At 39.4% G+C, this 117,044-nt stretch overlaps 2 protein-coding genes across 9 annotated transcripts; one reads left to right on the forward strand and one right to left on the reverse strand.

Annotated features, from left to right (window-relative positions):
- The first annotated feature begins 247 nt into the window (after nucleotides 1-247).
- On the forward strand, nucleotides 248-59,269 carry NFKB1 (nuclear factor kappa B subunit 1). 6 transcript variants are annotated; one of them, XM_053974950.1, is made up of 24 exons: nucleotides 248-340; nucleotides 11,700-11,752; nucleotides 12,861-12,945; nucleotides 20,189-20,229; nucleotides 22,596-22,694; nucleotides 29,755-29,903; nucleotides 31,404-31,567; nucleotides 32,341-32,499; nucleotides 34,138-34,242; nucleotides 36,093-36,184; nucleotides 36,777-36,915; nucleotides 39,339-39,461; nucleotides 40,380-40,466; nucleotides 41,641-41,838; nucleotides 45,233-45,374; nucleotides 48,500-48,614; nucleotides 50,580-50,781; nucleotides 52,468-52,637; nucleotides 53,443-53,545; nucleotides 54,451-54,569; nucleotides 55,386-55,452; nucleotides 55,774-55,946; nucleotides 56,081-56,258; nucleotides 57,898-59,269. In XM_053974950.1, the coding sequence occupies exons 2-24, from the start codon at nucleotides 11,708-11,710 to the stop codon at nucleotides 58,083-58,085; spliced, it is 2,943 nt and encodes a 980-aa protein (XP_053830925.1). In that variant the 5' UTR covers nucleotides 248-340; nucleotides 11,700-11,707; the 3' UTR covers nucleotides 58,086-59,269. The 6 variants fall into 6 exon arrangements, with proteins under 6 accessions (XP_053830925.1, XP_053830927.1, XP_053830923.1 ...); XM_053974952.1 differs by having other exon boundaries at nucleotides 41,644-41,838; XM_053974948.1 differs by having other exon boundaries at nucleotides 283-340; nucleotides 20,192-20,229.
- A 4,147-nt stretch (nucleotides 59,270-63,416) lies between these two features.
- MANBA (mannosidase beta) lies at nucleotides 63,417-108,796 on the reverse strand. 3 transcript variants are annotated; one of them, XM_053974953.1, is made up of 17 exons: nucleotides 108,482-108,796; nucleotides 99,942-100,036; nucleotides 99,352-99,457; nucleotides 97,217-97,387; nucleotides 94,449-94,572; nucleotides 91,852-92,027; nucleotides 89,122-89,232; nucleotides 84,021-84,172; nucleotides 82,799-82,916; nucleotides 80,584-80,670; nucleotides 79,916-80,083; nucleotides 77,741-77,959; nucleotides 76,277-76,441; nucleotides 74,450-74,594; nucleotides 68,036-68,178; nucleotides 66,058-66,315; nucleotides 63,417-63,855 (listed from the first exon to the last, which is right to left on the reverse strand). In XM_053974953.1, the coding sequence occupies exons 1-17, from the start codon at nucleotides 108,662-108,664 to the stop codon at nucleotides 63,631-63,633; spliced, it is 2,646 nt and encodes an 881-aa protein (XP_053830928.1). In that variant the 5' UTR covers nucleotides 108,665-108,796; the 3' UTR covers nucleotides 63,417-63,630. The 3 variants fall into 3 exon arrangements, with proteins under 3 accessions (XP_053830928.1, XP_053830929.1, XP_053830930.1); XM_053974954.1 differs by lacking the exon at nucleotides 80,584-80,670; XM_053974955.1 differs by lacking the exon at nucleotides 66,058-66,315.
- Nucleotides 108,797-117,044: the final 8,248 nt, after the last annotated feature.

A 117,044-nucleotide genomic window follows, 5' to 3' on the forward strand; every position in this document is an offset into this window, starting at 1 on the left:
GCTCTCCGGCTCCTTCTCCGCGGGAGCGCGCCCGGGGCGCCGCGGCCGCGCCTCCTCCTGCCCCGCCGGCCGCCGCTGCCGCCCCGCCCCGCCCGCGCGGCCCTCCGCGCTGCCGGAGCGTCAGCGGGAATTTCCAGCCAGGAAGTGCAGCGGGCCGGGGGCAGGGGCGGAGGCTGCGCAGGCCGGTGCCGGGCGGGTGCCCTCGCCGGTGGGGCGGGCGGGAAGGAGGGGGAAAGTCCGCGCGGAGCCGGGAGGCGGCACGCCGGGTTACATGGCGCGGCGCTGAGGGACCGCGGGCGGCACGGCACGACGAGGAGGAGGCGCCGCCAGCTCTGCTCCGGTGAGCCCCAGGCGGCCCCTGGCCCGCCGCTCGCTGCCTTCTTTCTCCCCTGTCTCCGCGTCCTCACCCCGCGGCGCCCGCCTGGCTGCGCTCCCTCTGTCCCGCAGCGGCGGGAGCGGGCATTTCGCTGGGCTGGGCTGGGCTGGGACAGCGCGGCAGCTCCCGGAGCTCCGCAGCCCCCGGAGCGCAGGTTTGCCGCGGGAGGCTGCGCCTGGTCCAGCCCCGCGCCTGTGACGGGCGCGGAGCTCCCGCTAGAGTGCCGGGAGGATTGCCGCGTCTCTCGCCTGCAGCCAGCCCGGGATGCCGGCTTTGCTGCTGCTGTGTTACCGGGCTCTTCCTGGCGAGCGAATCGGTGTCCGCGACAGTAAAGTGAAAAAAATTTGCAAGCCCAGCTTCTGCTGCTCGCGTAGCGGGTGCTCGTAGGCAAAGGAGGTGCTGCTTTTGTCGCTTTTGGTTTCGAAGGTGACACACGTACGTGCTGAACCGGAGACGCGGCCGGGGCACAGTCGCCGGCCGGGCTCGGGAGTGCAGGTGGTCACCACGAAAACGTGGGCTGATCCTGGCAGCTCTGGGTGACCTCGTCTTGGGTGCTGCCCGAGAGTGCCGCAGACTGTATTAGGAGGTACGAAATTGTGAGGTTTTTAAAGTTGCAAGTGGTGAAACCGAAAAGTTCTCGTCGCGACGGGGAGTATTACTGCACTGATTGCTCGCTTACATTTGACCTTGAAAGCCAAGACTATCGAACTTCTCATCATCACAATTATTTTTTCATCTCTTGGTGCTTTCTGCTTTGATGGTAACTTTGGTGAAGAAGCGCTACTGACTTATTTTACATGAACGTGAATCGGAGTATTGTTTCTGTGACATGAGGTATGTGCTCTTGGGCCATTATCATGTGTACTGCTGCGTATTTTCAAAATAAGTAAATTTCAGTACCTGTGAGCATTTGGGGAATAAGACTTTGGAGGCAAGGGATCATCTGCTGCATTTCAACTTCCTGTCTTAAAATGCTCAAAATCTTTGCTTAAGAATAACATTTTAAAGGAAATACAGATTATTGTTATAATGATTTTTTTAAAATGGTTTTAAAATGCTGATTATATTTGGCATGTTCTGGGCTTCAGAGTCCTTTTTTCAGTTACTCTGTTCACAGAGAAAAGTGGATGAATTCTTTGCTGTATTGCCTTGTGCCTTACATGCTGCAGGGTGCTACCACCAGCACTGTCAAGCTCACAGAACAGGGTTGAAAATAGAGCACTTCGATTTTATTGACATCTGGAGTCTCTCTGCTGTGGACTGTGTAGTATCAACTTTCGAAATAGTATTTCAGTCAAAGCACTTGTGTTCTATCATGAAAGAAAGTAGCTGCCCGTTCTAGGAAAGCGTTAACCAAGACGTCATTCTAAGATAGCATCCTGTCTGCAATGTTTTGTAATCTACAGAAATGACTACAGTTTATGAGAAAATGAAAGAGAAAAAAGTAGCCTGTAACCATCCAGAAACAGATGCTCTGTTCTGTAATTTTCCCTGGCCCGAGAATTTAACTTATGGTTACGCTGAAATACTATTGTCAGGATGTGTCACAGTGCATGGAGATTTCAGGGAATCTCAGCACTGAAATCTGTGCAAGATATGTTAAAGAACTTAATTTGAAATACGAAATAGAAAGGAAAAAGCTTTCTTTCCACCCTTTGTCCCTTTTATAAAGAAAGAAATGTTAGTCAGTGGTAGAGTCATCAAAAAATGTAGTTATTTTCTCATGCAAGAAATGAATACATTTTGAGTTAAGATTATAAAACAGAGCAGCTTTATATTACTTTGCATTGTGTTGTGTGCTTTTAAAAAACAGTTTTGTAACAGATAAACTTCCTATCTGTATTCACTTTCTTCCGGCAACACCTTGGTAATGTTTTCATAGTATTTATTTTGAAATCAGAAAAGTTTGCTGGATAAAAGTGCTGGGACAGAGAAAAGGAGTAAGAGGGAGAGAGGGTGGAAAGCAGACACTGGTGTTTCATTTAGGTGCACGTTTGAAGATTTCCTACTTCATTTGTTGAAAAATAGCAGTGCTGGTTACTTCTCTGTTACTACGTATTTTACTTTTGAAAATTAATTTAAATAATAAATGCAAGTTTACATTAAAATTTTACTTCTAAAAATTAAATAATAAATTTACTTTTTTCCTTGAGGTGGCATTATGTGACTTCAATAATAGATACCTACAAATAAATATCATTGACATAAATTTGCTAATTAATAGATTTTTGAGGTTCCTTTTCATTGTTGCCTTTTCCAAAACCTTACCATGCCACTTTCTCATGAATACATGCGAACTCCAGAAATACGTTCAGTTAGAAATTCATATTATTGTGCATATTTCAGACTCTGGAAGGACAGGAACTAAGTTTGAAGGCCTGTGAGTCTTAACTATCAGAGGTGCTTGTAATGCAACGTAGACGTTCATTTTTGAAGTTGCAAAGATACAGTGAAAGAAAATATATGTTTTACTAACTTACAGTTGGCTTTTTGATATAGCTAGTGTTGAGAAAATTCACCTGTGGTCCTCAGAGATGCTGGTTAATTCTCCCATGTTTTCACAGATTGCTCCAAACGGTACTTGCTGAAATATTTTCACCTTTCAGTGCTGTGTTTGCCAACTCTAAGTACAAAAGTATCAGTCATAAAGAAAATTGTTGCTTGTTTATGTAAGCAACTAATGAAAGCTCTACAGTTAGTTAAAAATCTTTTCTTTCAACATACTGATAGCTTTCTTTCGGTTCTTTGACAAAATAACACAGCTATTATAAAACAAAGAGAAGATAATGAATGTTTCAGGTAGGTAATGAAAAAAGCAATTCCTGGTTTTGGTCACTTTTAGCTCTTACAGAGGTATTTTAGAAGTGGAAGTTGTAATTTGATGTCCTTTAAATAAGCTGTGAACCTTTTATGAAGTTCTGTGTTGATAAGATCATAATTATGGTTGTCATTAACTGTGCCCTTAGGTCAGTCAGGCACTAAGTTTGCATCTAACTTTGAGCACAGAAATAATTCGGTGAATCTTCTTCAGTGCTTTCATTTAAACATGTATTTTGATGAGGCACTGTTGACAGTTTCAAAAGTAAGGCCTTAAAAGATATTTCAAGTTACTGTGGTCTCAAGGTAAAATCCTTTGTTTAGCATTTAGGTGGAGCTGACAGATCATGTGTGGGGAGGAAGCTTCTACTGCTACTCCAAGCATTATTTCCCCCTTTCATCTTCTGTGTTCTTTTGAAAAGCAGTGAGAAATAGATGCACATTTATTTTTCCCTTCATTTAAAATACTCAGCTGAAATGCCCCCATGTTTCATTGTGTCCTCCAAGCAAACTGTCGACAGGTCAAGAGCAAAGTAGGTCTAAGTTGTGTGGTTTGGGTTTGTTTGAGGGTTTTCTGCTTGGGTTTGGCTTTATTTTTTTTGTTTCTTCTAGAGGTCCTGTTTCCATCTGCCTAAACATGGACAGATTTTAGCACACAAAGTATAAACAAAGGAAGCAGGTGGGTTTTTTGGTCTTATTAGTTTAATCCAAGTGAGTTTTGTTGTGTCATAGGTTACTGTACAACACTGAGAATGCAGGAGTTTTATAATTTCTTTGGAAAAAGCAAAAAATTAAACCTTAGTTAGCTACTTTGCATCTGTAGATTTGAAAACTGGCTATGGCTGTGATGGTCCTGGACTCAGCTCTACCTGTTTGGGTCCTCTTAGTGCTGCTATTTAAGCGATTGATTCTGTCACATTATGACTTCAGTAACTATTCAGAACCAAAAAGACACTGAGAATCCCTCAGTTCACCTTTGTGATTGCAGTGGTAACAGCTCTGGCTGTTTTCTGTTCATTAAGTGTGGGACTGTGTCTTCAGTAGGAGCCCCGAGCCTGTGTACCTGGTGATACAGCAAACCTTGTGTGAGCTGAACTTCTGCAGCTGGTGGTTACATGCTGCTTGGCTTCTCAGAAACACTGTTCTTTCCGTGCCCCCCCTACCCCTGCCAAAAGAAATAAAACAAGGGAAAGGTTTGCAGCCTAATATTAATGATTCATAACACTTCAGGCTTATGAAATGGGTGTGTGTGGCTTCTTGAGTTAAAATTTGACTTTGATGAACAGCCTTTATATGAGCTAGAGCTATTTGCAAAGAACATTCAGTGATTGATCTTAATCAGGAGGAAAAAGTAACAGCATATTAACATCATATTCAGAAGTTCAAGTAACATTAGCACCCCACATGGCTAAAATGCAATGTAGTTACTACAGCTGTTTTTCTGTGTTGAACCTCAGTATTTTTACTTCTACTTAGCAATGTACATGTACCAGAATATGTTTGCCATATATTTGAATACTGTTTATTCCTTTGGTTTAAGTTGCTTTGAATGTGTTTTAACAAAAACATTCTAACTTTATTCCTACAATATAATGAAAAAACAGTTTGTATGTTTATGACATTTTAGTATTTCCTCTTGACATATTAGTTCACTACTTTGATACTTGGGAAAGGAATAAAACAAAAATCCTGTTTGCAAACATAGTTTTTAGAATATCTTTTAGGTAGTCCAGTTACTCTTTGCCAAGGAAATTTTCTTATGCTGTGATTTTTTTTTTCTTCAGATTTAGTTGTTACATGCTGTAATAAATTTGGTTCTAGATTTCATAAAATAATTATGCACCCAACAATTCTGATTTAGAGCACCACACTTATGAAATCTCAAGTACTTGTGATTGATTTAATTTCCAAAATATTCTGTAGTTTTTATACTGTTGTCAAGTAATGCATCTGCTCATGACTGAAAATACTTGAAAATTTTAACTTCAGCAATTTAAAAATTTCAAAAATACATAAACACAACTGTCAGGTCCCACCCAACAGGAAATAATAAGCAGGCTTAATTAGTCACAAGAGGAGGCAATTTGGGTTGTTACATTAGAAAAACAAACAGTGTCATTTAGGGTTATGTAGTGTTACTGCAGCTGCAACAGTGTGTGGATGACAAAGACTCTGCAGAGGAAATTAGAATCTTTGATCAAAATGTCTCTCTCACAAACTTTTTTGCACTTGCGTACTGACAAATTGCACTGAAATCTCTATTGAGAGATTACACATCTTTGAAGTGCCAGAAGGAATGTGAAAAACATCCTTATGCCGCTTTTGCAAAAATTAAGTGTTGGTTCCTTAAAACAGCTCCCTACTTCCCCAGGTATTGAAGTCATAGCTGGGAGAAGAAATAGTGGTAAACATTTTGGCATTTAAGGGCAAATTTTAAATCTATTTAATTACGGTCTTAAAATCCCTTCAAAATAACATAATAGATGTGGCTTTGTGTCAACATGAGCGAATTAACAAACGCTTCTTGTGTTTTTGAACATATTTTTCTTTCGTATTTGTCCTAAAGACATCTATGCCAATATTGTGGGTGAAAGTGTGCTGATGTTCCCTTCATATTTGAGTTCTGTTTACTTTGTATATTATAGAATACATTAGCTGTTTATCGTCTCTTACTTTGAATTAAAGGTGTTGTGCTCTGGAGCTGTACTTCTGGCACTCTGGGCAGAATGACTGGGTTCCAAGAGAAATGAAGTGCTGGTTGAAGTGGAGAGGTGGCCAGAAGCAAGGTGAAAAGGCTGTGCAGTGAGAAGGGTGGGCAGCATCCTGACTTTGAAGGGACTGCAGTGGTGAAAGGTTGAGACTGAACAGCTTGGATCCTATCTCTGCTTTGTCAGAGCAGATCCTGCTCTGGCTTCCAGCCAAAATCATCTCAGCAGCTCTTGTCCTGCTGCCAGCCCTGACCCAGCAACCCAAAGAGTCTGTTGCACAATACCTTTTCCCAGCATCTCTGTTTGGGAAATGCAAATCTCTGAGACAATTGTCCCTATACAGATACAGATTCTGTTTTGCAAAAGGTGGAAGATTGAGACTCAAGGATTTATAGTTGCCACCTAAAGTTAAGGAAGAAACAGCAGGTAAAACACATTGTCTTGTCTGCACAATACAGCAGTGGCTGTTTCTACCTCAGTACTTCATAGTTGCTACAGGAATTGTGAAAATTTGGTGCTGTTCCTAAAAATGTAGTTCTCTGTGATGAGATAATCTGCCACACTTCATAGCCCTGATGTAGTAAAAATATACTTAAAATATATGAAAGAGACACATCTTTGCTTCGTTTTCATCCTTATTCCTCTCTATTTTTAGTAAGCAAAATAAACAGGCTAAGGGCAAACCACACTGAATTTAATTACTTTCATTTAGTGTCGTGTTAAAGAAGTTTATTTTTAACAGGTAAATTCCAGTGAAAGCCAAGCTAAAGAGAAAAAGCACTCTGCTAGAAAACTTTCAGGAAGAATTGTTCTTTCAGTTTATCTTATCTAGTCGATTGAAGTGTAGAATTTGAGTTTCCCATTGTGAGGCTTGCTTTCTGAATCCCAGCCTTGAAATGTGAGAACAGGATGATGTAAAACATATCATAAAGTAAGAGATGGTTTAAATAAATTTCCTCGTGGAAGAACATCCATCACACTAATTTCAGTTCTCAGGTGCAATGAACTGGGTGATAAAGATCATGTTTGTCTGCAGAAAGGTAGTAGGGAGAAGTCCCATTCCAAGTTTTTAGGGATTGCCTTGGATACTGGTTTCAAAGAGAACAAGGGTTCACCTCATGCTTAAAATTCAGGCTGGAAAGTTGAAGAGAAGTAAAGGGAAGGATCTGTACCCTTGAAAAATCAGTGGGGCTGAAAACAGTTGGGTAGGGAAATTTATCTTGCTTTTTAAAAGGTAAACAGACACAGTGAATGTGAGAGAATAACAGGGAAGAGCTCTGAAATCAAATTATTGAGATAAGAGAAATGAGAATTCTTGTTCGTGGATTACAGCGTTCCTACATTAATTATGTTGTTTTCATTTTAAATGGCTGCTCCTTTTGAAGCTTTAGAACAAATATTCAGAATACAATAAATCATGTTCTTCCAGCTGTGCCACTTGTACCTTGTATCATTTGGTTATTAAGGAGGAGCAGTGGTGCAAAGTGCCTGCCATTAGGTTTGCTTGGTTGTTTGGTGCAACACTCATCTCCTGTATGTGTGTACATGGCTTCCTAGGTTTTTTCTCTTTTTCTCTCTATTTAAACCTTTTTCACAATGGCAATTGACCTCCTGTGAGGAGAAAGGAATATGTATGCACATGCATGCACACATCCCACACTTACTCTCAGAAGGTATAATTGTGTGGGTTTGGGCAAGTTTAGCTGGATTTTATGTTTTCCTGTTGCACTAGGAGCTAAATGAAGTTTCTTCACTGACCTTTGAATTTTCACACTTATAAATACTGTGAATTGAAATGTCTAGCTTCCTGTGCCCCATTATCTGAAAAACTTCAGTCTCCAGGGTGGAGACTGCTGTGGTTGATTGTGGTCTGCAGGTGTTGGGGTATTTTTGTATTGTAGATTCTAGTTTGCAGTACAATTTGTGGGAATTGGAGCTTATGCAGGAAAAAGGCATCTATAATAACATGAACTTCCACAAAGCCATTTTAATCTGGTCATCTTCAAATGAGTGAGGTGGCAATCTCTGACCCATAATACAGCTCATGTAATGAGAGAATGAACAAAGCTACTCGAGGTAGATGCTAATCTTACCACCTGATGCAAATGAGAAAGGTGCTTAGAAACTAGAGCAGTAAGGGAAGAAGCCAATTAAAGGTCACACAGGTAGAGCTAGGGTCTATTTTTCTGTGTCTTTTTGGGGTTTTGATCATGTTACTGACTCTGTGGATTTGCATCAATTTTCATGTAAGAGGAAGTGTACGGATTTGTGAACTTAATAAATCCTAGCGAAACAAATGGTTATTTGAAGGTAGGGCTCCCAGAACACTTGTTACCTGTTTGGCTTTGGAGAGGACAAAACATAGTGAAACTGAGTGTTTTCAGTCATTTAGAAGGGTTATTTTAAACAGCTGGGTTAATCTTTGTCCAGGCCCTGATAAGGCAATTCGGTGTGAGTTTACATACACAAAGATGTATGTTTGCACATCTAAATTATAATCTGTTCATAATACACTGGCTTAACGTTCAGGCCAGAGAGAATGTCTTTAACCCTTCCCCAAGCAGTGCAGCTGTCCTGAACACGAAAGATCTCAAGTAAGAGGCATCTGCACTTACAATGCGAGAGAGGTTGTGTTTAATACCTGGTTAGGCATTCATTAGTACCTACCTACAGCTGACTGGGTGGTATGTCAGTCGTTACCTTGCTGCTTCCAAGTGTCATGTTCATAGAATAATGTAGTAGTTTGGGTTGGAAGGGACCTCAAAGATCTTCTAGTCCCAACCCCCCCACATTGCCTGGGTGGAGACACCTTCCACTACCATAAGTTTTCCAAATTGTTCCAAGCCCCATCCAACCTGACACTTCCAGGCGCAGGGCAGCCACAGCTTCTCTGGGCAACCCATTCCAGCGCCTCGCCACCCTCACAGTGAAGGATTTCTTCCTTATATCCCATCTAATCCCACCTTTTGTCAGTCTAAAGTCATTCCGCCTCATCCTGTCCCTGCAGGTCCTTTTGAAAAGTCCCTCTCCAGCTCTCCTGGAGGCCCTCTTCAAGTACTGGAAGGTGCTTTAAAGTTCCCCTGAAGCCTTCTCTTCTCCAGGCTGAACAGCCCCAGCTCTCCCAGCCTGTCTGCAGGAGAGGTGCTCCAGCACTCTGAGCATCTTCATGGCCTCCTCTGGGCTTGCTCCAGCAGGCCCATGTGTTCCTGGTGCTGAAGAGCCCAGAGCTGAACGTAGCACTGCAGGGGGAACGTCTTTAAAGGCTGCTGTTTTGGTGTCATGACATTGTTTACTGCATCAGCCAGAAATTACTGTTTTCAAAAGGTGAAACTGAAGGACTGATTCAAATGGACATAGAACCCTAATTTTTTTTTTCCTAAATGGGTTCTAATTTTTACATAAAAACACTTTAAATGAAAAGTTTTCAGAAGTAATACCACTGCACTATTTTTCCACTTTGTTGGAAAGTCATGTGTTGTGGAAGTGTAGATGTGACCAGAAGTGTGGCAGGTGTGAAGACACTGACCTTTGCCTCAGAGTTCTGCTGGAGGGAGAGGGGTGCAGCCTGAGGAACTAGAATAGGACAAAGCAAATAGAACCTACTATTACATTTATCCTGTGGCTTACAGAAGAAGCTGTGAGATGCTTTGTTTGAAAGTTTGGCAAAGTATACATTGAGCAAACAGGCAAATGGGCAGATGCCATTCATTTTAGCTCCTCAGAATATTTTATTTTTCTGAACAAGCATGTTTACCATGTCATCTGGAAACTTCAGGATTTTGGAACACTATTTTGCATATGTGATGGATGAAATTGTAAGTGTTTAAATAGAAGACATCACAAAACAAGATTTTTAGAGCTAGTTTTTTATTCTATTTATGCAGAAGAAACCTGGCATTTGCACAGTTACCTAATCAGGGTGTAACAAGAGGGTGGGTATTTTCTGACACTTTGTAAAATAAACTGGCTTATTTATCTTTATTAAAAGAATCTGGTCCTCAGATTCTTTTCTGTCATATCTACACCTTCCAGTAAGAAGTGTTTGACAAAAAATGTTACAAGTTATTTCAGTGATTTAAGTAACTTGTCAGTTGGTGATAATGTTATTTATATTTTTTCTACAGAACAGAAGTCAAATAAAAACATCTTAGTAAATTTTGTGGTATCCTGAAGGTTTTATCATGCTTTGTATATTGACTTTTTCCATAAAGATGAATAATAACAATGGCAAATGGTTGATGAAAATAATGCTTTGTGGAATGTGCCTATGAGCTAATGTGATTGACTGGTGGTTTTTTATCTTGCTGAAATCCTGTTGTATTAGGTGATGAAGTACAGCATTGGTGACATTGCCTGCTTGTTATATCTATTATTAGTTTTTGGCTGAAATCTTATGACCAGTTATTTGTTATTTGCACAAATACTACAAATAAATATTGCCCTGTAAATATTTCTAAAATTGATTTACAGTCAGTTGGGTACTTTTATTTTCTAGGTTAAAAAACAGTTGTACCCACATAAACACCTTTTTCATTGAAGTCATCTCTGAATGAAGTGTCTCCTATTTCTCCATTTTATTTTTATTTACATTTTCTACTTTGTGGGGAATGGGTGACTGTGTTGTCTTTGGAGATTGTTAACAAGCAGAGTTGAGCCTCCATCAAGATGAAGTACTTAAGTATTCCAATTTTCCTTTTGTTAATTGCATTTCTAGTTCCTGTAGAAGGTACATGGTGACTCAGTTTTTCTTTGATGACTTACTGATCTCTTGCACCTCTCTTTGACAGTGCAGTAGGTTTTCACAGTTCTCTTTGCTGGCAAACATGGCTCATGTTCACTGTGGTGGAATATGAGGGCCAATGACGTGTTTCTGTCTTCTGTTAGTTATTAACTTTATTTAGTGTCTGTTGAATGTAGACATGAGTCTCTTGAAATAGTCCTACTGTTATTTTCAGATACTCCCTTGGAGAGCCTTATTTAGTGAGCTCAGCATAGGTGAAATTGTAGTTATTTTAGTAATATCTACATGAAAGGAAATAACACTAACATTAATATCTTCTAATAGACCTAATAAATTCCTCAGAAAAGTCACAGGTTCTGCTACTGGCCCACTACTGGTCCCAGTAAAATCAACCAAGCAAACTTTTCCAGTGTCCAGAATTCACATGTAGACCTGTGAGAAAGAGTTGTGATGGATGCTGTGCATCCACAATTGTCATTGTCAGCACAGAGTTATTGTATGTGCTAAGCACTTGTGGGCCCCTGGAAATAAAGGTCCAAAATTAGTCAATAATAGATTCCTGGTTTTATTTTTTTTTTTTTTAATACTGTCTGTTCTTTCTTTGGCATCTTTATTTGCATTTAGTAATACTTCAAAAGAAAAGGGAAACTTCATAGGGTTCATTCAGGAATGCTCATAATGTTCTTTTTATTGTATAAAAAAGAAAGAGTTCTGCTGTTTCTATGGTAATGATGTTGCCTAAAGTCTAATGGCAGAATAGTCAGAGCAAAGACAGAAACAATTTCTGATTTTAAGAAATTTTTACTTCTGGACTTTGACTGTAATTTTTAATTTCTTGGCAATAGGCAATGGAAAATCCTAGCTGTAGCCTATCTTGTCCTTACATTGTCCCTTCCAAATTCTGAGGAATTTTGGAAGTATTTTAGAAATCATTAATGTTATAAGTAAAATAAAAAGTGTCAGAGATTGGGCTTTTAACTCTGAATGCTTTCCAGGCTTCTCTTTTGCTCTACATTGGAAAAAAAAAGGGAGTTCTAATCATGTTTTTGTGTTTCAGGACTTAAAATGGCAGCAGAAGATTCCTATATTATGGGAGTATCTGATCCCCAAGTAAGTGAATTTCTGTGTTTTCAGTATGCCTGTATCCTCTTCTAGCTGTCTGTTTAGGCCTTCTCTCATATTGTCTTGTCATTTCCTAGACTTAATATGGATATAGAAAATCATTCTGCATTGGCAGAAATCAGGACTTTTTTCCCTGAGCTGCTTTTATGTGACCTGTAAAGTGCCTTGCCACTGGTTAAATGGCTGAAATGAGAAGGAAAGCTAGGCCTGCTGAATTAAGCAGTTGAAAAAAAACCTTATTTTTGTGCCCTGCATGCCTGTGACACCTGTTCTGGAATTTCTTCTGTAGTGGACATTGGAGTATTTCTGAAAATAAAACCCCTTATGTCCTAAAAGGCCCTTTTGTGTAAATTTTTGTGATGTGTGCATTAACAGTGATGACTAAAACGTTCCGTCACTCACACAGATCCATAGGCCTAGCTCTTCCTGATCTTCTTAAATCTTTCCATAAATTACTTGAGCTGTGAGAATGGTGCGTGGGTGAAAAGTTTTAAGTGAAGAACAGGTCATTTCTACTCACCTTAATTTTCAAAAAGGAGCTATTTTCTCTTTTATGCTTGCTCCACTTTGGAAAAAGATAGATTTATACCTGACAACAATTACAGTAAGTTCAGACATATCAGTGTTAAGGAAAAAAACCAAACCAACTTTAACCTGGATGTACTGTTTTCTCTCATTAGAGCTTGTAAATGTATTTACATAAGAAATATAGTCCAGTGGGGTTTAATCAGAGAGGTGGAAATGAAAACTCATAGGTTCTTAGCAAGGCCTTGGGCAAGACATCTAGGGTTAGATTTTCAGAATTTACTGTCTAAGCTCTTTCGGATTTATAGTTGTTAGAGCAGGTGAGCAAAATGGGCGTTTAGCAACTGTGCTGAGGTTGGTGCGGTCTCATGATTCTGGTGAAACTTGGGTCGGTGCTGTCAGCTCTGCTTGCTTTTGCCAGCAAAAATAAAACAGCTATAAAATGTTTATGTAGTTCAACAAGGTGTTTGCAGTCTCAATATTTGCAGAGAACTTTGAAGTGCTTTGCTGATAGATGTTTTATGCAGCTGTGTATATATGTAATAATGCAGAGTATTTTCTTTCAATATAGATGTTTACGGTGGATCAGTTCATGGGAATGAATGCTTTATTTAACAGTACAAATTACATCACTGCAGACTTACCACTACGAACAGGTAGGAAGCCTCACTATTTGATGGTGCCATTGTCCTGCTGATTCTTCCCATTTGTTTTCTTTTGAGAAGTTCTTTTCAGAGCCTTTTTTGTTTACCAACTTGTGTGTCATAATAGTAGATTGCAGGTTGTCAACTAGTTTTTTTATTACATCTTGCATCTTTCTTCCCCTCATGAAACTTTCAGCAGTGAGACAAATCAGATTTTCTTGTGGCTTGTACAGAAACTGAAAGTTTCAGCAGTTTCCCAGGTGAAACCAGGATAGTGACCAAAGAGCTTTGAGTGACCCGATTTTATAAATTACTTTGTTGAGGCTTTTTTCTGAATTTGAACCTTCAGCAAGTTACATGTTGCTATTGCCAGTTTGCAGACTGCAACATGTGCTTCTTTTCCTTTTGAATGCTGTTGCTTGTTGTAGTTGCATTTGTTGCTTGTTTTTCAGTAATAAAATGCAGAGGATATTAACTTCCTGTACCATTCAAATGTGTTTTTCCTTCTCGGTGACTTCTCTGTTTCCTGTGAAGTGGCAGTGTGGTATTAGAAGCACCTGACAGTTTCCTGAACAATAGCACTAGTTTGAAAGCTCAGACAAATTTTGCAACAAACCACTGAAAATAAGCAAATAGTGTTCTTCAAAGGTCTGATAAGCAGCTCTTACTGTATGCTTCCAGAACAGTAAGAACAATTACAAGTCTTTTATAGCTCAGTCAGTATCAGCTGCTTGATCAGCCTTGGTCTGGTTTTGCTTATTAAAGATCTTTATAAATACTACTTCTTGCATGAATTTGGAAAACTCTTTTCTGCTGCTTAGTCTATTAGAACAATTGATACAACAGGAAGAAGGAAATAAAATTTAATTTAAACTTAGGAATTTTTTTTCTCAAAATATAGCTCCAATATAGATGTTCAAGTATTTTACCATAACAACTTTCTCTTGTTATCTGTTTGACTCTGTTGTATTAGGATGTAGCTGGTGTCTTATGTATTGCAAATTACTTTCTTCAGTTGAAAGTGCAAACCACTTCTGATTGCAGTATTTGGTACACTTCACAGCAGTGAAGGTGTTAAGGGTAAAATGAAATCAGCATTTAACTTCTTCCTTCATAGGTAAAATTCCATCCTAAAGTAACAATAAATGCTGCTTATAGAATAAAAATTAAAGCAGGCTTACTGTTTTAGTGTTTCCTTGTTTTCTTAAAAGAGTAGTAGCAAGAAAGGATCGAGAAACACATGGTACAGATCATTTTGTTTCAAGATAAAATGTTCTCACGAGCAAAGCACTTGACAAATATGGAAAAACATCCAGCAAATGAATGTTGCAATCATTTGTTTACAGTGTATTTTTATTAAGGCAGATAAAATTATTCAGTAAGATTCATCTGTGTAGTATTAAAGGGCTTGTGCATTATAGACCAAGGGATTTTTTTTCTCCCAGTTTCTGTTGACCAAATAAGGTTATTGAAATTTCCCTGTAATGAGCTCTTTTACATGTACTTTTTAAGCTTACTCTGTATTTTTCATGCCAGACTCATTCAATACAAATTATTCAGGTATATAAAACTAATTTTCAGATAACTATGTCTCATCTAAAGTAGAAAACAGCTGTTTTCAAAAACATGTCAGGGAGTCAAGCATTCACTGAGTTCTGCAGTTGCAGAAAACTCTTACTGGACTAAGTCTAGCTCTGTCCATAATTTGAAAAATTGCTTCAAAAAACGCCTTTTTTTTATAAGTGCCACTGCTCTTATCTACTGCTGCAGTGTAGGTGGCAAGTTCCTTGTGCACAAAATGGGATTCAATAAAGGATCATGGATTTCAGGTTATCACAAACAATAAGTTAATTAAAAAATTTCAGAAAAGGTTGATCATTTCAGCTGCATCCGATGATGCCACAGTTGGTTTGTTTCTTGAACAGTATCCCAATAATGCTTATTTCCTCCCCTTCTTGAAAATATGCTGCATTGTTACTATGGACTGGCTCTTCAGTTAAAAGATAATATAATAATTTTTATATTCTACTTTAGTGGTTTTCAAGCAGGGACTAATGATGTCTTTCTACTCAGTAAAGTCAGTTTAAAAAGTCATGTGGGGTTTTCGAGAAGTACTACCAGCTGAGATATGGAGAGAGTGAAATAAAACCATTTTTCTCAAGGACAAATGGATGATAAAGGCAGAAAAAACCAAAGACATTAATTGTTCCTCATGATCTGGCTGTGGTGCCTATATCTTTCAGTCTGTGCACCCATAAAGGCACAATGTCAGACCTATTACATTGGCAGACAGGTTTAATGTATAACCATGGATTGCTGTGTCGTGCCAGCGGGGCTGAATCAACAAGTAGCTGGGGAATTTGGGGACTTTCTGGTGATAGATGTTCTGCTGCTACATTAAGATTTACAGTAATAGTAGGAAACCTTTGAGATGGTGGAGCACTGATTTTCTCAACATCATTGTCAGTGCTCAAGTGTCTTTACTTCTTTTTCTCTCTCGTATGTCTGCTTTAAATAAACATTTTTTGTTACTTTGGCTCTAAAGATGTAGTAGTTAAGTGGTTCAAGTTTTACCAGCAGAAAAGGCAGAACCTCATGAAGTCAGCCTCTTCTTTGGCTTGCTGAGAAGTATCCTGCCTTTGATTAGGTAGGTGAGGTACTGATCCTTAGTGGCATTGGGGATGGAGGGAGCATTATTGACAGCATGTATTTAGGCAGAGTAAAAGTGGTGCACATCAGTGGGACGTCCACTGTGTAGTGGAGTAACAATGTGATGCCTTACATTGGAGGGGAAATGGGCCGAGCTCTGAGCTAAGGGATTTGTAATTTTGGATGTTTTGTACTCCCTCATGATGATCCAAGATCATCTACAGCCACGTAATGTGCCCCGGTTAGAGGTGGGTTTGGGAACTGCCTAGTTGTTTCTGCTTCAAGAGGCTCTGGTCTGACTAGCTCTTGGCATTAAGGTGGTGTGTTTTTAAAACTTTGAAGTTGAAGCAGAGCCATCAGGAGCTGAACAGTATTGCCTGGAGGCTGCTAAAATTAATTTTCTGCTGTTTCTTTAACCTCCTCTGTCCAATCTTGTGTGACACTTGCTGTGAAAAATGAAAAAGTTACAGAGGGAAAAAGAAGGAACTTAAAATTCCTTTTTCATATTTTTTTAGAAAGAGATAATACTAGAGGTTCAAGGAGACCAGACCACCACCAAAAATGAGATGAGTGTTCATTTTCCTTGTTCCACAGTAGTGGCCCTAATCCTCAGGAGCTCGAGCAGACTTGCATACAGTTTCTGATGTTCTTTCTAGATCTCCTGTGCTGGTGTTTAGAAGAGTGAACCAAGGGAAGAAGTTAAACAAAGTCTCATGTGCCATTTGCTTTAAACATCATGCTTTGAACACTGAAGAGCTGGGATTGAAGAGAGTGTTCCTGTGCAGGGGAATCCCTGAGGACTAGGACATGCAAATGCTACAACAGGCCTTCAGGAAGGATAAGGCACTAGGTCTCCAGTCTGAGCTTTCAGCAGCAAGGTACCACTGCCAGCACGGACACGAGAGACTTGATGTGGGATTTAACAATAAAAACCTACAGGCTACAAGCATTTCCATCCATGTCCACAGAGAAAAACAGCAATTACAAGGGTGAGATGCCTGTTCCGGAGGCCCACCAGCAGAGAGAATGTGAGGGAGGATACGTGTCCACTGGTGGTTGCAGGTTAAATGGAATGGTTTTAGGTAGTCAGAAAGCTGTTAGACACAGGACCCCGCTAGTCCAACAGAGATGCCAGGCTTGCAGGGATAGCCCACCAACCTGAGAGACCTCTTTTTCCTTGACTTTGCTTTGGGGGGAAGGAATCAAGGGGGAGCCTAGGATGGGTCGTCCTTTGTGTGTGTGTGTAGGGTGAGGCCTGTCAGGAGGAAGAAAGAATGCAAGGGGTGGGAGTGTCAAGGGGCAGGAGGGCCTCTGACTCAGGCAGGAAGGAAAATGAAGAAACTTGGCAGTTGAAGAAGACGTGGGGAAGTGGGACTGTGACTCAGACTGGAGTGGGATGCGAGTCGGTCTGTGGCAACCGAGGCAAGAACACAGAAAAAGAAGCCCTGAAGCATGGCCAGGATGTGGCAAAGCCTCTCCAGGCTGGAGAATCACATGTTGCAGCTGCAGTTCTTGGCCTCCCAGCTCTAACAGTGCTAGGCAAAGCACCAGGAGCACTCCTGTCAAAACCTGGCAACCGTGAGAGCCATGCCTGTGTAGAGGCAGTTCCATGACCGTGTCCTTCAGCCTCTCTGTAGGGCAAAAGTAGAACATAAGCTGTGCATTAAGTAGTGTTCCTTCTTGTGGCTGTTTAGCATTTAAAAGGGGGTTGCTCCTTAAACGAGAACTTAAAGCAAGCACCTTCCAGGCTGGAATAAAGGATCATCACAATTCTCGTCATTTTTAGTTCCGCTTAGGAGGTGTTCATCTTCAGGTTCCTGCTCTCAGTCTGCTGAGACAAAGACACGCCTGCTAATAGAAACAAAATATTAAGAACTGCTGCATGCAAAACACTAAATGTGTTTTCTTTTCCCCGTGGGAAAGGATAAGAGAAAGAAGGAACCACACATAGCCAATGTTAGGCTGTGTAATGTGCCTCTGGGAAGTATGCAGAGTTCACTGAAAACAGCTATGTGAGACCTTTCACTAAGTAAAAACCCTTTTTATAATCAAAACATTATGCCACTTATGCCTGGATGTTTTCTTGAACATTTCTGGTTTAATTTTAGGTATCATTTCAGATATTATTAAGTGCTTTGCATTAGAATGCCTTCTCTGTACTGTTATTTGTGTCTGGTTCAGATGCTATACCAGAGAATTACTTAGTCACTGTTAAAAAAAAAAAAAAAAAGGAAAATCTTTAGTCATGGAACCCAAAGATTAAAATAAGACCTCAAAAAACTGTTTTAAGTACATTGCTATGTTATTTGTATAATCTGGCTTAATGATAACAGGCATCTAATTTGGCTTTGTACATTTACACAGCATCTTTTTTGCACTTTTCTAGTGCTGGTATATGAAATATTATGATTTTTTCATCAAAAAAAGCATATTTGTATGCTTTTTATAACCTTTTTTCCCAAGAGGTCAGAATAACCACAGTCCTAAGTTTTCAATTTTCTTGAGCTTTCACAAGTGCCATGCAAGGTCAAACCATTTCAGTGGTATGAAGCATTTTTCTTTAGTTTTCCAATGTGCCAAGATAGTGTATATGCCTCTCTTAGGAGTTTGAATTTCCTTATGCTGTAACTTGGGTGTGATGTGTCCTGGGGGACTTCTGCAGCCACTTCGCTATTGGATGAGGACACTTTCTTTTCTGGCTAATGTTTGAGAGAAAGCAATAGTATTTGTGCTAACCCAACATGTATGTCTTGAAAATTAATTCCTAAGAGGAGAAGAGCCAAAGAACAATTACTTGGCAGATCATGCCCTCGAGGCTTGGTTGAAAGTTGAACTACATACTGTTGTATTACTGTGCATTACTTCTGCCAATGCCCAGAAAATACATTGGATTGTTAAAATATAACTTTTCAGGTACCTAAAGCATGAGGAGGGTTAGAGGTCTGTGAAAGGAATTCTTAAATTTAAGTGCTGATACATTGCTTAAGCCTAACTCAGCTCATCTTGACTCTATCTGTTACAGACAAAAATTGAAGCACAAGGCCAAAGCTAAATATTACTGTACATCTTTTAAAGTTCCTGAAGTCCAAACTGTTTTTCCTGCTTTGTAATGCAAGATTATTTGTATCTGGTCTTGAGGCAATTGTTTTTCATGACTTCGGGAAGCACTGTTTACTTTTTCAAAGAAAAGTACAGTTGATGGACTTGGGAAATAATTTATCTTTAAATGTGAAATTGCTGTGACTTATAATATTTTCAATATAACTTCAACATTAAGTTAGTTCAGTTGCTGAGTCAGCTAACTGCTGTAGCAGAATACTAATTTAATCTATTGTGTATTCATTAAAACTTTCATGTAGAGAAGCTTTTTCAGTAAAGATCTGTGCTTGATTCCTCAGCATTAATACCTTTAACAGAGTAGAATGATAATACAGAATTCCAACAGGAATATGGCTGGAAAAATATTATGTAGGTAGTCCCAGTGAAGCTGTCATTTGGTGTCTACTTTGAAAACAACAGATCTTTTAGCATTGTAATACAAATCATCTTGGCTGCTTAGCAAGAGAGAGGGAGGTAATCATAGCTCTTGGAACTGTTGTTTTGAGAGTCATCAGTGGCTTGCATTTTAAGAGATATTTCATAGCCATCCACCCAGAGAGCTTTCCTTCTTGATGTAAATAATCTAAATTATCAGAGTTGGAGCTAAGCTTTGATCAGGTGATGAATGCTTAACTCTGTATTCTCCTTGGATTTAGGGCCTACTCAAAAGCTATATAAACTGGTGAATTTTGCATTAGATTGATAGTATGAAGTTAACCACTGTATGAGACTGAAAATTGTTTAATGAAGCCTCTTTAAAAGACACAAATAGAATTTTAGTAGAACATAATCCTATTTATCAGCACCATGCTCAAGATGGATCTCAATATAGAGTCTGTATTTGTAGTCAAATTGAGTGTATTCAGTGTTTTTAGAGGCCCAGCAGTGTTTAAATACACTATATTTAAAAGTGTATCTGAAATTATTAAAAGAATGTAAATTGTTTAGTCTTCTCAATTCCAGGATTTTTTTAAAGCAGTTCTGACTGTTTGGGGCATGTTGAGACAGCTTGAATTCCTCCTGTATTCCCATGCCTCAGAGCTTCCCATTGGCTGTCTCTTGACTTTCAAAAGCACCTATTCTGTAGGAAGCCCTAGGGCCAAAAGCTGGTGAGTATGGTCTCTAGAGCCCAAGGGGCTTAAATACAAAAGTTAACCTTAGCTCAAGAAGCCAGACTGCTATCAATGGCAAGGGAAGGTCCCTGTTCTTATTTACCATTGCAAGTTTTAACTGAATGATCAGTTGTCCATTTAGGCTCTCAAAGCTAAAATTAACTTTTTTGACTTAATCTTTCTCTTCTTATTCCACTGGTCTTTAGTTGGGAGTGTCAGACTGCCAGGTGATTAAATAATTTATTGAAATTTAAGTTCTGAAGAGACTTAGATGCTTTCAAAAATTGTATCTCAAGTCATTCAAGGACAGAATCTTACCCCTGCAACTTATATATTAATTATAGTAATGGAAATAAAATTTCTATTAATACTTTTCTTTCTTTCTTTTATGTTAGCAGATGGACCATATCTTCAAATCATAGAACAGCCGAAACAGGTAAGAACAAGACTACATTTTGAAAATGTCTAAGGTAGCTATATTACTACATTCAGCTTTGAATAAACTTATGACTTAAAAAAAGAGCACAGAAAAGTCTGAGCTGTCAGAACAAATGTGGCACTTGAACATGAGAAGTTTTAACTCTTACTTTTGTAATTAAAGCATTTCCTGTTTTGTTCTTTTTTTCATGTTTATTGTTCTCTGGAAGTGTCATAATACGAAAAAACAACTCTAAGAGTTTTAAAAATAAACCTTGCTAAGTATAGACTCTTCATCTTAGAAGTGACTGTTACAGTACCCCAGTATTTGGAAACATAAACTACTAGATGAAACATGGAAGATTTTTAGGATTTGTTTCATAGTTTTTGAAATACAAGAAGTTAAAAATAAAAACAATTCCCAAGTTTCATGAACTTCTGACTTGTGTTTTGTTGTTGTAAAGAAATGCAGTTGTCCTTTGAGATTCTTTTTGTTATAGTTGTCTGTTTTGAATAATCAAAGAAAAATGAAGATAAGTACTCAAATGAAGCTTTTTTCCTGTTATGTAGCAAATGCTGACCTATGCTCCTCTGACAGCAAAGAAGTCATTTCAATGCACTGGTTAGTTAGATGTACAAAGTAATTGCTGGGTAAAGACTGCCCTGAAGTGTGCCTGGGTATTGTTCCCCTTTGGCTGATGGCACTAGCAATTGCAAGGATTCCTCCTGAAGCTAATAAGCTTTCCTGTCTGTCCCAGTGAATTGCATAAAATACTACCTTATAGAGCTGTTCAGTAAACAGAGGAAGACAGCGGCTAAAAGCTGTCCCATCCTCCTCTTGATCTTCTGCAGAAGCATACTGCAATCCAGTCTTCCTGGCAGGAGGCGGTGGAGAGCATTGGTTTCAATCACACACCAAAGACATTTTTGTGCTGGAGCATCCCTACAGGAATAGGGCTCTATCACAGCACCAAGTGAAACAGCAGTGTACTGTGAACTCTTGGAAGAATATGCTGCATCTTCCTCATTGTTTTAAGTTAATCCCTAATCAGGCCATGTCTTTGCATAGTGGAGCCTGCAGTGCACAGTCCATAAGGAAAAACCATTGTTTCCATGTGTGACTTCTCTGCAGGTGGCTCCTCTCGGGGAGTACCCATGTGGCAAGCTAGGCAGGGGCTTATGGCAGGGTGATGAGGGTGATGCATCAGCAGAGTGATGTGTCCTGACTGCAGAGGGTGATTTGCCTTTTGCAGGGGTTGCTTTGCCTTTTGATCAACTTGAGTTCAAGCTCGTCATAGCTGGGCACATTATGCACAGTACTCTGGGTCACTCAGCTCACCTTTGGAAGGCAATTGGTGAGGTCTGAATAAAAGTCACAAAAGTTTACATTTGCTTGGTAAACAAGTTCTTAGCCTGAAAAGGTTTTAGTGAGATAGGTATTGAAGCTTCTGCTTATGGAGCAATTTTAAGGCATGTTTTTCACTTTCAGCTAATACAGACTTCAAATTCAGAGTTGTCTACTACTAGAAAGAAGCTAAATGGTTTTTGGAAAAGGCCACAACACTAACTGGTGCTATTTGGACACTGGGAGCCTATATAAGATGGGGATTTTGCCAGAAATTGCAGGACTGGAGAGTAGATCTGAAAGCAGAACTGAGGACCACATGAAATATATTGTTAGAGTATTAATTAGATTTAGACAGACAGACACCTTTGCATAAGAGTTGGACCTTCCATGCTTTATTAATTGTCATGTAAAATAAAGGGGATGTTCATCAATGGAGTCGATGGAGAGCTGTGCTCTGGACTGGTTTTCAATATCCTGCAGTTCTCTAAAGTATATTCAGATGTCTATTTATGTAGCTGAGATGAAAACCAGCCAGAGTCCCCTGAAGCTTTTGTCCTGTTTCTGGATTTCACACAGAAATACAGCTTTCATATGTTTTTCCCGGAAGGAAGAAGTGTTTCTGTTTCATCCCTGTACTTTCCTTTATGGTGCTTTGGACTTCCTTTTTATTTGTTTCAATTTTGTCTACCTAATAGCAATCTTGGGAGAGAGTATCTGCTCTTGCATTCTCTACGTGTGAATTTTTATCCTATTTTAAGAGTATAAATAGTTCTCTGTTTCAAAATATCTTCACTTAACTGAAAGAAAAAGTTGAGGATGCTGCTGTGTGTTAAAGTGAAAATATCACAGGTTCTCTAGGGCTGCAGTTCAGTGATGCTTTGTTAACCAGCACTCAGTGTTTCCATGGATGAACAATTGTAGCTTTTCCATTTGGGCCAGTCTTGTTTGTAGGTGTTTGTGTTCATCTTTGTGTGTGCTGTTTCTCTTTTGGTTCTGTTTCTGTACAGCTTTCAAGTTTCTTTTCCTTTATTCCACAGAGGGGATTTCGTTTCCGATACGTATGTGAAGGGCCTTCACACGGTGGACTTCCTGGTGCCTCTAGTGAAAAGAACAAAAAATCATACCCTCAGGTCAAAGTAAGGACAGAAAGCATTAATTCTGTGAAGTCAATGCAAGTGTCATCCTATGTATGTGTATAGGGCCTTATTGCATAGCAACATAAATTTGTATGAAGTTGCTCAAGACAGACTACATTTCAACTGCAATGTTCACATTTGATGTTGAAAATAAAGTTGTCCTAAGATGTGTGGGTTTGTTTTGGCACCATTTTTATCTGCCAGCAGTTGAGCAGTAACTTACTGCACCTACTGCCTCACTACTATTATGCAGACTAATGGAGCTCTTCCTTAAGGTGCAGTTTTAGCAAGGCTTGAGCTGCTCAGTTGCTTCATTTCCATTGCAAAGCTTCAGTCTGCTTAGTTACTCCACTTCACTCTAGGATTCTATATACTAAGTTTTCTCTTTTTTTCTGTTCATGTTACTCCTTATTCAATATCTCTAGTGTATTCCATTCTTAGGAACTTAATCCCTTTAAAGTAAACGTAGAACTTTTCATTTTTATAGGAACAGTGTTATGTTCAGGTGTTCACTGAACTTTTTTTGTGGGTTTTTTTTCCCCCCAGGAAAAAATAATTCAAATATGTTAATCAAAGAAATGTTCTGTAGAGGCACTGTATGAAGATTAGAAAAGTGATTAATCATTCTGGGACTGGAGAACTGTCTTTGCCTCTGTTTCTTTCAGCAATTTTTTTTTTTCCTGTGGAAGTGTGGAAAAGCTACACTGTGTCTTTTCAGTATTCTTTTTAACTTAAATGCAAGCCTTGGTCTTATTGCATTACATCTTTGAACAGTTGCACTACAAATTCTCATGAGGAGCAGGGTTTATGTGTTCTAATTCTGGTGTTATTTCCTAATGTATTCTCACTCTGGTGCTCTCTTACTCCTCTACGGGGAAAGAAGGGGAGGGAAGAGTGGCAAGCAGTAAACCTCTGCCTTGGTGTGTGCCACTCCTGGTTGTTCTCCTCAGTGTACGTAGTTCATCCACAGTTCTTGGGAAAGGCTGGAGTTTGGAACAGCTGCATCTCCTAATGAACCAGTATAAGCATAACATAATGGAAAATAATCAGCACTGGCTGAGGTAGCCAAGGCTGATAGTCTTGTGAATTGAGAAGAAGCTGGGAAAGCTCATTTCATATAGCCTTGCAAAACTCTGAGGAAAAATTACTAGCCCAGGCAAATGATCTACTTGCTTTTTTCTTTCCTATTTTGACAGTATTGATGAACCAATGAATGAAATTTCACTGGAATGTTCAGATATAAAATCATTTACTTCAGTTGAGCCAGATCTTTGGATTCCGATCCAATTTGTAATGATAATAATACAAGTGATAATTTATAAAGGTGTGGTAGATCCCACAATAGCATGACAAGGAGTTATACAGGAAATGGAATTTTTCCTTGAGTAAATTAGAAAGCAGAATGTTCTTTGGCTTTCCATCAAACCTTCTAATTTCATTGATCATCACTTTTTAATTTCATCTAGAGCTTACACACACACACATATCCCTTCCCTTCCCTCCCATCCCACTGTGTGCATCTGGGTTTTTTTCCTAGTACAAATCCCCACATGGCAACACCTGCTGGGAGAGGCTGGCAAGGGAACACAAGTAAATTCCTCAAGGCCATTGCTTGTTAGTGCCTGTTCTTGATTCAAGTGGTGCCAGTAAAGACAGAAGTGTTTCACACCTTTTCCTGTAAGTCTTTTCTGTGTTTTGTCGGAATGTGCTCACTTCGTTGTGACTGACTGGAGCACAATTGAAAATTGCAATTTTTTGTTGTGTTGGAGTTTTTTGTTTTGGTTAGTTTTTTTATTTTTTGGTGTTGGTTTTTTTTTTTTTTTATTCTTATGCCGGTGTTTTCACTATAAAACCTACATTAGTTGATCACAATGCAGTGAAAGGACAGTAGTATGAGCTTTGGCTGTACTATAATAAAGGAGGTTTTGTGACAGATCTTTAAACTCTTGGCCATAGTGTGGTCAGTGCAGCTCACATTGGGATCTACTTTGTGAGAATTTGGCCAACTCTCTCAAAATTTACTAGTAGCTACCATTGGATGTCCTGAAAATAGACATCCTCAGTGTACAAAAAACGATTGCAGTCTCCCTATTCTGTTTTCATAGGATGATGGATTGGAGGCCAAAAGAAAACACATTTATGGGATGTAACCTCTTGCATAACGTGGGCTGTTCAATTTCACCCTTTTTTCTTAACTAAGCTGGAACACATCAAGTAATATCTCTCACATAAAGGCTGGAGTTTTAAAGACTTTGCTATGTCTCTAAGCAAGGTATTTTGGTATTTAATTACATGTTTAACCTCTCCCTGTATAGTATATTAGTAGATGGTGTAGGTCAGGAATTAATGTGGCAGTTTTGCAGTGCCAGTCTTTACACTTGGAACAAACCTGCACTGGCCAGCAAGGTGGAATTGGTGTAGAACATCTTGTTTAATGGAACAGCCCTGACTAATGTAATCTAGATTACAGTGTGTATTTTTCTATAAAGTTAAAAATGGGATTAATTTATCTTAATGATTTGTGGAATTATGTTCCTTTGTTTAGCCCTGTCTTTGCTAAGAGTAATCCGAATATGTCGGAAACATCTTGCATATTCAGAGGATTCTTTATAACTTTGCATGTCATTATGGAGAGCAGAAAAGTTGTAGATAACAAATATGTTACAATGAAGTTATGTTTAATGATTACAACCTAAAATTTTTCATTTAAATTTCATTTTCATGCACTTAGTGTAAGTAACACAATGCTTGAAAATTTTACTGTCTAGAACAGTTGAAATCAAAGGTGCTGAGCTGCTTATTCATCATTACTTTTTTGTCCAGGGGAAAAAGCAATCAGTAGTATAAAAAGAAAGGATAAACCAGCAAAGTCTAATATTATCACCAGCATGCTTAACTCTCTAATTTTTTTTTATTTATAATTTGCTTGGGTTTTATATATTTGAAAAAATGTGATAAAACTCATGCAGAAAATTTCCACTCGCCTTACACGTTTATCATGTGTGTCCTAATCTTGCATACTGCTCTTAGTGTGGGCAGATCCATGTTTTACACTGAAGTGCTTGATCCAGTTTTAGGTGTGACAAGAACTTGCTGAAAACAGCAGAGTGAAAGAAATGTCCTGAATTTTCATCTCCTTGGGGGCAAATCTACGTGGGTGGCTGCAGTCTCTAGTTCAGTGTTCTTTATGAGCTGGATGTAAATGAGCTCCAGCCCGAAGTTCAGAGGTGTGCCTGAGCTAAAGAGCACCATTTCTCTGCACAGGAGTTTGGGCATGGAGCACTTTGGCTTGTGAATTGAAGCTGCACACCAGTTAGGCAGCCCTGAACCCAGGCACACCAACAGAACTGCCCAGCCAGTCGTGTCCTGGGGCTATCCCAAATAATACCTCAGTTTGGAGATAAAAGTTTTTCTCAAAATCAGGGATTTCAGCACATTTACTTCGAGTTCAGGAGAAGAATTTATGGAAAATTACTTTGCTGATGAGCCTTGGTGACAAAAGGAGCATATTTATTTGCTTTTCCCCCCGCCTCCAATAGGAATTAAATGTAAAGTGATACAGATTGCTGATGACGAGTCAAAAAAATCACCTAACAGCTAAATTAAGGAAAAAAACATGAGACAAGAATAAGCAGACTTTTTGGTATAAATATTTACCCCTCTTAAAAATCTACTGAATAAAATTTAGTGATTTGAGCTTTTTACTGATAAGGCTGATTTAGCTGAATAGGAGGCACAGAATCTCTTCAGATGGGCTTGTAAAGCAGAGCACTTAGCTCCGTATTTTTGTCATCAGAGTGATCTCACAGTCAGAGGATCAGATCTTCAGCTCCCATTGGTTTAAATTACCTGACATTGCTTTTTCTAAAATCTATCAAGTACTAAGTTACCTACACGATTCATACCACATCTGAAATATTTTGTCTTTAATTAGCAACTGAAAAAAAGAGAGATACTGCTCTGTGAAAACAGACTGTTTATAAGGAGTGAGTGATGCCTCATCTTTGGAACACTTCTTGTACATGCCTATTGAGGACAGCAGTAGTCATACTCTGAAGGACAGGCAGGGCTGGGGCTGCAGTTGCTCTAACAAAGGCACTGGAAAGAGAAATAGGTGATTTTGTAATGCTGGCATTGTAGGTTTGACATGGTCTTTTCCATCATTTTCTCCTGTTGTTGACCACTTGGTTTCATTTCTTGCTCGTAAGAGTAACTGGAAAAAACATCTTAGAAGTATGAAAATGTTCTTATAAAGTTTTTGTAAAGTTTTGGAACCAATAAAAATTGGCTGGGATCTGGATTGCAGGAGGACATGAAATAACTGAAAAAACTTTCTTCTCTTGTTTTGAAATTGACTCAATTTTGAGTTCACAAGGTCCTTTTAATCTTTCAGAAAAATCTCTCAAACAGAAAGAGCAGATAAATGTAAGCCTGCAGCCTTTTAACTTTATCAGATCAATTGAGTGCTGCTTCAGGTACAGGATGTAATCAAGTATTACAGCTATACTCTGCCCAGGAACTTCTTTTCTTTTTTCCCCTCACCTTTAATTTGAAGTTCAGTATCTGTTTTTTGGATCACAGCTCAGATTTTGAGCCGTACAGCATCCACATGCTATCTCCTCTTAATGCTGAGTGTGTTTTTGTGTCAAAACCATAATCCCTATTCAGCACTGTAACACACCTTCTACCTTTTCAGGCCTTTGACAGTGTTTCTTAAGTTCCTGCGCAAAAGCTGATAGTTGCTTGTATACCTTAGTGCCAGAATTAATTTAAAATTATTCTGATATTGTGGCATGATTCAAGGACATTGAAAACTTATTTCAGACTTAATTTATGGCACATAAGGATATTTAACCACTCAGACTATTTTCCTGGGCACCAAGTTACCCCAAATGACTCAAAATCAATTAGGAAAGTCTGTCTACAAGAAATAAAGGTAGAAGACGTTCAGAGACATTCTGTCCCCTTTGCAGCATAGGACATCAGACTGGATGACAAAAATAGTCCTTTCTTGCCTTATGACCTACATAAGGTATTACATTTTAGGAGCCCTTTTGTTTTTCCCCTGAGAGGGCGAGACTACAAAGATCATGCTGAGCTGAGTAACAGGGCGGATTGCAATCTGTGCTTTCAGAGGCTGGAAAGTCCTTGACGTGCAGCAGCCCTGCCTCCAGTGTCACTGTGGTTTCTACAGCTGATGAAGGATTGTCTTGAACTTTTCTGATGTGACACCAGAACATCAATGTTACTCATAGTGAATATAGCACTACAGATGTGCTGGGAGCTTTGTAGTAGGGAAGGGCTTATTGAATGAAGGGTAAAATGAAAATAATTTTTTTAAAGCTACCTTTTTGGAAAATTAATTGTAGCAGTGGTGGTGACATACGGTAGCACCAAATGCAGTTGTTTTTATTTTCAGATGACTTTGAGAAAGGTACATAAGAATTTTCTCCCTGCTGGTAAATGACAGAAATAGTCCAGCAGTGATTATCCTGCATCTCTGTACTGTTTCAGTCCAGATTTTAATGTGGAAACAGGAGGGAAGCATCAGCCCTCTGTCTTGAATTTTAGAAATTGCCACTTGTAAAATGCACATTACTGCAGTATTATGCAGTTACCTAGCAGGAGTGGGTAATGAGAGGGCTTTTGCACACCTGCTCCTCCTGGAACAACTTTTTCATAGTTGAGATTTTTTTTTTTTTTTTTTTTTTTTTTTTTTTCTTTCAGCAGTGAATAGGAAGGCAGGGAGGGCACGCATTGTGCATATGCAAAGTGTTTCAGTTGTGATGGAATGGGTTCAAGAGAGGGGTTAACTGGAGTGAAGGAAGCTAGCAGGACTCAGTAATGTGGTGAAATCGAGGCAATCCCTCACTATCAGCATTTTATCAACAATATAACCTTAAATATTCAGTTCATCACTGATTCATCACTTTAATGTTTATCGTGATCCTTTAATACCTTGGTTGATTAGATCTATAAGCTGCTGTAATACAAAGAACTTGGCCCAAGGCAAATTAGAAGAAAAATTAGAGGAGGAGGGGGAAAAGCCCAACATTGATAAAAGGGTTAATTAAGTGAATTGGAAGGGAAGGTAATGTTTGCTTTTTAAAAAGTGAGGTAATTTTATGTTCAGCATAATTTGAAAGTGGTGCATAAGCCATAACAGCCTTGGAGTATTACTGCCTTGGAGTGAGGAAAGAAAATAAAGTTCTAAATAATATATGTAAAGCAAATAACTTACCAGTATGGTATGTTCTTAGTAATTTTAGATGTGTTTTTGAGGCATTGTTTTTTATGAAAGGCTGTTAAAAATGTATGGTGATTAGAAAGTGTGGCAAGGGGAAAAAAAGCTTTGTAGGCTTTGAGAGTTAAGTATATGAAAGAAAGCACATGCAAAGAAAGCAGTTTATCATAGGTCTCGTCCAGCAAAATCCTAGGTGGGACTTCATTACATATCCTTGTGTACACTTAAGGGAGATATTTAGTGGACTGAGTAATATGTGTTGATGAAGTACATTGAACTAACAAAATGCCTATTAATATTAATTAATTTATTCACTGTAAAATCTCTACCTGAGGAGTCATTGTAATGCAACTAAAATGTTTTATAACAATCATAACATTTAAAAGTAATTTTTAAAGTCTTTCTGAATTGGGCTAAACAATGCAAGGTTTTGAGTTCAATTTTCTATATGCTTCTTAATGGGTAACAATGTTTATTGTGAATTCAGTTTACTGATTGAAACTTAAGGACAGCAATGTGGACTAAATAGCCAGAATGTAAAATTGAGATTCATGTTTTAAGAAACAGATGAGGCTTTCCTTTAGATTTTTTGTTCAGTACTTCTGTCATTTGCATGTCAAGTTTAATTGCAAAAGAAAGTGATTATCTGGTACAGTTAGTTTGCCATTTGTATTTCATGAAGAAATGCATATACATTTCTCCTATGTAAATTCGATTGTGCTTAACTGACAGAAAATACTCACCTGGAATCATTACTTGTTCCATTTTTAGAAAACAGCAAGCAAACTATCCCACACCTTTTATATTTATTTACAGATCTGCAATTATGTTGGACCTGCAAAAGTAATTGTCCAGTTAGTAACTAATGGGAAATATGTCCACTTACACGCTCACAGCTTGGTGGGTAAATTCTGTGAAGACGGTGTGTGCACGGTTATCGCAGGACCCAAGGACATGGTTGTAGGGTAAGTCTGGGAAATCCTCTGGAAAACTGAGCTGTGGGGGAAGCATCAAGACTGTAAAAAGCAATACAGAAATACTCCTAAGAGGCAGCTCTGTGGAGCATCTCCGTGCCCTGATCTCTGTTTTTTTTTTGTATCATAAATAGAAAATTTAATGGGGTTTTTGTTCACCTTTCTAGAATTTTCCCTAAGCAAGCTAAATAGATTTAAGTAACTATTTTTTACTTAGAATTTGTATAATTTTAATCTCTTGGTGTGCAGTCTAAATTTGTGTTTAAAGTCCATTCTTTAAAATGCAAGGAGTTTTGATCAGAGAAGGGACTAAAATTAGTGTTACCATTTTGTTACCTTTTTGATCAATATTTTACTTTTATTGAAACCTGTCAATAGAAATGTAATGGAAAGCATTAAGAAAATAGGATTAGTAAATTTGAAATTAATGCAGGACAAGTATAAACATGAAAATACTGCATAAGTCAAACTTTTAAAGTTTAAAGCAGAAAGACTGTAGTGAAATTGTAGCTGGCCTGTTCTTGTTTCATTTGAAGGAATAATTGTTTATATTGGTAAATGGAGCTGAAGCTCCCAACCGTGTTTTGAGGCTTAGATCAGGTTTCATGCTGGCTGTGAGTTTTAATTCTGTGATCTCAAGAATGTCTTTGTTGGTGAAGATGATGAAGTTTAAAAAGCTGAGAAGGTTGGGAGAGAGAGATTCTTTTATACTGTAACTTTTGATGTCCAAGCCCAGTGCACTGACTTTACCGCGCACAACAATTTAAATAGCTTTATTTCAAATGCTCCTTTTCATCTTGAAAAGTTTGGCTCATTTTCTAACCTGTCTTGTTTTTCATCAGATGTTTAGAACCAGCTTTCCTGTCCTCACTTGACCCACATGGAAATTGAGTTCTTGTCTTGTTTTCATACTTCCAAATCTAATTGATTTTTCCATGTGCCAGCAGAGTTTTACAAAAATGCACCTTGTAGTATGGAAATTTTCATTCAAATAGATACCCAAAGTGTCTTGCAGAATGACCAGAGCCTTCCTTAAAACATTTTATTTGTAAAATACCGCACTGTTTTCAGCTTCTTTCCAAACCATTTTCAACAGATGGAGCATACTCTGAACAGTTGCTCTGCTTAACAGACACACAGAATGACATATCAGTGTCATTGCCAAGACACAGCAAACAAAGTGTGACTACCAGATTTTCCAACACTTCCTAAGTTGCTTTCCCAGTGGAAATCTGAAACCTGACAAATTACTGCTTATGCCATAGGAAAGTGCACCCATATGATTGCTGTCATATGATGGTGCACATTTTACACGTTTTGTGATCTTGACTGAATTTTTCTTGATGGAAAATTCTCCCTCAAACACTAATAGTGCCTAAGTAAGCCTGTGGACTCCTTCTGTAGACTTGGGTTGTGTAGCTCCGTCTGGTAAGAGAAAGGCTGCCTGCTGCAGGTCTGGCCTAAAGCATTCCCCCAATCAAAATTTGGCAGGTTTGCAAATCTTGGAATACTTCATGTCACAAAGAAGAAAGTGTTTGAAACTCTGGAAACACGCATGATAGATGCTTGCAAGAAGGGATACAACCCAGGACTCCTGGTGCATCCAGAACTCAGCTATCTGCAGGCAGAAGGATGTGAAGACAGGCAGCTAACTGGTATGTGAACATGATGACCTGGTTTTAATTGGTCTTTTATTAGAAACAGGCTGAGCTTCTGAAAACATAGATTCCTAGCTAGAAAAAGACCTTGTGTAGGACAACAGCCAATGTCTATGTGCTTTTTAGAGGTGGTGCATTGTTGCCATGTTTTAGGGAATCTGAAAGGAGTCTGCTGTCAACACATACATGAGAATGGAGAAACTTCCTTCCACAGCTGCATGTACCAACCTCTGCACGTGTATTCCATTGCTCTTATGCTGTTTAAGAGCATATTAAGCTATTAAATAGAGTAATTTTGCATTATTGCAGCAAGACATTATATCCTTAATTAACTTAGAGACCTCCTTTTGAGAGCACTTTCATTCAGCTGCATTTCACTCATATTGCTGTAAAACCTGTGGTCTGCATTGCTTTCAGGTACTGTACAAAGGGGCCAGCTGTCTTTTCACTGCTCTTAACACCAGGTATTCTGGTGTCCTTAGGGATGGCCTTCACCCTTTTCACAACGTTTATGAATTGAGAGCAAAAAATAGTAATTTTCTGTCTTTTAATTATATAACTTAAGTAAGATCTGATGCACAAACTGCAAGATGAACACAGTATAATTTGAATAGCTGTTCCACTCTGCTTAGAAAGGGAAAACCCTATGGATGTTAAATGTAAAAGAAGACATTTCCTCCCTATCCATGCCTTTGGATGTTTGTTTGTTCTCTCTGTTTTGTTAAGGATGCCCTACCCTTTGTGTTAATTCCTCTGTCTGTCAATTCCAGAACGGGAAAGAGAAATCATCCGCCAGGCAGCCATACAGCAGACCAAGGAAATGGATCTCAGCGTGGTGCGGCTCATGTTCACAGCCTTCCTTCCTGACAGCAATGGCAGCTTCACACGGAGACTTGATCCCGTTATATCAGATGCAATATATGACAGCAGTAAGTATATTTGGCTTTAATTACTTTTTAAATTAGGAGCAGGCTTTTGTACACACAGAAATGACAGGTAGATAGACTCATCTAGCCCTGCCTGCCTGGTATTTGATGAAAAACAAGTAGCCCATGGATAATTAGCCCCATGTCTGTCCGTGTACATAGAGTATGATTCTGGTTTTAATAGATGACGATATAAGCCATAGAGGAAGATTTTATTTTGCTGTTAGCATGTTTAATCCTGCCACTTTTATTATGAGGATTTTGTAAGTTCTTGTTATGTCCATAAGAAGGGCTTGAATTTTGCAAGAGTTTTCAGTTGCTTTCTGTGACAAAGGGTTGTTAGACAAGATATGAGGAAAAAAAATTTGCTTCTGTCTTTGTTGAGAATTTGACACCTTTCAGTTTTGAAGACCATCTGCTTGTCCATATTTAAAAAGATAATGCAACCATTTCCTTTAGATCTGTCAGTATTTTTTAGAGCATTCCTCTATTTGTCTTTTTTCTAAGAGAATTTTTTCACTTCATGTTTTCCCCTATGCTGTTAAATTATACTGACTCGTCTTACTTGAACCCTTTCTGCTGCCTGAATTTTCCTTCCTGAGGCTGTGGATTCCCATGTTCTTGATAGTCATTCTGTAATGACTCAGGAAAAGTACCTTTTTTCTTGTTTGTACATCAGTCATGTCTATATTATTGCTTTTTAAGGACAAAGTCTAAATCAAAAGGTACTAATGCAACTGTTCTACTATAGTCTGTGCCTTGCTGTTAATTGGGAAATGTAGTTAGGTCAAAAATATTGTCCTAAACTAAGGATACAAACAAAGGTGACATTTTGTATGCTTGTTTCTGCTGTTGTAAGTTGCTACACAGATGTCAGTTACTAGTTTCTGATGTCCCAAGGTGAATTCTTAATTGCTAATTTCAGAAGATTTTTCTTGAGTTTTGTTTGGGGGTTTTTTTGAATACTTCATTGGCACCATTCAAGCCTTCGCAGAACAGACATAACTTGTGGTAGCATAACTTGCCTGTCACACTTGCTTTCACTTATCAGATGATAGTTCTGTCTTGAGGACCAATAGTTGTCTGTTGATGGAGATCTGTGGAGGTGGGCTTTTTTATCACTGGATCTGCTAGGATCTGTGGAGGTGGGCTTTTTTATCACTGTCCGGTACACACACTGGCCAAAAACTGGCATGCTTTCAAGTAAGGCACAGTGTAAAGCAAAGCACTGTCGATAGCAAAAAACAGGAAACAGCTCTCAAGAGTGGCACCTTGTCAGAAAGCAGGGAGGAAAAATTGACATTCTCTTGTACAGCCCTGTTGTCATAAAATGCGTACTAGTGCAGGGTGCTGGATGCAGTTCACTGCTGGGTTACCTTGCTAATGCAGCAATTGTGCTGCAGTGGCTGGGGCCTTATTTTGTAGTTCACAGTTCAGTCATAACTTAGAAGATATGAAATTGTCTTTCGTATGAAAAGCCCTTGATTTATTAATGTTTTAAAAAATCACAGACAAATTCAGGTAGGTTGTATTGGAAGCTTGTCTTTCTATTGCATTTCTGTGTGTTGTGCTTGGTTGTGTTTTTTGAAGTCTAAATCTGTTACAGTCTAAGCAATTTTTTTTCATCTTCCCTTTCAATAGAAGCTCCCAATGCATCCAACCTAAAAATTGTAAGAATGGACAGAACAGCAGGGTGTGTGACAGGAGGGGAAGAGATTTACCTGCTCTGTGACAAAGTTCAGAAAGGTAAGAGTAATGAGTATTGTAAGGTATACCAGGGTGTTGATCTGGAGTACGCATAAAGCCTTCCATGCTGTCTTCAGTGTTGTCTCACTCTGATAGTGCAGCAAGATTTGTAAGTACTCAGCCTTTCTGGAAGTCAAGGCAGCAGTCCAGAGATTTAATAAACCAAAATAGTCTATTGCAAAGCAAATTCAGCTTCTCTTGCCTCCACAGGGACCATGTGATCGTCTTTGTTCTTCTCAAGTTTCTACCCTTGTGCATGTTCTGGAATTTTGGGGGTGGTGGGTACTGGGTGATGTTTGACTCCCTTAACTAACACCTGCTCTGAATTATTCTAAAGTTTTTGATTTATTATTAAGTTCCTGATTGTGAAGAGTAAGTATGAGTATTCTCTATTAACCATGCATGGGAGCTTAATGTCTTCAGCACTGCTGCTAATAACTTCATTTTTATGTATATGCTTATGGTAGAGGTTACTTAGTGTAAACAGATACTTCTCACAGGTTCATTTTCAGTCTCTGTTCATGGCTTTGAATGTGTAAGAATTCAGCAGTGTGGATTAGGATACTTTGGTTTTTTTTATTGGAAGATAATGGTTAAATGTGGTTTGTTATATTTGGGCTAAGTAAAAAAGAAAAAAGATGGGAGTGCGGGAGATCCTTTGTATTTTTCAGCTACAGGTAGTACTTGGGACAGCCTGGTGTAGATTACATGGTAGAGTGGGTGCCCTGTTCTCATCTATTTGGAAACAGTCCCTGCTCATGTTGTTAAAACCACTGTGACATTTTCTGTTGGTGCAGGCTGTCCTTTTCCATCTCTCTTTCTTTTAAATGCCCTTCTACCACTTAGGGAAGAGAGAAAGCTTTGGGGACTTTTAGGGACTTTGAAAGATCTATTTTCCTTTAATAGTGCATCTACCCTCTGCCATCGGGAGGACTGAGATAAAACATAACTCTTACACACAAAATAAATAAATAAATGTCTGACTCAGTGGAAGCCCTGAGGTGGGGTTTCCCCTCAGCCAGACTGGGGTTTCCCCTGACCTCACTGCCTTCAGAAACCTCCTGCCTGAAGGAACTTGAGCATGCAGGACAGCAGGACTAGAAGTGGTGGTTCACAGTCTTGAGACTAGCAGGTGGAGCACCAGGGGAAGCAGTCTGTCTGCTACAGAAGCCTGTCCTGCATCAGTCACCCTAAGAGACAATGGGCTTTTTCTAGCTTTTTCTCACGGGAGTGCTGTGGAAGGAATTTACTAGTGAGATGCTTTTCCTGAAAATATAAATAAATAAATAGAAAAATAATGAAAGAAAATTTGTTCAGAGGAGCAGAAGCCAAATGCCATGTTTCTGGCCTGTGCTGTTTGGAGGGTGAAGGATCCCCCCCACATCTCTGAGCTGCAGCTCCACCATGGCGCTCTGCCAGCAGCAAGCGGAACTTGAACTGTGGCACTTCAGGTTTTGCTACAGTTTTTTGAACTGAAACTGTTGGAGGAGAGAGGGTGGTTTCTACATTTCACACTTCAAGTTCTCCCCTCCTTACATGTTTGTTCCAAATAAGGCTCTTCTGGAATGTTTTATAACCCTAGAATAGGAAGATGATGTGAACCTAGTTCTCTTTTTACAGCTCAGTAAATAGCAACTTCAGTGAAGTCATTAGGATTAGGCTGATGTAATGTTGATGTTGAAAATGGATTAGTTCTGCTGTTTTCATAAAACAGATAAAGGTAATTGATGTATTGTGTAGTATTTTCATCCAGCCAAAAAGTAACCATGTTGATACTTACTTGAAATAACAACAGCCAAAGGTTAAACAAATGCACAAACATCCCAGAGTGTTATTTTCATTCTTTGCAGATGATATTCAAATACGTTTCTATGAAGAGGATGAGAATGGTGGTATGTGGGAAGGCTTTGGAGATTTTTCTCCTACGGATGTACATAGACAAGTAAGTAACAGAGCATTTGTCCTTTGTTAATGATTCTCCCATCTCTGTAAGCTAGGCTTATATTATAGTTTGTAAATTATGTAAAAGCATCTGTATCCTCTGTTGACCTCCTCTTTGGTTTGTTGCTTCCTAATAATAATAAAAACTTAACAGTTCTTTAAAGACATCTGTTAGGTGACTAAGAATACAGTGCAAGGAAATTAGGAGAAAGCCCCATTGGTTTAACATGCACCCCCTGTAAAATGGTATAGGATATATAAACAGCTCTGAGAGCTCCTGTGAACACACTGAGAAAGCCACAGAGGAGATGCTAAAGGATAAGGGGACAAACAGTGCAGTAGTGACATATGGGATGTGGTAGCACTTAGCACGGCAGTTCTGTCTTTCCCAAAAGGCTTTTTTTTTCTGAGGAGTCAACCTCAGAAGTGAAACTGAAAGCTAAAATGGAAGTTTATTGTTGTAACAGCCCTTTGCTCTGAACTTTTGCCTCCCAAGCCCTAAACCAATGCCTTCAAAATAGTGCAAATGTAAAAGCCAAGTTGTCAAAAGCCATGCTCTGTGACAGATATGCTTGTCTTTGTTTCCTTCACAGTTTGCTATTGTGTTCAAAACACCCAAATACCGAGATGTCAATATCACAAAGCCAGCATCTGTGTTTGTACAACTGCGTAGGAAATCTGACCTAGAAACGAGCGAACCAAAGCCTTTTCTCTACTATCCAGAAATCAAAGGTAACTCATTAAACCCATTCTACAGATTGGGAATGGAAACTGTAGGGTCTCTCAGAAAGTTTTTAATAAGATAGAACTGGTTGAATGAGGAATTTTTTGTTTTAGCTATTATTTTTAGAAAATATATTTGCCTCCTTGTTTTGGGCAGAGTCAATATGCAGTGTGGTAGGTTTATAATGGGTTTTGTCGGTGGTGTTGTAGGACTGGTAGGCAGTAAATCCATGCGTATTTTCCAAGAGAGGCTTGTTCCTTGCAGATTCCCTATATGCACACATGCCTATCCATACAGTAGATGGCACTCTTCCTCTGAGTTTCTGCCAAATAGTACCTGAAGAGATTTTACTGTCAGTACTTTCAGATGAAACCCTAAACCACAACCTGTTTGGTGCCTGGTGTAAAAGGCACATATTTTGCAATTCTCACCTTTTACTATCATACCAATGTCACTGATGTTTCTGTATTTTCCAATTGCCTGTACTAGTTTAGTAAGCCCAAGACATTTCTTGTGCGAGCAGGTAAAGTGCTGTTTCAATCTCTTTAAAATTTTAGTTGCTTAGCAGAGGTAGAAGAGTCAGTATTGGACCTGCTTTCTAAATTATAGGTGAAAAGAAGTTTAATCAGCATTTCTGTGCCCTTTGAGGTCTGTATTTGAAATGTTTGATGGGAATGACATTGGCAGTCATGGTTTTAAATACCAATAATGTTGATGATATGGAAATGCCTTGAGGCCCAAGTCATAACTGGTGTTTCATTGTATTACCTTTCTGCTTAGCAGTTTACCTGCCTGCAGGTTATACTACTGAATTCTAACCTTGAATGTTTTCTGTGCCTAAGATAGAGCTGTGTTGAAATCAATTCCCTGTCAAAGTCTCTAAAATAAATGTGCATTAGTGGTGAGAGACTCAGGACAGCTGAGGAAGGAGTGGTGGTGGTCCAAGTGAGTCTACTTCACAACTGTTAGAATAAAACAGCACAAAGCATGAATGCACAAAAGCTTCCAGAGTTGCCAGAGGGTTTCTTCTTGGTAATGATTTCAGGAGCCTCTTGCACAAGTGTTAAGGGAAGTGAAGTGTTCATCTGCAGAGCAAAGTTACCAGATTTGAAGCAAACCTCTTTTATGTGCCTCTTAATTGAGTAAAATTAATTCAACATTATGTGCATTTTGAGATTCCCTATATAACTTTATCATGAAATTACCATTTAGGAACTATATTTTTGCCTTGTTGCAAATGTTCCCACAAACTTAGACCCATGTATGTGGATTTTTTGTGTTTCTCTGACTAGATTGCTCACTAGGGTTTTCTCTCCTCGTCAGTGTGAGTATGCCTGATGTGTGCATGCATACACACTTAAACATCCTGTGTACCTGGAAACAATGCACGTGGCTTTGTCAGTGTACTGTCTCATGTATTCAGCTGTCTCATCTGATGCACTGACTGATGTGCCTGTGCATGATATTTCTTTTTGTCATATAGCTGTTGAAAACTACTAGATGGTTTAATAAGCAAATGATACTTCATTCTTTTCTCAACAGTTCTAATGGATTTTAACCCATGTAATGTTTGTATCCTTATTTTTATAGCTCTTGTCATGACATTTTCACTTTCCCCAGTTATTGGGATATTCCATTTTAAATGTTTGCATTTTGTTTTCCAGGGGTACTAAGTCTTATTTTGTACTTATATTATAAAATAAGTTTAGGCTATTTTTTTTTCTCTCCTGCTACTCAGCATGGTTTGACAGTAATATGTCCCTGCCTGAAAATAAGTTGTCTTTGTTTTAGTGGCTGTTACTGGCCGGTATTTTAAGTAAATAATTTTCACCATTTCTTGCCATCCCTTAAAACAAAAGTTGAAAGGGCACTGCAGGTACTCTGCACTGTTGAAACTCAAAAGTCTGATAAGCCTCTGATAAGGCTCAATTTCTGAAGTAGATTTGCTTGGAGGAAGAGACTGTGCTTATATTTCCCAAAGGCAAATTTTCTTCAACCTGTCTGGGGTTTGGAGCACTTGTGCTGATTCATTACTTGGCTTAGACATAGAAGAATTTTGGGACCACTACTCTCCAGGGCTTTAAGTACACGAGACACTTCTGAAGGAAGCCCTCATCCCCCTGAGACATCTCTGCATGTGTCCCCCTGGGTCTGAGCACAAGGCAGTGACATGGCTGAAGAGACCAAGCAGGCCCAAGCAATGCTGCTGGTCTGACTGAGGACTTGGCACTGGCCTGTTCTCAGGGGAATTCTCTCTGCTCCAGTACATACAAAGATTTTCTGCTATTTGGAGCTTGAGGAGAGTTGACTCTTCTATAACACTAGTATAAACTAGTAACTGTAGTGATGCCTTCTGTATGCACATCCTGTGTGTGCTGTGCCTGCAACCAGCAGGACTGACTCCCTATTCTCTCTGTTCCTACTATCCCAGATAAAGAAGAAGTACAAAGGAAACGACAGAAGCTCATGCCGAACTTCTCCGATGGCTATGGTGGAGGCAGTGGCACCGGAGGTGGTGGCATGTATGGAGGGGCAGGTGGTGGTGCTGGCTCTGGTAAGGCAGCAGTTTTGGGCAAAGAGGGAAAAGGGTTCTACTTTGAGAGCAGGACAGATGATTATGCTGATTTTTAAAATGTAAAGAGGATTTTGTCTACTAGGCATTTAGGACCTGACTCTGTTGCCTTTATTCTACTGTTACTCAATTCAGTCAAGCATCTCCTTATTCTAAACACTTCATCATCCCATTTGCCTTCCCACTTTTGAAGCTTCATTGTGCCTTGGAGGCACTGACATTCATGAGACAGCTCAGTTAACTATCGTTTTGGGTGTCTAAAATTAAACAGGTTCTGAATTGTTTCTTGGACCACGAGTGGAATTTGGCAAATTAACCGTTAGTGCAAAGAACTGTTAAAAAATTGGAGATACTCTTTAGTAAATTTTCTACTGTGCTCTCTCTGAAATCAGAGTATATCTGATATGCAGGATCGTGAGAGCATTGCTTTGGTTCTTGCAGCTGAAAAACCTATAGGTCAGCAAATGTCACCTGAACCAAAACCCTTTTTTTAGAGCAGGGAATAGAGCAGCAGCTTTCAAATTGCTATATATGTTGCTGGCAGCACGTGTATAGCATAACACCAGAATACAAATGTGTTGTAATCACAAAGATTCAAAAGCACAGAGGCAGCTTGTGATGTCTCAGTTGAGTTTTAGAGGAAAGACATAGCGATGCTACATTTGTGTGGTGTTATGGATGTTGGGATAGAGAGTGTCACTATCCAACCACTTAGAATTTCTTTGGATTTTTGAAGGGGTAGGGGAGAGCTCACCTTTTGCCTGGAAAATTAATTGGATGAAATAAAGCAGAAGGTATGCAGAAAACAGAAACTCAGTTCTTTAGGTTCATGTTCTTGATGGTGTTCTCATTGTTTTAGGATGTAATTCTTTTGATTCTTAATCTTTCTCCTTTCCTTAGGGTTCAGTTTTCCTTCATACGGATACTCTGCTTTTGGAGGGATGCATTTCCCTGGCACAACAAAGTCCAATGCTGGAATGAAACATGGTAACAGCATAAATGTCTTTCTTCCAACAGTTGAATTGAGTTTGGCCTGTATTTTCTTCTACAGTATGAGCCAAAGCGTCAGGCAGGTCTAGCTAAGCGTGCTGGAGAGGGCCTCTTCTCAAACCTCTGGCAGCAGAGGGGTTTGTGTAGCCTATACTGCCTTGATTCTCTTTTTTCCTCTCCAAGTGTAGTTCCTTTTTACTGTGCAGTCCTTAGCAGCAATGACTAAAACCCCTCCATATGCTTCTGTGTTCAGTGTATTGTTTCAAGCAACAGCCCTCTTGCTTGCTTGAATGTGCTGATTACAGATGACCCAAGGACTAGACCACAGAAAATGTATCTTCATTTGTTGCCACAGTCTGGTACTACCCTGTCACCCAGAGAAATCAATGGAAAAGATTAAGTTAATAATAAGGACACTCTTGGCTTCCTAAAATATGAAGGCAATTTCAGATGTACATGTTCATTACTTCATAGATACTTCCAGAGTCTTGGGGATGAATTTGCTGTTAGGAAAAAAAAAATCTGTCTGAGTAATTCTGCTAGATTTTGTGTGAGTACTTCAGACTTACATTCTTGTACCATGAAAAGAGAAGTAAATCTGTTGTAATATATAAAAGTTTATTTCTAAAGGACTAGACCACAGAAAATGTATCTTCATTTGTTGCCACAGTCTGGTACTACCCTGTCACCCAGAGAAATCAATGGAAAAGATTAAGTTAATAATAAGGACACTCTTGGCTTCCTAAAATATGAAGGCAATTTCAGATGTACATGTTCATTACTTCATAGATACTTCCAGAGTCTTGGGGATGAATTTGCTGTTAGGAAAAAAAAAATCTGTCTGAGTAATTCTGCTAGATTTTGTGTGAGTACTTCAGACTTACATTCTTGTACCATGAAAAGAGAAGTAAATCTGTTGTAATATATAAAAGTTTATTTCTAAAGTAGAGGCTGTCAAAGACATAACATCACTTTAGAGCAAGTCATATCACTGTGTTTGTCCATGTGTGTTGGCATCTGGAATATTATGATTCGTGAGTTTAGTGCTAATTTTTACATTGAAATAAATTTTTGTATTCATTTTTCAGGGTTTGGTTTTGTCTAGTTGATTTTATCATTTGTATTTAAAAAAACAACAGTACTAGACTTTAATGATTTTACTTTTTGTTAGAAGGTCTATCAAATTGCACAGCTGAACAAGACAGAAAGAGCTGTGATAAACAAAATGACCAATGGGACATGAAATGTGACGTGAAGGTGGAAGCCGTGGAGAAGACTGAGTGCAGAATGTCTGCTGTTAATGACAAAAAGGAGGATTCTGTTTTTTCCTGTAAAACGGAAGTAAGCGAAGCAGATTGCAGGTGGCAGGGTAAGTGAGCAAGTAAATGTATTTAGGGTAAATCAAACTGCAGTACTGCAAAGCAAGCATTAAAGGTTTGGAAACTCCAAAAATGTCTGCTTGCTGTTTTCACAACATGAAAATTCCCCAAGATCTAAGGTCTGTCCCTATACCTAGTTCTCTAGATAACTTTCCACCTCTCTACTGCCACTGGATGCTTGAGCTTCTGCTTGTCATGCAAGGAGATGAGACAGCTTTGCCTGCTGGGCATGTTTAACACTGCCTTTGAATAAACTTGTGTGAGGAAGGAAGCTGCAAGCAGTGAAGGTAGAGGGAACATAACTCAGCAGTTGACTTGGCTTTTGATATTTGAGAGACTTTAGTGGATGAGTTAATGGATGTCAGTGACTTGCAGTAGGTCTTCCCTGCAACACTGTTGAACTGTGTGCAAAGTAGCATTATTGGTTTGAATTTAAAATGTAAAGGTACCTGTTTATATTTGGCAAATACACAGTAAAATAACTGCAGTAGCAAAGTGTTACACATCAAACTAATGCCTAAAAATTTTTGGTTTTTATGTATGTTTCATATATTTGTAGCTTTGTAGACCATTAATATGTGGTTATACAATTCCTGGTATTTTTCCTACCCTTTCTCTTAGATTTTAGAGTAATAAGCTAACATTCTAACACACTCCTGAGGTACTGTTTAGTCTTATTTTCAAGTAGAGGACCTACAGGAAGAACATTTTGTTTTCCAATTAGAATCTTAGAAGACATAACAGCTAGTGGAGCAAAGAAGCCCTGGACCAACTTCAGTGGGGCAGTACCTGGGGGAAAAATTACCTAACCAACTGCTCTCCTAATTGGACAGTGTTTGTTAGATAGGATAATTTGTTAAACTTACAAAAACTGTAGAAATCTGTTACTGCGTATGCCCATAGTCCATTAACTATGGACACACGTGGAAGCTTCTAATAAAGAACTGCTTTTTTATCTTATCATTTTAATACTGTTGTAAGGGGTTTTGTCTTTTTATTTCAAGGAACAAAATGAAAGGAGGAGGAAGGCAAGGGTAGTCAACAGAACTGGTTTAGCAGCAGAGTTCTAGAATATATAAAGACTACAAATCACCCTTTCCCAGACAGCAAGATGTGCATTTCCTGGATTTTTTTTTTTTTTTTTTTGAAACAGTTGATGGACACTTTTTTAAAGGATTTGAGTAATCACGCTTAGCATAAAATAGAAAAACAATAGCTGGACTAGAGAGACATGGCAGTGGGTAGGAATTGAGCACAAAGGAATGTCTTGGTTCTGATTTTTACCAAGTGGAACATGATCTAGACCACTTTTGTTATTCCCTGGATCAGGGAGAGAGCACATTACCTTGTGTGTGTCAGCCCTGTCTGACACTTGCTATTGACAGCACTAGAAACTTGTGGCTTGAGAATCCAAAGTGGCACAGGAGATGGTTTGTAGTTGTAAACACCTCCAAGGTGTAGCTTCTTGTGATCTGAGAATGGATGGTGCTGAAGCAACCTGCTGTTTGTAGTTTCAGTTGTGATAAATCATATGACTGGTTCAGAGAACAAAATCTTGTGCTAATATGAAGAAATAACAATGTCCATTTAGCTGTCATGAAGGAGGGGGTCTGAATTGTTTACCTGTTTGCTAAGCAATTAATATCGTAGGCAGGAAGCTGACCTTTTTCTTTTTAAATCTATTGTCATGGCATGAAAGGAGGCAATTTCTAGCTCCAGATTATACAAAGAATTGTTGCAGAAGAACAGGCTCCATAAAATAGGTACTTCAGGCTACATCATTTGGTTATTAGACTAAAAGATACATATAATATTTTGAAGGATATCTTTCCTGTGTGTTTGATATGGAAAACCAGGGAGTTTCTGACGCTGTTGAGCAGGACGGGAACAGAGAACTCTAGATCAGAAGGTTAAGAAAATGAACTCTCTCTTCATTTCAAATGTACCGCTCTATATATAGGGAACATCGAGAAGACTAATTTCATTGGTCTTAGAGTAAAAATGTCACACCATTGGTGGGCAGTGAATGACGCACGGTAGCAGAACATATCTATAAACAATGTGAATAACAAGATAGATTAGAGAATTATTTACATTCTTTCCCAGCTGTTTCCTAGGCTGTCGCCTGGTTAGAAAACCTTTCTCTTTCTCTCTGACTGAGCTGAGAATACCCAAAGTTTCAACATCCATTTCTTTGATCTTTGGAAATGTGTATAACAAGAAAAGACTGAATTGCTTAACACCCTTTAACCTGAATATGTATCCTGAATATAACACATTTGGTGTTAAGAGGTAAATAGCAAATATAAATCCATCAGCCCAGGCATATAGTATAGCAGCCACAGGGTTGTACTGGCCAGAACAATAACTGGATAGCTGAGTAAGTCTTTGCCTTACAGCAGTGATGTGTTCATCAGGGACACGCTTCTGACCCGGTCTAAATGCCTGGTTTTGTGTAGCTGGAAATCCTGGCTATTGTCTCCCCATGTGTGCTTTAAATGACACAGTCTGTTGTACTTGTTTGAACTTCGTAATTCCCAACCTTACAAGGTTTTACAGAAACATGAAACTGTTTAAAATACAGGCTGGTTTCAGATGATACTGCTTCACAGAATGACGCTGTAGTTTCAGAGCTCATCTGTTTCATTTTCACTAGTTTCTTGCTGATACAGAACCACAAAAGTATTGACAGAGCAGCTAGAGTTACTTTTTTCCGCAAATGACTTTCTTTTCTGCCATTTCTCCCTTTTGCCGTCCCACCATGACAACTTCTGCTTTTTGAAATCTCAGTGGCTGTCCATTTTATAATTCTAAAATCAGGATACAAATACTAAGCATTGTAAAAAGTGAAATGTTTAAACAGAAGAACAGACTCTCTGTGCTGCTCCTTTAAAGCAAGCTAGACTGCATGATTTGAGTTGGAGAAGGAGTGCAAAGCCCTGCATTTATTCCATAGCTTTTCTCTCAGCTTCTCTGCAATATTTGATGGGTCGCTTAGGCTTCCTGTGCCTCAGCTTCCTCAAGGCAAAACTACTTGGACCTGCAAGTTCCAGATCCAAGTTCTGCTCCTTTTGTCTCACTACACACAACTGCACATCAGTGCTGTTAATTCAGTGCCAGTCAAACCAGAGGGAGCTTCTAGATTTGACTGTTCTCAGGGTTCCTGCTGCCTGAATGCTCAGCATGCATCTAGTTTTCCTTCCCAGGCATTTTTTCCCTCAGTCCTTACCTCTCAGAAGTAATTAGCAACCATCTCAGTGAAGCAGTGAATAATGCTTGGTGGTCTGCACTTCGTATTTCTGTGACAGCATAAGTGCTTGTCAAAAGTAGATGGTGTTCCAAGGAAAACAATTGAGCTGATGAAGAGAGAACTTTTTGTTGCAGATGCTCTGTTCCTGGAGAAGGCCATGCAGCTTGCCAGGCGCCACTGCAACGCTCTCTTCGATTATGCCGTAACTGGAGACGTGAAGATGCTGTTGGCAGCTCAGCGCCATCTCACTGCTGTCCAGGATGATAATGGGGACAAGTGAGTTGACCACATTGCACTTGCTGGGTTGAAACCGATTGGTTTGAGGGCAGAATGATGTAGTCAGTTTGTTCTGTCCCTCATGGGTGCCAATCACTGATGGTGCCACTTCTCCTTTCTGCTGTTTGGGAGAGGTACAGCTGTGATTTAGACACTTTTGTTTCATTTGCAAAGAAGTCATGTACACTATAAACTTCATTGATCCAGTACCTGTCAGAAAATAATCTGGTCATTGAGGGTATGTTGAGCATGTTGTGAGTTTGAGTTTCTTTGCCCTTTTTTACTAAAATCTTGACCGAGCGTGAATTGCTGTGCTTGCATCATGATACACGGTGTATGGGGATCCTCAGCTTGGTGCCTAAGGAGAGTGCCCTGCTTTTTATTCCATGCAAATCCTTAAGTCTTCATAGGATGCTCCAGGTAAATGTAGAAACACAGGTGCTTCAGGAAATGTAGAAACAATAGCTGGAGTGTCCATACTGCATTTCTTCCACTGACACCAAGTTCTTTCCAGAGGACATTATTTTGCTCTTGCTTACATCTGTACTGTACTGTTGGTTGTCCTCCAAGGAATTGCACAGATGTTTGTGGCAGACTTGGCTGCTAATATTTGCATGTCAGTCTTTCCATAATGTGAGCTGGAGTGGAAATCCATTTTGTTACAGCCATGCAGAATCTGTGGAACTCAGAGTAAAGTACTGTGAAGAACTAATGATTGGTAGTTATTTAAAACTAAATTCAGCAGAAGGGCTCTGAACAGAGATAATCTCTTGCATAAGCAAGTGAAACTATCACATCCTCACTTTTTAGCTGGCAGGCCCTGTGCAATCACCTACATTTCCTTAAATTGTAGTGTTTTGAACAGTAGAAGCCAGATAAGCCTCAAGGTGTCTAGCTAGAAGGAAAATTTCAAGTGACCAAGACCTGTATCCCACTGTTCAATTACTCTGAGAAAGGTTACCACTTTCACTCCATTTTCACTGAAAATGGGCCTCAGATTACAGACAGAGGACTGCACAATCAGAGAGAGCTACTTTACAAGCTTTGCTTTCCAGCTGGAAACCTACTGTCTGCTTTGAGATAAGCAGGAATATGAAGGAGGTGGGAGCTAAAAACAAAATCTGTAAGCTCTATGGACAGTACAGCTTCTGTGTTTAAAAAAAGAAAGGGGGGAGTTAGAGGAGTATTGAGCAACTAGGCCCTGCATTTAAATACCAAAAAGGTGCTTCTCAGATTTGGACTTGCAGGACATTTTAACTAAGTTAAAATACTTTTTAGAATGATAATAAATAGTTGTTTTCTTGCTGGATCAAGAAGTACCTGCAAGTATGTGAGGCTCAAGTTCACATTCCCTTTCTCCTGAGATGGATTTATTCTGTGAGCATAATACACATCTGTATTACTTCATAACTTTTTAACAAAGCGAAGCTTTGGTGATTGTCTTCCAGCTCTCTTGGGGGAGAAGAAAAAGGTCAAAATTAATTAATAAATTGCTCTGGTTTTCACTTTAATCATTAAAATTATATAGCAACTAGAAAGTTTTTGCTTAAGCCTTTCAAAAAACTTTGCTGTCAGCAATATATGGCTTTGAGAGAGAACCCAGAAACCTGTGATTAGTGTACATTTACAGTGGACATTCTGTAACACTGGCTGTGACTGTATTTATATCAGTATCACTGCTCTGTAGATATCTGATGGCTCTACACTGGTGCTTAAATGCATTTTTTCATGTAAGAATGTTTAAGAAATTGAACTGACCTTTCGTGGTCTAGTCAGCAGCATCACATATAATGGTACGGTAAGATTAAAATACTTGCTGCTGAAATGAGAACTAAAAGCAGTAGAAGAACAAATGTGTTTCTGTAGTGAGATTTGGAAATAAAATGTCAGCATGATACAGAGCATAATAAAAAGCACCTGAGCAGAGAAGAGCACTTTTCCCGTAATGGTGTGACTGTACAGCATAGAGGACTTGAAGGAGGGAAGGTGCCATGATACTTCCAGTAGCAGTATATAGAATCAGTAAAAAATGCCCTTTAAGGATGAGTTTGGTTTGTAAATTATCTTTTCCTGTTTTTTAAAATACCTTCTGCTTTTGACTGCTCTCTGTCTCAATTTCAGGATGAGTCCTTGCCCTGAATGGCATGGAACTTCCTTTTTATTTTTCTGACAAAAGTGTAAATCTGAGACTGTTCAGGTGTTTCTGGAGTGCCCTAACAGACACACCACATGTCCTGTGCTGATATTTTGTGTCAGCAGCAATTTGCTAAAAGATGAGTCTAGAAGTTGGCCAGCATCTGCCAACAAAGGGCTTGGCAGGGTATGTTTCAAAGGGCATGATTTTCAAATGAAGTCCTAAGGTAGCAAGGCAGATGGAGCTCTGTGGGACAGGGGTGATGGATTCACAACCTGCTTTTTCCTGGTGTCATGTTGTGTCCAGCCACTCGCTGGTGGTGGTGGGGGACCTGCCTTTGGAGAAGAGCACAGGAAGGGCCATTGCATTAACCCAGTAGAAGTAAAGTGACTTGCTATGCAGTCACTCATGTCTCAAAACAGGTGCTTTTTTGGCATGATGTCTCTGGCCACTGTTGCATATCCTGTGGTTGTTAGTCACTGGGCCTGAGTCCTTAGTCATTTTTCTGTTTGAAAGCGAAATAAAGAAAAACCCACAGATCTGGGGAAACCCATAAGGGAAAATCTGCTTTAGTACCAGAGAGGCTTGTGGAAATTATGCAGGAAGGTTTTCACAGTGAGAAGTGCTTATCTGCTGCATAATTCAAAATACGAAAAGACAGCAAGCCAGCAGAGAGTCAGAGGATTTCTGAAACAATTGTTTTGTGTCGCACATTTTGTATATTAGCCTAGTACTAAAGTAATGCTGAGAGCCAGCAAAAGCCATCCTGAGTTCGCTTTTGTGATTGAAGGGTTAAACAGTTACCTTCTGACCTGTTTTTTTCCAGTGTTGGGATTCATTTTAGGTCTTTGTACTTAGTGTTGGAATCATTATCTCTAATAGTTAAAGTGTTTATATCAGAATGCAGTCAGATCTACAGCAAAGTCTTGAAACTTTTGTAATAAGTTTGAAAACAGTGTGAATTTGTTAATCTGTTTTTTGTTTGTTTCAGTGTCCTTCATTTAGCAATTATCCACCTTCATACTGAGCTGGTGAAAAACCTCCTGGAAGTGATGCCCGATTTGAATTACAATGACATCATTAACATGAGAAATGACCTCTATCAGGTTTGCAGTTGTGGGGGTATAAGTGTTGCTGATTGTTTAGCCAGTAAAAAAGAAATTGCACAACTTGCTGTCTTGCTCAATCCCACAACTTGTGGGAAGAGATCAGACTGATGCAAACAAGTTTAGAAACAAGAATATATTGGAAGGTTGTGGAGGAAAGAGAGCATGTTTTCACTGGTTTAGTCCATAATTCTCCTTGATAGTAACAGAAGTGTCTCCATGGGTTAACTGTGGAACAGGCTAAAAAGAGTAAATTCTTCAGTTCATGGCTTCAGTATTTGGCTTCTCTGTTACTAAACCAGAGGTATGCATTACAGTGTGCCTGCTCCTGGCTCCTCTGACCTTTCTGACACTGCTTAACTTGGGATCATGAGTCAGTTCCTGCGTCATCAGTTATCTGTAGGCACATGTGGAAGCCATAATAACCTAACTCCTTCCTACAGCCCAGATTGTATTTGTGCCCATCACATGAGCACCAAGATTTCCCCTTCATTTCTGCAATAACTGAGAAAAGCCCATCCCCTTGTCTTTTACCTAGGAGGAAAAGAACTGGCAGGAACAGTTCTGTCTCCTCAACTATAGTCTGGCCTGTTCGCATTGTAATTCAAGTTCTAAAAATGCTGTGGGAACCTGCCTGGAAAAGAATCTCTTTTAAAGAGATTGTGCATGCCATTGAGCAGCACTCTGACACTTGTGTCATTTGTTTTGCTGTGAACAGTAAAGGCAGGTTTTAATTCCATATAGGTAGTCCCAGAAGGTTTATTTTGACTTCTTTGTTTTCCTTCACATTTTTATTTTCTTATAAAGAAAGTTTGAAATATGGAGGCTGCTGGAAGTAAGCAGAAGATTCTGAATTGAATTCTGTGCCCTGTGTTGAACAGGAAGCAAAGCTGGGCTCTACACAGGAAATAAATCCATGACTACCAGAACCTCTACATCTCTTCTTACCTTCAACTTAAGCTGTTGATAGAAGAGAATGTAGGCTTGGACTAGAATTTTCCTTCTCTACAGATATTCTTAAAGCTGACATGTACCTTATAGATGCAGTAATTAATTGCAAATGTATTGACAGATCTATTGACAAACACAAGCTTATTGTGCAGAACTGGATTTAAAGTCCTCTGTCAATACAATCTAGATATGGAATTTTACTCAATTTTTAAATTATTTTAGCATTGGAAATACCATTTTTTACACTGCACTAGAATGCTTACTGTTTAAATACATGCATGTGTATGTTCAGTGTGATGCTGCTCAGAACTGACAAGAATGCACTATGCAACCAACCTTTGGAAGGTCCCAAAACCTCTCAGCCTGAGCGCTGCTCAGTGCTGCAAGTGCACAGAAATGGGGAATGTGCAAATGGGATCAGCTAGTTCAACACACATGGCATAAATGCATAATTGTTCTGCAGTTTGACAAGTGCACAGCACTGCAGGATTTTCTTCTTTTCTGTGCAGCCATTTTGAGGGATAAGGAACTCCTATGCCCATGGCTGCAAATCTCTGATTCAGGAGGAAAATTAAAGCGCGGTTCATTGCTAAAGGATCTGAGTAGGGCCTGGAAAACACATCTGCTCCCACTGCGGCATGAACGTGGTGATGGGGCAGCTGTGGAAGCAGGCTTGCAGTGTTTGGGGGGCACAGGGATTATCTCATTTCCCAAGTCCCTTGCACTGCAATGCTCAAATAGCCAGGTCAGTGTCCTGGCTTATAGAGTGGGCAACATCTTTGTTCCTCCCAAAGTCCAACTGCTGACATTGGCAAAGCAGCTTTTATTTCCAGTAAGTAGAAACCCTATTTGTAGTATTCAGTAGAAAAGAAGCTACACCACTCCAAAGCCAACAAACTGAAAGTTTGCATATGTGTACAGTCTTCTCACATGAGGAGCTTTTATGGGTTTCAGAGATTTCTGTACAAGTGATGTAGCTGGTGCTTATCTTCTCATGGCTTCTGTCACTTGCAGACCCCCCTGCACTTGGCAGTAATCACAAAGCAGGCAAAGGTGGTGGAAGACTTGCTGAAGGCTGGAGCAGATGTCAGCCTTCTGGATCGCCATGGCAATTCTGTCTTACATTTAGCTGCTACTGAAGGAGATGACAAGATTTTGAGTGTACTCCTCAGGCATGAGAAGGTATCTCCCATGGTCAACCTCCCCAATGCTGAAGGTATGGAAAGATAATGGCTGTATTTTACACTTTCCTACTAGACAAACACACCATAATTCCTGCCAACGCTGTATTGCTACACAGGTAGATACGGACGCTGAAAATAACATTTTCCCCATTTAGCATATGCTGTCCTTGGTTTTTATATGCACAGGCACAGGTGAGAGAGCACAGGCATGTCAGTTTTCTGGTTATACAGAAGAGGAAGATACTAGTAATGGTCACATGACACAGCATGGATTTGAATTTTTGTCACTGTACATTCTCTTCAATCTCACAGAACCTCAAATACTTGTGTTCATCTTGTTCCTTATGCCACCCTTGGTTTTTTAGAAAAATCCCCCCGGAAGAAAATGTTTCCTCCTGTCTAGTGAATGAAATCCCCTTAGAAATAGTTTCTGGACTAGTATTGAGTTTCATAGCTAGTACTTTGTGACCATATAGAATTAGAGCCTGTAAAATAACCATGAAGAGACAGTTCTCCCATTTTTCAGTGCATAGGAGACTTCAATTTAGTATTCCTGCTCTAATAGATTGTGAAGTGTCTGACCTAAAATTGTCTTCATGGATTCGAAAAACTGTGTTCAGTTCTTCAGAGAGAGAGGATATTTTTTGGTTGGGTGTTGGTTGGATTTTTAAAAAAGGCTTTATTATTATCTTTCTGGTGCAGGTATTCTTGAGGTGTCAGGTTACTGTGACCTTACAGGAGGATGATACTAAAATATACCAGTTACTCTCCAAACCATTTTCTAGAAGAGATGTTCAGTGGCAGATGGGGCCAGTGTGGGGTATCTACTTGTTTAGTACCAAGATGCAGATTTTCTTTTTAAGGATATTCTCTTAAGGCAAAATGATGCTCTAGGTGAGCTCTGTAGTTCCTGCATTCTGTTCCACCTTGTAATCTGATTTTTTTTTTTCCTTGCATAGTTTTGACTCTCCAAGTTCCAATTTATGCACAAAGAACATATTTATTAACACTATTAACTTCATCCTGAGTCTTCACCTGGAGTACTCCCTTAGGGTCTGGGGCCCCCAGCATAAATAAGGACATGGGCTTGTTGGAACAGGGACAGAGAAGGGTGCGAAGATGCTCACAGGGCTGTAACACCTCTCCTCTGCAGACAGGCTGGGAGAGCTGGGGCTGTTCAGCCTGGAGAAGAAAAGGTTCCAAGGAGACCTTACAGCACCTTCCAGTACCTAAAGGGGGCCTACAGGAAAGTTGGGGAGAGGTGTTTTATGAGGACATGTAGGGATAGGACAAGGGAGACTAGCTTTAAGCTGACAGAGGGTGGGTTTAGATTAGATCTAAGACAGAAATGCCTCACTGTGAGGATGATGAGACACTAGAACAGGTTGCCCAGGGAAGCTGTGGATGCATCATTCATGAAAGTAGGTTCAAGGCCAGGTTGGACGGGTCTTTGAGCAGCTTGGTCTGGTGGAAGGTGTCCCTGCCCACAGCAGGACTGGGTGGAACTTAGATGATCTTTGAGGTCCTTTCCAACCCAAACAATTATATGATTCTATCATCATTTAGTGTGTAAGCAGGCAAAATACATTACTTCTGCTCAAGTAACTACAGTAACTGTAACTAATTTTACAATTTTCTCACTTTGAAACTCATTACTCTGACATTTCTGAATTTTATAAATATTAATGCAGATGATGGATGGGTTTTGATTTGTGTAGGTCTCAGTGCAATTCACATGGTGGTGATGGCAAATAGCATGTCCTGCCTCAAACAGCTGATTGCTGCTGGAGTTAATGTCAATGCTCAGGAACAAAAATCTGGACGAACTGCACTGCACTTGGCTGTTGAACAAGGGAACATCCCCTTGGCAGGCTGCCTTTTGCTTGAGGTAAGGACAGAATTTCTTTCTTCCAGGTCTTTTCAATTATATATTTAAAGGCTGTTGACAATCCTTGAGTGCTTCAGAATGACAGAAGTAAGGGGGGAGCTTCATGTTTAATGATTACTTGAACTGGTATAGTGGCAAAGTTACTGGTAATGTTTTGTTCAGGACTGCTGGTGAAGCTTTTGGCCAAATTGAGGAATTTAGAGTTTGTGACCCTAACCTGACTGCATATGCCATGTATAATTTGCACTGAGTAATGCTGGCAGGCACTGAAGTTACCATGAACAAGTTCATCCCTTCTTCTGTGTGAAGTAGACCATGTATAGAAATGTGCAGGGAGATGTAGTTGTGTAATCTGTAAATATTTGTCTCATCATAACACCTTGATCCTGGTATCCTTCATTCTGCACATCCCAGCTAGCTTTCCTCTGTGCTCATGCATGGATGTGCTACCAGCCTAGCTGTTCTGATGAGCAGGATTCTGTGCACACCACTCCCACTCCAAAGGCCACAGGCAATCAGGTGGCAGAACTCTTACAGGGGATGCAAAGTGGCTTTTATCTACCTGACCTGTTTGGAGATATACCCTGTGCCTCCTGCTCTAACACTGGAGCACACTACCACCCTATGCATGTAGACCGTTGTAGTTACTTTCTAATTCCTTCTTTTCAGGCAACAGTTAGAGTTTTTATGCAACCAGGCAGGGAATGGTGCTGCTTGCACAGTAGCAGTGTTTATGCTGACATGAGCCTCTGCAGCTGCATTGTACAGATTTTTTTTTCTTTTTTGCCATTCAACAAAAATTTAGGGTGATGCAGATGTGGACAGCACTACATATGATGGGACAACTCCACTTCATATAGCAGCTGGAAGGGGCTCAACAAAATTGGCAGCAGTTCTCAAAGCAGCAGGTATGAAAATAGATCTTTGCTGGAGACTTTTCTTTCACAGTGACAATTCAAGTTAGAAGGCTGCAAGCAGAAAAGAATGTGCCAGTGAACTTGTTTAAATTTAAATCGGTGGACGATGTCAGATGTTAAAAGCAAGAAGGTCTGAATTTCCTCAGAAAGTCCTACTCTGAGGTGCTATACGAATCACTCTTCAGCACCATCTAATGGCTGGAAAGGCTAATTATGTTGGTCAAAAAAAATCTTGTGAGGGCTTTGGGAAGTTTCTTGAGTATCTTTTATAGCTGAAGAAGTGGAGAAGAGATCTTTTTATGTATCTGAGGTAAGTGTTGGACTACTTTAGAAATAAAAAGCCAAAAAAAAAAATCACTGAAGCACGAGCTTGTTAGTGTCTCCTATTGCTGTCACTTTGGAAGAATTGGGTTGGAGTATTTATTGGAACATTTTGCCAATTGTACTTAAACCTGATTTTTCTCCTTTGAAACAGAAACCCAAGCCTCCCATTGCTGAGGAGGCCTGCTTGGTCTTTTAAAAACACTCCTAACTTTCTTTGACACTCCAAAAAGCAGCACCACACCACCCCTTCATCACATGCATGCTGTGCTGTGTGAGGCAACATGGGATTGGGAGTCAGTAGATACCAGCGCTCACTCTTTGGGCCCTAAGGATCAGTTGTCATTTTTTTTTCCCTCTTTATAATGGAGAGTAGCATTGTATAGAGATGTGACAGCATTTAAATGTAATTGATATAAAGAGCTACTTGCTAGCTTAATATAAAATATAATTTACCTGGAGTAGCTAAATTGCCATTCAGTACATAGAACACATTTAAATATTAGGCATATTTTAAATATTATTGAGAAGCAACTTGAAGCCCCTTTTCCCCCCCACACACACTTGTTTTTCAGGTGCAAATCCTCACATTGAGAACTTTGAGCCATTGTTTGACCTAGATTATGTGAAAGATGATGATGATGAAGGGATTGTGCCTGGAACAACACCACTGGATATGGCAGCCAACTCTGAGGTATGTGGTCTGTTTTCTCTTTTAGTTTTTTGTTGGTTTTTTTTTCTAATTATAAAGATAGTTCAGCTCTCTCAGCCAGCTCCTTTCATTGCATCCAAAATTACTGCAATTAATTCAATGAATTTGCCACCAAAAATTAAGCTAATTCAGCCATAAAATTCCCCTGATGAAACAACACTGGAAGTAAGCTCCACTGAACAGAAATGACCAGGCAGTTCCTGGAGTAGTTGCACTAGAGTCTTCAGTGTGGGAAAGCATTTATCTGGGTGGACAGCTGGTGTTTGAAGGCCCATTCTCCAATGGGCTTCTTTGCTGAGTGTTCTTCAGAATTGCAGCCTATGTGTGGTGGGAAAATGCATTCCTGTGTTCTACTTGAACAGTGATTAAGCTGATTATTGTGCATGTGGCTTGGTGTGAATGTAAATGATAAGCAGTCAGCATCTTTAATCATCTGGAGCTGGGGAGTGGTACCAAGCTTAGGTGAAAATCTAACCCAGGCTTTGTTTTAAATGACTAGTTGCAGACAGGCAGCAGCTTCTTGCTTACTCTCTGCTACTGCCATTTATTTACTGCCAAGACTTCCTCTGTGTCTTGAAAATAGTTGCCAGATGACACAGCTTAAAATAAAGGGAGATTTAACTTCTCAAGATTTCTTCCTAAAGTTTAGCACAGGCTTTGTACAGTATCCTTCATCACACTGAGTCTGGGAGAGAAAAAAACTGCTGATTTACAGATGGAATTTTATACAACACTGCTGAGACTTAATAGACACTAACCAGATTTCTGCTAAATACTGACTTTAATGTACTCTCTTAGGTGTATGACATATTAAATGGCAAACCCTACGAGTCAGCAGAGGTTTTGGAGGACTTACTCACACAAGGTAACACCTATAAAGACTTGACTTGATATCCCTCTAGTAATTGAATACTGAAAGCGTAGTGGCAGAAGACAGTGCCCTGCTTGTAACTGAACTGGTGAGAGAGAAGAGGTGCCCTCCCACCCCCTCACTCATAGAATGAACATGATTTCTGTAAGATGTCTCAAGGACAAGGAGTACATTTGCAGTATTGCAGCAATGCATTTGTAAATGCTGGGATTGAACTCTCAAATAGTCTTCAGTTTGTTTTTTTGTTTCTTCTTAAAAATGAACTGGTGCATGTTTTGTATAAATAATAAATTAACATATTTCTCTGTTCCCCAGGACATTTGAGAGAGCTGAATGAGAATTCCAAGATGCAGCTTTACAAACTATTGGAATTGCCTGATCCAACCAAAAACTGGTCCACCCTTGCACAAAAGCTGGGTCTTGGCATACTTAATAATGCCTTCAGGTTGAGCCCTTCCCCTTCGAAGACTTTGCTGGATAACTATGAGGTAATGTGTTGTAACAGGTTATAAAGAACATTGACACACGTAGAGAACCTCGTTCTCCCGCACAGTGAGACAGCGCAGCCCTGCAGTTTTAGCCAGCCTGGATGATGCTGAGTGTCTGATGTCTGCTCTTTCAGGTGTCTGGTGGTACAATTCAAGAGCTGATCACTGCTTTGAGACAGATGGATCACACAGAAGCCATAGAAATAATTCAGGAAGCACTGTCCGTCTCACGCAGACCGTCTCCCCTGGAAGACAGCACAGCAAAAGCTCTTTCGTCATCATCACCGCTCACCTTTGCAAATGGAGAGACAGGTAAAATGGACGGCAAAATAGGAAGAGCTTTATTTAAAACTTTTTTTGAGTTTTCCCTCCCCACTCTATCTAGAACTGCTAGGATTGCACACCTTGTAGCACACACTGCTTCACCTGCTTACTGGCTTCAGAAATATTTTGCTGCTCTCATCATAGATATCTGCTAGGCATAGGAAAGAGAGGAAAAATTAACCACTTGAATCAGCATGCCTGCATCACAGTATTCATTGTACTGCTGCCCTTTGCTAAAACCAGACACCTGCCATTTGCTAATGTAATGCCTTGGATGTTCTGGGAATATAGGCAATTATCTCCTAGGTGTGTACAAGTGCCATTAGCTTTTGACTTCCCCCCATAGCTGGATTTAAAAAAGTGTTTTGGGCTCCTAAACTTCTCAGTAAGACTTCAGTATTAAATTTCTCCTTCCACAATGTGTAGCACTCCAAAATGGCCCAGTGTTCTGTAGGCAGAGAAACTGGGGATGGCTTAGGTTACACAGGACCTCAGGCAGTCCTGCTGGCCAACTACCTGCTCAGAGCAGGGGCAGTGGAACATGAGGTTGCCCACGTTATGTCCAGTTGAGTTCTGAGCACCTTCAATGATGGAGGTCCTACAGTGATTTTGGACAGGGAACTCTACTAAGAGAGAAAGAGAAGTTGTGAAAAGTTTGTCATCAGGGCTGTTCAGTTATTTCCTGGCCAGGTTTAGTAACAAAAACCTTTTTTATTTCCTGTTCAAACACTGGTAGTGCTGCCTGTAGCCAAATGTGGAAACTTACACCCTGTGTAAAAACACTGTAGGTATTTCTGGTAAGAAAAAAGAAACACCACAGTCACTCCATTCCAATCTAACAGTGCCAGTTTATTCTCTATAGAAAACTGTTTGGTCAGTCATGGATAAACCTTCACACCCACCCAAAAACGTGCTTGTACACATATTGCCCATTTAGATTCATTTTGAAGGGTAAGAGGGGTTCTGCTCCCCTACAACATGGAGGGCATCAGATCATTTATTTTAAGATGTTTGTTTAGAAAAACAAGACTGAACTCTTAAGGTACTGCCACTGTTTTAGTCACACTGATCCCACATCATACCTTCAGTTTCAGCTCTTGCAGTCAGGCACTCCTGCTGTGGATCCTGCACAGGTGATAGAGGCTCCTGACTTGTTCCTATTTTGGGGTCACTTACTAGATAAAAGCTCTTCAAGTGTTTGTCTCAAAAAAAAAATCTGTAAGTTGAAATAACATGAATTAGAAGTTTTAGGAGCCTCATCCTGAAGTTGTACACTTGCACAGAGTATGACTCTGAGAATCAGAGAACCTTCTGCCCTTCGATCACCACAGCTGGGCAGAGTTCTGACCCAAGTGCAGTGACAGCATTAGTGTCAGCAGAGCACCAGGTTTCTCATCCCATCCAAGCTCCAGCTGCAAGCTGATCCTCTGCCAGCAGTACATAAGATCACATCCTTTGGTGGCCTGGAAGCATTTAGTACAGCTTTTCCTATTACAATACCTCACATTAGACTTATTTTCCTATAGAAGAGCTTAACCCTTGTTGGTTTGTATTCCTTAGGCTTTTCTCAAAGCAACCTTGCTCAAGCCACACAAATGATGATGTTTCCCTTTTCTCTGTCCCTCAGGTGAGCTTTATAATAGCAGATTCCAAGACCTCGAAAGTACGTGTGACAGTGGTGTGGAGACCTCCTTCCGTAAGCTGAGCTTCACTTATTCAGACTCCCTGACCAGCAAGTCCTCACTAACACTTGGCAAAATGGCCCTGGGCTATGGACATGAAAGTTCAGGGCAAAGCAATTACATAGCTGACTAGTGATCTTCAATTAGCAATGTGCAGTTACAGGAACAAATGGGACATTTCAAATTACATCAGTGTCATCCTGGCCAGAGGGAAAAGAACTCACAACCAAAAGTACACTGGAAGAATCCCACCTGAACACGAACAAATGGCAACTGCAGCATGTGACTCCTAGCCACTGCTTCCTTCCTCAAGTACATTTAATTGTGTTCATTTACAAGCCGTTTACAACAACCAGGGCTCCACTGCTGCATTAATACACAGGTCTGGACGCTGTGAAAGACTGACTGAGCTTCCCTGGTCTGTGAGGATTTTCTTTTACAGATAAAAAAGAAGTTGTTAGTGCATAATACAAACTTACTAGAGAGGTTGCGCGCACGAGCAATCAGAGGATACAGTACCTAGCTGCTCTCTTCATAATTTTTGCAGCACAGTTGCATGCAAACAGCTTATAAAATAGCTGGCAAAGAAAAATCATTAATCACAACAGTGACAACTTGGCGTAAAAAGAGAATCCTAAAAGAATCTTGTATATTTCAAATAATGTATTTAAACTTAACTCTGGTGCCTCTTATTCAAAAATTTTTTCAAGTTTGGCATTTTCCTACTTGTAAATAGTTTTTTTTTTATATCTGTTCCTTTTTGAAAAAGCGTGCTTTTTAAATGCTTATTTTTATTTTACTTTTATAATAAAACCCCAAAATTAATTCTCCTGTCTGTGCTTACTGTGATTTTTACATTACTTTTCAAGCAGAGGTATTGAAGATTTAGATGCAGTTTTAGGCATTGGTACAAGATCATGCTGATTTCCAAGCACTAAAATAAATAAAAGGTTGCAAGCCACAAAGCTAAAGTATCTTTTATGGAGGGAGAGCAGGACCATCACTTACTGCTGAGAAGCTGTGCTTTGAGATTAAAGCCTCTCCCTTGTTTTAATTCTCATCATTATGGCAGTATAGAATCATTTACACTGAAACCAACTATTTAGTGTCTCAACAAATTTCTGATGAGACAGCTCTCCTTTGGGCTATCTAGAATCTCCTGTAGTAATTGTGCTCATGAGCAGTGTTTCTTCTTGTCTGACATCAATTATGAGATGGTGAGTGTCCTGTAATTGATGTTGGCCCAACTAAACAGAACAGGCATCAGAGTTCATGATGAAAAAGCCAAGAGGAGCACTGTACCACTGTCACTTACTTCTAGCCAATTTTTGTGACACAAAGATGGAGCGTTGACAGGGTGATTCTTGGCTCAGCTCAGTCTTCAATAACCTGGGTGTCACTCCTGAGAAAATGAATCAAAATAAACCTTGAAAATGGTTATGTTTAGAGTGGTAGCTGCTGTAATGAATTAAACTATGACTAATGAAAAAAACTTGTGAATTAATTTTATAATCCAGCTGAATTATTGAGAATGTTAATTACTTATAGAGAAGATGACTAATAGCAAAAGTGCCATTCTATCTTTCAGTTCTTGTATGTATAACCCTCATCTAGGCAGTGTCTAAGGCATATAGACTTTTGTTTAATTGATGTACTTCTCCAGTGTTCTCTTTGTATTCCAGCTCTAATAGAAACAGGCAAAGGTTCTCATATTCCAGGAGTGGAGGGGCTTTTTGAGCCCCAAGAGAGCTGTTCAAGTAAAACACACCTTTTGCTTCCAAAGAATTTCCAGCACAGCTCAGGGGGCTGGCAGAGATTTTTACTGAGGTTCCTACAATCCTGCAGGTCACCAGGGCACCCTGGCTGTTATGCACACCTTTTAGCTTTAGTTCTGACCAGCTCTGCTTTTAAACCGCCAGAAGACACCTGGATCTAAATTTCCTTAAAGCCCTTCGAGGCCAGATGTTGTTGCATAATAGCTGTTTATCAGGTTAGTGATCATACACAGGAGGTCCCCTAGGCCCTGTGTAGGGAAGCGTATTAAATGACAGTCTGGCAGCTTCTCAGTTTCAGTGTATTTAATAAAAAGGCTTTAATCTTTTTAGGTTTTTTCCCTTTGTTTAGAGATAGAAAAATACTGCTGAGCGTGTCTGTCTACACCTGGCTTATACAGAGAAACCTCCAAACTTAATCTGTATGTGCAGTGGAATAGAGCTCGCTCTGTTATTCTGCTACTCTGCTGCTGTAATAAACATCAGAAACTTGTGGAAGGGAGCAAAAGTTGTGACAACGGATCTCTTCAGATGTTCTCTACATTTGATATAAAATGAATGATTCAGAAAGTTAAACTGCCCTTGATTTCAGATTGGCTGCTACAGCTGTACATTTCCTGGCATCATCTTGGCATGTATGTACAAACTTGGAAGTCACTGGTAGTGGGAAGCTCTAGGCAGCATTCTGAGATTCTGTGGACTGCAGGAAGGATAAAGATCTTACCTACATGTAGTGGTGTATGAACTGTCTTTTCTCCCTTGCCTGGAAAGTAAAATGCTTTTTTCACACATTAAGAAAAAAGAGCCACTCTCCTTGCTTCCCCCAAGTGAAGTGACAGGAATGGTTGTGCCCATTTGCTAGCTCAGTGTGCAGTGGTCAATACTCACCCACCATCCACAGCTTCTGGCATTTCTGGATGATCATGTCTGGGTGAAATAAAGCAGTTCTAGAGTAATGGCCAATGGCACAGTCCAAACTTTTGCTGGCTTCAAGAGACTCCTCCTACAGCAAAAGACAACACAAGTTAATTGCCAAGGAGTTGATTTTCTCCTTTCAGCATTATGAAGCAGCCTGATGTCCCACTTAGAGCCAGGCTGGAGTATGTTTTTCCAAGGCTGCAGAGGATTCCCATGGGCTCATTTTAACCTAAGTGCTATAGGATTTTTCAGCCATCCAGTCACCCTCACCATATACACAATGCAGAAGAGCACAAGCTCAAGTACTTACAGGTCTCTACTGACTGACTCTACTTCTTATAGAGATGTACTGAAGAAAGATGTGCCTCCAAGGCAGAAAATTTGTCCAGACCACAAGGTATGCAAACACCAGGTAACAAGAAAGACTAACAGAGAACTATGAACACTTACGTAGAGAGCAATTTTTAGATACATTTGCATGCTTCTTTCCTGGAGAAGATGCAGAACTTGAAAAAGGTTCCAAGGACATCATTCGGTAAACTGGAGCAAAATAAGTCTTCCTTGTGTGTCAGAAAGTACAAACAGGTGCCCTCCAAAGCTCAAAATGGCCTCTGCAAGCCCAGAACGTGTTCACAGCTAAATCCCAGCCAGAGAATGGTTTTAGGACAACAGATTAGCCAACACCATACAGTGTTCTTCCCAAAACTGTTCTCGAGTTCTGTTCTGGAAGGGCATTTGTCATGGCTGGTGGGGCACTCTGGCTGCTGCTTTTGCCATCAGTGGAGAACAGCCCAGAGGGGCCCAGGAGCAAACAAAGGCCATCAGCACAAGAGAATTCACTGGTCCTTAACAAGACATTGCAAGGCAGCAATGAAAGAACACTGACACGGCCAGTCCCCTCTACTGCTGCCACCAATAATGTATTGACACTGAGGACAAGCACCACACCTGCCAAATGCTCTCCTAAGGCTCCTGCTGCTAAACCCCCATCAGACAGAACTGACAACACAGGTGCTGCTGCAGCTGTAACAACACTCAGCTGGCAAGATGGATGTGTGGATAGGAGTGCGGGGTACCAGTGCTGCCTTCCTATGTCTGCCCCGATCTGAGACAAAGGCAGAACAATGTAACCAATACAGCACAGGACGCCACTGCCAAAGTACCAGTGGTTAACCAAAGCACACTTTACAGCCACTGCTGCACGGTGAGAGAACAGCTTCTATAAATATACACCTACTACAACACCAGGAAACCAAAAGAACATATTAAGGATATTAAAACAATAATGGCAGTCAACCTTCCCCTTTAAATTCTGTTTTGAGTTCAAGTATTTGGCTTAAGCAATTGCTAATCTTTCATAATGGCACCTAGTGCTGAATTAAAGATTTTCAATGAGAAAGAAGAGACCTACTCCTTAGGGAGCTCCTGACCTTCAAAAACAGCAATAATTTTAAAAATTGCTCAAACTTTGCTGTCTCAATCTGGTAATTGCAGAAAGCATCAGGGGAAAAAAATAATAGAATGCTGTTATGTATAACTGTGCTGGCAGACTTAATTTGTATAGCCACTTCATTGCTTATTAATCATGTACCACATAATTTCTTTCAAGATTTTGCCTAAAAATTGTGACAAACTAGATGAGGTTACAGTTATCCAAATTAATGAATGGGTTTTGCTTCTAGCAATCCAAAAGTTTTTCTACATATCTCAGACTTCACGCATTGCTGAGATGAACAAATATCACTGACCTCCAGATAGGTCTCTTGATTGTCTCTAAACAAGTGATTCCTCCAACGTTTTATTTATTTAACACTATTAAGTGCCATTTTGAATTCTATCTAGATGTTGCTGGAAGAGACATTTCTCCATCAATGTAAAAAAGACATAACAGACTTGCCCTTTTCCTAATACACTGCAGCAGTTCTCCACATTTTTTTTTCTTACCTTATATTACCGTATATTACTGCTGCTTTGATTCCACCTTGATTGCAGGACACCAAAAAAACCAGAAGGATTTTTCTGGTATTGTTAGCCCATGATGCCTCTCAGAATAGCTTTTTAATTTCCTTTGTCAATGTCTGCATTTGTTAGGTTTTACTCATGACTGTCATTTTCACTATTTTACAAAATCCATAAACATTGGCACATATTTTGATTGCTTTCATGTCTTCTTTTAATTACGACTTGTTTTGAACCAGATGCAACTGCAGTTAGTTGTTTTGGTGACCCAATAAAGCATTTGTAAGAAACTCTAATTAATCATTTCCTTTCATCTATAAGTTCTTCCTCTTGATCAGAAGTATGTCAGTTTTGGTTAACACCAAGGCATCAACATGCTCATTACAACTGTGATCACAACTCAAATTGAGTCTGAGTTCTCCAGTGGAACACACAGCTGCTCCCCCCACACATGCTCCAGACCCCCCACCCCACCAGCAAGGAATGCCCACGTGCTGCTTTTACGACAGCAACAGATATCAGGGACAGAGCTCGTTCAAACTCCACCTATTGTAATGCTGATTCTGCTTTGCAAGAAAATTAATATTTGCCTGGGTGGACAGAAGATCCTTGTGGAACCCCCGCAAGATCCCAGCTGCATTTCAAACCACAGCTGACAGACAAGCCAAATGTTTAGCAACCTGCCCATGGAGTGGCTCGGTGGCCTACTGGAGGTAGTCCCAGCTTCTCTCCCTGTCCTTCTCCCTTGCTCCCAGCATACCTTGGTGTTATCCTAAAATGAATTTCCACTTACAGCATAGTGAAACTAGAAAAAATATGGATGTGCTTTCAATGCACCACATATATTATATGTAAGCTTTGCTGTTATTATCTTTACATTGAATCAGCAGTTAAAATTCACATGACAGGAAGAGACAGTGTGCTCTTCAGCCAGCTCAAAGTGTATGTCACTTCAGCCTCAGTCAAATTCTTCTTATTTTTTTTTTCTCCTCCTGTTTCCCTCTTTATCTAAAAGGAAATGAAGTATTCTCAGACAACGTCCAGTAGAGAGGTCAAGATTAGTGAACTTTCTAGCTTTTCAACACTGGTAGGTTCCCAAGGGTAAAACACAACCATTTTCTTCTTTTCAGTCATGAGGAAACCATTATCACTAAATCTGCCTTTTATACTCCCTACATCCAGAGTAACAAAAGGAGCAATTGCAGTGGTCTGAAGAACAAATATATAAATGTCATCTTGTTGGGATACAGAGGCCTGAAAGAGAAATAAAAAATATGTATTATTAAAAAAAATACATGTTAAAGAAGACCCCAGTTACACTTAAACTGGGAAAGACCTGCATGTCAGTAAAACAGGCTGAACAACCACATTTGATCAGAAGTTGTATTCTTCATATGTAAGAATCATGCAAAAACTGCAAATATTACTAGAGCCTTCCTACAGAATCATACAGATTGTGGAAGCCAGGAAGTATTATCACTTTGCCATCTTCTTATGAGAATAACTGAATAAATGGTAATCTGAGTTCTACATAGCACTGATATCCCATACTTACTGCAGTGAAAGCTATTTGTCCTTTCACCAACACCTCACTCAATTTATCAATTCACATCTACTAAAAGAGGTTGCCCTTTCAGTTATATACATAATAGAAATACACAAAAGCAAAAGATGGTAAAAATCCTAGTAAGACAGAAAGACATCTCATCTTAATGCATCATGGCAGTGAAGCCCTTATACTTAATTTAGTTATATATTTAAAAAATAGTTGTAAAATATAAGGTCAAGGTATGTTTTGTATTAAGTTCTATCAGTACTTAAACCTAAGAGAGACTTTAAATCCCAGCCAGAATGCATTCTCATGCAGCACTCTCCATTCACCATAATGAAAGATTATGCTACATAACTTTCAAATACCAGTTAACCATCTATAAAAAGAGGACAAATTACAGTCAGTGCAGGCATCATGTTCCGGTTACAAGAAAAGCAACACTATTCATTTTTGAGAAAAAGCACACATCCTCTACACATTTTGTTTCCTGAAGAAATACTAATTTTGATGCTTTTTAAAAGCAATGCTATGAATGGTAGCTCTTGGATTAGCAATATATCTGAAAGTCTAGTTAATTTATTAGTAACTAAGTCTAGACATACCAGCCTCTCTCTCCAACACAGTCATTTTTTTTTTTTGATCAACAGCTGCATTTCTTAAAATGACCACTTTGCATTTGTCCTTGCTAGCTATTCTTATTAGTTAATATTGCAAAGACAACACTGTTATAAGATAAAGGAATGAAATTTTCCAAAAATGCTCCAGTTGCAGAGCTTTTCTTATTGATGATATCATTCATAAACCAAAACAAACAAAAGACCTCCCCACAGCATGACTCAGACTCCAGATTATACCACCAGATGAAAAAAAAATTAAAACAGCCTGATTTCTTTTCTTTGTATACTCAGGAGGCAGGCTGTGCTGCTGTGAAAGAGATAAGAAGAGAAAATCTGGCCCATTTTCTTTTTGTAAAGCAATTATGCTGGTCCAGATTCAAAGAGATTAGACCTCTATTTCCCCCTTGTTCAGTTTAGCGCTAAAGAGCAAAGCTGCAGTTTGAAAGCCAAATGTGAGAACACAAAGGTCTCCCCATCCTGCCCATTTGATGATTAGGAATTTTCCAATAAGATGTACATGCAAAGAAGTGAGGTTTAACAAAATGTGTGCACACACACACAGGGCATGCAAGCTCTCTATATAAACAGCAAGCTTGCTAGGAGCAGAAGAAATCTAGGAAAAAGCAGCAAATTTACTAAATGACAGTGTTATATAACACTGATGGATCTTTTTTTTTTTTTTTTTTTTTCTTTCCTGTTTAGAAGACTGACATGCCAGCTATTAAGAAATAATCACTATTATGCAAATCAGAACCCTTACTGGAGGGCAGGGATTCGAAGAAGGAGGAAAAGAGCGTGCAATACTGTGTGTTCGCAACGTTACACTGATCTGAGAGCGTGAGCACTTCCAGAGGAAATAGTGCTGATGATAATGCACTCCACACTCAACTGAACTAGGATCACCTCATCCTGATATACAGTGCTGTCTGCAAGCCACAACACTTGTCATGATGCTATTTGCTGTCTAGGGACAAAAAGAAAGAAAGGAGCAATACTGCAAGGTGGACGACAATCTAAACAAATGAAAGGGAGACTTCATTCTTTAAAACAAAACAAAGCCCAGACAAAAAACCATGAACGAACAAACAAACCCCCCCAGTCTTATTTGGATAGACATCTAGTGACACCAGAAAAAAATCTGATTTCGAACTCAACTTGGAAACCAGAATAGCAATAACTAAGGAGAAAGAACATTCACTGGAATCAGACACTGCATAGCCGGCAAACAACCCAAAACAGTAGGATTAGTAAAACCAAATACAGTAATTTATCATGATTGATGCTTACACTAAGCTGGGTCTTCTCTAATCCCACAGCATCCTTGAGTGATGAAAGGAAGTAATGGTTTGTAGGACTCCGGAGCCCATCTTCTCCCACGAGACAGAAAGTAATAACACAGCTTGTCCTGGTACAATTTCTACATCTTTCCAGAAGGTCACTGACGGACTCCTTGTAGATGGGGACAGCACTCTGTGCTTTAACAGTCACACCTTCTTTGGCAAGGGTGCATACGGGCTCCAAAGAGCTCCAGGCATGCACAACGACCTATCAAGCACATTGAGAGACCACAAAGCTTAGAAGAAAGGCTACATCTGTGAAAACAATGCAGCATCCTAGATTTCAGATTGCTCATTACAACAGATGTGTTTCTGACAGCACCAGCTGATTTCCACCTAGCAAGAAACTAGATATAGCATAAAAATTAGATCATCCTAAAAAGCTAACAAGAGGTCCATTTCAAACAGTCTGGAGCTGCTCTTGACTTACAAGACTTTTTTGTCTTCTCCAGGCTCCTTGAGAGGAAGAGATTGCCAATTCCTACCAAGGGAGTGCTGGGAAATGAAATTATTGAGTGACTAATTTGTTGACTCTTTTTCCTCCCTTCCTGGATTAAAAAAAAACTCAGAGGATTTTCTTAAGATTGCTCAGCATTAACTGATGTAACCCAACTGGGTATGCTAGAGTTTCTGCTTAATCACTCTTAAACAGAAGCAACCTCCATCATCTTAAAAGGGATTATGAAGGTTATATTAATACAGCAAAATACATTCCCAGACTTCATCCATGCATTATGAATACGCCCTTTTTAAAGGGCATAATTTGGAAATTAAGCACTCAATGAGAATTACAACATTCTATTTCATAAATTTTCTGTTATTTTTTGCCTTAACAGGAGTGTTGCAGTCAGAAATAGATCTTAACTCCTTTCAACAGTTAAGTTCCAAATCTTCTTGAAGTACAATATACAGTTTTCATCAGAACTATCCTACTGCCAACATTTCTCTGATGATATTAGAAAATCTGAATTTATGTCTGTTAGAATAATTCAGACCAGAAATGAACAATTTCATTAAGTGCAGTCCTACTCCAAGAACTGACCATCCAGAAATCGCAACCATTTTCTGTGCCATATATTACTCCATACAAGTAACCTTATAAATCTGAAAATTCATGGAAGCCCACGAGACAGAGCAATGATTTAGGAGCTGACATACTCATACTACTAGTGAGTTATTCCAGGTCTTGAGGTCTGTTTTTCCATCCTTCACACTGTTTTCACATGGGACACACTTTATGTCAGGAGCTATATCTCATAGTGGAAAATGGTCCTTAAATTCATCTGGGGTCTGGCTGCCATATGATTAATAGCAACAAAATGTAACAAGCTCAAAAGGAAGACTGCTGTCTACAAGAAAATACAGCAGTCCAAATACTGACTTAAAAATCCTATCAGTTTCTATAGTATTATCAGGAAACATTAAAGGCATCAATTGCAAAATGGTGACGTGCATAGGTGACCTTCCAATTAAAGATGTGCTGTTCATATTTCAGAAAATAATCCAGTCCTTTTCCCCAAAGCATATAGTTTGAGTACTGGTAAGCAATGGTACAATCCTTTCTTCCCCCCTGCTTAATCAGGTTGTCTAGTTCTAAGACCCAGGGAAGAGATTTGTTAAGTAGCGAGGTACCATTTTTCACACTTTGTTCTATTTAACCATCAATCCCTTTAAGAGTTCAACAGAATAGTTCATTTCAGCCTTATACCTACAGGCTATAAACAAAGCAATTCCTTTTTCTGTGAAGCACTACACACTACTTAATAAAGGATAGTGTTGCCCCTAAGATTGAACACCAGAGTTGCATCTCACAGTGTTTGAGAAGCTTCAGTGCCTTACTGAAGCTTCTCTGTACAAAGATGTGCTCATTTCAGCTTCTCACACCTTTGTAGGAGGCACACAAGAGTGGTGAGGTAGGTGTCACTTACCCTCAAAGCCAGCTTGTGGTCCTCATGAAGATCTGAGACACCATAAATGTGCAACATCCCTTTATCTTCATAGGCCACAGGCAACAGTGGTGCAAAGAAGTTCTGGGCAAAATAATGGAGTAGTTTCCACTTACCACCATACTCTAAAAATGGTTAAAAAGAAGAAAGACTGAAAGTGAATCCAAGATTGCCCTGTCACACATTCCCTGTATGTGCTTCCTGGTCCTGCTATTGGCAATGCAACATCCCCCTCCACCCTTTTTCACCTCTATCAAGTGCAAAGAAAGACTGAAGGTACTTTTGCTTCCTTCCAGGCAAGGCTCTGCCCTGGAAAAGATCTGATGCCCTTTCAAGCTTTGAGCTTTCTCTAAAGTTTACATTTTTCTGTTTCTCTGTCCTGTCACTGCTACACTGTTATTCAGTTAAAGGAAGCCTTGAACACAAGTGTAAAGGCTGACACAGCATACCACACATAAACCAAGCAGCTGGAGCATCTGTGCTGTTGAGAATCCAGACAAGCACACTGGCATTGCCACAGACTATCACTACTATAAAAAAGAGACACAAAGTGCTCTCTTCCCCTTTTTCAGTCCTCCATTCAGTTCCTCCGTAGAGGACATCAGTAACAATAAAGACAAAAATAAGTTCCCAAATCAAAGACAATTGTGAGCTTGGCAAAAACAAATTTGCCAAGATCTAGAGACAACACCTTCTCCATGGGAGTTAGTATTCATGACAGACACATGACAGTTCACGCTGCTTCTTTAATGGAAAGCTGTACCTCATTACTGTAAATACTTTGAAAGTCTGCCATTAAACTGGAGAAACCATCAAGCTCTGCATCCTCTCCAAAAAAAGCAATTTTGCTTTCTTGCTTTGCAACACTGCCATGTAATCATTCTGAAAGAGAAGCTGCATCCATTTCTTCCTCTATTAACATTCCATCTAGCACCCACTATCTGGATTTTAAGTTTGTTCTTGTTCAACCATTATCCAGTCACTGAAATGGCACTAAAAAGAAGTAGAAAGTCAGCTGCACCATCGCACAAGGAAAGAAAAGTTAGATACTAGTTTTATTCTTGTTTCTGGCTCTTTATACAACAAGTTTAAAACTGATGTATGCTTTATGATGTATGAAGAATATTTTCAGTGAGATGTTTTTGTTGTTACTTTCTTAGTAATTACTCTTAGTTTTGGTTCTTGTACAAAGCTCTTAGCACTTTCAAACATCTCATAATTAAAGACTTACCCAGAGTCATCTTTAAAGGGTTGTTGTGGCTTTCCCAGGGGGACTTGAACATGCTTTGTCTGCACTCCACATAGACATGAATGAACTTTGTGAAGAATAAGTGCATTAGCACCTTACACATCACCTTGTTCTCAGCAAGTTAACAACCAGCTAGCTTGGAAAACAAGAGAAGCTCATATCTGCCTGGAAAACCCACACGAGATTGAACTGTGCTATGAGATCAGTCTATTGCCAGCAAAAACACCACTGGCATTCAAGTTAATTGCACTGAAGCAAACCAAAGAGATAAGGCTGGAGGAAAACTTCAGGAGAGGCAGCTGCACTTCTTCAAAACAGACAGTCGATAAACTAATGAACATACTCAGTATATTGGGGCTTCTCAGTACAGAACTGTAGACCATTTATTAAGGAAAAGATATCTAGGATCAAATTCAGCTGTTCACCTGCCAAGTGCACCATTAAACCATGTTCCTAAGTTCCCATGCCATACCTATACATCTTGTAAAAACCTCTAGGGATGGTGATTCCACCACTTCCCTGGGTAGCCTGCTCCCATGTTTGACAACACCTTCAGTGAAGAATTTTTTCCTAAGATCCAATTTAAACCTGTACTGGCATAACTTGATGCCATTTCCTCTTATCCTGTCACTTGTTAATGGAGAAAAACCTTGCTATGACCTCCATTTAGGTAGTTGAAGAGATCGAAAAGGGGTGTGTGGGAGTGTGTGTGTGTTTGTGTGTCCCAGCCTCCTGTCCTCCAGGCTGAACACCCCCAGCTCCCTCAGCTGCTTTCCACAAGCCTTGTGCTCCAGACCCTTCCCCTGCTCCACTGCCCTTCTCTGGACATGCTCCAGCACCTCAATGTCCTTGTAGTGAGGGGCTCAGAACTGAGCTGTTGTGTTTCAACAAAACACAACAGTGCCTCAACAGTGCTGAGTACAGGGAGACAAATCCCTTCCCTACTCTTTCTGGCCACAGACACAAGCCAGGATGCTCTTGGCCTTCCTGGCCATCTGAGCACACGCTGGCTCATGTTCAGCTACTGTAACCAGAACCCCCAGGTCCTTTTCCAGTGGGCAGCTTCCCAGCCACTCTGCCCCAGCCCATAGTCCTTGCCTGGAGTTATGACCCAAGTGCAGGACTCAGCACTTGGCCTTGTTGAACCTCATTTAACTGGCCTCAGCCCATCGATACAGCCTGTCCAGATCTTTCTGCAGATCCTTCCTGCTGCTCCCACCCAACAACTCAGTGTTGACTGCAAACTGACTGAGGGTGCATTTGAACCCCTTGTTCAGATCCTTGATAAAGACATTAAGCAGAGCTGGCCCCTGTACTGAGCCCTGGGAAATCCCAGTAGCAACCTGAAGTCAGCTGGATATTAATTCATTCATCACCACATTCAGCCTGGTCCTCCAGACAGTTCGTTTTGATGGTGAACAGTGCACCCATCCGTATCATGAGCAGCCAGTTTCTCCAGGAGAATGTTGTGGGAAGTGGCATTAAGGCTTCACTAAAGTCCAGGCAGACAACAACCACAGCCTTTCCTCATCTACCAACTGCATCACCTTGTCATAGAAAAGAGATCAGGTTGGTCAAGCAGGACCTGCCTTTCAAAAACCTGTGCTGGCTGGGTCTGATCTCCTGATGATATGAACAAAGGCATGCTCTGGCATTCCAAGGATACTTCCTGACAGAAAACATTAGTGGCTTAAAGAACAAATCTACCAAAAATAGGGGGTGCTAACAAATTATTCTTCAGTCATTAAACTGGAGAAGATGGGAGATTCGGACTGGGGATGGATTATCTGAAACAGAGTAAACAGGGGGACAGTATCTGATCCAACAAACAAAAGCTATGGGCCTTGTATGAGAATTGAGCAGGGAGAGTCTGGGAGGGGTTGAAATCTCTAAAGCCCTCAGGACTGCTACAGGACTTCCTGGAATTTCAATTGTCAATTAATTAAATTGACAATGCAATAGATGTTGCTAACTGCAGAATCCAGGCAGAGCCCACCACAAGCTCAGACAAGTTACCCAGCACAGTCTCAAGTTTCAGTGCCTGTTGACTTGAATTTTTTTCCTGAGCTTAATTCACATAATGAAAATCTAGGCTTCAGCTATCTTATATATGGAAATGAATAATGCAACTGATGTAGAGCATTTTCTGCTACTTAGTGTAATATAAAACCCTGTTTCTTTTTGAATGGGCCCTTCTCTCAATCTCTGCTGTGACTTGATTTCCAACTGGATTACATAGCCACACTGCAGATGGAAAGACAGGAGGTTTGCTACCTAGGCAGCAGAGATCCTCAAAAAACCTTTACAGCGAAGACATCACACTCAGAGTGAACATGGCATTAAACTTCCACAGGAAAACCCAAGCAAACAAAAACCCCAGCCAACAAACAAAATCAAACAAACCACACACTTAAAAATTTGCACCATTTCAAAACCCACTCTACTACTATGACACCCATTGTTTTGGAATGTTTGAAACATCATTAGTCTGCTTGACTCAGATCAGCTTTTAAGACTGGTATTTCCCTTCCCAAAAACTAGAGCCATTTTAAAGAGCCAAAACTCAACTGCTGTAGCAGTTTCACACAGGAAGTGTTTTCCAAAGACAACTTTTCCAGCAACAGGATCTTAATAATACATTTGTCAAAGTAACTTCAGATAGCAAGGAAAACTGTAGCTAATTAAAAAGCCCATATTTTTCAGCTCTTCTGTTGTCTTGATTTCCATAGGACCAGAACTACATTCCTTTCTTTAAAAACAGGAAAGTTGCATATCAAATACACCATGAACACACACCCAAAAATGGATGTAAAAAATCTGGAGGTCAGGAAGTTATCATGAGAAACCTCTGGGTTTAAACTTTCCTGTTACAGACATGCATGCCGAAAGGCAACAGACAAAAGTTATTTAAAATAGCCCTGGGGTGGTTTTCTTCTCCTCCCACATTTAAGAAAATTCTTACAGAAATCCAAGTTCCTCGATTTTTCTTGACAAAAAACAAGGGATTTGCACTCTCTGTGGTATTAAACTTCAGAACAGGAAACTAGAATTAGGTTTGTAATGAGACACTGATGGCAGGAGTGCAAATAAACAGATCTCCCTGAAATGATTTTAAATTAATCACTTCACACTATTAAATGCAACCCGAGAAACATGCTGCTAGTTCTTTCCTCACCTCAGCCCCATGAGTCAGATCAATTATTCTCCATAACAGCCTGTACCGGGGTTCACCAGGGGCTCAAATATTGAACCTGCAATAAAAGCCAGTTATCTGCTCAAGGGAATCTCAAGACTACCAAGTTGGGTACCTCAAGGTGACACTTGTCTGGGAGTGTCACAGCACTCCACCAAAACATACTGCAGAGATGCTAAAGCATCCAACATGGCACAGCCAGCTTCACAGCTAGGTGCTAACAGTCAGAACCCAGTTGTGATAAAAGCTGTTTACTTCTGAGCTGAAGCCAGAAGTACTATGAGAAAAGTGCTGTGCTGTGTTTCAACACCAAGCAAATATCTTAAAGGTAAAAGTTAAAAGGAGAAACATTTGCTACCTTCTTCCTTCCCCACCATGTGCAAACATTTCTGCTTTGTACTGGAAATTATGTAAACCCCTCCATGACTTTCTGCAAAGTAACAGATTTAAATAAAAGCACTCATTGGTGATACTACTGTGCCACCTAACAAGATGCAGAAACGTGTTTTTGAAGTGCAAATAAAACTAATTTCTCCGAAGTCTTGCATAATTTCAGCCATTAGCATTTCAAAATCCCTCTACCACACTGCTTAATTAAATGAATATTAAACCTTTCCTCATCTCACTGAGGGAATACAACAAAACAAAGGGACAGCTGTATCTCTGCTGAGCTTCTTTCTTCTAAACTTCAACAACATATGAATAATTCAAGTATTTGATAAATATTCTACAGTGATGTCATCTCTGTACTCAAAAAGAAATTTATGGTCTCCATGACCATTACATCTATCAGTATACCTTTACAAAGAGACATTTTTCCAAGCATCTTTTTCTCTTGAGGCACTTAAAAACTTACCAGCAACACTCATTGCTAGAATCATAAAAGAGAACATTGTGATATTCCATTTCCTAATACAAGTCTAGAAAGTCCAGAAAGATTAACATTATAGCTGGACCACTGCCTTAACATTTAAATATATTAGCCTCTTTCTTCTACTGGATTTTGCTTTATTGTTGCAGTTATTTTGCTTGGATTAGTCAAAAAAAAAAAAAAAAAAAAAAGAAAAAGAACAAAAGGGAGAGGGACAAACATCTCCCAGAGAAAGCGGGGAGGATGGTGTGGGTTAATTTTTTCCCAAACCCAGGCCAAATGGCATTTTATTCCAAGGGCACACCAAGACTGTCTGTAGACAGTCTTACTTTTTCTCTTAGCTTTTTCTAGTTTGTTCATATTTTTTCACATGTGAAATACTTAAATAAAGATTTTCAAAACCAAAATATGTGAGAAATAACTAAAATTGAAATAGAATCTACTCAAGTCCTGTACAGCTGCCATAGGACAGCTTTTCCATTTCAAAACGATTTCTAGACAAAATGTTTGGGAAACACAGGCACTTCCATCATGCCACACATTCCTCATTCTTCCCCTACTTCTTACTGCCTAAGTGACTTATCTCATTATATGTCTGATTATTTTTGTGTTCTACGAGGAAAAAAATATGTGTAAATAGCATATTAGCAGAATAATTTAGTCATGAGGAGTGATTCACCTCATCTGACACCAAGTTAGACATCAAATCTCAGGCAGTCATCTCCTCTAAAAAGCTTCTCAGAAGCTACACCGGGTGAGAGATATCCTATGAAGTTCTATGAAAATCAAATTCACAATGGAGAAGAAAATTCATTCCAGCTCTGAGACAGATATGGATACAATGAATCACATTTGGAGATAACCATCTCTCCCCCAACTGACTACAGAAGAAATCCAGATGCTCAGTTTTTACATCATAAATCCCATTGTGTAATGCATTTCTAAAGGATGGACAGAAATATGTTCAAAGTTTGTAAAGGTACCCAAGAGACAGAGCTGAGCTGTATTTCTTATTCTGATACTTCTAGATGAGGAAAACACAACTGGTAGCGGGTGCTTTTTACCAGACTGTCACAAACTTACCCAAGGAAGCCCATGAAGGAGCCTGCCAAATGTCATTGAGTTGCCAGTACAGAGCTCCCATTGTGTGTCCTTCTCCATTAATTATTTCACTTTGACTAAAACGATAGAATTCAGTTTCTGTCTTTATACACTGAGCCTGCATCACCTTGGTCAACAAAGAGACAAAAATTATTTTTGGCATATTGGATTTTACTTTTTTTCAAAACATGTGTGAATATATGGATACACAAAACAGACTTCACAGCAACAGCCTATAACTTTAAACTTGAGCCCTGAGGAGAATCCACCTGCAGTGCACTGGAACTCTGCTGGAAGGAGATTATTCCTAGCAGCTCCCAACAGCTTTGCAAGCAGTACTCTTCAAGAATCTCATATGGGTCTACTTCCATACAGTGAAGATGGTCTTTGAAAGACAAATTGAAGACAAGGAAAATAAAATGAAATTTAAAATAAGTATTTTTTTACATTAATTTAAATAACCCCCTCCAGAGTTGCAAAATGATGTTAAGCTGCATTGCCTTCTGTATACATTACCTTGGTGTCTAAACCCCTACACTCTCAAAACTGTGCATCAGAAAAGCAAGCTTTTTTCAGCTGCACTCCCACTCCTTTTCTCCTTCTTCAAATCATCTAAAAACCACTTTTCAGATTCTTCATTGACCAAGTTCTCAACAGGTGCTAAACTGACTGATATGTTCTTCATCTAGTTTATTATTAGGCTGGGGAAATATAAATAAATTCTTAAAATAAATTTAAAAGTCTTTAGGACAGCCCAAAAGGTAAAGAAATTACTTCTAGTTAACCACTAAAGCAAGATTGCTTTCTTTATCCTTTTTGCTATCCTTATTTTGGTATTAAATTGTTTAACCTGTTAATAAGGCCTTGAAAGACTTAGCCTTACAGAAACTCTCAGAGCTTTTTTGAGTCAGGACCTCATGGTGCAAGCTTTACCCCGGTTTCAATTTCACAGCATCGTCTATCCGTGCTCTCTTGTCAAGAGTGCCAAAAATTCTCAAGCAATTTTGCGTTTATATAAAACTTGCTGACAGCAGCTCTCAAACATTAGAAACTTAGTTAGTGTGCGGTTATTTCCATCAAGAGTGTTTCTCAAATTCTTGAAACACACAAAAATTAACAGCACTTTCAATTTGCATAATAGCATTAGAAAGTTACTTAGCATCTCTTAAAAATTGCACAGAAATCACAAATAAAGAAGCAAGCATGATGTAGGACTACTATGAATTAAAAGCAAAATACATGCTTCTGACTTGAAAAAACCCCAACATGTATTCTCTAAAATATCAATATTTGAGTCCATAATAAAATAAAAGCTACTACTAATCTAATTAATAGAGAAATACATTCTTTGGAAAAAATCTTGCTTCCAAAGCTCATGTGTTCCACGTGGCAAGAAAGCAGTGAGCCTACAGGGGCCACATGAAGAGCAAAACATGGAACAAGGAGTAACATGCAGCACTGGGAATAATCTTGTACCATGGAAGCCCAGCACTTCCCTGCATCCTCTCCCAGCCACGAGAGGCCAGCTCGGGAGAACGATGAAGGCAGCACATACTTTCAGACAGACTTTCTCCCAGTTTCTGGGTAATTCCCTGATTATTCCAGCCCTTCTATCATGGAAATTGGAGTCTCTCTAAAATAAAAGAGAGACAAGATAGCTCCAAATTAAACTGGACTCTCCAGTTCTTCAGAATGGAAACTTTCTGTATGATGGAACACTCCCTAAGGGACCAGGTCCAGCTCTAACAGCTGACAGAATTTAATGGAACAAGTACTGACAGCTACTCCTATGGAAGACATCACTGTTACCTGAGTGAGGTAAATCATATCTTTGAACTGCTTTACAGGATCTGGGCTCTGGGGAAGCTTGAAATGACGTCCAACCTCTTGAAGCATCTGAATATTGCCACCTTCATGGTGCTGTCGATGGAGAGAAAAATTGCTTGTGTAGGACCAGTCCTCAGGGGAGGAAACCTTTTAAAAACCACAAAAATAAGGTATCTGAATGAAAAGGTAGAAAGTACATTTAATAACAGCCAGGATACTGAGGAAAGGATATCCATTACAGGTTACTGATATCATCCAAAACCTTAAAACTGGTAGTATATTTCTATAGTGCCTCATGTAGTCATGCAAAGATTTTTAATCACTAACATCCTTTGTTTACACTCCTTGTACAAATAAATGAAAACACACATTGCTGTTGAACCCAGAAGAGCAACTTTTGGCTCAGTGGCATTTAACCTAATTGTCTTAAGCTTTGGGTTGGCCAAGGGACCTCAGAGTTTTGCTTGCATTCACAGAAAATCAGAAACACCCTAGATTAATATGGAAGAATGCAATCTAGTCAAACACATTGAGGTATAAAAGTTATATAAGTCAGTAGAGCTATACATTCTAATAATATGTATATACATTTTCAAAACCTGCCTCTGATAACAAATTACCATAAAACAGCTTTTTTCAACTAAAGGCAACAGCACAGCCTAACTTATTAAGTTATTATTGCCAAGTTTTCATTGTAATTACTCTCTCAAAACAATCTTATCTAAATTTGTTTCTTTTTAGGCTGGATTGAATAATTTTTATTGTTATTATTATAGATTAATGTTTTGATTATGCTTCATATAATATGCTTTGCCCAGCAAATTGAAAGAAACATTCTGAACTCCTTTTGGTTGCATGCATGAATATCAACATCTCTCCCTGGATAAATGGACAAACAGCATGCTATGTCTCTGCTCCACTTTGAAAAATAAGACAGAACACATAATATCTAAATTTAATGGAGACAAATCCAAATCCTCTTACACGCAGTACATTAAGAAACAGATTATTTAAATGAAAGAAATTGGTAAATGCATAGAAATCAAAATATTTTAAAATTCAGCACAATTCAGCTTTTGTCATGTTTCTCTTCTTTCTCAAATACATATCTCCCCTATACACCACAAAAGTAAACAGATGTTAGTCAGTCATTACTAAGCTATACATTAAATAGAATTACTACCAGAAATATCAGTTTCATAATAGTCTCTCATCCAAACCAGGTCCCTCTTCCATATCAAGGTAAGTATATTGAACACAGAGAAGGGAAGCAGTATGGTTCCATTCCCTCCCTCCCCACCAGCACACACCCCTATCCCATGTATGCCACACCACGCCTAACAACACATTACTACAGTTTGGATGCAGAAATTTTTTGGGAAGAGACTCATTACCCCCACTAAATGAGAGCAAAGGGGACAGCAAGGTGTGGAAGCCCAGTCTTACCTTTTCAATTGTACTGAAGGAAGGCCAGGACTGAAATCCATACTCTGAAGCAAAACGAGTTTTAGGATACACTGTCCAGTTCCAGCAGTCACTGTTGTAGTCATAAAAGTGTGTGTCACCATAATGGGTGTCATAAGGATTCCGGGAGAGCCAGCCTTCTTTAACTGACTCCAAGCCATTGGTTGGACTGGATGCAACAAAAGGACGACTCTTATCTTCCTGGGATTAAAAAAAACAAAACAAAACAAAAATACAACCCCCTTACAAAAGTCCTTTTACCATCTGAATACACAGACCATTTTTTGAAAAGACAGGCTTGGGGGCAGGGAGACCATACTTTTTCCAAATTTCTGAGTCACCACCTAGGAAACATTCCCTTTTTATGTCCTAACATTCATCATCTTTACTTACTTAATTAGGTTCTTAATTATGTTCTGGAGGACAGCTGGGCATGATTCTGCTTGCTCTGCTGTTCTGAGGGATTCTATCCTCACATCAAGAGATTTTCTATCTTTATATGCCTCTGAATTCTTAATGAAGGCCATTTAAAGTGTTTCTTGTGAAATATATACTCAAGGAACATTAATATTTGAGTACTATGACTTCTTTATGGAAAATTATTACTTTTGCAGCATTTTTGCAGGAACAAGGCCATGATTTTCTCCTTTCTTATTAAACAGTCACCTAAATTTAGTTCTAACAAATCCAAGGTGTTCTGCTTTTAATACTTGCATGGTATCATTACAGATTATTGTCATTTTAGCTGGCTCTGCATGCTAAAATGGATGAGACTACAAGAAGGGTTACATTTTAAATTGTTCAGAGCTACCTTTATTTATAGTCTCAGTAGACTTAGAATACTAAATCTTTTAACAATAGTCTACAAAGTACTAAAGGAGTTCTTTTGCAGGTATAATTCATTTAACACCCTACTTCTAGTAAGATAGAGGCCCAAATTAGTTACCAGTAACAACTTAATGCAATTGGCTCGAACACAGCAACACACTCAGACATTTGTTTCATTTTAAGAAACAATCCTGTTTCCCCATCTTCTTCTTTCTTTTTTTTTTCTTGGTGTGAGTAATTAATAATTAACTGAAACAATTTATTACGGGAAATCCTGGATTCCCTGAAGTCTTTAGCTCAAAGGTAGAAGCCTTTTCAAGTTACCAAGTCCAGCACTACTAGTAATAACAGGTTTCCTCAGCTTGTATTACACAGGACCTGAAGTTATCTCCCTCTATGGTTCATTTTTGCAATCAAAATAAGTTATTCTATGGATTTAAAATAAAAATGGGTCCATCTTGGATGGCAATGCTGCACAAGTACCAAGCCAGAATACCTTGCTTTGTAGCACACACACTGGCCATCCAACTCGTGTAGCTAATCACAAAAACACCACAGCACACCTTTACACAGAGCTCAGTACAGAAATCTAGAATCTCCTCTTCTAAGAGGAGAAATAAACCTAAAAAGCCTGTGCAAAATGGGTAGTGCCAAATCACACTAGACTTCATCAAGTATTCCAGATGTTTGTGGACTGCGTACTCGCAGTTTAAATTTTGTATCAAAATATTTTACTTTGCCTTCACATACCATAGAATACCATAGATTTTATTTACAAAATCAATACAATGACTACACAGCATGAGTTCAATGTTTAGCATCACTTTTGCTTTACCTGATTAGAACAAAAAATATACAGTCACATACTGAAGAAATAACATCTTTATAGATTTCTTTAACTGCTGTTAAAAGATCTGAGGGCTGTTAAATGCTTTTCACAGTGTTCTTCAATAAAATAAGGATAAAGGAAACCTCATCATCTAGATTAATTAGTTAATAGGCAAGCTGATTTTTGTGCACTGGAAGTGAAGGTACTTGTGGACATACTAAAAGCAGGAAGGAAAAAAGAAGCAAGATCTACTACACTTTCAGGTCTTCCTTTACACATCATAAAATGTTAAAGACAAGTAATTTTATTTTTTTTTTAATTTGGAGAATAACTCTTGAGTTTAGAGAGTTGTTTAAAAGAGCTTGGAAAGGGCAATTTCTCAAAATGCTCTTCCTCATGTCTTAAAAGGATTAAAAGAAAAAAAAGGAAATTCCAGCTTGCTCCAACATTAAAACCTTTTGCCAAGCCATTTCCTCCTACAGTTTCTTGAAATAACTTACACTAAGGACTATTTCCCGCATGTTCTTCACATAAAGGGTCACGTAGTCTTTGATATAGACTCCTATGTCAGGATAAGGTATGGAGAACCAGTTGCTTGCAATCGCTGCTTCATTTTCATTGTTACCACTCCACAGAATAATTGATGGATGAGATTTTAAACGTCGCACCTGAAATACAACTTACAGTTTCAGAAGTCAAGCAAAATTACTTATCTTAACAATTAGCTTTTTAAAAAAATAATCACTTTATTACTAGTTGAATTACAAGTCCACATGTATACTACATATGTTAAGCCTACAATTCCCATTTTTTGCCACATGGTTCACTATTCCCTCAGCTTGCCACCGGGCTCTAAGTTTTGTAATATGCACTTTCAGAAGGGAAAACTTGTAATATGCTGACATACATCTGCCTTATGCACATATGTACCATCCACCTCTACTCAGCTATGTGTGAAGGATAAATTCTGTGCAGTCTGCTTGACTGACTACTCCTGCAAGCAGTCAGAGGAGTTCAAGAAGATTTAGCAAGATTACATTTTGTGTCTGCTACATAAAGGTACACTAACAAAAACTTCAAAACAACCATTTTTGGAAAGCTAACTTACACAGTCAGTCAATGAAAAACAGATAATGTGAAATAGAGCTTCGACACATGGATAAAATACCTGATGAGAAACTTCTGCTCTTACGGATTCTAAATAATTCTGGTCAGTTGGATATAGCGCACACGCAAACATAAAATCCTGCCAAATCTACAAGGGAAAGGAAAGTTAAAAAAACCTGTCAGTAATTTACTTTGCGTACTTGAAAAAAGTATGGCTATTGGGATGCACCGTCCTTTGTTCAGACAGAAAACAAATCACATTCACCATGGGGCTCAAGTATGTGCACAGTCTACTGTGGTTATCCTCGATATCAGGATTACGAAATATTTACCCTTAGGAATCAGCTCCTGACAGCCTACGTTGAGGAGCGGAATACTGCTCAGTAGATGAAGTTCTGTAAGTTTCAACGGAATAATCAGAAATATGAACATGTAGCAATTTGCAGCTGAACAGAACAATTTCATATTTTCTATTTTGCAGGTGTAACACCAAATCCCCATTACTTAATGAGAAGAGACATTAATTCTTCTGATGCGGCACTGAGCACACTTAACAGACATTAATGTGTACTTGTTAAGAAAACACCTCCATACAAAATGATCTAAAAACCAGCAAATCTTACACAGTAAGAGGGGCAGAAACAAACTAGATACTCTAAAAACACAGTGATCTTTCTCTTCAAAGAAAGATCAAGTAGATACTACTAGAGAACAGCAAGCCTTTCAATTCAAGAACAATAAACTCCATTTGAACCTTGCAGGAGAATTACAAAAAGGGGAACGGAAGCCCAATGAGATGGATAAGATTTCTTGTTTACCTGTTTTGTTTTTTAAATTGCCGTAACCTTGAGGCTCCTTCTAGTCTATCTCAAATGTTAATGAAAAGACCTCTAGAACAATCACCTTAACCCAAAGGAGTCTGTACGAGACTCCACTCTTCTAAATACCATGCTACATGGAGAGAGACAGAGACCAGCTCCTCATAGAATTTCATTTTCATTGCAGTGAGAATATGCTTTTCCATGGCTCTTTTCAGCACACACTCCCTAAGGAAACTGAAGATAAAGAATAGGACAGTGGGGGATAATGGAGCCATTAATAATTGTTACAATCTTAACACTGTACAGAAAAAGCAAAGCTATTGCTGCAGAATCACTCATAATCCTTTAGTGGCTGTTGATGTCAAAACTCTTTATTGAAAGAAACCTTTTCTCACTATTTCCCTCAGTAAGCGATCACTGGTTTGACTCCAATGCACTTTTAAGCCTTTGCAAGACCATCAGAAGAAACAAAACAAAAAGCTTTCCCCATTGCCTCCTCCAGAATAAGGGTTTGATTTTCTGCATTTACTTGCTATTTTGGCTGTTAAATAAGATCTAAATCTTGCACTGAGCACTGTACAGACACAGATCTAAGTGGCCTACTTAAGGTGCCTAGTGTCAAAAATTAAAGAACTGTAAGTGCTCAGAGGCCTTGAAAATCAGGACACTTATTCAGCTCACTAAAATAGATGTAACTTTTTTTTTTTTTTTTTTGCAAGCACACACATCTGAAAGCAGCAAGGTATGAATTATGTTTCCCTGCTTCTTCTGGTATAGACTAAGACCAAACACACTTCTCAGGATTTTTAATACCAGATGCAGCTTGGCCTTCATTCATATAGTCACTGCTTCATCATAACTTATTAATACGTGCCTCCAAGCTTATATAATAAAAGAAAGGCACTCAACTAGGATTAGTGATTGCAGCAGGTGTTCACCTTACAGCTACATTTATATTCAATTACAGCTTGTTCAAAATGGCCCCTTGAATAATGCCTTCCATGTTTGTCTTTGGGTCAAATGAAAAGTTTGAACCAAAAACCCACACCTTTGAACCAAAAGTTTGAACCAAAACCCACACCTTTTCAGCTGTTGCTAAAAGGAAGAAAATACTTTTAAAATAAATAAAATCAATTTCTACAACTGAGAAGAGCATAGCTACCTTCTACCCAATGGCAACCTTCTACTATAAAGTCTCCAAAATATCACTTCCAGATTTAACAGATAGCCTCTGTAATCACAAACCATTCAAATTACAAAGAAATTAAAGAACCTCAACCAGCCAACCAAAAAATTAGGTTAATCTGATCTCTTGTGTTGATACTCTACAATGTCCTTTGGAAAGATGGTTAGTATTAATTATGTATTAATTATCTTTTTTTTAATTTGAAGTGGATTTTCATTTACAAGTTCTACTCAGTTTTTAAATAAGTATTCTGTGTTTATTGTTTTTACCATTATTCCTATTTCATCACAAATATTGTAAAATTCATCTTGTTCATATATTCCTCCTCCCCAAACCCGAAGGGCATTCATGTTAGCATCTGCTGCAGACTTCAAGAGTAGCCTTAGTCTGTCAAATACAAAAAGGAGATATACAAATTTTGTGAAGTTGTGTTACTTAAGAATTTCTTAGGTTATACAAAAAACAAAGAAACTAATGCCCCTACCAAAAAACCCACCCAAATCTAAATCATTAATAGGCAATCTATGACTATAACTCTAACAAAAAGTACCAAAATACTCTGGTTTCTAAACCTGAATGTCTGGACAGAGCTCTCAAAAAGCAATCTTTTGTGCAGAAAAAGTTGCTTGGTCCTGTTAACACTTAATGAAATAGATGGCGTGACATACATGTAAGTGCTTTTACAGAAGTATTGGCAGGACCAAATTTAGAAATACTATGTTTTATTAATCATGTTGAGCTTTTCTCCTCTGATATTACTTGCTTTGTATGTCAATTAATTGAATTCAAATTCTCTTTAAACACAATCAATCAGGAATGTATATCCTCTTCCTGAGTTCCATAATGCATAGCGAGAATGGGAGACTGAGAGGGTGAGGAGAAATACTGAGACTGGGAATCTCATTTTAAGAATTTTAGGCTTCATTTTTCCTTAAATCATACTGGTAGCCTCTAAATTGCATGTGAATGCACACTACAGCATGCCCTGTTGTCCTGGTTCCCCAGTACCCCAGAGCAAAGCTTAGATCAAGTACAGTACAGCCCCCATCCCACCTGCATCTCTGCAGGGCTGTGCACGAAATCCAAGTAGCCTAGATGAGATCAGGAAAAGGGGAGAGGCTACTATGCACCTACATAACCCTGCATGACATGGGTTAGGATATGGATGAAGTGCACATCCTCTGACTACCAATGGATGTGTCCAGACAAGGTCAAAGAGCCTGAGGATCGTCCCTAAAAATACCCGAAAGGTATAACTGTGAACTGCAAGCAATCACCTTCCCACCAGCAATTGCACCTTCATGCCTTGAACATCACTCAAATATGTTCATGTTAATTAAGCCCTAATTCTGAAGCCTCCCATCCACAACAATTAGTGTTCTACCTTGAAAGTTTTACCTACTAAAGCCAACCTTTGAGAAAGGGTGCAGAGACAATCAGGAGGAGGAAAACATTATCCTTTATCCTTACAGAACATCAAACATGGCTTACGTGTCATAGGTCACTCTGTCCTGGAAAGAATCTGCTGGAATCCAGTTTGAGCCCTTAATAAAAATGGGTCGGCCATTGATTCTGAAGTAGAAACTCAGACCTGGTGAGCCAGGAATAGGCTCCTGAACAAGCTCTACTGTCCGAAAATAAACCTGTGAAGACAAGAAACTTAGATTTAAAGCTGACAAAAAAGGAATTAAAATGACATAAAGAAAACCATTACAAAAGGGATTGAACCAAACAATAACAGCTTAGAATTTGTCAAGGAATCAAAAGACATGGTCTCATCTCTAAATTCCTGCTTGCAAAAAGCACACTATAACAGTACTAGAAAGAATTCTTTCAGTAAGCCTGTTCACTTTTTAAAGTTGATACCATATTAAGAGAGAGCAAGAGAAAGCATGAACAAACTGTACATGTGCACACAAGTATCTAAGGAAGAGACAGATGAAGTCCGTTTTTTTGCAGAATCCAGTCAAAAGTCCAGCTGAAGGCCAGAAAGAGGAATACAGTGGTTGCACCAGATCAGAAATACCATGTAATCCGCAATTTTCTCTACCAGGAGACTGCAGCAGCTCAGTTTTAAGTCTTGTCCCTGAATGCCTAGCAGGAGATTCATGTAGTACAAGCAAGATCTTCTCCTTTTACTGCTCTGAAATGATACTTTTTTAATAGATGTAACACTTACAGAGAAAAAAACACCCATGCAAACACAAATGCTAGTTTGCAAGTGAAGGGCCCTCTGGCCATCACAGCTGTGCTGGAACAGCATGATCAGCAATAATGACTCATAGTGATCAGTTCAGCTAAATAAACAGTTACTCTGAATAAGTACTAAAGATAAAGCACATCTCAAGCAGAAGGAGAGGCCAAATTTTTACAGCTGCTCTTTTAGCCTAATATATGGCATTGTGATACTGAAACAAGAAAACATTCCTTTTTCCTGCTGCAGGTGGAATTGAAGCTCCCAGGAAATTGCTCGAGACGTTTTCTAGGACTTCACTACAAGCAACCATGCTGCTCTGACTGCACTGACACAAACAGCCATGAGGGAGCAGTTAATGCACTGCAACAGCATTGACCCTTTTTTTGTATAGGTGCCTTCCCCACCTGCCATATCAGCTCCTGCACACCTCCAAACTCTTCTGGAAAACAGCTCAGAAAACAAGGACATTTCAAATATTTTCTCCTGCATCCTTGTTCCAGTTCAACTTCTTTAAGTCAGGAAGAAAACACATTTTCTTTCTTGTACCTGTTGCTCATTATGATAGGGAGAAAACTGGAAAATTAAATAAAGGGAAGGAAAGCTAATAGTAAATTTTAGCCAAAACGGGTTTGAGTCAGAAGGGCAGGAACCTAATTTTTTCTAAACAACTCCTAAGACAGCAAGCACTCCTCTCTCAGATGACTATTTGCTTTACCTTTTCAAAAGGTCAGCTTGTAGAGTACAGCCTGTTCTCTCTCTGCCACAAGATTCAGCTGAGGCAAGTATCTGTCAGTAAATCAGGCTAAAATTAACCTAGTTAAGTGCAAATGATACACCTATCTTTAAGACAAAATGCAATTCTTTATTTCACACACCAGATATGGCTGTAGTTCAAAAGGGAAATTATTAATCCCACTATGGGACTGCATTTTCTGAATGTTCAGCTTATCAAAAATTACACATATAGACAGAAAACTATTTCTAGAGGTAGGGAAGAAAAAGAAAATCACCACTTTTTGCTTCTAAGTTAACTGGACAATTATTAACCAAATACCTGGATAGAGACAATGCATGTGACAAACCAGATGCATTAGCAGAGGTTGCAGATCACTGAGCTCAACCTAAACAGCTCTGCATCATGGCAGCGACCATTCCTAGAATTTTGCAGACTTAGTTTAACAGGAGCAGTTGAATTTAAATAATAACCAATGTTTCATGCAACTTTTGCAGTTACTCTAACTCCTGAAGGCTACAAAAGAAAAACTACAGTATGAGTACTGCACTAGCGAAAAAGTTCTGACCTTCCTGCAGTGAATTCAATTACTCAGAGAAAAACTGCTCAGTCTCCATTGTGGCTCTTTTTTTATGGCACAAAGTGGAATGGGACTTGCAGTTGGAGCTGCCAAAGTATTTGGGATGTCAACTTTATGGATGTCATCAGGCAGGTTGAAACTGTCTCAGAGTGCATTTGTAATGGAGTACTTATATTACTAACAGAAGTAATGTGATATTGCTTTATGCATGCTCAAGTGGAACTCATGCAACTGGCCAAATCCAAGGCAATCTGAGAGGCTGAAACACTCAGCCAGGACCACCCAGACAGCAGGAGCAAGAGAAAAAGCTCCTTAGCCTCAGCTCACGTTCCCAGGCCTTCAAGATTCAGTGCAACTCCATTTGTTCCCCAAGGCCAGCTGGTAACAGCACATCTTCCTGTTCCTACTACAGCTTCCTTCTGCCTTGGGGGTTAAAAGAAGGGCAGTGGGAGACAACCACCATCTGGCATGCTTGGCTATGTGCCCTTCTGGCTACCAAGACCTTGGCCACCTCAAAATCTGTCTGGTAGAGCTTGCTGCCTGAGGACTGAGCATTTCTCTCAGTCACGCACAAGAGGCTCTCTAGCCACCACAGACCAATTAGCTGGTTCTGGGCATAATTATTAAACAGATACCTGTCTTTTTAATGCACATACAAAGTTAAGTGACCTGTGGATCACGTTTGGCATTCCCATATTTAGCAGTAGGAATAAAGATGAAGATCTCTAGAGCTGAACTAAGATCACAGAACAATCCAGTGACCTAACAAATTAGCACACAGCATGAAAGTGGTGTGAAAGCTACAAAGCCTGCTAGAGGCCAAGATCTTGAAAGTACAAAAATAGCCTTAAAAATTAAAAACTCTGAGTACAATGCTGGAGAAATGAGCATGCAAAAAGATGGAGAAATGGAACTGAGAAGCAACAAATGCTTCATGGGGCAATGAAAGAGGTAATAAATTTCTTGATGTGGGGATGGCAAGAAATAAGCAACTTATCAATAGCAAACAGGACCCTCCATCAAGAAAACCAATGTCACTGTGAGATACGGCTTTGGTTTTCCATTTGAATATTTTGTTCTAGAGTTTGTTTCTTAGGATAATGTGAAACAAACCAAAACCAAACCACATCCCATCCTAGATGTTGGCTTTTATTCAGCTTTGGTTTTCTGCTACTCAAACAGGAATGAGTAAGTACTTCTCTGAGCCAAAGAGATTCCCAGCACTGCTGACTACAGCTCCATACAGCTCCTGCAAGTACATACTGGAAGGCCACCCGGAAATATTCCCAAAGGATTAGTTAAAGTTTTGAAGACTACTCTAGCATGTCAGAATCCAGAAAGTAGTTCAAGTTAGGAGTAGCTAAATCTGACATAAGATCAAGCTGTGCTTTCTCACATGTACATTCTCATGCTTCAGTTTTCTCCTGTCCAATGTTAAGTAGATACTCATATGGACACAAACCACTTGTGAAATGCCTCACCTCTATTTTTTTCAGGGGGGGGAAAAAAGCATGGAAGTAGGAAATTTATTCTTCCTGAATACAGTCAGCACAACATGGACAACAGAATTGACAACAAAACAACTTTCAGGAACATTAATCCCTGATTGTATCTCCTGAACTACTCAAAGTTCTTATTAAGCTATATAAATGTTGCTGTTCAGTCCTGCCGACATGAGAGAAAATTATGCTACAACATGAAAAAACTGCATACAGAGCCTCTATCCACTTATACAGCTCCGTCTGGGGGGTGATGGTGTGTGCATGCATGAGTGTTTGTTGGAATCTAAGAGATTCACCAAACACAGGAAGGATGACCAGACCTCCCTCACACAGTGAGCTGTAAAGGCCTCATATGCTGGTTAATTCACAATGCCCACTATGTGGTGCATTTGGTTTTTCCCCCCCTCTTTCCTCTTAAGGAGAAAAAAATAAGAGACTTCTGTTGTAGACCATGAAGTCCCCCTGATCATATGCCACAGAGCTCTATGAAATATTCTGACACAAGCACCCAAATGGAAATTATTAGCTTTCCTATCATTGTGCAGTTTTCGCACAGTAATAACAGAATTTTCCCTTTTAGAGGCTTTACGGTTGTATTTCCTACAAGCAGTTTTTCCATGCAACACATGCTGTGTTTACTTGGTGTGGTTTTTTTTAATTGTTTCAAAATTAGAACACTAATCATAGCAAATAATAATTATTATTATGACTTCATAATCAAACTAGGGGTAGTCCTATAAAGATACAACACCAGAAGCTACTAGTTTTCCTAAGTTTTTTTCACAGTAACAAATGTTACAGCAAATAGCAGTTTAGATGCCTGCTGACCAGATTAGTTTTTAGTAAAACAATACACACCAGAAACATCTAATAAATGCATACATTTATGTGGTTGTTTCCACATGTTCATGGCATAAGGAGGCCAGTCTAATCTCTAAGATTTTTATTTCTAATGGACAATTGGAAATTACCTCCTCTAGGCTTCTTAGTAAAACCAAACAGATAATTAAACAGCCAGTGTGTTAGGAGAGCCTTTATGCAAAAACCCCCAAATGTTACTTTTATGGTCGTATTTAAGATCTTAAGCCTGAAGCACATGTACCACATTCTAATAAATAAATGTATGTTACCTTTTTAGGAATGTGTTTATTCCATAAATTTTTACAAACTGAATTAGCAAGAAAAATTGCAGTAATAAACTTTGCATAATCTTATAGAAATTTAAAAGTGTTTTTCAGTGCATGATACAAAACCAAGAGCATGGTTTATGAAGTTTAGAAGTGCTGTTTTCATAAGCTAGGAAACTTAAGAAGTAAACATCTTTTCTCTTATGAGGTTCCTGGTTAACTGTAAACCATCTTGCAGCCACAAAATAAGTAAAGGCATCCATACAAGGTAAGAATATCAGAAAAGAGGTAGCCATATATTGTGACATTAAAAAAACTCATTTCTCATTAGCATTTTCACATGCATATTACAATTCAGCAAAACATTTCAGAGCTCTAGACACCCTGCTATGCAGAGCAGATGTCCTAACACTAACAGTGCAATGCCAGATGTAATTAAACTTTAGGGCTCACCTTTGAAAACTTCTCAATCTGGCATCCTGCCTCCATCATGAAAGTTGTTGTCATGTTGTATCCAGTTTGCTTTCCATGTCCATTTGGCCACCAAGCCTCCACTGCAGCACTCTAGAACATACAATGGAGAAAGTCTGAGCAATGTTTATAACATAACAAGAGGTATCAAATGCACCTGGGGCTCAGAGATCTTTAAGTGAATTACCACAAGCCTAATGAGGTTTTCTGCTTCAGCTGAGATATGCTAACGTTCTCTCCAGCTGCAGCTCTGAGGTGAAAAACATTTAAAGAGAGAAGTGTGATTTCTTCTGCTCAAGTCCAGGCTATCACTTCATTTTGTGTCCACAACAGGCCATGAGCATGCCTGGACATGCATGCACACATCTAGCTGCTAGTCCTCAGCTGAGGTACACTGACACACTACTCCTCCAAAGCCTAAATATCTGAGTCAGGAGCAGCCATTGTTCACTAAGCTCAGTATCATACACCTCCTTTCATTGATCGTTTTACCTATCCCATGCAATATTCAATATACAGCAGTAACACTTTTCAACTGTGACTCTGGTATTACATAACCATACTGACTGCTTCACTTATGTCAAACTTTTAAGTCAAATTCTTTCATTCATTCGGTAGTTTTTTGCTTTATCTCTATATGTTTCTTAATCACATCATTAGTACTCCATAATTTTTACAAACATGAAATACAATCTCCAAGATGACAGAATATTTATCTTCACTCTAGCAGCCTACTTCTGCCACTCACTCCTGTTGCCAGCATTTGCCAGTTGAGTGCATAACACAAAAATTGTGGAAAGAAAGCAATAATGCATGCAACCAAACAATGGAGGGATCAGCACTGAATATAGTCATGCGAGGAGTGCCTCAATCTTTTCAAACAAATTGAAGCCAGAAAGCAGCCCAGCAATACATTTTGCTGTAGTTATACTTGGACACAACCATGAATATATCATGGATATATCCTTCAGCTTCTCCGATACAGAATTATCACAACTGCTTGTGAGGAAGTACTGATCTCTGTGCTGCATGGATACAAACGGAAGCACAGATTAAGTGTGTGCCTCGACAACAAGGGAGTGTTCGCAGCTGCCTGGAACGACTGGGTGTCTCATTGGCCACTAATGATGTCACCCCTCTGCTCACCACTAGCTGATAAGCAAAATGCTGTCATGTTGGCAGCACAGCACTTTGCGTGGCAACTGCAGGAAGGCTGATACACATCTCAGCGACATGCACCACTCGAACACCTACTGACTCCACAACGTAATCTGCAATAAGCTCTTAACTAGAAATACATTTCTGGTGAGGTCTCAGTATCTAACATGCACCACACAACTCTTTGTACAGACTAAGGGCTCTGTTAGCCTCATCAATACATGAGAAGACATTTCGGGGCTTCTCATAAAATCAGCTGATGTGAATTCATGCAGCAAAGCCTTTTGTGCACAAAGAATAATGAAACACTGCTGCTCTGCTCTGAAAGAAGTGCTTCCTTCCAGGCTTGCAGTTGCACTATACTAACAGATCTCTTCTGAGGCTGGAACAACTAAATAAGCAAAAATAAATTTTGAAGTTTCACTTCACAGTGCCTGTATAACGTAATCCATTAAAAGGCTAAGCAGAGACTCATGGTTGCTTTAAATGAAACTGGGTACTGGAAATTGCTCACGTAACTTGCACATCAGATGACAACAGTAACAAAAACTGTATGTTTCTATGCTTCTGTGTCAAAATAAAACAAAGCACATAAGTACACAAGTCACAGAGTGTGCACGCTGTAACATAAATGCCCTGCTTGCTTTCTCTCCATGCAAACAACTGACAAGTGAACTCAAGAACACACGGACAATGCAATCAGACTGGGAAAACAGATGCAGCGTTACACAGCAATGCAGAAAAACAGCAGAGCCAGTAAGATATAAAAGAGCTTGAAGGCAGACCCTCTAATGCTATTAATTGCCAGTATTGTCAGAAGCACCAAATTCCTGCTCACAGCACTTCACCCATCCACAAATGTGTGTCCAGCAGCAGTGAAGCTCCCGTGGAGAACTCCATCAGGTGCGGCTCCTGCTGCACCTGCCGGGGCTCCCACTCTGCCCACTGAGCCTGATTTTTTGAGTTTGCTCCTCATTAGAGCACCTTCTACCGGTCAAAAATTCCTCCTGAGATTTGCCTACCCAAAGGACTACAAGTGAATATAAAGAGTATTACTCCACAAAATTTTCTTTTGTGTTTATTTACCTGAAAGTAAATAAATATCTACTGAGAGGCTTGAGGAATGTTTCCTCTATCTCCTGGGAGAATCCTATATATTGTAGTATATTCTGGTCCCAATCAGTCCAGTAAACAGTAGCATATGAGATACCTGCTGCCAGTGAAGTGAAGTGACACAGGGTATCCAAAGGTTATTTACCTAAATAATTCAAAAAAGGTCATTTAAGAGTGGCCAGTGATTATGTGACCTTTTTCTAAGGCTTCGCCACCTTTTGGCAGTAAGCTACATAGCTCTACAGACATCAGATTTTAGAAAGGAAAGGAAAAGAACTGTTCTCCTACCCTGTAAGGGATACAGAACTGCTGTTAAAAGTCAGGAACACAGGAAGGAAGGAAGGGGAAGGAGGTCTAAAACTGGCACGGAGGCAGAAAGTCACACTGGAAACTAGGGGAAACATTTTGCGCTGAATTAGCTCTCCACACACACCTCTTTACCTTGTTGATGTTTACAAGCAACACAATGCTGCCTTCTCCAGGCTGAAGCTTCACACTGAATGTTTGCTGCGTTTGTAATTTGGGGATGTTCACAGTCACAAGACCTGCAATTGGCTTGGAGCTGACTACATCAAAAATAGACTCGACTTCAAGATACCACTGCTGAGCACTCTTTGCTAAGTGAAGAGGGGGGGAAAAAATGGGATTTAAAAATACCTATTAGTTAACATTATCCTTCATTAAAAAAAAAATTCAAACACCTAAGATTAAATTTAACAATTTTCAGGCTGTGTCTGAACCATCCCACATAGTTAATCTGCTTATTTAGTGTGTTTGACATCTGAGTCCAATGGAAGAGAAAAATGCAATATGATTTATGTTTTTTAACTCTTTTTTTAATTCAAAAGCCATCCAGGCTTTTTTTTTTTTTTCAGAGTTCCGTCCAAAAGTCAGAGACCTTGACACCAGTCACTTCATTAGGAAGGAATTTTTTCCCACCAACTCCCATAGACATTGTATTTGCTTTTAGTCAGCACTCATATGAACATGGTACTCTTTGGGAAAGATTGTAATCACAAGCCAGTACAATCACTTTTGTCAATGAAACAAAAACAGTATTAAGAGAAAACGAGCTGAATTCATCCCAGACTCACTGGACAAAATGAATGGAGCTACACTGGCGATGAATTGGGCCCACTGTGTCTAGACTTGACAGGCTATATCTTTATGTCCCTTCTCCCACCCACCACCCACTTATCAGCTAGTGGTGTCATGAAAGAAACAAGTTAATGACTTCCCTGAGATCTCTCTGAAGTTACCACAGAGCATCCTCTCTTTTATAGAGCTTACTGAAGAGGGAGAGCCAGGGTCAAGGGTACTCAAGATCTATGTGTAAATTTCCCACTAACTTCAGCAGTTGAATTGCCTAGCTACTAACACAGCCTGGATAATCCTATACTTCAAATATTGCAGATTAACATATAAGCAAAAGCAAACAAAACAGAAAACAAAGAGAACTAGAACAAAGACACGTTTTGTATACCCAAACTACTAATAACTTACTTTCTCTTTTCATTTATATAGTCTAGCTCTCCTTCCTCCATGAGAGAAAGAGAGCTCACTCCAAAAAACAAAGAATTGCATTCAGCCCTGATGTGATTTTCACTGTCTTTCATAGAATGAAGAGCAATGATTGAGTTCCCAAGTTTATATTACATCCAGCATTACCCAGTGAAGACCAATCTTCTGAAATGTGGAAAAGGTTAACAAGTACCCACCCTACAAAAGTCAGACATTACAGTGCATTCTTCCTCTCGTACAAAAGCATAACAGAAATTCCAACTCATTCGTAACTGCCTGAACTGTGGGGTCTAGGAAGAAAAACCAAGAACAATGGATCTTTTACAGACTCAGTGGTCAAAAGGCTATGACACTAAATCTGATGAACAATAAAAGTACATATGCAGCTTAAATTCAGGTTGTCCATTTACTTTCTTTTTCAAATGTTTAAATACTAATAAGCTCTTGCTCTGGTTCCAAGCCACTCTCTGCTGAAGGAAACAGGTTTGCCCTCTCCACTTACCCAGAGAGCAAGACTTTACCTACCAGAAGGTGGAGTTGTGGGAATGTGGGAGGGACCAGAAAATATTTTTACTGTAACTGAATTTCAGAAAGCAGAGTCTGTGCTGGGGCTTTCCATGGAAATTCCAGTCACGTCAATTCTATTTAAGACCTGCAGCTATTTCAGGACGCTTTAAAAGCAGCCATGGAGTGATGCCTTCCTCTTTTATTCATACACAACAAATCTATTCCCAAGGGCCAAAATTCACCCCAGTGCAGGGGACCCACGTGCTAGCCTATACTCCACTGGGCTCAACAGGCAGTGAAAAAAAGCATGTGGGTGGTCTACAAGCGGGCATATCACCATTTGCAGAAAGTTTCAAGGGAAAATTAACTACTTTTGCACAGCTACAATAATCTTCAGGACAAAGGAGAGGAAAATCGGAGACCATTGCAAGAGAGGAAACCGGTTTGGTAAGTTAGGTAGCAAGAATGCATGAGGTTATCCTCTCCAGTTGCAGCTTTAACAATTATCCTTGCATAGCATGACTGCTTTTCTCTCTCAGACTTCATGTTGTGTCCTGAAAACTCAGCACTCTTCGAACTCTGCTCACTGTGCATTTGTCCTTCCAATACAAAACCGAATTCCCATAGCAGCTTTGCCTTTGTTTGAAATGGAAGTGAGATGAAAGTGAGACATATTTACAGGGAGTCTTGGTGAAAACGCATGCCAACAGAAAGGAAATTTTTCAAAATTGAAAAACTGGTGCTAATCTCAATTATACTACATTTATTTCTGCAGTTATTCGGGGATTTTAAGCAAAAAAAAAGATTCTGAATTCTAACATTTTTAACAGTTATTGTTTGTACTGAAATACTGTTTCAATACCTAATAAAGGTGTGTTCTGGGAAGAACTACAAGCAAAGTAATAAAAAACCCATAGAACATTTCCTACCTGACAGTTAATTTGGCTTACCAATAAAATGGTTTGTATTCTAAAGGTGAAACCAATAACAAGAAGAAATAAGAGACTTACCAAAGACAGAAGTTATAGAAAAGTAAATCAGGTGATAATGGTTATAGGCCTCAATCCTCACATCTTTCCAGATTCCTTGAGTGGGAAAAGAAGGGCCCCAATCCCAACTAAATGAGCACTGCTCCTGGAAAACAGAATTATTATGTTACAAATGCCTGTTTTTCACATAGACATTGATGCTGTGCCAGAAATAAAAGACATTTGCTATCTGGGAATAAAATACTGACACACACTGAAAGAATGTTTCCAGTTTCCATAAATCCAGGAGACCCTACAGTATTTTTTTCTTACTCCACAAGCAGAACTTTGCTGCTACAATCTGTATTATACAAAAAATTAAATTTTGTATTAAATGTCCATGTGCGGAGAAATTTTGTATTACCAAAAGAGCAAAACAACACTTAGTATACCACTAAAAAAACACCAACAAAATACCAAACAGTAAAGATCAAAAAAACAATCCAGATTACTCTCATTTCAGCTGTGAATTATCTTTGTTTGTAATGTCAGTATTTAATTGTATACCTAAAAGACAAAGTAAACAGAAAACTGACAATTAGAAATGTTACAGTATTGTAGGAGAATAGTATCAAATTAAAAAACATACATGAAATAGTTTATCTCCTATTTTTAGTTTTAACACCACAGAGTAATACAAGGAAAGAAATGGATATGTCTGGAGTATTTGTGTAGTTCAGTCATGTTCACTGTTTCTCCCCTTTTTATGGTTCTCTTATACAAAAACAAAGGGAACAAAAACATGGTTGTGAAGTAGCTTAGTTCTGGTACTAAAATCAGAATAACTGTCAGAATTATAAAATGCTGGTCAGGCAGAGAAGTACGTACGCTAATTTCCATTTAGCTGTTTTCAAACCTGGTCAGACCTCTACTTAACAAATCCCTTGACAACATCTATTCAGCTGCCCTCCAAGTTTCACACAGCCCCAGCCCCCAAAGCAAATACAATAGATCTCCTAAAGTCTTGTACAGTGACACACAATTCTAAATTTAGACACTAATAACTTACAGCCAAGGCATACTAATTTGGGCAAACCACATTGCACAAGCCTGGCCTATCCCTTGTGTTACCAGTCAGCCTCCCTGTCTATCAAACTGCAAAAGAGCCTTCCAGGAAGCAAACACTGCACCTATTTCAAACAGAAAACTAGGGATAACATATTCTTAGAAAACATGTCCAATTGAAAGTTGTTTTCCCTTTATAAAAAATAAACAAATGAATCACTGACAGACGAGCAGGTTTCACAAAAAATATTGCAGAGTCTGCTATCAGAAACAGTATGTCACAAGAACAATATGCCTGTATCACTGGAGTACATTAGCAGTGACAGGTTTGTGTTCTGCCACAAACTCCTACTCAGATTTAGGTAAGTTTACTGCACTTAATACTGCACCTGATATGTGTAAATAACTCTCCATTACTTTCAGATGGGAAGCAACCAGCTTATAGCAATGTCCTAGTATAGTTGTTTAGTTTTAGATGTGACATAGCTGCTGTTGTTGCCAATACCTGGAATTCAAAATGTTTCTGGAAATCTCTGGAGCAGTTTCTAAGTACAGTCAAAAAAATCATTTGTGGAAAAAGCACTAGGGTACTTTCTAACAAATTCAAGGTATAGTTCAGTGAAGCATAAAATCATTCCAGGTCTCTTTTGCTCTATGAATAAGACTACAACTTGAGTAAGTGCCCTATTCCTTCCAAGCCTCTCCTCGCACTGATTTCTGAGAAACACAGTGGACTCAGAAGAACTAATAAACTTTCTAAAATGTAGCAAAAATAAAAGTAGCAGCAAGAGAAACAAAGATGGCCTCTTAATCCTAAAGGATCTTTCCATGACAACATGGAGTCCATATTTACATTATTAAATTTTAAAGGAAATTATATCCAGATTTAAATACCAGATTTACAGAATCCTAGTCAATTTTTGAGAGATTCTAGAAGGACTTTATTAGAAAGTTTGAAAATAATTATCAAGAAAGGCATTTAAGAGGAGAAAAATATGCAAAAACTCCCAAAAAGACAAATTAGAAAATAAGATCATCTAGACATTTCCTCTATCTGCTGCAAAGCTATCAGAAATATGTGAGATGCTACTCAAATGATAGTTTGCCCGAAGTTAAGTTTTAACAGCAAAGAAGCCATATCTTAAATCAAGGTTTCTGAGTTTCATTAATTTATATTACACTCTTGTTTTCATTGAATATTTACATATAAATCACACTTCACAACACTAGTAAGATGAGAACAGGTCCCCACAGGATAACACTTCTTGGGACATGCTAGAGCTGCCCAATATAAATAGCACAGCACACGAGCAACAGCAAACACTCACAAAGCTGCTTGGATAAGATTTTTACAGCCTTGGCTATAACACACTGGTACTTGCAACAGTGAACTCTATTGTCAGCACACATTGCTAAACCGACCCAGTGGATCAAAATGGAATGATTACACATTTTCCAATGCTATCCTGCCCTCTTAGCAGCAAGTCTCCTTGCTGACTGTTTGATGACAACAGCCTTTTAAACACGCTTATCACTTAGATATGAAGCCTGGCCTTCTCACGCCTCCTGTATTGTCAACATACAAGACTACAGGTTTCTAGGGGGGATGGGAGAAGGAAACTGCATGAAAAATATGCCCTACTTATAAAACAACATTGCAGGTTTCAGAATACAACTGTAAGGACAGCTTGTGGTGCATTCCTCTTTTCCAGCCTGAAGCCAGAGACAGACAATTCTGCCCCTACCTTTCTGATGAAATTAACGTGGCACTCTCCTTTCTGCACAGGTGGAGGGCAGGCCGGGGGGATGCTGTGTGCTTTGTGACATCTGCTCTGCTCCGCTGCATATGAAACGGCTGACAAGAAACGGACTTCCACCAAATTGACCTCCTGGATCACACTGGTAATATCAAAGCTCTAGGACAAAACACAGAACAAAACCATTACAATGATGACATTTATCTATGAGATTTATAATCAGTATTACATGGGGATTTTAATACCATACATATATTATTCAAAAGCTTTTGAAATACAGTCTCAGCATGCTCTGGTTTTGAAAGAAAAGAAAAGCTACTTTGTAAACTGAAAAAAAAGAAAATACACAGTAATGTTCTAGATAGAAGGAAATATTTCTGGGCAAACCACTTTCCTCACACCAAGCTCTCATTGCAGGTTGCAGTACTTTGCTTGCACAGAGAAGTACTGGAAGGACAAGGACAGCAAGAAAATCTTTACCCTCTGTCCTCATCCAGAACCCATTTGCATCTTTGGAAAGACACCGTATTCCAACTCAGAGAGCTGCTCCATACAGGAGTGCTTCCAGCTCACAATGTGCTGCCAGCTCATGTACCACAAGGCACTGAGTTGCCTTGTCCATGAAGGCTGCAAAGTTGTGGTTCATTCCCCAAAATGAAGCAAGTTGCATTCTAATCCCCCAAATGTAAGACACACATTCTACGCCAGCACCAAATGAAGCATTTGGGGGCTTCCTCACCAGGTTACAAAATCCCCTTCAGTGTGGCTGGAAAACAGAAGAAATGTTCCGTTTCAGAATTATCCTGTGCTATCAAGACAATATGGTTCCAATGGCTATACCCATTTATTCCTCAGAGTGCACATTTGTGAAAAGCCAAGTCTTGACCATTTTTCTTTAATTTGGGAGCAGCCCAGCTAGAATCATTTATTTCTGTAGCATACAGCAAGATATTAGAAAGCAAATAGCATTCCCCAATCCAGAGCCTTCAGAGAGTCCTTCCTGCAGATGTTGTTGCTATGTGGAACAGATGAACAAGGCACAAGCCTGGGTCACAAGTAACCCCGGACTCAATTTAATGCAGTACACTCTGGTTTTACAGTGAAGGCCATTTCATGAATTGTTACAATCTGATACAAAATGAAGTTGCAGAAATATGTACAAAATAATACCACTTCCTAACTTTCAGAGCCTGCTACTGACAAATCTTTAGATACTCTCCAAACAGGAAATAATTAAAATTTCATAAAAGCTCTACAAAATTTTTGGTTTCATTGATGGTAAAACTCAGTCAAAGAGAAACCAAGTGGTTTGTCCTAGGTCACACAGACCCAGGTGGCAGAATGTCTTATGTCTCAGTCCAGTGCTTCTGCAATAAAACCTGCCAGTATGGTAAATGCTGAGATATGGAGACACCAGATTTCATTTGTAATTCAGTTATTCCACTATCAATCTTCCTTTAACTCTTTAGATTTTTTGATTCTTTTAAGATAAAAGCAAGAATTGTTCCTTATGTTAATACCAGAATAATTTTGTATTTTAAAGCTATAAAATTAGTTCAAATGTTTTTGACACTCTCAAGATCATTCCATAATGAATACTCTCATGCTGCCATAAGTGAAGCTCAAAAATGCAAGACAATGTTATCCAAAGTACCATATTAAAAATAAACCACCCTCTTTAAAAACCAAAAGCATGAAAGCACACACAAGCTTTACAGCACATGCATTTTCATTGCAGTATTGACATGTAAACCATTCTAATACCAATTAGTAAGCAGATTTACAGCTAATAAAACAGATTTAAGCCTATGTTTTCTTGCAGGTGGGACAGATCCCAAGAAGCAAGACATATTATTAGCTGAATTGATCCTCTTGCATTGGTCCTCTCCTTTAGGACAAGGCACAAAGGCACATTCACCTCTACATATGACCCTGCTGATAGTGAAAAGGTAAGTACACTTCCCTTTCTAACATTTATGTGATTGCACATGCAGTCCTCAAGTCAACCCTTTCTGCATCCAAGCACCTACTTTTATGGGTACTTGAATGCACTGGAAGTGCTCAGAACAAAAGGGCCTTGAAGAAAACACAGAAGCACCTTCAGAAATAAACACTTTACTTACATATCTGTTGAACATGTTGTCTGTTCTCCCGAGAGTGACATTGTTGAGCAGGATCTGTGCTACTGTATCTACTCCCTCAAAAACCAAATTCACTTTCTGCCACTTTCTACAAAAGAAAACATATGTGTGAAAACTGTCAGAATACCTAGAGTTAAAAACAGACAGGAGACAGACAATGTAAAAATGTGTATCACTATTATACCAGCAGTTACCTCAGCTACTTTTGACTCAGTGTAGCTACATTGTATCTTTAAATAGTCAAATTAAGATGACAGCTGAAGTAGCATGCTCAAGAATACATCAGATTCACATACCCACCAGATATTACATGGGATAGCTTTCAATTAGCCTAAGTATAATCTTTTTACAGCTGACAATTCACAAGTAATTTTTAACAATCAATTTTTTAAAAAAAGAAAAAAAATCAACAATTGAAGTGTTCTGTAGCAACAGCTTTGCAGCTGCACATGATTGCATAATTTGTTTTATCAGATACAAAAGTATTAAGCAGATTTTGAGCTGATGGATTAATTTGCAATTCTGCATGAAAGATGGCAGAGAATTATTTTAGACTTATCTTTACTGCATACCTGACGTCAAAAGGAGTTTTGAACGTCCTGCTGTAAGTCCAGTTATCTAGTGAGATCCATCTGTACATCACATCATTAAATCTATAGTATGGATCCTAGTGACAGACCAACAAAAAAAATTACATTATTTATTTAGTAATAGTGTTGCTGCATAAAGCGTCACAATATCCATTAGATGAACACTTCTTTTTTCAGTCAGTCTGCAAATGCAAAATTCACCTTAGTTAGTTAGTCCTGATACTCTTTTCACCCTTGAAATTTTACATGAAAGGAAAGCTTTAGTAATATTTGACTTATTTATATAGCTCAAAACCCTGTCCGTTATAATCACTCAAATTAGAAGTAGCAGGATTTGTTTTTACATAAGAAATTACTGGTCTGGAAATTAACCAATAAATCCAGAGACCTTGTGACTTAATGAGAGGAACAGAAACATGATCACCCTCATAATTATGGAGAAAGTAAGACTAATAGGATTTTAAGTGGCAGAGAAACAGAATTTTAGGCCTCTAGGGACAGCAGTGAACAAATCTCTAGTTTAAAGTTATTGCAAGTAATCCAGTGGTTCCTTGTCAGCTAGACTTGTTGTGGCAAGGATCAATGAAATTGTTGTATGTGGAGGGATGGAGAAAGAGAAGAAGGAGAAGCAACACCATTTTGGTTTTGGTAAAAAACTAGATGACTACTTTTGAGGCTGTGTCAAATGTGTCCTTCTCCCTTTAACCACACTACCTAGGAAGAACAGAAGGCATGACTGGTCTAAGCTATGTCCTCAGCCTTTCTGGCTTCATGCTGTATTTATTACCTTACAGCAGGTCACCATGTCCCTCACCCAGCTTAAAGGACCTGACATCCCACAGCCTCGCACCTCACACAAAGGCAGCAGAAAGGTCTCGTCCCGTGTCAGAGTGCAGAAATGCAGTGTGTCCCATCCCCTGTCAGAGTGCAGAAAGGCAGTGCCCCATCCCGTGTCAGATTGCCGGTACCCGGCTCCGTGCCTGACAGCCCCGTTCCAGCCCCCCAGCAGCTGCACGGCTGAGCTGCTGCCCCAAACAAAGGCCAATCTCTTCCGGCCTGCATGACTCAACCCGGCTCATAGAGAAGGGACCTGCATTAAGGATTGCTTTGATAGGAGTGTTCTAACAGTACCAACACACTTAAATACCCACCCTGAATATCCTCAGTCACACTGAAGAAAATCTGCCCAGCTTTTTTTCTTCTTTCCTACTTGCTGGGACTTAATTTTTCTCCCCATTTCAGGAGTCAGTATGCATAGTAACGACATTTGGGATATGAAATCTTCTGAAAAAAAATTGTCTTATCCCTCATATTTGTTTTACAATTAACAGGGTCAAGCTCTGCAATAAACACATAAACCTATGTACATAGCAGAACAAAATCATAACATCTAAGTGACTCTCCTCAGCAGCACAGATCCTTCTGGAGTCCTACAGCAATACAAACATCATTCCTTGGGCTCATACAGAGGGAAAGGTGTCACCCTGCCTCTACATGCTACACTCTATCAATCAAATTTCCTACTACAAGGGAAGAGTCAAAAAGGAAAAGCCTTGCCACCTGAGTAAAACTATGACTTCTGTATTGATAATACAGTGTATTCTCTAAAAATTAAGTCATCCTGAGCTTACAGGACTATTGCTGAATTTTAAGACATTCCATTACTTTTGGGGAATATATCTCAGACTTTGAGATGCAAAAGTTAAAGCCAATAAATGCATATTAATATGCAAAATTTAGGCTTATAAAAGAAACTTCACTGAGATCATTGTACTGAGGTAATGAAAGGCAAGCATAGAATGTCAGAGACCGTGAAACCCCACAATATGTACTTTAAAAAGCACATTTTTAACAAGTCTTGCTTTAACATTATATACCATCTTATATATATTTACATATATATACATATTCGTATTTAACATTACATACCATTTTATTTCACATTATGCTTTGAAAAATGTGCATGTTAAATTTCAATCTTTGCCACTTGTATGTGTGAAATATTTAACAAAAGGCGTGAGAGGAAAGTTGCAAATGCACCACCAACAGCAGACTGTAAAGCCATTTGGTTAATGGTCAAACAATCAACATCAGTGCCTCAGCAAAGATGCACAAAAGAAACCTGCACCGTTTCTCCCACAAAAGCACAGAGTTGTTAATGAACAAAGTCCTGGCTTCTGGAAAACACAAAACTGGTTGTCTAGCAGCAGAAACGTAGGATCTTTTATCAGAGGCAGAAATCATTGCCAAATGGGCTCTTACAGGAGCTTACAGAGTGACATATTTAAATCTCAGAATATACTGAAGACCCTTTTTCCTGAAGGAGCTTTCTTTTTTACTAGTCTAAAGCCTTCAAACTTCAAGAAATGCACTGACTGCTAAAATAGGTGTCATAGAAAGTGCAAATTAGCCCTTCTGACTCACAGGCATCCACCCTTTTAGATGGAAAGTGCACAGTTCCGTGTACCTTCATGTAAAACTTAACAGTTTACTGATATCATTGCTACCTAACCAGCAAGACAGCTCATACACCATAAAAGCTGTTAAATGCTAATAGCTGGTCGGCCACTTTAACCATGACAAATGTTGAGTGTTGTAAAATCAGTCGTGGCAACATTCAAGCAATGCTTTTAAGACAATTCTCAAGGTTCAGGAGAATCGCATGATCACAACAAAGTCCTCTAAGAAAGCAGAATTACTTTGCCAATACACTTGTGAGGTTATTGGCTTTTCCATTATTAAATACAACTGTTCTGAGCGCTGGAAGATGTAACCATGTAAGTAAAATTGTTTGGATTTCTCTGAAACAGAATTTCATCCCACGTTAAATCATTTCACATCAAAATGAAAGGCTTAGTTCAGAAAAGTGCATGAAAAAAAAAAAAAAAAAAAAAAAGACACATTTAAGCCACTTAAAGGCACAGGGAGAAATTGAAAGATGGTAGGAAATAGGCTGCACATCTATTAAATACACTTCACATTCAATAGTTCAACAACTCAGTGTGTTCCTGGAAGCAATTCACAGAGGGGTGGAGTCAACTATAGCTATTTTTAGACCCCACCAAACATAACAGCCTTGCATTTTCCTGCTCCCTGCAATTTGGGGGAAAAATCTGAAGTATTCAAGCTGCCTGCCTGTTTGCTCCCTGCTCCCAGCCTCAACGCTGTAAGCAAGGAGCAAATCACCTCCTAAGAGGAGGTTAAAAGCCCTGCTACAGATCATCAAAAGGAAGCAATTGCCAGTTCGGCTAACAGGACACCAGGAGGACTTCAAAAGCACTGGCAGCACTACAATGAAGGAACTGCCAGCGCCCAGATGGAAGCTTCTCCTTGCAATGATTTTAAGAGGATATTGAAAAGATACGGTGATATAAGCTAAGAGTTTCTCCTGTTAAGCAGGAAATGGATGAGACATGAACACATGAGAAGTGAGGCTCCAAGCCCAAGTGAGGGAGCCAGTGGTGCCAGGCATACCCTGGCCCAATGAAAGGACACCTCCTGGTCACCCAGGCTCCAGGAGTTCTGAGGGGCATGGTACAAACACCTGAATGACACCAGACAGAGTCAGCTGTACCCAAGTGGAAGATCTGCATGTAATAAAATGAAATTTAATAAAGAGAACAAAAGCAGATTCTTTTGCCTTACCCTGCTTTTGTTATGGTTTGAAGTCAACTTGCATGCTCTTCTCTCATAAATTAACTCTGCTGATATTTTATCATGTACACTGTAAGAAAATTCTGATGGTGTAACTGATCACCAAAATAAAATTTGCAAGTGATGTTTCATGATTTATAGTTTAATGATTCTGCTCTGGGCAACTTCAGATTGAAACGTAAATAGTTAATATATACTTATCTATACTCACATGCTCCTTGACATCACAAGCGACAGCAATCAGGACATTTATATAATTTTCACAGCTTGAAGTCAGGCTGAACTACTAGTAGTGATGAATGGATCATATCCTCAGAGTGTGAGTTTTGGAAGTTCCTCCTAAAGTAACTGAATTTCAGTAGCTGCTCTCAGGAAGCAGTAAACTGAATGTCACTGTCAATGTTCAGGATGTGTCACACAGAACACTAGGCCAAATATGACTAAAGAGGTAACACAGTAATACCCATTGCTTAATAGTACTTGAATACTTGGATGTATTTAACAGACCACTAGAAATCTTACCTCTTTTAACATCACAAGCTTTTGAAAGAAAAAAATAAGTGTCCTTTAATATTTATGCTAAGTTTTACTAAGGGTTTTGAATGTTTGCACGTGTTCTCACAGTTCAGCAGAGCACCTGTATTTCAGTGGAAAATAATATAATAACCAACTAATCCAACAATGAATGCCATCTAACCTGAACAGAACCATAGGATACCAAATGGAATTGTTACCTGGCTTGTTCCAAAAAAATCAGTTGTGATGAAGTGTCAGAAAACAAACAACAGCGTATTTTATACAAATGCAGAATAAAATATGGAAAACCACACTACTTTCCAGAAACGTATAGCTATCAGTTGGGGTACATAAACTTCTGTCTCTTCTAATAAATTTTGATATCCAAGTATGACCACTCTGTCAAGTACATGCCCTTGTCTAACAGGCCAGAACATGCAGTGCTACACAGCCTCTATATCAGCATCACACTTGCAGACCTCTCATAATACTCCATACAAGTCTAAGTGACAACTAATAAGACAAAACAGCCTTATATATAAATGCAAATAGCTATCATATGAGAAAATCCAGCTACAACAGCCATATTGCTCAGAACTGGAAATTTACAGGAGTCACCTGCCAGCAAGAGATGGCACTGTGCAGAACCTATGTGGTAGAGGATGCCTATTTCCAGCACACAGACTTAATAAGCAAGTTACCTGTGGGTACATATGGCTTACCAGAACAGCGCCTGAAAGAAAATACTACACTGACAACAGTGGTCAAAAGCAAAACTTTCAGACAAAATGGTTTTGGCAAATCTTTTTCCAGAGCTGTAGGGTTAGCAACAGATTCACTGCAATTTGTAAAATGTTTTCATTCAAAACGAAGCTTTGCTCTAACTTTACATAAGTGACTGTTACTCTTCCCTATGTGCATTTCTCATGTTTTTTTTTTTAATTTTACATGTAAATAGTAGTAAGAGCTACAGTGTCTTAATGAAATTTTATTAAAACAATCAAGCCAAACACATACTCTGATGCAATCTCCTGGCCCTAGAGCTTTTATCATAGTTAATCCAGCATTTGAACTACATTGACTGAATATGAAAGAAAAACAATACTTTGATAGGAAACTCAAGAGTCTTCCCCAAGAGCATTTTTTGAGACATGTGCATTTGGTGCATTCAGAAAGACGTGTTCCTCCAATGTATATTTTATGAGCCAGAATAAAGATATCTCTAGAACAAACACTAAGAGGATCCAGAGAGATGAGTAATGAACCCCCAGCATCAGAGAGATTTTTTTCAATTCCAGTGTATGGCGTGCACAGCAGATTAACGTAAGGCTACAGACACGCAATCAGCTAGAGCATCCCTGTGCAAAAACAGTTTGTGTGTCGACCTAAATTTGAAATGAACCACACAATGATAAATAAATTGCTTGCAGCCTAGTCTTGCAAACTAAGCCATGTTCTGAAGGCTTAATATTCATCAGCATCCCCCTGCTGCCCTCCTTCCCCTCATTGTGAGATGCCCACTAAGCTACATTGCTGGAGTAGGCCCTTCCAAACTCTGCTTTAAATTTCTTTTCTGGGTGTTAACCCATTGAAAATCTCACGGATACAAAAGCAAATGATGCAGTGAGATTTGTCACTTCCAAATCACACAGAAAAACAGCACAAAGATTTCACCGGGTCGCTGAACACAAGGGTCCTGCTATCCAGAATAATTTTGTTCCCACTAGCTTTGTTCTCCTATTTCCTGGTACAGCTTTTCAGATCAATCTCCACTTTTGATTACAAGGTGGGTTACTGATCTAGTGACATCTTCTGTAAGATGAATAAAGATCCTATATTCCATTGCAAAGAGTAAAAGAAGCAAGTGAAAAAAATACTTAAGACCAAAACTTGTATTTAGGCATCTATAATAAATCTCCTACTTCTATATTTGACACAACAGCAAAAAAGGCTGATTTCCAGAGATAATGAACTCTGAAAAAATGGAGTAACCAGTGCTCTATGCCTCTACAATTAGGGCAGTGTGCATGCTTTTGTATAAATAGGAATATAGCAACATGATTTTAGGCAGCTGTACTTGAAAACCTTTGGTCACATTCACCACAGTGAAGAAACGTCAGGACAAACAGCTGAGCCGCCCCTCTGGAGCACAAAGCCTCAAACTGCAATAATGAATGATGTCACTGACTCCCTCCAAACAACCCAGGCTTGCTGCTTTGCACAATGCAAAGCATTTAACACCATCTGCAATAGATTTCAAATCTGCTAAGATTGCTCCCCTGTTTTGGTATGGTCTGTATTCTATCTTTAAAAAAAATGCGATTTTAAAACAATTTAGTTATCCTGGTGCGAATTTGTGTGAATGCTTCTATCTGTAAACTGAGCTTTGCTAAACTGAGTAAGAATATGTTTAAGCTGACTTGAGTTATCTGTACACACCTATACATAGAAACAGGTTATCTCATTCTGAGCTTGGAACTAGTCAGACACCAGCTGGGTCCAGTCCAGAGGTTAAGCAACCACACTAGTGAACCATTTTGGTTAACTCAGCACTTCAACAGCAACATCACCAACTTGGCAACAGCTTCCAGTCCACCAGCTGTACCAGCACGTGTTTGGAGCAAGTTCTTACTTGTATTCAAGTAAACATGTTCTAAGTGACCACAACCAACCATCATCGATTTAATTAGCCAAGAACCCACTGCTGCCCAGCTGACTGACTAAGTTCTCATGCCTCTGTACAGGCTTGGGATTCTGCCCAGGCACATGAGAGTTCATGATCCTCATTTCCAAATACACTGCTAAATTACAAGTCAGTTTGCTGGAATGCATTTAAATTAGCAATCACATCTTCTCACCTCATAAGTGTACCTAGTGTGAGTAGCTAAATGTGAGTCTTTTATTACATCACTCTCTTGTGTGCCTGAGTCAGTGCATTGGTCACAGTTTCTCCTGATGATTATTCACACTTCTTGCAGCAACACCTCCTAGCACAACCAAATATCCCAGACGTTCACCTCGTGCACTTCTTCATCAGAGAAACCAGCGCAGTTCCCTTCACCAATCCTCCACATAAAGTCTCCTACCCCCTGCATATTTGACAACTATAGAACAGCCTTTCTGAAACCTTAATTCTCAATGTCCAAGATGTCACATCACTTAGCACACAGATGTTAAAACAACAGATCATCATAGCTCTGCCTATCCCTTCATAGCATAGTTCTTTTTCCAGTGTTGATGCTCTGTATCTGGCAGTGACACTCATTGGAATCTATTATTAGTGCTGGGATTCCCAACCTGTGCCAACACAGAAAATGCTAAAATTATCCTGCCCAAAGGGTGTCACTTTCTCCTTTTACTCTCTAACTTTAATCAGAGTATAATAAGCTGAAGGATAAACCCCAAGAAATAAAAACACATCCAGAATGTGTTTTTTAAATAAATGATGCACAAGAACTGCACCATTGGACCCACAATAAAGGAGGGGTAATATGATATCCTCACTCCATACAACAGTACATTTTCCAGCACAGAACTGTATTTATCACCTTTATAGATTACTTTGTTAACTACACTGTGTTTTTATTTCTTTCTTTGTTCCAGGTACACAAGAACCTTTTCCTTGTTTCCTTTTAAAAAGGCATCTTATTCCAACAACGATCCAGTTAGTGCCACGTTTCTTGTCAGGTCTGAGTCACAGGCACCTTATGCTAGTATCAGATTACTTTGCTATCCATCTGCAATGCAGTTTTGAAAATTTTTCCAAGAAAGTGGTTGTTGTGTTTCTATAAATTTAAAAATCTAATAGAGACAAGCATAAACAGAAGTAGAAAAGGTTCTTCAAAGTGTTAAGACAGGAGTTAGTCCTTTAAATTTAACTTCGTCTGTTTCAGACTATACTTTCCTTAGGTAGAATGGGTGTATATGACCTCCCCACAAGTTTTAAAAGGGCTTTTAGTAGCCTGAATTCACTAAACTTATTGCATCAACGAGTCAAACTTTAGGAGTGTGGGTTTAACTCTCATTCTTTTGAGGTACCACTACAGGTACGCATGACTTACACACTGTGAGGGTACTGCAGGTATCTGGTGTCAGCACCTTGGCTGCGTGTCAAAACCACAACCTCACATACTGCAAAGCTTCCATTTGTATCCTCGGCCTTATGCGGGACTGAGGACACTGCAGCCACCAAACGAAGCCTGCCTGCTGCCCCGGCGATGCCAACCAAGCCTGCAGTGGCCGGGCAGCTGCCGGGACGGGGCTGTGTTTTGGAGGGCTGCGTTCTCCCCTCCGAGGCGGGCTGCCCATGGCGGGAAGGACTGCTCCAGAGCCCGGCTCCCGGCGTACCGTACCTGGATGAGGCCCCGGCAGAGCAGCGCGGTGTGAACGCAGCCCGGCACCTCCGCTCGGAGCGACACCGAGCCGTTCCCGCTGCGGAGCCGCCAGCTCCCCCGCAGGCTGCGCACCTCCGGGCCGCCCGCGGCCACCGCCAGCGGTAAAAGCAGCACCGGCAGCAGCAGCGCAGCGGGGCCCATGACGACTGCCGCCGCCAGCAGCGAGCTGGGGCGGTGCTTCCAAGGCAGGAAGGGAGGGAAGAGGAGGGAGGACGCCGGCGCTGCTGAGGGCGGTGCAGCGCGGCTGCGCGCGGGGCCTGCGGGCGGCCCGGGCTGGCGCTGAGCGCGGCCGCGGAGCGCGAGGGGCAACGGCCGGGCCGCGCCCCCGCCCCGGCTGCAGCGGCTCCGAGCGCACAACCCTGCCCCGGCACGTCGGCGAAGGGGCGGGATGGTTTTCTTTTTTCCTCCAAGAGGCACGGCGGAACAGTGATAAGAGGAGCTCTAATACGGTTACCATCTCTCAGATGCTGCAAATGCCCTCGGAGATCTAGAAAACGGCAGGGGAGCGGGAAGGGATGAGGAGAGCTGTGACAACACCACAGTGGGTTCTCTCAATATTGGCTCCCCTCGAGTAGCGAGGCTTTTTTACATGGCCTCAGACTTCCACATCCTTTTTTCCATAAAATTACAGAGGCGTATACAACTGTAACAAATGTCATGGACGTCTCAAAGTACTGTTGTTTCCGCTTTAGCGCGGCTGTGGATTTTGTGTATAAAAATTCAGTAAATTCCTCTGCAAAAGGAAAGAAGCATCAGCTCCTAAGAAAGAACATGTAAGAAGTATGGTTTTCAAATCACACTGTAGCTTTTCTGTGTGCCCTTGCTAGGAAGCAGGAATTAAAGCAACAAGTTTTTAAATAGCTCTGTGGAAGGCTTTAGCTACTCTCCAGTTGTAACACCCATGGTACTTCATGCTCTGTTCCCACTGCACCAGGGGGTGCAGGGGGTTCTAGCTCACCTCCATGAATTGGGAATGTTTCACACCAGGCCCCCCCAGACTGACAAGAACAGGAACACCAGAGTTTTGTTTTAGCTCCTGGCTTTCACACACCTATGTCAGCATACTGTAGGAATCCACCCTAAAATTTGTCTTTAAGGGATGACTGAACATGGTCAATATGCCTATGTATTTTTGATGCAAATCCTTTCGAGCTGACAACCCTTTGTTTCAATGCAATATAAAAATGTCAGTCCTTCCATTCACTTACAATAAAAAGTACACAATCCAGCCACAGGTAATATTTTCACCCGTGAGAACACAAGAGGGGTGCAGTTCTGAGAAATACTGACTCAGAGAAAGACAGTAGCTGGTATTTTTTTCTCTTAAAAAATTTCTGCGCCAACTTCAAAAAGGGAGAGTTGAGACCCACACTTTTGGGCAGCAGAAGGCCATGCAGAAACTTAGCTGTTAGAACAGTTGCCGTGTGTGTAATTTTAAGACAGAGCAAACCACATTCAATCTACTGACTAACTGAAATGCTGGCCCCATTTCAGTTCAAGTCCCTTTCAGTTCAGCTGTCTTTTAGTGACATTGCCAAAAAAGGCTATCATCCTAGACTGAGTTACCTCAACTGGCCTTGCATGCTGTAAATTCAGTCAAAATTAGCATCTTCTCACCTTTAATAGTCCAGACTATAAAATAATTATACATTAATAGTATAAAGCCTTACTCTGTTTCTGTCCTCATCTGTCAATGAGTAATGTTTTCAGGGCAATCAAACATTTCAGTGTTCTGTCCTTAAATTCAGTGATACAACACTAAAACCATTTAAACATTGTAGTGCTGCCTGAGAGATCTTACAGGATATTATTTCTCAAGAAGCAGATTTACAGCTGTCAAAAAAGACAACTGCTTTTTTTTTTTTAGTAAATCTTTTCCAGCAAGTCACATGATAGGTTCCCAGTAAGAAGGAAACTGCATTTCAAGATGTTTACTGTACTTCCGTACTTTTATTCTTTCTGCTTAAGACTGACTAGAGCAACAGACACACCAAAAAACCTCAACCTAAAAACAATGCTGTAATTAAGTATTCTGAGAACATGCTGTTTCCTTGTTCAAGGTTTATAATTAAGTTAAATCATGTCTCATTTTCATGTCCCAGTTTTAGGGTTTGTTGTTTGTTTGAGGGTATTTTTAAACAAATGACATTTTTGCAGTTTCAAGATACGAATTTTAAAGGCTGTGTTTTAATCTTTTTAAATCTTAAGGCATAAAATAAGATAAACTGAGTACTTTCTTTTACTGTGTACTATATTAACCTCCTTTCTGAAATACCACAAATTTAGGCGGTTATTACAATTCTTATTTTACGATACTGCAAGCAGATATTCTTTATCAACTAAGACAAAAAGCTGAAGGCAAAACCATGTCTTTGGTTCTATTAGAATAAATTCAGAGCAGTTCCACTGTAGCTGCCCAAATTCTGCCATGTTAATCCAGATGTCCTTTGTTTCCAAATGCTATACAATCTCTATCATTAAAACAGGCTGCTGCTATTTTCTCTTTTCAAGTTCATGTTCAATAAGCTCATGTAAAGGTTTTAAACAAAAAGATTCTCACAGATTTGGATGCAGTACTTCAAGATATTACTGCCCCCACCTGTCCACCCTGTACCATTCTTCTGCTGAAGGTAAACACCTCTGAAGCCAAACAGGACTCGTGTTCACAGCAGCCTGTATCAGGGCATGCTCTCTCTTTTGGTAACTATGTGTTGTTGTGGATACCACCACCACAGACCATTTGTCAAAGATGCAATATCAGTGTATACATGTTTGTATGAGTGTAAATACCTTCAGGCAGCACAGAATATCCATAAAAAAGCTCCACAGTTCCTCAACATAACACCAGACCTCTGTTTTCTGACTGCACCTGCGGAACAGAACCACTGTGCAGAACAGTTACTCTCTGCACTGGAGTAAAGGTAATATGATGCAGGGAGCTCTCCAGCTATGAATTTCTAAAGGACATTATTCTGTACTTATCTTGAACTCCATCCAAAAGGATGTTAAAAATAAAATGAAAAAATAAATTAAGATTGCTTTTAGAGGATACTATTAATACATCACTAAAAGAGAATGTTGTAGTTGGTTATCATGAGCAAAATACAAAGTGACAATCTAAATGGTAGGCCTGAAGTTTCTTTCATAATTATGGCAAAGTCTGTAGGCCACTGCAAGGGGATTTCCTTAGCAAACAAAATTACCCAACACTAACAATCATGAGTAATTAAACATAAGTATGTAGAAGGGAAGCTACTGCTGCAGGCAAATGCTGTAATGGAAGGGGAAAAGCAAAAACTACGTAATAATAACTTTAAAATTTCAGAAGCAGAAAGACAGGTGATGCCTTCAGTATAACCTTCAACTTCATCAGGCATGCTGGGGCAAAAGCCTGTATTTGTATCTCTACATAACATCTTGCTTTAAGATGCACTTAAACCAAAGACTTAGGTGTCAGGTCACCACCTTCCATAGAACAGGCACAAAAAAGCCTAAGGATCTTCAAAGCCAGCATGACCGGATTTCTAAAGTCATGTTATTTAGAAGGTAGATTTCCCACAGCTTTTATTCTCTTCATTTTGTAAACAATTTTATAAATAGATTAGGATCAATTCAAAATTATGTTACACTGATCATTGCCATTTACCCTTTCTTTCATAAGCAGCAAAATTAGCGTCTTGTACGGTGCTGTCCAAGCTCCCCTTCAATTCTCATTAAAGCATACTTAAAACATATGGATTCTCTGGCACTTACAGAAAATAAGTAGCACAAATGCAGACATTATGAAACAGGTTGCTTAGCCTTTCTTAGAGGTTTAAAATTAGACAGTCATGTGTGACCACAGTACAATGTACAACTTGTCCCTGAGTGCCTAAAATGAAATCCCTCAACGTGGATATCTGTAGGTAGCAAACTTTTCCCCATGATGGAAGTTTGAGAGGCTTCACTGAGCCCATGCGTGTGGCACTGGACCAGCTGAGAGCAGGACATACCAGATAGATCACACTACATATGAAGCACACATCCAGCCTACTGTTTTAATGAATGTTTTCTATGCAGGTATTAAGAGAATGTCAACAAAGGTTTGTAGCTGATAAATTGGATGAGTAAATGTAAATGGATTTGGAGTTGCTGAAACAGCTGGGAGCTGCATTTCTAACTTAAGTGACTCCAAACAAACCACTGAGGCAGGTCAGGACCTCTGTTTCTCAGGCCTTCAGTGTGGCTAATGCTCCTGGCTTCAGCCACACTGAAGCCACACATTTCTACCAAAATGACTCTAATGCAAGTACCAGAGAATATTCAAAATAACTTTACTGAAAACTGTGGGTACTCAAGTGACACTTTTTTTTTCCTCTTGAAAGATTAATGATTATTTCATCACCTGTAAGAATTTCCAGAATTCTTAATCAACGAAGTTCTCACTGAATCAACTCAAGCCCCACTTAGGCAACAGCATAAGCCAAGAGCATGGCTACACAAGCAAAAATATCCACTTGTCTGAATGATTCCAGTGAAAACCCTTGTACATAACAGAGCTTCATCCTCATGCAGTCCAGGAAGCTACGTGCCCTATCACTTGCTGCACTGGTACAAATGTCTCAGGAGTAACATTTACAGAAACTGACTCTTGCACATTTATGAAACAGGCATACTTTAATATGGGCTCTATTTTTTTTTTCACAAATTACTTCATACATAAACAGCACTAAAAATACTACTTTATATATACACCCATCTGTTAAAAAGATGCATTATGTGCTTGATTCTCATGGCAACAAAAAGGAAAAGACTACTGCAGTATACAAACAGTACTGGAAGGATAGAGAATATCTCAAATTGGAAAGTACTCATAAGGATCATCAAAGCCCAACTCCCTTCTCCTTGCAAGACTGAATAAAGCTAAACCATATGACTAAGAGTAACATCCACATGTTTTTTGAACTCTCTCAGGCTTGATGCTGTGACCATTTCCCAGGGGAGCCTGTTCCAGTGACCAACCACCCTCTCAGTAAAGAACCTTTCCCTAATATCCAACCTGAACTTCCCTGACACACCTTCATTTCATTTCCTTGTGTCCTCTCATACTGTCTGACTAGATCTCTTGTTTTGGTACTAGTCAGAATTTTAAAATTCTGATATTTTCACTGGAAGAAGGGAAGGCAGGCAGTAGTTTTATGGCCTGAAACATTTAAAAAAGAGCCTTAGGGATGTGAAAAGAACCTTGTCCCTTCAGCTAAGTCCTTGGTGAAAGAACGGTCCCTTCAAGAAGTGGCCATGCTAAAATATTACTCACACATTCTGTTTACAGCTAAATTCTCAGCCCAGTGGATCCAAATAATCAGGTGCTCAAATTAGTCCCTATGCCTTTGATTGCTGCTACAAATGTCACTGTTCCATGGAAGAACTCTTCTCAACATGAGGACTATAGATAAGCACAAAGGAAATAGCAGCCCATAGAGAGGTTCTAAAAGCCACAAGAGATCACTGCCTGGAATAAATCTCCTCCCAGATTGTTTCAGCAAGAGCAAAGATCTTCAGCTAGTCTGAACTAGTCTAGATCTAATGAAAGGACAAAAGATACAATATAACTCCAATTAAACCTTGTATTAAACACTCAGCATACATTTTGATGTCTACAGAACATTTCACAGAAGTGCCACAATATTCTGAAGGTATTTAAAGTTTTAATTAGTGCATTGAAGAGTGAACAGCCACCTAAGCTTTTGGCACTTTCTACATATTAGCAAAATAAACAACATTCAGCAAACAACCATTTCCGAAGGTATGGCTTTCTTCATCACAGGAAGCTATCATGACTCCAGAATGTTATTAAGCACTTAGAAGGTTCAAGATGCAAAATTATCTTGAGTACTTATCTGTCAATAAAGGTTCTATTATGTTGATTCTCTCAGCATATTTTCAGTACAGTTTATCAACAGTGGTCATATTGAGAAATAGAGTTTTAAAGGCCTGGAAATGCCCTGAGGAATTTCAATCACACCAAAAATATACTTAAAACTATTTAAAAAAGATATTTTAGGAAACTTAATCTAATGAAGTACCTCAATATGCGTAGCAAGTTGACAAGTAACGATTTTTCCACAATAATCACTTTGGAGTACTTCACATCTGGTCAGAGACATGAAGGTTTACTTGCAGGACAGAAGGGTACAGCTAAGCTTCTCCTGCAACCTCCTGCTCTCACAGTTAGCAGTGGACAACTTAATGCTGACATAAGAAAGACACTGCATGACTAGAAAGTCACTCATTGTTTAGTGAACATCTTGGTGGTAGCTTAAACTTGGAGGCTTTTCAAGACCTCTTTTGTTGCATTCTCTCATTACCAAGCATGCTGATGCACTGTTTATCCTTCCAGCTTCCCAGCAATGACCCATAATCTAGTAACCACCAACTATTACTGCTACTTCCTCCTAGCAGAACTCCGAGAAGGGCTTATCGGTTTGCTGCAGCTGGCTCAAAAAGTACAGTTGGCTGCCCTCTTCTCTGTCCACACCCTAAATTATTCATGATGTATGTGTCAGCATATGCTTCATGGGAACTTCTTTTTTAAACCTCTCTGAGGCTTACAACATTGAGCTTTCACCCTTCACTCTGTCTCTGTATATCTGCACTCTAGATTCCTAATCTTAATACATACATGACCTTTGTTTTACCTGTACTCACGTAACTTAAAAACCTAAGGAAGTTTCTTAGTCTAGGAGGGCTGATTGGTCAACTATAACCTATTTCTGTATCTGGTCTCCTGCCCTGGGAACCAGAGATGTAGCTTCAGTTGAACAGCAAAGGGCAACTTCTCACCTTCCTTTTTTTCTCCCCTCCCACCCCTCATAAAGCACAACATAATGCATGTGTAAGATATTAAGATGCCATGCCAGTCACATTAAAAAAAAAAAAAAGGGGGGGGGGGGGGGGAAGGCTGTTTCAAGTTAAATTTTGCATCCAAAGATTAAGGTAACTGCTCAATGCTTCTCCACAAATCTGTCTTTTCATGCTTCCACACTGAAAATTTGGAACGTTTTCCTACATCAGTCTTATCAGTATTGGAAAGAATATCATGTGCAAAAATATGATTCAGGGTTACCTACATCTTTTCAAAGCTTTTCTCATATCATTTATAGTTAAACCAAAAAGAATGCTTTTTTACTTCTTTCTCAGTTCATAAACAAATAGTTATGGTTATGAAAATTCACATCCTTTGCACCAAATGGTAATTCTGAGTGTAAAGTGCAGCACATACGAAGTAGAAGACAAAAAGAGCTAAGTTAAGTAGCAGCCATCTACCTACCTCCTGTCTAATTCAATTGCTATTGATTGTGGGATGATACCTTGAAGTGCTGCTTTCAATGAATTTGGAATGGATTCTCAGGAAACATAAATCATGCTATAAACAATAACTTAAGAGATATCCTCATGAAATACAACTCAAACTGTAAAAACAGAGCAGTTAGTACAACCAACCAATAAAACCAGGGGATCACAATTAGTTTACACAAGTTCTACCTCTTAATGCTGGTTAGACTCATCATCTGCACTTGTGCACTGGTAGCTTGTTACTGAGCTTAGACCAGACAGACATGCTTGAGAGGTGCAATACTTTAGATATTGAAGACCACCAGTCCCAAATACTAAATTCAGTTCTTCAGCCAGCACTAATCCATTCTAGAAAAATATCACTGCCATGTTCCACTAAGTTTGTTACCTAAGAACTCTTACAATCACTAACAGTGATCCTCTCCTCCATGTTCTTCTGAGTACAGACACAAAATCTAGAACCTTATGAAGAGATCTGGACCTCTTACTCCAACAAGAGCATTCCAAACCTTTCAGTAGGAAAGAGAATAAAATAATGGTTATATTGAATAGACCCTTCAATTACTGATGTATCTGTGAATTAATTTTCAGCATTCACAGTCAGAGCAGGATTAACACTATGGCAAGTAATCTGCAAAGCTTGTTTTAGCAAAAGTATCCTTCCCCAATGAATTAACAGCTTCACACTGAGCAGTGATCTTTGCCAGAGCTGTGACAGATATTCACTATTTACCTTCATAAATTTGCCAGGAAGAACGGATTATAGACTCACATTACGTTCTCTATGTAAGATTGCAAATTGCAGTTCCTCCTTTAGATATCAAGAGGATTAGAGTTGCATGTTTAGTAGAAAGTTCTGTTCTAGAACATTCTCAAGAAAACCCCAATAACCCCACAAAACAAAACCAAAATAAACGGAACTGGAAAAATCCCCCCAGGACTCATGACTGAACAGTTTCTTTTTTGACTTGCATCAAAGACTGTAAGATAAGAAGTGCTCAGGCTTACTTGGCCAGAGGGAAAAAAACAAAACAGGCCTGACTTACAAACAAGCACAGGCTTCACTTCTCCTCAGCACACATGAACTACTATACTCAGTGTCTACAAATGTTTTCTAAGAGAACATCACCTCTTAGGCAGCTCTTCAAAACACAGGTAACAGCTTAATTTTTGCATTCCCTCTAAT

Source organism: Vidua macroura, chromosome 4 (assembly GCF_024509145.1).
Source record: "Vidua macroura isolate BioBank_ID:100142 chromosome 4, ASM2450914v1, whole genome shotgun sequence".
NCBI lineage: Eukaryota > Metazoa > Chordata > Aves > Passeriformes > Viduidae > Vidua > Vidua macroura.

Excerpts from the sequence above, each read along its gene's own strand:
- MANBA (XM_053974953.1), bottom strand. The coding sequence starts at position 108,664 with ATGGGCCCCGCTGCGCTGCTGCTGCCGGTGCTGCTTTTACCGCTGGCG. Across the intron at positions 80,671-82,798 it reads GTGATGAAATAGGAATAATG|ATTTGGCAGGATTTTATGTT; the intron begins GTAAAAACAATA and ends TTTCCCTTGTAG. Across the intron at positions 77,960-79,915 it reads TGCGGGAAATAGTCCTTAGT|GAAGATAAGAGTCGTCCTTT; the intron begins GTAAGTTATTTC and ends TTTTAATCCCAG.
- NFKB1 (XM_053974950.1), top strand. The coding sequence starts at position 11,708 with ATGGCAGCAGAAGATTCCTATATTATGGGAGTATCTGATCCCCAA. Across the intron at positions 32,500-34,137 it reads AGATGCAATATATGACAGCA|AAGCTCCCAATGCATCCAAC; the intron begins GTAAGTATATTT and ends CCCTTTCAATAG. Across the intron at positions 45,375-48,499 it reads CAGGATGATAATGGGGACAA|TGTCCTTCATTTAGCAATTA; the intron begins GTGAGTTGACCA and ends TGTTTGTTTCAG.